The 141,133-nt window shown below is 42.9% G+C and overlaps 7 protein-coding genes and 1 pseudogene across 13 annotated transcripts; 1 reads left to right on the top strand and 7 right to left on the bottom strand.

Annotated features, from left to right (window-relative positions):
- Nucleotides 1-3,698: 3,698 nt before the first annotated feature.
- On the bottom strand, nucleotides 3,699-5,235 carry LOC129856702 (gap junction alpha-9 protein-like). Its single transcript, XM_055924434.1, has one exon. It carries the CDS (start codon nucleotides 5,218-5,220, stop codon nucleotides 3,730-3,732), a length of 1,491 nt encoding a protein of 496 aa, XP_055780409.1. The 5' UTR covers nucleotides 5,221-5,235; the 3' UTR covers nucleotides 3,699-3,729.
- Nucleotides 5,236-8,916: 3,681 nt separating this feature from the next.
- LOC129857701 (rhomboid-related protein 2-like) lies at nucleotides 8,917-18,384 on the bottom strand. Of its 3 annotated transcripts, none has more exons than XM_055926203.1 (8): nucleotides 17,426-18,384; nucleotides 16,037-16,288; nucleotides 14,700-14,848; nucleotides 12,385-12,497; nucleotides 11,879-11,979; nucleotides 11,716-11,776; nucleotides 11,526-11,587; nucleotides 8,917-10,766 (listed from the first exon to the last, which is right to left on the bottom strand). In XM_055926203.1, exons 2-8 carry the CDS (start codon nucleotides 16,268-16,270, stop codon nucleotides 10,590-10,592), a joined length of 897 nt encoding a protein of 298 aa, XP_055782178.1. In that variant the 5' UTR covers nucleotides 16,271-16,288; nucleotides 17,426-18,384; the 3' UTR covers nucleotides 8,917-10,589. The 3 variants fall into 3 exon arrangements, with proteins under 3 accessions (XP_055782178.1, XP_055782177.1, XP_055782176.1); XM_055926202.1 differs by lacking the exon at nucleotides 17,426-18,384 and adding an exon at nucleotides 17,046-17,415 and having other exon boundaries at nucleotides 16,037-16,312; XM_055926201.1 differs by lacking the exon at nucleotides 17,426-18,384 and adding an exon at nucleotides 17,046-17,415.
- A 5,471-nt stretch (nucleotides 18,385-23,855) lies between these two features.
- LOC129857700 (akirin-1-like) lies at nucleotides 23,856-44,240 on the bottom strand. 2 transcript variants are annotated; one of them, XM_055926199.1, is made up of 6 exons: nucleotides 43,863-44,240; nucleotides 26,826-26,969; nucleotides 25,870-25,914; nucleotides 25,119-25,247; nucleotides 24,478-24,549; nucleotides 23,856-24,293 (listed from the first exon to the last, which is right to left on the bottom strand). In XM_055926199.1, the coding sequence occupies exons 1-6, from the start codon at nucleotides 44,065-44,067 to the stop codon at nucleotides 24,283-24,285; spliced, it is 606 nt and encodes a 201-aa protein (XP_055782174.1). In that variant the 5' UTR covers nucleotides 44,068-44,240; the 3' UTR covers nucleotides 23,856-24,282. The 2 variants fall into 2 exon arrangements, with proteins under 2 accessions (XP_055782174.1, XP_055782175.1); XM_055926200.1 differs by lacking the exon at nucleotides 25,870-25,914.
- A 1,217-nt stretch (nucleotides 44,241-45,457) lies between these two features.
- LOC129857699 (cannabinoid receptor 2-like) lies at nucleotides 45,458-60,309 on the bottom strand. Of its 2 annotated transcripts, none has more exons than XM_055926198.1 (3): nucleotides 59,941-60,309; nucleotides 52,738-52,843; nucleotides 45,458-52,575 (listed from the first exon to the last, which is right to left on the bottom strand). In XM_055926198.1, exons 2-3 carry the CDS (start codon nucleotides 52,808-52,810, stop codon nucleotides 51,476-51,478), a joined length of 1,173 nt encoding a protein of 390 aa, XP_055782173.1. In that variant the 5' UTR covers nucleotides 52,811-52,843; nucleotides 59,941-60,309; the 3' UTR covers nucleotides 45,458-51,475. The 2 variants fall into 2 exon arrangements, with proteins under 2 accessions (XP_055782173.1, XP_055782172.1); XM_055926197.1 differs by having other exon boundaries at nucleotides 45,459-52,575; nucleotides 52,738-52,840; nucleotides 59,941-60,307.
- A 10,072-nt stretch (nucleotides 60,310-70,381) lies between these two features.
- On the top strand, nucleotides 70,382-75,173 carry LOC129857698 (proline-rich nuclear receptor coactivator 2). 2 transcript variants are annotated; one of them, XM_055926196.1, is made up of 3 exons: nucleotides 70,382-70,733; nucleotides 71,545-71,760; nucleotides 72,187-75,173. In XM_055926196.1, exon 3 carries the CDS (start codon nucleotides 72,213-72,215, stop codon nucleotides 72,681-72,683), a length of 471 nt encoding a protein of 156 aa, XP_055782171.1. In that variant the 5' UTR covers nucleotides 70,382-70,733; nucleotides 71,545-71,760; nucleotides 72,187-72,212; the 3' UTR covers nucleotides 72,684-75,173. The 2 variants fall into 2 exon arrangements, with proteins under 2 accessions (XP_055782171.1, XP_055782170.1); XM_055926195.1 differs by lacking the exon at nucleotides 70,382-70,733 and adding an exon at nucleotides 70,749-70,937.
- A 5,926-nt stretch (nucleotides 75,174-81,099) lies between these two features.
- On the bottom strand, nucleotides 81,100-86,600 carry LOC129857697 (serine/arginine-rich splicing factor 10-like). Of its 2 annotated transcripts, none has more exons than XM_055926193.1 (6): nucleotides 86,234-86,600; nucleotides 83,822-83,926; nucleotides 82,758-82,861; nucleotides 82,277-82,466; nucleotides 82,095-82,145; nucleotides 81,100-81,914 (listed from the first exon to the last, which is right to left on the bottom strand). In XM_055926193.1, exons 1-6 carry the CDS (start codon nucleotides 86,239-86,241, stop codon nucleotides 81,689-81,691), a joined length of 684 nt encoding a protein of 227 aa, XP_055782168.1. In that variant the 5' UTR covers nucleotides 86,242-86,600; the 3' UTR covers nucleotides 81,100-81,688. The 2 variants fall into 2 exon arrangements, with proteins under 2 accessions (XP_055782168.1, XP_055782167.1); XM_055926192.1 differs by lacking the exon at nucleotides 86,234-86,600 and adding an exon at nucleotides 85,197-85,397.
- A 7,763-nt stretch (nucleotides 86,601-94,363) lies between these two features.
- On the bottom strand, nucleotides 94,364-95,693 carry LOC129857696 (fatty acid-binding protein 10-A, liver basic-like). Its single transcript, XM_055926191.1, has 4 exons — nucleotides 95,514-95,693; nucleotides 95,038-95,210; nucleotides 94,678-94,767; nucleotides 94,364-94,479 (listed from the first exon to the last, which is right to left on the bottom strand). The coding sequence occupies exons 1-4, from the start codon at nucleotides 95,578-95,580 to the stop codon at nucleotides 94,429-94,431; spliced, it is 381 nt and encodes a 126-aa protein (XP_055782166.1). The 5' UTR covers nucleotides 95,581-95,693; the 3' UTR covers nucleotides 94,364-94,428.
- Nucleotides 95,694-96,440: 747 nt separating this feature from the next.
- Nucleotides 96,441-112,905, bottom strand: LOC129858600 (myomesin-3-like; annotated as a pseudogene).
- Nucleotides 112,906-141,133: the final 28,228 nt, after the last annotated feature.

Below are 141,133 nucleotides of genomic sequence, written 5' to 3'. Positions count from 1 at the left end.
TGTGGAGCGATGGGTAACGCTGCTTCGTGGGTGACTGTTGTCGATGTGTGCAGAGGGTCCCTGGTTCGCGCCCGTGTCGGGGCGAGGGGACGACGTAAAGTTATACTGTTACACTAGGTAAAGTCCCCCCTTATCTCAGCTCGCTGGTCACCATAGCAACGCCCACCCGTAGCACGCGCTCCAACAGGTATATCTCTCTGGTCACCCCCAAAACCAATTCTTCCTTTGGCCGCCTCTCCTTCCAGTTCTCTGCTGCCAATGACTGGAACGAACTACAAAAATCTCTGAAACTGGAAACACTTATCTCCCTCACTAGCTTTAAGCACTAGCTGTCAGAGCAGCTCATAGATTACTGCACCTGTACATAGCCCATCTATAATTTAGCCCAAACAACTACCTCTTTACCTACTGTATTTATTTATTTTGCTCCTTTGCACCCCATTATTTCTATCTCTACTTTGCACCTTCTTCCACTGCAAACCAACCATTCCAGTGTTTTTTTACTTGCTATATTGTATTTACTCCGCCACCATGGCCTTTTTTATATTTTTATTTATTAATATATTTTATTTGCCTTCACCTCCCTTATCTCACCTCACTTGCTCACATTGTATATAGACTTATTTTTCACTGTATTATTGACTGTATGTTTGTTCTACTCCATGTGTAACTATGTGTTGTTGTATGTGTCGAACTGCTTTGCTTTATCTTGGCCAGGTCGCAATTGTAAATGAGAACGTGTTCTCAATTTGCCTACCTGGTTAAATAAAGGTGAAATAAAAATAAATAAAATAAAAAATCATTCGGTTTCCAAACCCAGAGTCACAACATCGCGAGACTTCAGAGAAAGCTTGCGAAACAGACCAAACCGGCCAGGCCGGGGTTTGGGACGTAAAATGAGATGAGTGAAAATGTTTTCCGTAGTTGTTAATTTTCTTGCAATCTAAAGGCACAACCTAGATTCGAGCCAATATCTTAAGTAGTTGAACATGTTATTAATCCAATTTCATGAAAGTGACAAACACGTTTTAATTTGTCAAAAACAACTTTATATCAAAGGACTGCCTTTGGGTTGATAGGCTGCACATGCGCAGTTCAGCGTGAGACGACCGTTGGACCCGATAACGTATTTCTACGCATGCGCTAACGTCGCCATGAAGTCGCCTACAGTGTGATGGAGATTTCAATTGACGAAGCCGTTTTAGTTGATCTTCATATTGTACTGCCTCTGGGGTAATATTGATACCACCACGGACTGTTTCCTTTTTGAGATTCAATTGGCACATGCGCATTTGCGATGAGTTGCCATCTTAGAGCAATGAGCAAACAGTTGGTGGTTGTATTTGAATTAACGTATATTGAAAAGTATGGATTTAAAGCAAACAAAGGCACGCTAACATGGGTACAAGTTTTATAATTTAAAGTATTGACCTTGGGCGAATCAATGTAGTCTGAGCTAGATTACCACAAAGCCTGGTCTCGGCTACACTCAGTTGGTGAAGTTAATCAGAAACAATCTTCACCGTGGAGTTTAGTCCATTACTGGCTGGCTAGCTAAACCTGTAGCTAGTTTGTTTATTACCGAGGTACAATACTCAGTTTGGATGTTTTTTCTTCAGTACACTGTAAGGAAGGCTATAATATTTCTAGCAATCATACTAGTCCCATTAAGCTTGAATTAGGTTCCTTGATGGAATCCTTGATTAGAAATGACTGGACAGGTGAAAGCTATGTGGTGGAGCCCTTGAGTTCACCTGTCCAATCATGTTTTTTTAACAGTGATTACATCAAGGGAGGTATGAATGCACAGGGTCTTGTTCCTTCCCTTTCTTGGGCAAACATCTAGCAACATCATGGATGAACTAGCTAATTACTGAACCCTGAAAAAAATTGGAAGTAAAAAAAAATCTAATTTCTTTGGTCACATACACATGGTTAGCAGATGTTAATGTGAGTGTAGTGAAAAGCTTGTGCTTCTAGTTCCGACTGTAGTAATATCTAACGAGTAATCTAACAAATTCACAACAAGTACCTTATACACACAAATGTAAAGGGATGAGTAGAATATGTACATATAAATATATGGATGAGTGGTGGTGTGCAGCATAGGCAAGATGCTGTAGATGGTATAGAATACAGTATATACATATGAGATTAGTAATGTAGGATATGTGAACATTATTAAAGTGCTGTTATTTAAAGTGACACCTTTATTAAGTCAATTTATTTAAGTGGCCAGAGATTTGAGTCTGTATGTTGGCAGCAGCCTCTATGTTAGTGGTGACCTTGAGATAGAAGCTGTTTTTCATTCTCTTGGTCCCAGCTTTGATGCACCTGTACTGGCCTCGCCTTCTGGATGATAGCGGGGTGAACAGGCAGTGGCTCGTGTGGTTGTTGTTCTTGATGATCTTTTTTTTACACTGATGATCGTTTTTACACACTTCCTTAGCTTCAACGCTATGAGCCTACACAAGAGGATGGAGCTGCCGAATAGGATGTGCCTCGGCTTTATTGAAGTCATTTTGTTAGAAACTCCGATTTTTATGGCAAGTCGAAACCAACAACTGGAGGCAAGGGATTTTATTCACCTCTGTTCTTTTGTTTCTTTTCTACTATGTTTAAATATTTAACTTATTTTGTATATCTGATATATTGAAATATAATAGAAAACCCCCCTTTTCTGCTTTCAGTGTACTTAGCCTACTGTACACCAATGCTTTGTATCTAGTAAACAAACAGTAACGTAATGGTGTTTTTCTTTTTAATCACGTTCACATATTTGTTACAATATAGAGATCTTACCTCATGATATCACTTTTGTACTGTGTGCACACAGAGGCTCTGCTGGCGTTACTTGAAATGCATAAGAAACTGAAATACCCCACAACCCTTAACAGAAAAGCTGTGCCTAAAAGAACGTGGAGGGCCATTTGTAACCGTCATACATGGTTTTACGACGATAGTATGGACATACAGTAGTTAATGCAAAATAAAACCCAAGATATACGCTTTTATAAATATGAAATTAGGTCATTCTTTCATGCAATATACAAATACATAATTTAGTCTACATACTCTATTTTCAGTGGTCAATAAGCTACTTTGGCTGCGTTTAGACAGGCAGCCCAATTCTGATCTTTTTCCACTAATTGGTCTTTTGATCAATCAGATCTTTTCATATCAGATATTTTTCAGAGCTGATCTGATTGGTCAAAAGACCAATTAATGAAGCAAAAATTCTGAATTGGCCTGCCATGAGGACATATTTTCATGGTTTCTCTCTAAACAATGGTGTTTAAAATGAACTGAAACCTACAGAAAGCATTTAACGGTGTCACTGCTGTGTGATCTGTACTGTTCCAGTGTTTTTCTCTCTTAGCGACAACACTTTTAAAAGCAGGTCAATATTCCCAATAGCTAGTCCCCACACCCAATGTTTGATCTACTGTGTCTTACGTCATCACAAAGTATGACGGAGGCTTTGAAGCTGGTGAATACAAAAATAAACTACCACATAGAGATCAACAGTACAGTAAGCAATAAACAGAAAGAGAGGCGACATCTTATAAAACACATCTATACATTTTGCTAGACTACTGCAACAGATCTCCCTCCGAAGCAGTTCACACAATGTCACAACTCGTGTCATGTTCTTCTGATCCCTGTGTTTGAAATAAAGTATTTTTTTTGTCTGATGAGGGACAAAAGATAAGGTTTTACTCTTAGCATTCAGACTTGTAAGTCTGTAGGGGCTCGCCTACTACTTGCGTTGCTTGTGGATGATGGTCGGCGATTGGAAGAGGGTGGTCTCGGACTGTGCTGTGACCCTGAACTTGAGTCCCCCAGTGAGTCTGGGGTGGAGGGACGCATTTTGGGTTCTGATTTCGATGCAGTCCGGGCTTGGTACCCACCACTGGCCTTAGCACCCCCATAAGAATCTGTGTCTGAGCTTTTGCCCTCCACCACTGTGGAACAATTTGAGGGAGCGTTGCCCCTCCATGTTTTCCTTCCGGCGCCTACTAGCAATGTTGGGCAGGAGGAGGCGTGAGATGCGTCCCTTGGGCGCCTGGGAGAGTCTGGGCTCCCCCTCTTCTCTTCCTCGCTGTGAGGAGGAAGGTGTGCAGACTCCTCTGGCTCCTCCTGCTTTGGCGGGGTCACTGAGTCGCAGGGCGGTGAGCGGCTGTCACTGCTGGTGTTATTGGAGTTGGAGTTGTGCTCCGTCGGGCTATGTGCAGCATCTTTGAGTTCTTCCACGCTCCGTTTACCAGCCAGTTCACCCTGAACAGGGAGGAAGGCAGAGGGGTTGATAAGGGGGGGGTAGGTGTGACCCTCCTGGGCCCGCTCCAGTAGGAGGTTGTAGCCACTGGGCGCGGAGGCCATGGTGGGATTGCAGCCGGAGGAAGCAATGCCTGTCTGATGCACCACGGAGTCTTTCTTGGCTTTGCTTGAGTAGAAGTCGTCAAGCTCGTCTTGCAGGTGTGGATAGTAGTCCAGGATGCCCTTCTTGACCTTCTTGTAGCCCAGGTGCATGATCTCCAAGATGTTTAGGAAGAGGGAGACTACAGCGATGCATTGCATAAAGACCATGAAGACACTCTTCTCTGTGGGCCGGGAGACGAAGCAGTCCACCGCGTTGGGGCAAGGCTCACGCTCGCACTTGAAGAGAGGGGAGAGCTGGAAGCCATAGAGGATGTACTGGCCCGTTATAAAGCCTACCTCCACGGCGGAGCGGGTAATGATGTGGGCCACGTAGGTGCGCAGCAGGGACCCCGACAGCGGAGCCTTGTTGAGCTTGCCTTGCTCCAGCTGCCTCACCTCTCGCTCAATCGTTTTCCGAGCCGCCACCATGTCCACGTCCACCAGCTCTAGCTCGCGACGTAGCAGGACCTTCTTTTTCTGCCGCTCCTTCTCCAGGGCTCGGAGGCGGTAGAGAGCATGGCCCATGTACACCAGTGAGGGCGATGAGACAAAGATGACCTGAAGGACCCAGAAGCGGATGAGAGAGATGGGGAAAGCCAGGTCGTAGCAGACGTTCCGGCATCCGGGCTGCTCCGTGTTGCAGATGAAGTCGGCCTGCTCATCGTTCCACACGTCCTCGGCCGCCACACCCAACACCAGCATGCGGAAGATGAATAGGATGGTGAGCCAGATCTTTCCCACCATAGTGGAGTGGATATGCACCTCCTCCAATATCCCCCCTAGGAAATTCCAATCCCCCATCTTTACACGGGCATCGTTGTGTCTGAGTAGGAGGCAGAGAGAGGATCGAGGCAATTTTGTCATTTAAAGAGGCTATATGGGTCTTTTGCCTTTTTGGATGGGTATTGAGCCCAAGGCCCCTCAATGGACAGAAATATTACTCAGAAATTCTAATTGGACATAAAGGGGGTATTCCTCCCCAATAATGAATTTATTCATATTAATATCTATATATAAACCATTCAGCTAACTTTCAAGCCACAATTTGGTGTGTAACAATTAGCAACTGAACTTTCTTACACTAGTATCTTCAAAAATATCGTAAAAAATGACATGTAAATGTTATTTTCTATGCAGTTTGTTTTAAAATCTCTATTTCATTAACAAATACTCTATGAAAAATATATTATTCCAGAGACTATTTTAATCCCACAAAGGTTGCTTTACCAATTAAAATAATGCATCAGTCCTTTCATATCAATAAATACAATTTAAAACTAAACTTGGTTAAGTCATTGACATATAAATAATGAATTGCAACATACCTTTATCAGGGGAAAAAAAGGAAATGTACATCGAAGACAGATGTAAATGTATCATGAATATGGAGCATCACATATTTGTAAAGTAGATATCAAAATGTACGAATAAGCAAGCCATCGATTATCATGTTTATTATTTGCCTCTCTTGCTCCTTTCAGTAGTCCTGTTTTGCCAAAAATAAAGCCATTCCCCTCGGTGATTTAACTTATAAACAATGAGAGAAATCAATAAGAGAGTCATTTCCATTTACCTTGCAGCAGCATGGACAGACTGCTGGTGATTTGAACCCCCATGGGTCATCCAGCCGCGATGAGGCCACCATAGAGCTTTTAAAAAATAAAAAAAATGTTGTGCCCCCTCCACATCTGTCGATGCGCATCACCTGAACTTCTGTGACCCAAATTTTACCAGGGTTGCCAGTGCCGACAATACACCACGTATGACTGAACAGTTGAGACAGCTGCCAGTGCCAGATTCTGGTCAGTCAGCGAGTTAAAATCAATAATCAGAGTTCTACCAATACAGTACAAGATAAATCATAGCCACACAGGAATTGTTTCAGCCTATTCATGCTTGCCATTTATTGATTCAGGGTTCTAGGTTAGTTAAATAATGTCCTTAATTAAAAAGAAACAGTGGAATTACTTGGTTAAAAAGATATTTGGCTTTTCCTAAAGGACTAGCTGAACTTAAATTTGAACAGTCCAGTATGGCTTGAATGTATAGCCAGGAATATAAGAGTGAAGCATGGAAAGGTGTTGTACTGGACAGATGGCCTACTTATTAGGTTCACTCTTGTCTACCGTCTGTAGATTCTATAGGTTGTTGGAGACGCCATAGCCCCCGTGAGAGATGTTTGGTGCAGTTCATCTGATGTTTGATCATGGTATATATAGGCAATGTGATGGGAGTTTCTTTTGAAATCAGTTACTGGTTCTGGTATCCCCCCCCCAAACAACATAACGCTATGGGACTGTGCCACAACTCTTTCAGATCTATAGTTTTTTTACTCTTGTAATGCAATCAATGGGTCATGTCCGATTTCATACTCTGGTGCTTCCCCTCTGTAATTAAGTTGTCTCTGGCAGTTGACACAATATTTTTATTAATTTACAAGAAATCGATTACTCTGGCTTGTTGCAATTGAAGTCAGTCAATTCAGGAAGTGAATTGAATTTAAAATCAGAACATTTGACAACTTTTGACATAAATAGCTTCTCCTGTTCAGTTTATTGAGAAGTAGTGGAAAATAGATTCCCTTTTTCAATCATTGAATTGGAATTTCAGTTTACTTCTAAATTGACTGCCTCAATTCAAATTGAGCCTAAACCTGATTACCACAGATGTTAAGGGTATATTCAAAACTTTATCTGTTTTTTTTTTTGTCCAAGAGTTGGCATAATCCTGGGTCCTGTAACTCGACCTGAAAACAGTTACAAACGTGTTTATAAAGCAGTTACAAAATGAAATGCAGTTCTGATCATTATATGTGTTAGCCTACATATAGTCTCATGTCATGGTCAGAAAACACAACTTTCTTTGTGGTTTTCCTTTAACCAGATCATACTATCATTATTTCCAAAGGAATGGATGTCGATGAGATTTTGATAATCGACTTTGGTCAATGCACAGTGCAGTTACATGGGTCTGTAATTTTGTCTATCAACAGGTAGACTAACACCAATAGGAGTTTGCCAATCTGTGTGATGTGCAATTGATGTCTATTAGGGATGGGCGCGAGTACTAGATTAAAGGTTTATATTCTATTACTAATTATCAAATTCCTGTACACTAAATTTACAAATATAACTATACTGAACAGAATGTTTCATGAGCTGAAATAAAAGATCTCAAATGTTCCATACACACAAAAAGCTTATTTCTCTCACATTTTGTGCAGGCATTTTTTTTTTTACATCCTTGTTTGTGAGCATTTCTCCTTTGCCACGATAATCCATCCACCTGACAGGTGTGGCATATTAAGCTGTATGAGGTGCACTTTGTGCTGGGGACAATAAAAGGCCGCTCTAAAATGTACAGTTTTGTCACACAACACAATGCCACAGATGTCTCAAGTTTTGAGGTAGTGTGCAATTGGCATGCTGACAGGATTGTCCATCAGAGCTGTTGCCAGAGAATATAATGTTCATTTCTTTAACATAAGCCACTTCAACCTCGTTTTAGAGAATCTGGCAGTACGTCCAACCAGCCTCACAACCACAGACCACTTGCAACCACACTAGCCCAGGACCACCACATCCGGCTTCTTCACCTGCGGGATTGTCTGAGACCAGCCACCCAGAAAGCTGATGAAACTGAGGAGTATTTACATCTGTAATAAAGCCCTTTTGTGGGGGGAAAACCCATTCTGATTGGCAGGTCCTGGCTCCCCAGTGGGGGGGCCTGGCTCCCATTTTTGTTCAGTATATTTAGCCGGTTAAATTTATAAGCACTGCCACAATTTCAAACTCTGTTTATAGTTTGTGGAGTGTATCAAGTGCAGTGAAAATACATTATGTTTTCTTTTCAGTTGTGTTTCAGAACAACCAGTAATTGAAACAACCAATTGCATACAGTATACATTTTTCCTTCAAACCCGTTTCATTTAAAACTAATATGAGCGTACTGAAAATATTTTTTCTAACACATTCTTTCAAATGCAATCCCTAATGTCTATCTCGAACACTTTCCAGCTTTCCAAAGCACCTACCACTCATTCATTTTAAATTTGGCTGAAGTATCAATTACATATATCTACTGGCCCAAATCCAGACATTTTCTACTAGTATCTCCCCATGATGAGTAAACCAGATTTTCATGCTCTAACTAATGACCTGCACAAGGGAAAATGTGAAAATATTGATTCTCAGTACAAAACCTTAACCCCAAATCCTGGGTTTATTATTGCTGAGCAGACGGTGTGCCAGTCTGGTTCTGCTTTACTCTACTTTAATACAGGAGCTAGCATTGTTCAATCCCAAACAGACTGGTACAAAATATAAACTGACTATACCATTCACCTGAGAACCCTGTGTACTGCCCTGAAATGGTCTCTCTTTAGAATATTGGTCAAATCATTTGGCAACACTAAGGGGATTGATTCACTTTCCAAATGAGTCTGATTCAAACACATTTATAGTCAGGGATTCACATTAGGTGAACCTTGTTTGGGGATTTTATTTAGCATATTTTCCAGCAGTTTGTTGAATTTAAGAACCAATATTTATGACAACTTGGCCATGACTAATTTATCAGTACTTTCTGAAGTTCATTATCCCTCTTAACCAATGGTTTAAGTGTCCACAAAGCAGACAAGCAAGCACTAACTAGCACACAATTAAATAATGGCACTGTATTGATGTTCCGAGTCTGGAACTATGGAATGTTCCACATAAACTGGCTAGAGTGGTGGCTGTCACTGGGGTACGATCAATTGTCTTTTTTTGAAGCCACTGTTAGCTAATAATAGAAGCGTGACACCCTAGGTCAGGTCAGACATCAGTCAAGCAAATACTCTGCTCCGTACCCATTCACTAACCCCCATGTCTGGCTTGCCATAGGCCAAATGAATTAAGATAGTTCATCTTGGCAAAACATATTAGTTGTTATAACACCAAATAGAGTTTACACAACAAAAAAACTCATAATCCAATCATTTTCACAGAGATCGGATTATGCGTGGCTTTGTCAACACAGATCTAAGATCCGAAGGGATTTTGAAAATGTAAAATAACATTTATTTAATGTAAAAGTGATGAAAAGATACAAGATTGAGTCTGGAGATAAAAAAAAGAGGTTCAAATACAAAACAAGTAATTTACAATTGGAATGTTATGCTATCTACCTGACATGTACTTTGAAAGTACATTGTACAAGTTGAAATTACATAATAAATACCTAAAGTATGTATTGGTTTCTTAGAGATTTGTTGAACCGCCATTTGGTTTCACATACCAACTAACCAATATCACCACAAATAAGTTTCGGAAAAACAATTGAAGATATCACCAATAAAAATATGCCATACCTAAAGATGAGGCCTTTTCAATGACCTTTTCATTTTTCTCATGGACTGTCATACTAAACAGTTACGTAGACTAATACACAGTGGCACAATGGAAATGATATAGACAATGCCTAATATACAATGCAAAGTGCTGCCCTCTACTGTTCCACTGTACACAAACATCCTAAACAACCAAAGGATTAACAGACTGACTGATAAATTCAAACTGCTGGCAAGTGGCAAAAGCTAAAGAGAAACACAAATTAAAATCATGCTTTCAATAAATTATACTTGAAAGAGGCTTAGCCAAGGATATGCGAGCAGATTAACATTGATATGTGCTATTGTCAGACAGTGTCTCATCCTGTCAACAGGGAAGTGAAACAATAACCTGGCATTGGGCCACTGTCATGGCTTGTTTACGAATTGGCACGCCGTTAACCAACAGATGACACACTTGCTCCTGATGGCTTGAAAATTCCCCCAAAACACACATAAACTCACACAATTGTAGGCCAATCTAAAACTCAGAGGAAAGGACCTGCTTGGGGAAATAATGTCCTACCTCACTGACTAATCAGGACAAACATCATATATGGAAAAAAATACCCGTAACACCAATTAACTGAGGTATATTGAGTTCAGTACAAAACCTAGAGATCAAATTAATAATGCATTTCATTATCAACATCACTAAAAAAAACATGTAACAAAGATAATTTGCACTGAGTGAAATACTACACTTCAACAAGGAATCCTTCTTTCAATTTAAAATCTCTTCTCTCCTGCAGTAGAGGTTTACATCCGTTATTCAAAACGCATGAATTTGTATAGTGTGAAATTATGCAGGGGAAAGGAAGAAGTTGAAGAGCACAGCGAACAAGAGGAAGACTACGTAGCCGACTATGCAGAGCCAGAAGCGCGGGTCCTTCAGGAGCTTCTGGTTGTAGGCGCTGAAGAACACGTAGCCAATGGTCATCCCAGCCACCCCTCCTCCGATGTGCGCCACAAACGAAACCTGAGGGAGACCAGGGAGAAGTCTAATTTCAGTCTCATTTTCCCTTCAAACCAACAAAGTCATGCTGTGCTACAGCCTTACAATTAGCATCCTCTGCCCTGTCGCTGTGGTTAGTATGCAAAGGGTGGACAGCCAGTAAAAATAGCAGGACCAGTTTAAATGCAGACGGTGCATTTGAAACCACACTTCTCACAAAGACCAAGAAAACATGAAATAAAAGCAAGATGAGAGAGGGGAAGCAGGTGATAGATTAGTAGCTTATAGCCCAGTCAGTTAGGCTGCTGGAAAGACAAACAGCTGCAACCCTTATCATGCTCTCCGCTTCTCCTAAAGCAGAGAACAGAATCAAGGATCACACTCATCACAGTCTAGTGACAGGAATGATTTGGGTGCAATAGTTCAGGGGGAACAGACAGGATGTGTGTGTGACAGAGTGTGTAGAGGGCAATCTGGTTTAGAGATTAGTCAGTCCTGTGTAACTGTAAGCCGTATAATGCAGCTGGGTGGTACTGCTACTGCAGTTTTTTTGTCTCTAAGTTTCTATTTAGGCACACTGATAAAAGCCAGATCTACTCACTGTTATATTGGTCTAGGGTTGGACTTCGCATAAGAGCCTCTCCAGTTTTGAACTAAAGACTGTTCTAAAAAAGCATTGCTCTCTGCTGAAACAATACTTATCTGTCTGTGGAAAATCTTTCAATGCCATGCATTTTAAGAAGAGAAAGGGCATGCAGGACAACAACAAAAAAGATGTCTTACCTTCAAGCCAACGTCGTGAGTAAGAAACCTTCTGTAAAGGGCGAATCCGACATCTGTCCCGACTTGAGAAAAAAAAACATTGAACGTTTAGTTACTGAAATACAACCACAGAGGCGTGGGCGCTGCTGGAAGAGTAAACCTTGAGGCACTGGTGGGAAAATAATACGAGTGGATCTGGGAAGGGACCTACCGATAATCACAATCACTCCAATACGAAACACTCCGAGGAGAGGAATCATCTCTCTGAAGTTCTGTAGGCCACAGAGTTACACAAGAGGAAAGAACAGGGAAATAATGAGAGAGAGAAAAGAAATCTGCTAAAATAGTAGAATCAGCAGTTAGCCAGAACTCACCACAACAGCATTCATGAAGTATCCACCTATGAGGGCATATACCCCCCCAGAGGCCCCTACGAGAGCACTGAGAGGATCAAATATGGAGCTGGCCAGGGAGCCTGAGGAAAACATGCATGAGAAGGTCATCTATAGCATTATAGACATTTCAGCTATGAAACCCAAACAGGAAAAAACTAACTTTTGAGAAGCGAAAGAATGTCAGAGACTTAAGTGTGAAACGTGATTACCATCTACACAGCTCTGTGCCTGTGAGTTGCTAGCATTGTACAGTCATGATCAGAAAAAATCCAGAAGAGGTATGTAACAAGTGCGCTAATAATAACTGAGACAACCTGTCGCGCACATTGTGTTGGTTAACTAATCATATGCTATACTATTCATGTCACTAGCTAAAACAGAGTCAATTTAAAAGCAACTTCATTCAGTCGTAACAGACCCTTGAAGACAACTGTGTCTATTTGACTGTGCGTCAATGGAAAAATGGGGTGTATGTGGATGCCCACCTGCTAGGACGCCTGCCATGTAGACCATGCCCACTTCAAAGCCTTTGTGGACCAGCTCCAGCGGGATGCCCAGCAGTAGCTGCATCACCAGGTTGCCCAGGATGTGCTCCACGCTGTGGGGAAGGAAGACATAGAGGAGATGGAGACGTGGGAGTTGAGACTTAGGCAGGAATTTTTCACTGGGGTAGCTTGGTCATTGCAAAAGGGTGCTTGCAATCTATGAAGTATGCACACAAGCTAAAATCCAAGCTAGCTAGATACTATCTGTACAATGGTAGGCTCTTCGCCCCGGGATACATGTACACTGGGGCCAGTGTCAAAGAGAAGTTCATCAATCATTGACATTGAAGCCACAAAAAAAATATATCAGAAGCAGAATTGTCAGTTGGTAAAATTGCCAACCAAAGTGAAAACAACTTTGCATTCTAGCATTAAATATTTTCCAGCTAGTAGTAGCTAATAGAGCGGCAGGTTGCCTAGTGGTTAGAGCATTGGGCCAGTAACCGAAAGTTGCTAGATCAAATCCCCGAGCTGAGAAGGTAAAACTCTGTCGTTCTGAACCCTGAACAAGGCAGTTAACCCACTGTTCCTAGGCCGTCATTGTAATTAAGAATTTGTTCTTAACTGACTTGCCTAGTTAAATAAAAGGTGAAATATTTTTTTGTAGTTGAAATATCAGCGTTAAATCAGATAACCACCAGCTTCACCCTTATGTGGCTGCTAGAAAAACTAGAAAGCAAGCGTCAACAGCCAATCCAGTAGGGGCTAGAAGCTATAGTCAGCTTTTATTGGTCAAAAGCGACACAACATCGCGGAGTATGTGCATAAAGTTTCAGCTTTCTACAACTTTGGTCCCACCCTGTTCACGCTCCCTCGCGTCACCCAACTGTCCCCCCCGCCCACTTCACTAAAAATGAAACGAGGCTCCATTGTTTTGTCGCCCACATCATGTTATGTGGATACGTAAGGTCAGGCTGCCTATATGAAACAACACAGTTAATGTTAATTGCAAAACTTTTTGCTAACGCTAGCTGATGGCTAGGTTGGCACGTATTTGCAAGCAAAGTACATTTCAACACATCCTCAAAAACATTATTTTACCTGAGAAGATCCTCTTAAATTATTTCTGGTAAAAACTCCTTATGGGGTACATTCCACAATTCTGGAGAAAAAATGCAATCGAAAATCTTCATAAAAGGCATCAGGTAGAAGTAAATTAATCCATGAACACGAATATAATTGTACATATCTTAAATTACCACATTTTCATGAATTTGATCATATAAGATTGAAGCCCATTCAAAAACATTACAGGACTTACACCAGGAAGTAGGCGAGACTTTCATAGGGTATAGCTAGCTATAAGCAACTTTTACATAGTCCGAAGATACAGTATCTCAATAAACAGGATTTTTCAACCACTCAAATTCATGAGATTCTGGCTGAGCCAATGAGGCACGGCGTTATTTAGGCTGTGCCGTCTTGCTGAGCAGTGGGAGCTCGTTCGTGAGAACAGGATTTTTTTGAGAGAGAGAGAAATCCTGTGGATTTAGCACTTTGTGACATCGGCTGATGTAAAAATGGTTTTATAATTACATTTGATTGATTTGATTGAAATGTTAACTTTCGTTATACATTGACAATTTAAAACGGGCCTATTCTAGAGGGGGCTTCCGCCACCGTCTTGCTACCCCCTAGCGCCGCCAGTGTGAGAGTATGATCGAGTGGATAGGCGAGTGAATGTCTTACCAATGAATCAGAACCTGTGGAAAGACTCAAAGAAACACAAACAACGTGCACACTGCAATTTACTTTTAAAGGTCATTTTTGCTTGAGCCGACATCCACAGCGTCTACAGTGAATGCAAGCTCTGTGAACATTTGGGAAATTGCCTTTTAAAGCCTTTCACTTGGATTGAATCGTGACCTCAAACTCTGAAGAACCCAGAACTGCTTTAGCAATGGCCAAGTGTTGTATAAACAGATGATATGGGAGAGAGTGAATCATTTCAGTGAGATGTGGCAAGAAGAATGATCTGCAATGCTCTACTCTTTTGGACACAGATTAAGCCACAGGAGCTTGGTGGCACCTTAATTGGGGAGGACGAGCTCATGGTAATGGCTGGAGCAGAATCAGTGGAATGGTTTCAAACACATGGTTTCCATGTGTTTGATGCCATTCCATTCGCTCTTATTATGAGCCTTCCTCCCTTCAGCAGCCTCCTGTGGATTAAGCCTAGTCCTGGACTAAAAAGTTTGGTCAATGGTAAATCTCCAGTGGGTTTGGGCATCTGTGTGAGGTGAAGTGACCCTTACCCAGCGTGGACAAACATGTAGGAGACAAAGCGCCACGCCTCCTCCCGCCGGTCAGGCTTGTAAGTGAGAGGGCTGTTCCAGATGCCCTCGCCCAGGGTGACCCACTGCTTCTGGGGCTTCCACACCGCATAGTAGATAAACACTGCTAACTGTCCAGACAGACACAGGTTAGATCAGTGACTAGTTACATAATGACAGGAGGGGTCCTGAAAGGCTAAACAGTTGTTTTAAATGTAGCCATTAGTCAGCCTTCTACATAGTGTTGCAGTATGGGCAGAGTAGACCATTATAGCAGAATACAAACATACTTCAAACTGATAACACACAATGGCAACAAAGTTAATGAGAAGAGCAGAGAGAACCCTAGACAAATTCCTTTAACAAACTGCGTCGACATCGCACATTTTTCTTCTCACAAACTCATTTCACCTTTAAATATCAAACACACATCTCAATTATTTTGCCATAACAAGCTCACCATACTACTAAAATATCAGTGAAATGTCATGGACACAGTGTACGTGGTGTATGATTACAATCACATTCCTTGGGAGGATAGCCTTAAACCCTGGTCCCAATATTAACTGTGCTCAAACTCTATTTTCATTGAGCCAACGCATAGGTCTAGGGATTGCTCTAAGAATCTTGGATGAATTCAGACATCGAGATGGATAAGCTGGCTGAGACCTCCCACAGCAGAAGGAGAGAGAGGAATGTCTGGTACAAGAGCTCTTCAGTTTGGACCTTAGCCACATCCAAATACCAATGTTTAGCCATTTAATCGAGCTCGCCAGCTTGTAGTCCTAAAAAACTGAAATTAGTTACCTATGGGGGAAATGAATGGGGAAAGAATAGGGTTTTGGGATAAACATAGAAAATAAGGTCTGAGGTTAACACAGGCTTAGGAGAGACATTTTATTCTGTGAGATAATATCAGTCAGTTAAAATGACATTTATGAATTATGACGCCTTTGTGCTTTATGTGCTTCAAAATTCACAAAAAGTGACGTTAGCTGATTAAGATTATCTCATAGAACAAAACGTATAAGATCTCCTAAGCCTGTGTTTACCACAGACCTTATTTCTGACGTTTATTTAAAAATATATACATAAATTTCCCCATAGGCTTTGTCCAATGAACCATGGTAGAGGTATAATATCAGCTGCACCTCTCTCTTTAAATACCATGTCCAGAGCATTTCCTGAAATCGAAAATTCACTCAGGTATAACAACACAATCATGACAACGTATGCAGATGCAAAAGAGGCTACTTGTTGTCAATGCTGCGCTGCCATTAGTAGGATGCGTATTAACCATGATGCGCATTAACCCTCACCTCTCCGATGCTGATGAGGATGATGAAGATGGGAGGGGGGCAGCAGTTGGCTCGCTCCCGGTACTGTTCGTGGAGTTCTTCCGGAAGCATCCACTTGGAGATGGAGCGATGGAACCTCTCGCAGCATCCAACCTTCCTGTTCCCGTCATCCCCTGCCGTATCGCCCATCTGTCTCCCATCTCTGTCTACCGGGTCTACAGCAAGGGGGTCCTGCTCTTCAATGTCTGTGTCCATCACTCCTCAGATCGTGGCCTAGACACATAGAGTGGATGAGCCCTACAGTCAAATTAATTGACAGGAAGAACACGATACATTTCAGATCTCTATGAAAGTATTGTCATTTTCTTTTCAGTATCTGTCGATAGACATACATTGAGGGGTGGTTTCCTAGACACTGATTAAATTTGACTTCATCTGTGTCTGGGAAACTAGACCATAGGCAGAGGATTTTGGGGGGAATAAAACCATAAAAAAGGTGAGGATTGCACCATTCAAATTTACTGCAAGAATCCCAAATAGATATAGTATTTGGCAAAAACAATAATTAAAACATTGATTACATTGGGATACAATGACATATGCCTCTCTATTAATGTGTGGGATTTTTTAAATTACAATTTTTACAATATATATAGGCCTTCTCAGAAAACTTAAGGGGGGGGGGGGGGGGGGGGGGGTGGCAAATAAATTCAGACCGCCCATTGGGGAACCCTGGCCTAATACAGCAATGGCTGATATATTGGACTACTTTGGAGTCTGCCACTGTAGGGTCAATATGAATGACAGAAATACAAGCACGAACAATACAATTTCAAAGAGAATTTTCCTAAGCCCTTTTTTTGACAACGTGGCTTTCCCCCCCAATTGACCTGTATATGAACCATGCAAACTTAACCCACACACACATGATCATGTCCCATTCAGTACAGAAGTTGGTCTACACATTGTCCATAATAGCAGAGGCCTATATAGCAGGCAATGGTGTTTAGAAAGTTTAGAAGTAACTTACGTAACGTTACTGATTGGTAGAGCTGTCGTGTAAAATGATTCAACTCAACGTTTCCACTAGCATCTTAAAATACATAAATTACTGTAGAAGTTTCTCTTTAATACCTTTTCTTCTGTTTTTTTTTTATTTTTAAGCAATTCTAAAACAGTCCGGACATTCCAAGACGCGTAAAATCCTCACTACTGTCCTTGGGGAAATGACGGTCAATTCTGATAAATGACTTGAGATAATTATAGACCTCCCTTTGCTTTTCCTGCTACGAACTTCCTTCCTTTTCCAAACAAACCACTGAAGAACCCCCACTTGAAACGAATAGGCTGCTGAGTCTCATTTCATAAATTTAAAAAGTTGAATTTCGCAGGCATTTTGAAACAACTCACCTGCGCTTCCGGTAACACCTGAGACCGGTGACGCCATCATGGGCTTGAGGCTTTGGCTGGAGGTCCCCATTGATGAAATGTCCTCCATCAACAACATATTATTAAAAGTGTGATATGCATCGTTGTTTCGTGGACCACAGACAAACGAGTCATATACTTGTTTATCAACGATTCTGAGGTTCAAATATTTTAATTGTTCCAAAGGAAAAGCTTGTTCTACTGTCAAGCATCCTATCAATGCAATTTCTGCATAATACGAGTTGTACCACTAGAGGGTGTAAGAGACCATTACGAAAGAGACACCCATAATAATAAAATAAAACAAGTTTTACATGTACTGACTTAATTGGGCTGCTTGATGATTTTCACATATACACCCAGTGATGCCAATTTAGCAATTTTGTTGCTAGATTTAGCAACTTTTCAGACTACCCTGGCAACTTTTTTTTCAAACAGCACCTAGCAACAAATGTTCCTACTTTTAAAAATGTATTTGGAACTTTTAGCAACCTTTGAAAAGTGACTCAAATGCTAAAATGCACGCATTTTCCCTCTAAATGACACAAAAACGATTTTCTCTGTCACACACCCAGTCACAACACACGTGCCTGGCTGCAAAAGTGCATTGTGAGTGACGTCTGCAGCAGGCGCTCAGCTCGTGCACAGGCAGCAGCAGGCCAGAAGCAATTTCAGCAAATTGCAAATCATTGTTGGCTAAATGCAGCAGCAGTAGTACGGGTTCGACGAGCCAAACCCAAAGAATATAGTTAGTCACGAATGTTTGATCTTGAACAGAACTTACAACATCAATCAACATGTCTCAATCAAAATGGTACAGCCAGAAGTACAGAAAAGAGTGTGAGTCTGTACCTGAACAAATGTCAAATTTTTTGCAGAGATGGCCAGTCAATTTGAGTAACGTTATTGTATATTCTATGTGATGACGCAGTTTTACGCTATCACGCAATTACATCACAACGTCATTAAGCAACTTTTAGCAACAAATCAACCTGCCTCTAGCAACTTCCCCTGAAAACTAGTTGGCAACACTGTATACACCAATCCTCTCAGATCTTCATACGTGCCATGGTGGTAGGAAGTAGTGTTAAATTAGACATTTTGGAATTGTCACAATAGTTACCCCCAACCCGACAACTCCTCAAGTCATATAGTGCATTCGGATATGGAACGCCATTTGGGTCTTTGCTTGTCAAAAGAGATACACGTCAAATAACACTATTTGACATGTTAAATAAGCTTGTTCACCAATCGGGACCTGAATAGGACTGCACGTCACATAATCATTTAACACGTTAATACATTTTTTACGTAGTTATTACACATTGATTACAATAGAAATCCTATTCGATGTGTCACAACGATTCACCGATATGTATGCTATGATGCTAGTAAAGTTTTGTCTCGCGCACCTGCCGCTGGCGCACGAGTGCAGACACAATTCCCCTTAATAGTGATGGGCATTCCGGCTCTTTTCAGTGAGCCAGCTCGTTCGGCTCAGATCACCAAAAACAGCTTTTGGCTCCCAAACGGCTCTCTAAAAAAATATTGTAACGACCCTGTGTTTATAAGCGCGGAAATCGACTCTGCCGCTCGAGCATGCTTTTGCGGCACGGTCGATAGCGCGCCGGACCTCGGGCTAGGAGGTCGAGGGTTCGAGACCTGCTCCCTGCTGTTTCATTACATTGGTGTCAGAAGTGGGATCGGACCTCGCATCCACGACAGTGCGTGTGCTTGGCCGGTGAGCGCGTTCCTGTAAGACGTAAAGTCGCAAGCTAGCGCGAGGACGCGCTCTTTGAAAGGAGGGAGTAGTGTAACGACCCTGTGTTTATAAGCGCGGAAATCGACTCTGCCGCTCGAGCATGCTTTTGCGGCACAGTCGATAGCGCGCCGGACCTCGGGCTAGGAGGTCGAGGGTTCGAGACCTGCTCCCTGCTGTTTCATTACAATATGTTTTGTATTTTTTCAAGACAAACAGTTTGCAATAGTTTGACTATGATTGGTGTGAAAACAATTCTAATTAAATTATTAAATTAAGTCATACTCTACTTTAACCACAATGTATTTAAACATGCATTGGTTTGTTATGAAAAATAATGCTATTAAACATTTGCATTTAAAGTATAACTTTTTAATGTATTGTAATGACCTGGCTAGATCATAAAGGAACAACTGTCCAGACAGAGGAGTTTACGAATTTACGGTTTATTAAACCAACTTTACACAGGCTACTGTTTGGCCGTAGCCTGACCTTCTCTTGTGAAGGACAGACGTAAGAGAGAGAACAACAGCTAAACCTGGTCTTAACTTCCAATGCTTCATCCACCTGCCCCCCCCCCCCCCACGCCACTCCGCCAACCACCAGGAAGTCCGGCATCAGAACATTCCAGGCATTCCCGTGATTGGCAGAAACGGTTGATTGGCATGTCGGACCCCGCGGACACTGGGTACTGGTAAGTACAACACAACCAACTAATAGCCTAACACATAACACACAGCTGTCTGTGCGGGTCGCTACACAGCCCCCCAACCACAAAGTCCCTCGTCCCCGAGGGAACAAACTAAGTCTCTGAAGCGACCCGGAGGTCTCCTTTGCCTGCGCGGCCGTGATCGCCGCAGAGTGTGCAGATGTGAAACAGGGTGCTCCGTCCGTGGCAGGGGGCTGCCCCTCTGGGACCCAGGGGATGAAGGCAGGGATATGGGGGACAAGGATGTGGGAACAGGTAATACAGTCCTTGGCTCTGGGGAACCATGCGGTGACACAGGGAGGGAGACTGGGAGAGTGGGCTGTCTGGAGCCTTGTCTGCGGCACCTGGGGTTGGTGCCTGGAGAATGTCATTGCCAGAGAGGGGAATTATGGGGGTCCCTGGGGTTTGGGAAGAAGAGACCCCTCTGTAGGGGGCTAACCTGTCCCGGTAAACAACCTCCCCTACCCTCTCCAGGACACTGCAGGGTCCCACTCAGTGGCTGTCCAACTTGGGGCATCTGCCTTTTTTTCTTAGAGGGCTGTAGACCCAGACCAGCTCCCCAGCCACAAAGTGCCTTCCCTGGGTGTGCACGTCATAGTTCCTCTTCTGCCTCACACCTGCATTCACCAGCTGCTCTCTGGCGAAGGTGTGGGCTGTCTCCAGGCAGTCCTGGAGTCTCCGGCCCCGGGGGAACATGAGGGTTATCCAGGGGCCGACCAAACGCCATCTCTGCAGGGGTGCGGATCTCTCTCCCCAGCATGAGGAGGGCAGGCGTGCAGGAGGTGGAGTCTTGGACAGCGGAGTGGCATGCCATGAGGACCATAGGCAGGTGCTTGTCCCAGTCACGCTGGTGTTTGGCAGAGACGATGGTCAGCTGCTGTCCAAGCGTTTTGTTGAAGTGCTCCACAAGGCCATCACTTTGAGGATGGAGAGGAGTAGTAGCCTCTCACACATGGTGGCGAAAACACAGGACTCAAAGTTTCTGCCTTGGTCGCTGTGGATGGACTCCGCAGCTCCAAACCTGCTGAACATCCCCGCTGTCAGAGTGTCAACGATGGTCTCTGCCTCCTGGTCAGGCAGAGCATAGGCCTCGGGCCAATAGTCCATGGCCATGAGCACCCAGCGGTTTCCACTGTCTGTGGTGGGGAACAGCCCAACAGATGAGTCTGACCCACCTCTTCCTCACTCAGCGCAAAGCTGTCTCTGAATTCAAACAACAACCTCTCCTCTCCCATCTTGGGTAGCTAGGTTGGGGGGGGCGTGGCCCGGGCTCACGGAGGGATGTGTCGTGGAGGTAGCTGGGGGAATGTAACACACAGTCGTAGGTGACAGGCTGGGGAAAAATGCACAGACCTGCCCCCTACTGTCAGAGTCATTATTCCCTTCCCTTTCATGGGTGCCAGCTTGCCTGTGACTGTGTGGAGCTGCACAGTTGTGGACTCAAACTGAGTCCAACCTGGCATAATATCCGGCCTCACCAGGGTTACTGTGGACCCAGTGTCCACCAGGGCAGAGCAGGGCACCCCTCCGCAGTGACAGGGACATGACCAAAAGTCCCCAACACAGGTCCTGCCCACCACAGCAACAGGCTCCATCAGCTTGCCCTCGTCTGCTTCTGGGGGAAGTGGAGCCTTGCTTCCCCGTTTGTGCCGATGGGCTCCTCCTGAAGATGATGGTGGTTGGGAAAGAGAGCCAGGGGTCCGCACTCCCCGGTCTATGCGGACCTCGAGCCGTTTCCCTGAGCTCTGAGGGACATGGGGCAATCCCCTTGCTTTGCAAGGGCCGCGGATTTTGTGGAGCGATGGGTAACGACGCTTCGTGGTTGACTGTTGTTGATGTGTGCAGAGGGTCCCGGGGGCGTGGGTTTGAATCCCACTGCTGTCAGGCTTCCTTTTTACCAGCTTGGACTACTAACTGGAACAGTTGGATGTACTCTAAAGAGTAGTTTGAGAAACACTGGTATAAGCTGTTTGGGACAAAAGGTAACTGGCGCACACAACTGTTAGAAGGTCAAAACTTTGACCTAAATGTCACTTTTAGAAAGGTAGTCAAACTGTCAGTCAGGGCTGTTGTTGGCTAGTTGCTTTCTGGGTATAGACCTTTAGAAGCAAAGTGCATTGGCTCATGAGTCAATTATTGGCATGCATTAAAATAAAACTTATTTACATAAGTATTCAGACCCTTTGCTATGAGACTCAAAATTGAGCTCAGGTGCATCCTTTTCCATTGATCTCATCCTTGAGATGTTTTGACAACTTTATTGGAGTCCACCTCTGGTAAATTCAATTGATTGATTGGACATTATTTGTAAAGGCACATCTGTCTGTTGACGTGACTATCATTAATGTGATGACTGCTTTTTATCAAATTACATACCATGTTTAAATTAATCATGTAACAATTAACTCATTAGGAATTTGGGACACCACGGGAACAGTTGTTTACCAAGTTACTATCTCCCGACTTAAACTCTAAAGATCTCTTACATAGTTAACAGTCAATTACAAATTATTACCTCAGTCTCGTTCTGAACGTTGCATAATCCTTGGATATCTGCATAACCCTAACCTAAGTGATGAATCAGCGATACACAAATAACGAAATCACACAGAATATGTAAACACACACAGCATAGGTTATTGATTACATACACAATACAATGAAAACAGGTCCCTAGGGGACTAACAAAAGCATGACCGATTGGTTACACAATGGAAAGGGGAGGGGTATGCAAGGAGAGGGAGAGACAAAGAGCCAACTTCTCATACACACATTTGGAAGCTACGCTCACGGAAATATGAATACTTTGCACATGAACGACCACTTCATTCGGAAAAAGAAATGCAATATATATTTACACGTAATGTCTTTCTGTCGTCTCTGAAACCATTCCATTCGTCTATGGGAAGTCCTTCAATGTAAGTCTCTGGTTGTCCACCAGAGGTCACTATGTCCTTCCTAGTTGTAGGCTTCTTCTGTTCTGGAGTGTTCTGTAGAATAGATACTTCAGGTGTACCACATGGTGTTCAGAGGGATTTGTCCTTCCCTCATCTTTGGTTGAATGTCCTTTTGGCCATGTCTGTACTTTACTCCGTTCATCTTTCCCTCAATCCTGACTAGTCTCTTAGTCCCTGCCGCTTAAAAACATCCCCACAGCATGCTGCTGCCACCACGCTTCCCCGTAGAATGGTATTGGTACTGCCTGGTTTCCTCCAGACGTGACGCTTGGCATTCAGGCCAGAGTTCAATTTTGGTTTCATCAGACCAGAGAATCTTGTTTCTCATGGTCTGAGTCCTTCAGGTGCCTTTTGGCAAACTCCAAGCGGGCTGTCATGTGCCTTTTTGAGTGGTTTCCTTCTGGCCACTACCATAAAGGCCTGATTGGTGGAGTGCTGCAGATATGGTGGTCCTTCTAAAAGATCCGTGCATCGACACAATCCTGTTTCGGAGCTCTACGGACAATTCCTTCGACCACATGGGTTGGTTTTTGCTCTGACATGCACTGTCAACTGTGGGACCTTATATAGACAGGTGTGTGCGCATTTCCAAATCATGTTTGATCAATTTTATTTACCACATGTGGATTCCAAGTTGTAGAAACATCAATGGAAACAGGATGCACCTGAGCTTAATATCAAGTCTCTTGCAAAAGGTCTGAATACTTATATGAATAAGGTCTATTTATCTTTAATAAGTGTAAAAAAAAAAGTATTTAACCAATTTTAGAATAAGGCTGTGTCGTAACAAAATGTGGAAAAAGTGAAGGGGTCTGAAATCTTTCCGAATGCACTGTAATGGGCTTCAATTGATTATGCAATCTTAAAGCACATGCACTGCACAAATAAACCTTCCTTTGACAAAAGACTAACTTTGTCTTTTTTAAATTATAAATGACAAACAGTTTGTTCAACAATGCATAACAAAAAAGTAATTGAGGGAAACCATTTTAAATCACAGAAATTTTATTTTCAAAAGAATTCCACATCCTCAGATAAAGAGTTGGAAAATAAAAAGAAACTGGGTGGATGAGAGGCCAGGGGGATTTAGTAATACAGCTTCTGCAGAGGGGGCAGTGCTGGCAGGTTATAATACAGAAGGATCAGAAAAGCCACTACAGCACTGGGGAGTAGAACGACAGATCTGCTTTAGTCAAAAATCCAGAGCAATAGCATATCTCGAATCATTACATTTTCTTCCGGTTCATTAGCATTTTGGCCAGCAGACAGTTTGACAAAAAACAAAACAAATGGATAAACCATGGCACCGAAAAAGCATGAAAAAAGGAAATAAAAAGCACAAATCTATTGGAGGAAAGGGCAGTAGAAGAGCAGCCATCTTGTGAGAAGAGCTGGTACCTCATCGATGGGGAATTCAAGAGACATCTGAAACAGAGGGATTGAATAATGGATGAAAACAGCATGAAGACAGAAATGAGATGACAAGATAATGCATTAGAACTCTGAACAGAGAAATCTATTTTATGTGGCTGTAGGGATTGCTTTGTTTACTCTTCAGAAGCAAAATTGTGTACGGGTAGAAAGTGAAGACTGAAACTCTGATACTTACAACTAGCAGGCCTTGCGCCGTATCTTCGCATGATCTGGTCTTGTGTGAATTTCACAAAAGATTCGTATTGTTCTGTAACAGAGGATCAAAATGGCTGTTGGATTAGTACAAAATTGTGAAGGTGCAGATTCAACTACCAGATATGTATCAACACATACTGGTGTCCTTTCTACATGTGATGCAAAAAAAATAATATTTGGTGCTTCTTTCTTCACTAAACGGTTGATCATTCCAGTCACAGGAAATTTATATTCTATAAACATTAGCAGTCTTGGCTAGTAGTGTCTAGTCTATAAATCCATATCTGCCAAGAGCAGCCCTTAATTAAACAAAAACAAAAATCAGCAGGACATTAGATAAAAGGCATTAAATGTGTTCTGGGGGAGCAGCAAATAGGCCTCTCTTATTGCACACAGGGTGCCATAACATTTAAGATTTTTCGTAAGACAGAAGGAACAAACTAAAGCCATTTTCACACTATCGTGCTGACCCGAACCACTGTGCTAGCTGACATTTTTAGCATGGTTCCAGCATCTACAGTTTATGCGTAACCATGCCACCTCAGCTTGTTTGGCTCAATAATGTGAAAAGCCCTTTTGACTGAGGTTTAAGGATGGTGATATGCAATGTGCTATCTGTACCTGCAAGTTTTGTGTTGAGGATCTGTTCATACTCCTCCCGGATCTTCTCCTCGTGGTCTTTGAGCAAGCGCTCACACAGGTAGCTCACCTGCCTCAGTGTGAACGACGGCTGGTCCTTCCTCGAGGCACCTGGGACACAGTGAGATTTTAAATAGGCTGACATTGCCCAGGTCAGAGTTCACAATGTCCTCTCTAGGAATAGAAGTCTGCGCAACAATTTCTTGCTTGCCGTTTGTCGCCTTCGACTCAGCAGCAGCCTAGAGCAGTGGTTCCCAACCGGTGTGCTGCGTGCCTTGAACTCAGGTGTTTAGCCATGGGTGGGCATAGGCCCACCCACTGGGGAGCCAGGACCTGCCAATCAAATTGAGTTTCTACCCACAAGAGGGCTTTATTTGACAGAAATACTCCCCAGTTTCAGCTCTCCGGGTGGCTGGTCTCAAACATGAAAATGGCACATGGTTGCATCTGTATCTTGTTTTAAGTCTAGTGCGCTCAGGCTGTTACATTTGTATCACTTGAGGGGCACGCGTCACGAGCAAAGGAATTTGTATCATTTTACGTAGTCTGTGAAAACCATTAGCTCAGGCAAGTCTGATTCGGCCTTTATTTTTATATACATGGCTCTGGGTTAGCTATACCAGAGCCTCTGCTATAGAAACAAACAGAACATGACTGTGTCCGTGGTTGCACCTTCACAATGTAGAAAACAGCTTGACTGTACCCCAAAAAAAACATAGTAAAAAAAACATACCAGAGCTTAATTTCCTTATTTCTTGCGCAGATTCTTGGGAAGCTCCTAAGGGGTACAAACAACTTAACCATCATGAGTAAGGAACTATCAAAACTATGAAAATATTTAAAATACACCCTATTTAATCTATTAAAAAAAACATTTGTCACAGAAAATAGATGGTTTGCAGAATGAATCAGATGGGAGGTCATTACCACTAAATGAATATGGACATTTTAGGTGTGCCGCAGAATTTAATATTCCATCGTGTGCCACGGTTCATAAAAGGTTGGGAACCAGTGGCCTAGAGGGTCACACGGCACTAACAAGGCCCCGTTGCCAAAGTCTCCTGACCTTGGAGCTGGATCCAGGGGAAGGCTGAATGATTCATACCCTGGGATTTTAAGTGTACTATGACCCATTCTGACTTTCTGACCAAAGCTTTCTAAAGCTAAATTCCAGGCAATAGTCTCCGAACTAGGAGAGAAAACTATAATTACTAGAACGGAGTGGCAGATATTCACATTCAAGTCAATGGTCTCCCGAGTGACGCAGCGATCTAAGGAGGAGTCACTAGAGATCCTGGTTCGATCCCGGGCTCTATCACAACTGGCCATGATCGGGAGTCCCATAGAGCGGCGCACAATTGGCCCAGCGTCGTTCAAGTTAGGGGAGGGTAGGCAGTCACCGTAAATAAGAATTTGTTCTTAACCGACTTACCTAGTTAAAGTAAAGTAATTGTCTATGTGTTGAGACATCAAAAAGAAGAGGGCACTGACTAGCTATACTTGAGCCAATGGGATCTATAAAAACATATACCGACTCCAAGCATCATTATGTAACGTCTGTGGCTGAAATGTTTGGGGTTTGTATTACCGCTGCATGCTCACACTGAACACCATATGAGTGGTGATGGGGTTTGGCAGGGGACCCCCCCCCCTCGTGTGTGTGTGTGTCCCTCTCTCGCATGGTCTCACCTGGCGGGGAGCTGGGGGCGGTGAGGGAGGAACTGGGGGCATCGGTGGAGCTACAGGCAGCCTCACTCTGGTTGAAGGCCCCCTCCAGCTGCCGTCGCCTCTGGTAGCGGCTGTACTCCTGACGGATGTTCTGGAAGATCTGCTCTGTAGAGGGGACAGAACACAGGGGACACGGTCATAAACAGGGCCGGGAACAACCAGCACTCAGGAGGACAAATAATGCCGGGAGCACCTACATGAAAATGGTGCCCGTCTAGTTGATTTTAGAAGACAACAAGCCACAGCCTGCCTTGAAAGCCCAAACATAAAAGGTGACCGGTTTCTTTTTAGATATACTTTGATCATAGCAAACCAGCCATGTCAGATAGCTAGGAACATTCAGCTTCTGAGAATGCCAATGTGTTCCAAAATGGAATGTTGGTGATCACTACAAGCATGCTATAGGCCTAGTAGGCGTAGTGTTCAATGAGAACAGAATGTTTTCCCTCAAGCCTAAATGAAGGCCCACAGCTATGCACACATCCTGTGAGCTGCAGTGTTCAGCTGATGTGGTTTTCAAAACAAAACACACTAACAGGAAGGAGCGCTTTAAAGCTGGGCGAGACTAACATCAGCGACACACACACCAGCTGTGTCAACCCCCACAGCACACTTCCTCAAAAATAATCCACCCCTTCTGAGATCCCGTGACTGGCAAGAAGGGGCAAAGGAGTCAGTTTCACTTCTTCCTTCAAATCTTTCAGTTATTGTGACGAATCCATAGCTGACTAGGAGACAGTCAGGCTTAACAGGTCTTCATGTCTGAGGCAAAATAAGCCAAGACAAAAATAGTAGACAGCTTGTCTTGTACCAGCATGTCCGGCAATAACACAGCAAGAAAACTACTCTAATATTTGACACACAGGTCTACTTGGCAGTGGTGCTAAAGCTGGAGATCTTTGTTGACAAGCAGGAGCAACAAGCACAAAGCAGAGTGATTTATTTAGATAGATCTGGGTGACATCTGACTGCAATAGAGGGCGGAAAGGAGCATGAAACAGGGCACCGGCCTGCCATGCTACAGCCTCCTTTCCAGAGAAACTGGGTTGGGTTTTATCCTCCAAGGTCTTTGATCACTGCAGAGTTGGGCCTCAGCCAGGCTGCATCCCTATGGCACCCTATTCTCCATGTAGGGCTCTGATCAAAGGTAGGGCACTACGCTATGAAGGGATTAGAGTGCCATTTGGGATGAGGTAATCTAACGTAGCATGCGTAAAGAAAAAACACCACAGCAGAGTTCCCACATCCGGTTTTCAGCAGAAACGGTAGCTAGGTTGAATTAGCATTAGCTCTGAAAACCGGATGCATCCGGTTGTTGGCAACGCCGCTAAGCCTAGGGACGAGCCTAGAGATCTGTGGACAGAGCTAGGCCCTACATGTGCTCAGGCAGTGGTAGTACCCACTCTTTTTAGCCTAAGCAGTGGGACTGCAACTAAAACCTTTTGACTTAATTTCAGGGCCAATTCCAGCATTCAGCAAACAACCCTGGAGGAAGTACGTAGCCCCTAATCGGTGAAGACTTTTTGTCAAGAGTCCATATCCCACTGGAAACCATTTCAAATCAGATCCACTAAGATATGGCACCTCACTTGCAAGGGTTTTGACTAGGCTATGTTCAATAAGAACATTAGCCAACATACAAAGACAAAACTAAACCCATCAACCTGGTGCTGAACTGAAATTTCACAGATTGGGTGTAAAGTTCAAATATATATTGGGAACGAAAACAAGAAAAGAACATGTTTAGGCTATGCCGTTCCCCTGACCAGTGTTGATAGCCAGAGAGAGAGTGTGACTTAAGTCCTTCACCCTTTGAGGTGGAATAAGGATGTTATCTAGGGAGGCCTGCCTCATTTATCTTGGGTTGAGAGTGCAGAAGCCATATCAAGGTATGAGCAAACATGCATGTCTCTGTGAGCTGTTCTGAGGGGGAAGCAAGCCAGCAGGCCAACATGGCACTTTCTCAGTTCATATTTCTTCACCTCCTCAAAATGCATTGTAAGCACTAGTCTGAGGGGAGGGACATATTGAATATTTGCGTCCTAATGCGCTCTGAGGCAAGGAGAGAGCGGAATGTAGGCAAGACGAACTGTAAACTAGCCTCTCTCAGAAGCCATTTTGAGAGGGAGGTAGCTAGACATGTGACTGACTGGCCAGCCATGTATTATCAGGCTGGAGGCTTCAAATTTGCAGAGTACACCACCACAAGAAGAGCAGGACAGGAGCAGCAAGGGAGTTGATGAGCTGAAGCCTTCCTGTGTTAACAAAGCAGCGCTAATCTGACAGGCTGTGTTTATTTAACCCCAGCTAAACGTTAACTTAATAAAAGCTGTACTTACCCCAGAGACAGGAGTATATGAAAAGGGGCTTCCCTTTTGAACAGTTGAGTTTGGAGGCGTGACTCAAATGTTTCACGATGCTGCATGAACTGACTAGTTGAAAGGCCACTGTGTGAGATCGTCTGCCAATGCTACCCCAAATAGATGTGTGAAATTATCTATTAGCTTGAGCATCACGTTTATCTAAATAGCTTACCTACAATGAGGCTTAAGCCCAAGTCATAAATCACTCCTTAAAATTAAGTTGTCAAAAGGTTTGGTTCTTTATGTTGGTGCCATGACAGCAAAAGTCACCAGCATCTCAATTTCTGCAGGCTACATTTTGAAACACTCCATTTGATACAGGGGTGAAAGTAGATTTCATTTCTTCCCGGTACGGGACCTCCTGTGTGTTCATGAAATTAAAATCATTGAATTAATAGGGATTCTAATCGGAGCTCTGTGGGCCTCGTCGTAAAGATTTATCATTTAAGTTTTGAAATGCATTACCTTTTAATGTAGCATAAACAAGTCATGATATTTGCATCTGATTGTCAAACAAACCACTTAAAAAAAAGGGCTCCTTTACTAAGCTATAAGGGTTGCAAAGGGTCGTAAACTTTACGATAAATTTCCATGGGAAGTTAGGCCCGGGAATTTTGATTAAATTCATCAAAAAACCTTTTTTGTGGGTTACACAAGGCAATTCTAGCTCTTGTGGCACATTTTAGTTAAACTATCCCCAATTCAATGGAATTGCAACCCTCTGCATTTTTCAATCACATGTGCAGCTGATTCTCAAGATCTTGCACACTAATGAGATGCTATTGAGCCCACACTACTATACAGTCTGAGCAAAGGACTACATGCTTTCTGGTAAGTTTTGATTACAATACTGGGTGGGATGAATATATTTTATGTGACATGATTTTATGTTAACTAGTATAGTAGTAGCCTACAACAAAGTGTGTTTAAATCTTTTATAACTTGTTAACAACTTTTGCTAGTTATTCTTTGCTACCATGTGGGTTTTAGCTTGCTTGAGCCTGCTAACTGAGGAGTGTTAATTCACCTATTTCCATACATGTTTCATTTTAAAACATCTTACAAAGGTGTTTATTTCAACGGTTTATTTATCTGTACATGGAATTGTAGAAGGAAAAGCTGTGTACATTTGCAAATACTGTGCCAAATCATGTGAAGAATGCAACAATGATGCAGAACTACCTGGCCAAGTGAATAAAGTTCCCTCAGTGCTCACAACAAGCAACCTCTGACAAAAGTCCCTCTACTTCTATTTGAGGTAAAAAATTATTACTCAAGACACCGTATCGATAGCAACAGCTCATGGTCCTCCTGGAATCAGGTTTTTGACTCAATGGAGGAATGTAGTCAGAGAAATGCTGATGAATGTCTTGCTCGAGCTGTGTATGCAACTGGGTCACCTCTGATGCTCACAGGCAATGTGTATTGGATTAGATTTCTGAATGTTCTTCGCTCAGCATACACCCCTCCAACCAGACATGCTTTATCTACTCATTTGCTGGATGCAGAGTTCAGAGTTTAAGTGAAGGTCAAGCAAATCATAGAGAAAGCAGACTGTATTGCAATCTGATGGGTGGTCGAATGTTCGTAGGCAAGGAATAATTAACTGCTTCTCCACCCCTCAACCAGTATTCTACAAGAGCACAGACACAAGGCACATACACACCGGTCTCTACATTGTAGATGAGCTGAAGGCAGTCAATGACCTTGGACCACAGAAGGTATTTGCACTGGTGACAACAATGCTGCAAAAATGAAGGCTGCTTGGTCTACCCTCACATCACAGCCATTGGCTGTGCAGCTCATGCAATGAATCTGCTCCTCAAGGACATCATGGCACTAAAAACAATGAATACACTCTACAAGAGAGCCAAGGAAATTGTTAGGTACGTGAAGGGTCATCAAGTTACAGCGGAAATCTACCTCTCCAAGCAAAGTGGGAAGAATAAAAGCACCACACTGAAGCTGCCCAGCAACACCCGTTGGGGTGGTGTTGTCATCATGTTTGACAGTCTCCTGGAGGGGAAGGAGTCTCTCCAAGAAATGGCCATATCAGTCTGCCGATATAGACAGCCCCATCAAGAAGTTCCTCCTGGATGATGTATTTTGGGAGAGAGTGGTAAGCAGCCTGAAACTCCTGAGAGTGGTAAGCAGCCTGAAACCTATAGCAGTAGCCATTGCACAGATTGAGGGAGACAATGCCATCCTTTCTGATGTTCAGACTCTGCTTGCAGATGTAAGAGAAGAAATCCGTACTACCTTCACTGTTGCTCCAAGCAGAGGAAACTGCAGTTCTGAAATACATCAAAAAGCATGAAGACTTCTGCCTGAAGCCCATACAAGCTGCAGCGTACATGTTGGACCCCAAGTATGCTGGCAAAAGCATCCTGTCTAGTGCAGAGATCAACCAGGCCTATGGTGTCATCACTACCGTGTCTCACCACCTTGGCCTGGATAAGGGCAAGGTTCTTGGCAGTCTAGCGAAATACACTTCCAAGCAAGGGCTTTGGGATGGAGATGCAATATGGCAGTCGTGCCGACATATCTCATCAACTTTGTGGATCTGAGGTGCTTTCCCGGGTTGCCATTATCATCCTCCAAATCCCACCAACATCAGCCGCCTCAGAGCGCAACTGGTCCTTGTTTGAACACAAACACACACCAAAGCACTCAACAGGTTGACCAATACAAGGGTTGAAAAATTGGTGGCCATCAAGGCAAATTTGAAGCTTTTTAAGCCTGACAACAAGGCAGGTCGGCCAATAGGCAGCCAGTCAGAACCGTGCACTAGGCCCATCTATTGGCACTCAAAAGATGCATCTCGCATTGGAACGCTATATCTTGCATTTCTTGGCTCGCAACTTCAGTAAAGTAGGGCCTATCATCAATGAATAGGCTAGAATATTCTACAAACAGACTGAACACGTTCACATCCCTACTTTTAATACATGTGCTGTATTGTCATGACAGATGGCATCAGCTCAGATGTCTTCAGTGGGTAACTGAGTTGATTTGTTGGATTTGGATCTATGTGCAGAATTTCTTAAGATTACGTTCCAGGTTCTTACCTTAATGGGCAATAAATTAATCTGGTTTGTGTTTGAACAATACTGCAAGCTGACCTACTTTTGTGCTAATGTTCAACACAGCGTTAGCCAAGTACTTCTCGCCAGAATTTTCATTCAATTCATTATACCCTAACTTCAGTTAGTAAGCCCTGTGGCCAGTTGCCACCCATAGTCATGCTCTAGTAGCAACCAATGATGTCTATACTTTAAGAGGGTCTTTGCTACATCAACTTGGCCTGACCCACAATACAGCCTTCTTCCTGGCGGCTTTGAAGTCTGTAAGTCCCCCCCACTATACTTCAGCAATGGAGGGTGAAATGAGTCAGACGGCCTGTTTTTCCTCTTCACCGCCACCCCACGTACAACTTATCTGGCCAATCTCTTGCCTTGTACACTGTTTTTGTTTGTTCTCTCCCTAAGCTTTTTAGCTGAGGCTTTTCCCTCTCGTAGGAAGTTTCTGTGATTGATTGCTTTGGCCTGGCTGTGGCAGGGTCATTGTTGCTAGGCAACACCCCAAGATCGGTATTCTGGTGGTTGGCAGTGCTGGCCTGACTGGCAGTAGGGGAGGGATTTCACTTGTCACTCAAAAGGTTAACCTGGAGCTCTGAGATCACTCAGCACAGCACACCCAGGTGCAGATATACCCTGATTCGGAAAAGGATGTCTCTTGTCAACTTAATGCATTTGATCAAATCAGGGGTGATAGTAAAACGGTCCAGTATGGTGTCCCAGCCAAATAAATAGCGGCGGTACACCATACTGGTAAAACATCATCAGCATATCACGATTTAAACAAAATGTAATAAACTAGGATTTTACACCCTTATTTGTCATTAGCCAACTATGTCAGAGGCATGAAAAATGAGCAAATGGACTTGAAAATGGGTGTGGTATAGCTTTTGCTCCAAAATACAATGTGGTTCGATGAGAACACTGACATTTTGCCAAGGCAGAGATGAATGGCCGACGCGTGTGGACAGCAGTGGATGCATGAATTCTGGCCTAATGACAATCGGCAAAATGTCATTACACTTGGTGGTGTATTGTGTAACTGGTGTCTATTTCCATTCAACAGTGTTTGGATGCTGGAAATATGTTGCAAGTAGATTAATGTGTGTGGGTTGCACATTTTGGGGAATATTCAAAAGGTGGAGACTTTCCATGGGAATTAACTGGAATATGGGAATTAATGGAAATGTATGCAAATTATTACCATTTAAAATGCGATTTTTGCATTGGATATATTTACCATATATGGAGACACAAACATTTAACCTTATCATAAGTAGACATGATTAAATCCTTCCAATAGAAAAAATAAAACTATTTAGCTACGAATTGAACTTTAATTAAATGAGTTGACTCTTCACATGGGATAATTTCGAAGAACAACAAAAGAAAGGGAATATTGAATGATCCATCGCATCTCCCAAAAACATTTTCAACATACATCTGTGAAATGACAGTCTAGAAACTAAAGCTTTGGTTGTCTTCCTCTCAGGCTTCCATGTCTTCTCCCTGGACCTCCTCAATGTCCACCTCTTGAACATCAGACTCTGAGGCCTCATCTTCACTCTCACTTTCCAACCTTGTTGAGAATGGCTATACTGTGTCCCTCGATAGGAAAGAGTTGAGTGTTTGTGTTCTCAGAAGTACGGCAACTAAATCAGTCCCCTCCATTCCAAAAACACTGAATCTTAGGAGTCGATTCCAAATCTTGATACTCAGAAATGGGAGTCGACTTACTGGATGGGGAGAATAGTCATCCATCTATGGAGACAATTTTTTAAAAATTAAAACACTTTAGAATTTGAATATACAAATCTGGTTCTCATAACATTTTTGATCTTTCCTCTATAGAAAACAAAAATATTTTGAGTTTGGTGACAAACCATACAAGTTACTGGCCAGACAACTTTGAAATACAGAATGACAATGATTCAAAGTTAAATATGTAACTAGGGAATTACGCTCGTCTCCCAAGGACATCAATGACAGATTCCCATCTAAAGCAGATATTAACCCTTTAAATTAATCATGCACAACTTTTTGGAAGACTAATCTCCCTGCCCTGAACCAGGAGGATTCTAACTTCCAGAATAAGGAAATCTGAGAAATTCGAGAAACAATTCATCTCTAAAGAGCGACAAGACCCCGGGCCCAGATGGATTCCCTGGTGAATTCTATAAAACATTCAAATACATTCTCTCCCTACCTGCACAAACTGATTGTTCAGGCCAATGAGGATGGAGCTCTCCCACCTACTTTGAATTAGGCAGTTATTACAGTTATACATGAAAGGTAAAGCTCTGGAAGTAGGGTCATACAGTCCAAAACAGACCAGAAGATCTTTGCAAAAACTCTGGTTAACATGCTTAGCACTTCAGTGGGCAAATTGGTCCAGTCGGACCAGACCGGCATTATCCCAACAGAAACTCAATCTTCAATCTCAGGCGCCTCTTCAACATGATGTATTACTCAGGTTACCCAACAATGACCTTGCCGTTAAATCTCGACGCTGACAAAGCCTTAGACCAAGTTGAGTGGCCGGTCCTACAGAAATGTAATATTGGAGACGGGTTCATAAAATGGATCCAGCATCTATATACGTACCCCATGTGCAAGAATACCCACTAACCAATCAGTCGCCCCGATTTAACCTTTAGAGGAACAAAATATTTCCTATTTAGGAATTGTAGTTACCCAAACACACACTATTTAAAGAGAATTTCCCCCCTCTGATGCAAAATCTGAGGCAAACATACACATTTTAGAGCACTCTCCCAATTTCCCTGCTCAGAAGAATGAATACCCTCAAGATGGTCTTCCTCCGGCAAATGCTTTACCTATTCCAGAACATCCCAGTATTGATATCGAAGTCATTTCATAAATAACTAGATGCAACTATAAATCAATTATAGAAAAATGAAATAAAAACAGGATAGGTAAAAAATAAAAACCTTTGTAAGTCCAAGATGGGAGGATTGGCTCTCCCAAATTGTATATTTTACTATTGGGCCACTAACCACCATGCTGTTACGTTTTGGCTGCTCTAGTATGGAGCTAGACGATTGCCACCCCTTCTTTATTGGCGGTGTGATCATTTCCCATCAATTTGGAGATGTCACTTTATAGTAATAATCATATTATACATAGCACAGTCCAAATCTGAAATCAAATTAAGGGTGTATGTGGCCCGCAACCTGGTTCAATACTGCCCGCAGAATCATGCTCAGAGCAAAGAACTTGCGATGATAAAAATGTTTTGAAAAACGTATTTGTTATTTAATTTTAAAAGTCCAATGAATACTCACCTTTATGTAATGATTTAACTCCCACCGCTTGTGGGACATTTATTTTGAAGGCACGTATAATTAACTGCATGAGGACAGACTGACTGACACGTCACAGATGCAATTTCTAGCTAGCTACAATTTGAGCGAAAATTAGTTTAAAAGAAAATTAGCCAAGGAATATAGGGTGTTCCAGCAAGAGTGGATTGAAATATTTATTTATTGAGATATCAGGGAAAGCTGTGTGCAAAGAGAGAATCGCTGTCTTGAAAGACTAACTTGTCCCGACACTTTCAGACGAAGCATGCAGAGAAATAGGAATGTCTGAGCAGAGGGCAAGTGCGTCGAAAGACTTGCTTTCAGTTGCAAAAGAAGCAAGGACTTTTCACAAAACTGCATTCAGCAAAACAGAATTGCGAGAGCTAGCTATGTACTGTCCCACAAAATTGCTAAACATAGCAAGTCATTCTCTGAGGGCGAATTCATTAAAGGTTGTTTAATTGACTGCAGCAATACTTTGCCCTGACGAGCGGTTAGAAAATGTTCCCGTCAAGACGGCGCAGTTGTTGATATTCTTACAAGAAATAACCCCAGACTTGGAAATTACAGAGGAGCTTGCTTCAGTGCAGGCAATGAAGAGCGCAACCACATGGAACGATATATTGGAGGAGGTTAATAAGTGTCTGGCAAAGCTGGGATTGAGTTTTGAAAAGTTATGCAGTGTAACCACTGATGGGTGCCCAAATTTGACAGGAAAAAACATTGGCCCTTTGGAAAGGAACCAAGATCAAGTAGCTGAGTTGAACCCAGATGATAATTATTTTCCTGCATTGCATTATTTATCAGGAGATGCTCTGTAAATGTATTCTGAAAAATGACCCATGTTGTGGATAGTCAATAAAGTGGTAAACTTCATAAGCTCAAAATCTTTAAACCACAGGTAGTATCTCACTGTACGAAGAGACAGTAGGGTCATGCAAATCTCTACCACACAAACGCGAAACGGCTGAGTTTGGGGAAGGTGCTTAAAAGGGTGTGGGACCAGAAGTCAGATTTCGGAGTTTCTGTAAATTAAAGAAAAAGATGTGGATTTCCCTCAACAGCAAGATAAATAATGGTTGGCTGATTTTGCCTTCACTGTGGACATCATGGCACTCATGAATGAACTGAATTCCAAACTACAAGGGAAAGGTATTTTTGCACATCAGATGTAGAGCCTTGTCAAAGCCTCCAGGGGGAAAATTACTCCTCCTGACGCTCCAAGTAGAAGCCAACAATTTAAAAACAATATTAACAAAATTAACAAACAATTTATCCACCTTCCGACACTACTAGTCTGTTCCCTATCAGATGACCAGCGGGAGAAGTACACATTGCTGCCTCGTGCTTTAAACGGAGAGTTCATCATTTTGAGGATTTCAAAGTGTTGAAAAATGACATGCTGTTGGTTTCCTCTTTCACCTTCAACGTGGACAACGCTCCCACTGACCTGCAACATGAGCTTATCGATTTTCAGTCTGATGCAGTGATTGGAAAACTATTCAAAACAATGTCACTGATGGGGTTCTATACATCTCTCAAACAAAACTTCCCAAAGATTAGGAGTCATGCTCAGAACATGTTTGTACTATTTGGGCCAACCTATGTATGTGAACAGACATTTTCAGTGATTAAATAACAAGTCAAGGCATAGATCATCTCTTACTGACTCTCAGCAATCCAGCGCATAGTGACATCAGAAAATATACCTGACTTCACTGCTCTAGTCAATGCTCAGAGACTTCACTCCTCACACTGATTGAGTAGTTTAAATGTAATGTTGAGCTCTGTGTTTTTGTGCATACCCGTTCACAAGAGTTCTGTCCGTGGTGCCGAATGCAGTGTACTTTCCCCTCTGTAGTTCATCGTATGTTAAGTAAAATATGTAGCATATCTGGACGCGATTTATAGGAGATATATCTGTGAGTCATACACATGATGTATAATCCTGTAATATATGTTTCTGGCCCTCAATTGCAAAAATATATTCTAATGTGGCCCTCCATGGAAAAGAATTGCCCAGGCCTGCCTTAGGAATGATATGGGTCTGCTACCTATAGCGAGGAATCCCTTCTTTGCCCCCTCTAACCTCGATTACAACTTGAGCAATGGGGAGAGCTAGGGATCAATACCATAAGGGATCTATATATAGAAGGGACCTTTGCCTCCTTTCATTTGCTGAGGGAAACCTACAATCTTCCCAGAAGTAACTTATTCAAATACCTACAGATTAGAGACCAAGTTCTAGAACATCTTCCTACATCTGGAAAGGCTAAACCGCCCATGTTTGACAGTTGCATCAATGTTTGACAGTTGCATCAATTTGTCCCACTTCAGGTAAACCGATAACTCGTCTATATGACGCTTTCAAACTGTTAGCGCACCCTCTACAGATGCCCTTAAAGCAAAATGGGAGGAAGAACTAGGCACTGACCTTTCTGTACCAGACTGGGAAGATATCTTGGGAGTATAACCACACCTCCTAAATTAACTCCAGACATTCAAGATCTTACACTCTTCCAAAAATATGTATAGGATATAGGGGGATGTATGATAAATGTCATGATGCAGAAGGTACACTACTCCACTGCTTTGCGCTATGCTCTAACCTGCACGATTATTGGTGTAGAATTTTTGGGATTCTCTGAAGTTCTGGAGACTAATTGACCAGATCTACTGCTGATCTTCCTGGGAGTCTCAGAAACCCTACACAGATTATCCAAGTCCCAACACTAACTAATCTGTCTCATTAAAATAATATATTTAAAAAGTTGTTGTTTTGGAAAAAGGAGGAAGTACCCTCTACCAAATTATGGCTCAGTGATTTGGCAAACACTTAGGAAAAAATATATATCTTTTGAGCAATGCATAACCCAAATTTGATCAAATCTGGCAACCTCACCACTCTTATTTGGACCATTCCGGGCTGTGAAATTATACATTACAATGCACTCTCACCTGTGATCTTTCCATCTACCCTGGGGCAACGTGCTTGCCCCGTTATCCTAGCAATAGGGGGGAGGAGTGTCCTTGTTCAGATTTTTAATTTTACCTATAATTCTGGCTCTTTTTATATCGGTCTGCTCTTTTATGTTTGTATAAGAATTTCACATTTGTCTTCTCTACAAAGTACCTATACACCATTGTTGTGTGTTCAATAAAAAATATTTGAGCAAAGAAGTGGGAGTCGACGTGGAAAGACTCAAGGAATTCACTCTCCACCACTACATCATAGTCGCTAACTTTGTAAAAAAGGCAGAGAAAGGCAAGCGACAGCAGAGAAAGGCAAGCGACAGCAGCGAAGTCCTGTATGGCAGGCAATACTTTGAAAAGTTAAATGAGAAGGAAATGCCCCATGAGACCCAAAACGTTGCTGGCAGCTATATTGTGAATTTGCGTGGAATTTTAAAAAGAAAATGTTTAAAATGCATTTTATCGGTTAACATTTCTCACATCCCTAAATAAAATCACAGGGTATCTGTGCAGCTTGGATACTGACGTAATGCAGGCAAGACTAAATATGCTGTTTTGTAATTCTTGAAAAAATGTTTCAGGTGAACTACATTTATTCATTTGATGGTTCTCCCATCGATCAGGTTCTGGACATTTGGATGGACAAAGACTAAAATGTTTTTTAAAAAACATGGATGAGCTATTTAAAATTCCAAAATTTAAAGTTGTCTTTTTTCCCTCTCTTTAAAAAAAAAAAAATTGATCTAGGCTCTCCTTAAATAGAAAGCAGATTGTACAGTCAACTTCCCTGCCAGTTCTTGACTATGGTGACACCAGATTGCAGCAGCAGCCACTAAACGTAAACCTTTGGATGCCTTCTACCATAGCACCCTTCACTTTATCACAGGTGACAGTTTTAATACTCACCACTGCATTCTGAATGAAAAAGGTTGACTGGTCTTCATTAAAGTCTTGTAGATCAGTTAATTACTCCAATCAAGTGGGCTGAAGGGGGAGGAGAACCTGTCCATGTGCCCTGGGATCTACAACAAAGGAAACCTGATTGGCTCGCGGGGGGGGGCTGAACAGACACTGGAAAACCCACAGCGGAGAAGCTAGCTTGCAAAGAGCTACAGTGTGGCCTCTTGCAGGGTAAAGGTGAGCATAATATCAGGTATCTGGGCCCAATGTCTGCAGACACACCAACATCTTACATTCCTTTCCCCTTTGCAGCTGCTAAGCAGTATGGAATTTCGGCAAGCGAGGCGGATACTGAGTAAAATGCCAGTGTGCATGAAGCCGGAGGATAGCTGGCCTGTACATACAAAAAAACATTAAAGTGGTGAAAGAAAACACAGCCAATCAAGGGAAAGAGGCTCAAATTCAGAAGGCGATTGCGTGATAAGGGTAAACAGCCGCATGACAAATCCATTGCACACAAAAAGGCAGACAAGACGCCTCTTCCTCCATCTGCCCGTTACACAAGCTTCTTCAGCTGTTGAAACCTGAATGCGTGTGAACCTGCCAAAACCCTTGTGACGTTGCTAGATTTTCTGCTTTTTGGGTCAAAAGTGCCATCAGCCTTAGCTTGTGATAGATAAAATAGTTTTTTCTGGATCAAAAAGTAGCTTAGGTGGGGGATGTGGTGGGTCCGTTGGCACAGCAGAATTTGAGATTTTTAGAGACCCCTCTTGACAGTGTTGCATTTAAGCAAATTTATTGCAATTCCACAAATGTCTCCATTGAGCTGAGAAATTTCTCCAGTTTAAAGCTAATTTCATGGAGTTCTAAAACTTTTTGCAAAGGAGCGGAGAAGTTGTTTTTTCAGTTTAAACCACATTTCCTGTGATTCTACACATTCTGCTATGGAGCCGAGAGAGAATTGCCTTTTTAAAGCTAATTTCCTGCATGCAGTTTTATTTTGCTCAAACACAATACAATGAATAAATGTACTGTTATGGAATTTTCAATTCACTGTCTAGCTTTATTTCAATGATTGTAGATATAAAGTATGTTCAAAAGATGATAGATATCTGGTTTCAGTTCAATTTGACACAGAAAGCGTTAATCCCCATCCAGAAAATGATGACACCCAGTTTTGACATAGGCTTCCCGAAAAAACACTTAGGCGGCCCGCCCAATGATTTCAATGGCAGATAAACCCTGGATACACAGATGTCCCCTTACAAAAGAGAGGAGAAAAAAAATGTAGCTATTAAACAAGTCCTTGTCCAAACAAAACAGGCTCAGGACTAGTCTACATGTCAGTTGCACAATCTGGTTTGGTACGATGGACTAAACAGGACCAGGCCAACTGACTTTCTTTGGCTTTGTCCGGAACTGGGTCACCAGTCACATAGTTCCCCTTTCACGTCCACTATCATAGCCTATGTGGGAACCCACAGTTCAGGCCAAGCACAAATATCTCAAGGACAGATGACAAATTCAAAGCTACTCCCTAATATCCGCTCACTTTTTTTGATATCATTGTCATTTTGTAATAACATCATTAGAGAACAAAAGTGCTAGGGGAATGTTAGGTATTCACTCTGTGGGCATTCAATTAGATACATTCAAGGAGAGCGCTAACCCCTTTCAAAGGTCGATGGGCGCCATGAAGAAAACTAAAACCAGACCAAAGGTGGGACGCTGGGAGCTGGTGGCCATGGGAATTCAGTGTCAGAATATTCTGAAGACAGGAATTTTGGACAAATACAGGGATGCAAACTGGTGAGGTCTCAAAAAGGTGATTTCAGAGTGGGGTTGTGACAATGCCAACATTTTACTAACGATGTGATACCGGGCCAAGTATCACGATACCAAGAAGTATCATGATACCACAGGGTTTGGGCCCACCGCCATCACCAAACTAAGTAGTATCATGATACCATTGGGTTTGCGCACCTCCAGGACGCCTGTTCCAGTTCTATACATTCGGCACATGTGATGCACAAAAACCTGTCCCTGACATTCACATCTCTACTCAATCCAACACATTGAATGCTATTTATCGCTTTTTCCCTGTGCCTCCCAAATGTCTGTATAGCCAAGGTATCATGTTGTTAGCTAGCTAGCAAGGTAACATGACAATACAAGACAGTTTGTCACAGGATAAGGTAACTTTGGTAATATGGGGCATAACTTGAGGGGTTTTCAGTGACGTAAAGGCACAAGCATGACGGTCACTGTGGTCCGCTTTTCCTCTATGGCAGTGGCACTGAGGCTGCGTGGGAGCGAAGTCAAACTGGCCTGCTTGTTAAGGGCAAAATGAAAAGATATTGGTGCGGCTCGCATCGCATAATTAAACAAATGTAACAGAAAATAAAGCACTGCCTGCCCACCCCAGCTAAATAACAGACGGCGAAAAGCAGCTGAGTAGACTAATGGCTGGTTAGGGGATGCGGATGGCTGCCACACGTGATATTGGATGAAAGACTCATTCTGATATGACATATCTGGCATCATACACTAAACTCTGATATTCTAGTTGTAGGACACTTAGAGATGCATTCTGTGCACAGACATTGAGAGATAAGGTAGTGATCACACCGGGGGAAGATCTGTTTATACCTCTTTTATAGCGCAACGGGTAATATATCGAGTCTGCAAACTTGGTCAAACCCAACCTTACGGATCTACACGATTCACATAGATTACCTATTTTGAGATCAATCTGGAGGTGAAATAAAAACACCTGTTTAGGCGAGGTGCTGGCTAGCGGAGTAGAACACTTGAAAAAGAAAAGGAGAGCTGCAAACTAAGAGCTCAGATGCCATGACCAACATTTCCATATTTTACAGATGCCATGACCAACATTTCAACAGACAAGCTGTCTTCATCAGGGTATAATGATAAAGAGATCAAAACAGTTAATACGTTTACATCCCTGAAAATATGTAAAAAGGTTCAACCACCAACTGCCTTGGTTAGTTGCTGAAGGAAAAGCAGTCAATTTATAACAAAATAAAAAATTAAAAAAAGAGATAGGCCGGACAAAGGACAAACCAGACAAGACAAACCAGGAGGGGGGGTTAACCATTTCAATAGCGGAGGCATTCACGTCTAGACGCAGGCCTGGGTAATGATAAGAGTGGGATAGCCTCAAAAACAAGATGACCTGGAGTGCCCAGTCCATACAAACTCTGGCCCAGGAGGCAGTCCATCCTACACCCTTATTAGATTTTTGAGTCATTGAAATGATTTGTGTGACAGGAGCTGCCCGTCCATTGAACTGCAGCAGGATGCAGGGATTGAATTTTTAAAAGGATTTACTGTGGTGCACCAAACTAAAAAAAATCTGCATGAAATGAACAAGGGGTTCAAAATGAAAGATCAGCCCCCAGCATTGTAATCCTTCAGTTAAAATATTATACACAAATCTCAACAAAGAAATAAGATCAAATTGTGCCAAGTGGGAGGAGGATTTTAATTAGGGTTTAGACAGCTGTGAAGATTAGATCCTGTCAAATAGCTCGCTTCTACTCCAGTGACGGCAAATTCAATGAGCTTTGTTGGATTGCAGTCGAGATATCCAGGTAATTATCTTGCCACCCCTGCAGTCCCCCACACTCGCTCAACTCTCACAGGGGATAGATAACATTTTCAAGCGGGTGGGCCGGATTGGTGCGAGCATAAAGCGTTAGAACAATGCCCTCTCAGCCCAGGGAAAACAGAGAAGGTATAAAAAATAGATATAACTATTCCCACACTTCTAAACAAGAAGTCTTGGACGTTTCAATGCAGCGTTCTACTATATTACAATAAGTCTGATCATGGAATAAGTTGGTTAAATGTACCTAGCTAGGCAAACTCAACTGGTCATTGCTAACTTCGCATGTTTTAATTTAGTCACACGAGACCAATCATGGATTGTGGACCATGCAAGTATGTACGTTAGCTAGCTGGGCTAGGGTTGTTATGCAGCTAGCCAAATTAGCCATCTTCGCAAGCTGACGCCGAAACATGCATTTTTTTGCTTTGTGTCAGATAATGGTGTTAGCTAGCTAACATGCCAGGCTATTAAAATAAACTAATATATTAGTTACCGGCTAACTAGTTAGCCAGCTATAACGGTATGTTAGCTATCTGACTGCGTTTAGTTACCGAGCAAATGTTAGGCTAGTTACTGTTGGAACCTAACCAGCTAAGTTAACGTTAGCTAACATTAGCTTCTTGTACACCAACCCCCATTCTCGCGAAACACCCATTCCACTCCACCCTAACCCCCTCCCCCATATCATCCCCTTGAACTACAGCTTATTCGAACTTTTGGCCATTTCTTACCTGGAGTTAGCCTGTGCTCTCCTCCCATAGTCGGGGGAGACATCGAGTGCGATGGGCAGTCAACTGGCGGACGGAGGTTGCATCTTTGAGGGGACGGGGTGCTTGGAGCCCCCGGTAGTGCATTGCACCTTCTTCGCTTAGGAGACTGAGGACTGAGTAGGGCCTCAAACTCCATCGAGCGCTTTAACGTAGCTCCACACGCCATGGTGCCTGAGCTAAATAGACAACGAATATGTACAGTAGATAAAAAAATCTTCTAAAAATGCTGTAGTCGACTTTCTCTTTCCGCTCCCCTCTCTTCACAACAACGGTTTACCGAAACCTAGACAGTAAGAGCCAACTGCAGTATCCACTGAATTTCCAATACGTCACAATGAACGACCGTACCATTCTACAAAAAGAGGGGGAATGTAGGAAAATAAATGATTCGCGTATAATGTATCGTATATAGCGAATAATTGTGATATGTAGATGTTATTTCATATTTTATCTATTCAACATGCATGTGTGCTAAATTTGGTCAATAATGTACAACTTTATACGTTTATTGTTGTCATCCACCCCTTTTCTTTTATGACGACTGTTTTCAGTTTAACTCAAATTGAGGTTCACGTGAGCACTCGATTGTTTTCTTATCGGGTGACGAGGGTACATTCTCTGCTCCTTTTAACAGGTAGGCCACAGCCAGTATCTGTTGTCTATCACGTTCTTTATAAATACTAAATCAAAACACTGTATTCCCTCTTTACATACATCAATGAAAACCAAAGGCATTTCAAATGTCCTTTCACTTCCCATCAATGATGTCTTTATAAATGACGGTTGAGCAACTCAAGCAAGATCACCAGATCTGTTGGTGCTTTTTCCAACTACATTGTTTATTGCCAAACATGACAATGAGTGACAGTAGCTATGAATCATGATAGCAAAAACAAACTGGCATTAAGGCTAGCTCTAGATGCTCGATTTAATTAGTTCTTGTTACTTTGCAGTCTCACCTCCCCTCTTGCTTTTTGCCTTCATATTATTTCATACATGTGTTTTCGATATTGCAAAGAATATCACAGGGAAAACCTTTGAACCGCAAATTGATAGATTTGGCTAAGGTTTCTCATAGGTTAATATGTCACTGTCTGCAAGAATACATCCTAAACATTTGCTAATTGTGATGCATTTAATGAAATACTGAGTCCATTGTGACACTACAGGCGAAATGATACATTGCATTGCGTACCCTGTAGACTATAGCCCTCTGTACAGGGGAGATTTCTTTGTGCGTGATGGACATTAGCATGTCATGTCATTATAGGTCTCTCCCCAGGGCTTATATCTCTACCATTGTCTATTAGAAGTGCACGTTGTCTAAGTGACCCTCAATGGTCACTGATACTGAGGCAATATGTTGTAGCTGCAAGCTCACTGTGTGTGGATAGAAGGGGTGATACTGCAGCACACACCAGACACATTGATTCATGTGATGCACAGAGGAGGCTCTCAGTTAAATGAATCAAGTTGACATTTTATCACTTCACCCCCACAAAGCGTTAGTGGGGCCTGGCGCAATGTAGATCACAGACTTTGTGTTCTTTTCCTGCTGAGCAATTGAATGTGTGTTTTTTAGATTCATATATCCTCATATTTTTTATTCAGAGTGTAACATTTAATGTATGGTTACACATAAACATTGAAGTGAAATCATTAGTGAGTTATCCATTGGGTTTCTGGTCCCTAGTACCTGGGAGGGACATGCTTTATGTATTGACATGGATTCATTATCTGTGGTCATCTTGTGTGCCACATTCCCTTAAAGGCCCAGTGCAGTCAAACTTGATTTCCCGTTGTATTTTATATATATAATATATATTTCCACACTGAGGTTGGAATAATACTGTGAAATTGTTAAATTTATGATAATGCCCTTTTAGTGGAAGAGCTGTTTGAAAATACATTTTTGCTGGGATGGCGTTTTGGCCTGCCTGCATGGTGACATCCCCAGGCGGTAAATGAGTTAATAGACCAATAGATGGGTTGGTTGTTTAGCAACAAAACCGACACATGTGCAACTATGGGGCAAAACAGATGGGGTTGGCTTACATTGTTGACAACATTTATCTACATCATCACCAAATGTTTATTGAAAACAAATACATTTGCACAATGAGCACTTATTGTCTCTCAAATACATTTTTACAGTTGTTGGTTAGCTAGCTGGTGAATTTGAGCCGTATTAACATTGACATGAAATAAGTCAAAACACCGCAAAATAAGACATGGTAGCAAGAACAAGATGCATCTAGCTGAAATGAGCAACCTACGATTCCACACATGGCAGCTTCTTGTCATTGTTACTTGCTATCTGACCGTTCAGAATCATAACAAAACACTGCTTCAAATCAATTTGTCTTTGTCACATGCTTTGTAAACGACAGGTGTAGACTAACAGTGAAATTCGTACTTACAGGTCTTTTCCCAACAATGCAGCTGAAGATAAAGAAGTAAAACTAGAAATAGTGAGACAAGGAATCAATAAACAGTGAATAACAATAACATGGCTATATACCAGGGAGTACCAGGACCGAGTCGCTGTGCAGGGGTACCAGGAAATTGAGGTAGCTATGTACACATAGGTAAGGGTAAAGTGACTAGGCAACAGGATAGATAATAGACTGAGCTGTAGCAGCAGCGTATGTGAAGCAGTAGCAGCGCATGTGGTGAGTGTGAACGCGTGAGTATGTGTGTGTGGCATCAGTATGCATGTTGTGCGTGGACATATTTAGTGTGTTAATGTGTATGTGTGTGTGTTGGGGTGTGAGTGTAAGTATGTGTGTAGGTAGTGTCCAGTGTGTATCAGTGCAAGATAGTTAGTTCAAAAAGGGTCAATTCAGGTAGTCTGGGTAGCCATTTGATTAGCTATTTAGCAGTCTTGTTTAACAGTCTTATGGCGTGGGGATAGAAGCTGTTCGGGGTCCTGTTGGTTCCAGTCTTAGTGCAATGGTAACGCTTGCCGTGCGGTAGCAGAGAAAACAGTCTGTGGCTTGGATGGCTGGAGTCTTTGACAATTTTTGGGGCTTTCCTCTGACACCGCCTGGTATAAAGGTCCTGAATGGCAGGGAGCTTGCCCCTAGTGATGTACTGGGCCGTACTCACCACCCTCTGTAGTGCCTTTTGGTCCGGTGCCTTGCAGTTGCCATGCCAAGCGGTGATGCAGCTAGTCAAGATGCTATCAATGGTGCAGCTGTAGAACTTTTTGAGCCCATGCCAAATGTTTTTCGCCTCCTGAGGGGGGAGAGGCGCTGTCGTTCTCTCTTCACAATGGTGTGGGTGTGTGTAGACCATGTTAGTTCCTTAGTGATGTAGACTCTCTCGACCCGCTCCACTACAGCCCCATCAATGTGGATGGGGGCGTGCTTGCCCCTCTGTTTCCTGTCGTCTACGCTTAGCTCCTTTGTCTTGCTGATATTGAGGGAGAGGTTGTTGTCCTGGCACCACACTGCCAGGTCTCTGACCTCCTCCCTAAAGGCTGCCTCATCGTCGTTGTTGATCAGTCCTACCACCGTCGCGTCATCAGCAAACTTAATGATGGTGTTGGAGTCGTGTGCGAACACGCAGTTGTGGGTGAACTCCCAGTACAGGAGGGGACTAAGCACAGACCCTTGAGGTGCCCCCGTGTCGATGGTCAGCGTTGCAGATGTGTTGTTGCCTACCCTCACTGTTGCCTACCCGTCAGAAAGTCCAGGATCCAGTTGCAGGGGGAGATGTTCCGTCCCATGGTCCTGAGCTTGGTGATGAGCTTGGAGGGGACTATGGTGTTGAATGCTGAGCTGTAATCAACGAACAGCATTCTTACATAGGTATTCCTTTTGTCCAGGTGGGTGAGGGCAGTGTGGAGTGCAATAGAGATTGGGTCATCTGTGGATCTGTTGGGGTGGTATGCGAATTGGAGGTATCTGGGATGATGGTGTTGATGTGAGCCAAACCAGCCTTTTAACGTATTTCATGGCTATAGCTGTGAGTGCTACGTGGGCGATAGTCATTTAGGTAGGTTACCTTGGCGTTCTTGGGCAAGAGGACTATGGTGGTCTGCTTGAAACAAGCTGGTATTACAGACTGGGTAAGAGAGAGGTTAAAAATGTCAGTGAAGACAATTGCCAGCTGGTCAGCACATGCACTAAGTAAGCATCCTGGTATTCTGTCTGGCCCAGCGGCCTACAGAGAATGAGATCACCCAGTCATTTCTGGTACAGAGAGTGAGATCACAAAGTCGTTCCGGCCACATCGATGCCTGCACCTACTGTAATTTGTGACATTGTCAGACAATCCATCTAAACTCATCAAAAAAAGAAATGTCCTCTCACTGTCGGCTGCATTTATTTTCAGCAAACTTAACATGGGTAAATATTTGTATGAACATAACAAGATTCAACAACTGAGACGTAAACTGATCAAGTTCCACAGACATGTGACTAACAGAAATGGAATAATGTGTCCCTGAACAAAGGGGGGGTCAAAATCAAAAGTAACAGTCAGTATCTGGTGTGGCCACCAGCTGCATTTAATACTGCAATGCATCTCCTCCTCATGGACTGCACCAGATTTGCCAGTTCTTGCTGTGAGATGTTACCCCACTCTTCCACCAAAGCACCTGCAAGTTCCCGGACATTTCTGGGGGGAATGGCCCTAGCCCTCACCCTTCGATCCAACAGGTCCCAGACGTGCTCAATGGGATTGAGATCCGGGCCCTTCGCTTGTCATGGCAGAACACTGACATTCCTGTCTTGCAGGAAATCACGCATCCGATGATGCTGTGACACACCGCCCAAGACCATGACGGACCCTCCACCTCCAAATCGCTCCAGAGTACAGGCCTCGGTGTAATGCTCATTCCTTCAACGATAAATGTGAATCCGACCATCATCCCTGGTGAGACAAAACCGCGACTCGTCAGTGAAGAGCACTTTTTGCCAGTCCTGTCTGGTCCAGTGACGGTGGGTTTGTGCCCATAGGCGACGTTGTTGCCGGTGATGTCTGGTGAGGACCTGCCTTACAACAGGCCTACAAGCCCTCAGTCCAGCTCTCTCAGCCTATTGCGGACAGTCTGAGCACTGGTGGAGGGATTGTGCGTTCCTGGTGTAACTCGGGCAGTTGTTGTTGCCATCCTGTGCCTGTCCCGCAGGTGTGATGTTCAGATGTACCGATCCTGTGCAGGTGTTGTTACATGTGGTCTGCCACTGCGAGGACGATCAGCTGTCCGTCCTGTCTCCCTGTAGCGCTGTCTTAGGCGTTTCACAGTACAGACATTGCAATTTATTGGCCACGTGCAGTCCTCGTGCCTCCTTGCAGCATGCCTAAGGCACGTTCACGCAGATGAGCAGGGACCCTGGCCATTTTTCTTTTGGTGTTATTCAGAGTCAGTAGAAAGGCCTATGTAGTGTCCTAAGTTTTCATAACTATGACCTTAATTGCCTACCGCCTGTAAGCTGTTAGTGTCTTAACGACCGTTCCACAGGTGCTTGTTCATTAATTGTTTGTTACATTGAACAATCCCTTTACAATGAAGATCTGTGAAGTTATTTGGATTTTTACGAATTATCTTTGAAAGACAGGGTCCTGAAAAAGGGACATTTGTTTTTTGCTGAGTTCATAAGAGAGTGCCAAACCTCTCTGCCAACAAGAGCTAGTTTTCAGTCCCCCCCCCCCCCCATTCAGACCACTCCCAGACAGTCGTAGCAAAAGTCTTTCTTCAGAAATTGCTCTTAGCTAAGAAGCTATTTTTGTTTATTTTTGACCATTTTAATAGAAAACAATCACAGTAAGGTACTTAATTGTTACCCAGAAATGACTGTCTTTCTCTCTATCTAGTCTCTGCCATCTCACATAAACCATGCTGTCTGTCTGTTTTTCCCACTGTTTTCTGACCTGAAATGGCAGACTCCCTGTCTCCAGGCTGTCATCTGTGTTCAGAAGGATTGTCCTCTTGAGGGAGGGGGGGACTATAAACACACAACACTTTGTTTCAAATGCTGCACAGTAAAGCAGCAGTGCAGTTTGTCACTTTAACAGGAGACTGGGAGCTGAAGAGAAGACATCGATTGACTAATTAAGGAATATATATATATATATATATATATATGTATGTATGCCCAGGCATACTTTAAATGGCTTAGAGCTTAGACTAGTACCCCCGCACATCGACTCGTTTTAACTCGTTATTGTTATTCATTATTCACTGTGTATTTATTCCTCATATCACTATTCTATTTTTATCTTTAACTCTGCATTGTTGGAAAAGGACCCGTGGGTAAGCATTTCACTGTTAGTCTACACCTGTTGATTAAGAAGCATGTGACAAATAAAATGTTATTTTGATAACAAGATAAAACATCTACCTTTGTGTTTGATTGTTTTGTGATTGATCTACTGAAATTACTTGTGAACTATAGTTTCTATAGAAAAGAGTGTTCTCGTCTCTGTGTTGTGTGACTCCCTATCTTTCTAAACTGTGCCCCACCTATCTCGACCAGTGGCGTAGCCAGAAATCTGTTGTTGGTTGGGCCTGTAGAAATCTGTCTGGGCCCCCAATTTTATTTTACACATTTTGCCATAGGGTAGAGGGGAAAATGTGCAGTTTTTTTTTTTAGCCAATCTCATGCTATTCTACACATTTTGCCATGAGGCTGAGAGAAAATGTAGAATTTAATTTTTAAAGCTCATTAAAGCTCAAATATAGGTGTGTAGAATGTGATAAAGGCGCTGGATTTTGAGCTTGTTTGCTAAATGAACAAATGAAATAGGTAGTGGCATGGTGCATATAGCCATAGAAGCACAGTGACATATGCCTCAATGCAGTCATATTCATTGCTCATTGGGGGTGTGGCTTTCAGTTAGTTCTTTTTGGCAAGTGATGTCATTCCAGGTCATCTGTTTTGTTATATTTAATCAAATCTGACTAACCCAGTGCACTGCTTGGTATGAATTCTAATAGTGTTTGCGTATTTAGGTAAAAAGACAAATAATATCCCATTAGGAACACTGACAAGTAAAGAGCATAAACATTTTTTTTTTTTTAAATAATACAAAATCTGAGTGGACCTCTTTTTTTCCCCGAGTGGACCCACCCAGGCTCAGCCTTGCCCACACCTCTGATCTCGACACTGCTTGCAGTCACATGTGGAAAACATTGTTTACAATCCACAGGGCCTCTGTTCAGGACAGGTATATATGTGCAGATGGGAACCCGGCAGGATCCTCTTCTGGATGCTAAAGGACAAACACTCAAGCTAAAACAAGCATAGGATACAGATAGCCATCTACATTTGCACTGCCAACATCAACAATGCTGTTCTTTTCCCAAAGGTGTTAATTTGGGATAATTCCCCTAATAACAATAATTCCCTTGGACAAATAATAAAATAATATTATCTTGGAGTGACTTTGCTTGTAGGTGGGTCAACACAATTTATGGTAACATGGTCTATATCTTTGTTTTAGTCCCTGTTATCACAGTTCATTTTAGAGACATTACCTCCTCATCGCTATGAACACAACAGAAGAAACACAAGTTCAGAACACCCCACTACAATAACCCTGATATACAGTAAGCCTCTCACCCCTTCTCATTTTCCAGTCATGTCCAGCTGCTTCTTGCCAACCATTTCTGAGACTGTGTTCGGTCGGCAGCTAACGAGTCTGGGCGCCTCACTCTCGGAGTGCGCGCTACAGCTGTTGCCCTCGCCTAAGGGAAGGGTAGTGGTCGAGTCTACCCCCACGTGCCTCTGGCAGCACCCCAGCCCCTCACTCAGGCCCCCCAACAGCCGCATCAGTGCCACCCTCAGCTCCCGGCAGCGCAGGGCATACAGCAGTGGGTTGACGGCTGAGTTGACCAGGCACATGGTGCTGCAGAAAGCAAAGGCCCTCTGCTGGGCGTGTGTGAGCTGCACCGAGACATCTGCCAACATGAAGGAGAGGGTCGGCAGCCAACAACCCACCATGATGAGCAGAATCAGGCCCAGGGTACGTGCCAATCGGATGTCCAGCCGCATGCGGGCCTGACCACCGGTAGGCGCCCCCTGGAGGCCCGTCATGGAGGACTCATGCCGATTGGCCCTCCACAGGATCAGGGCGTAGGCGCTCAGGATGAGTGACAGCAGCACCAGGATGAAGCTGACCCAGCAGGCCAGATAGCGGTGGTCGATGTATGGGAAGAGGCGCGAGCAGGGCGGGCTGAGCCCTGTGGGGCACCTCCAGCCCATCAGAGGGAGGAAGGAGATGAGGATGGTGGCGCTCCACAGGGCAAGGAGAGCCAACAGGGCCCTGTGGCGCGTCAACACCACTTTATAACTCGACGCCTGATGTATACACAGATAGCGGTCCAGAGCAGTCAGCAGAAGACTACCCACCGAGCCGGTGAAAGCCATCGTCACCCCGCCCAGCTTGAAGAGGTAGGCGATGGGGCCGTCAAGGCGGTGGAACAGGTGGAAGTCCAGGAAGCTGGTGGTGAAGAAGCAGCTGGCAAAGATGTCGGCCAGGGCCAGGCTGCCGATGAAGAGGTAGGAGGGGCGCTGGCGCAGGGCGGCCGTGGCGGCGATCACACCCAGGACCAAAGCATTCTCCAGGAAAGTGAAGGGTCCGGCCAGGAAACAGATGGAGCCGATGGCTGTCTTCTCCACCTCGAACAGAACCATATAGCACTTCAGGTCCGCACAGGACCGATTGACTGTTGACACAGGAACACAATTCAGACATCAGTGATTGGCTTATGTTGTATGGCAGCCAATGTCAACTCACATTACCAATCATTATCATCCTTATATTTCATGCGTCTCTATTACAAAGTTATTATATTTAAAATATGATGACAATATTCTAATATACATACCCAGAGGTAATGTGGCGGTGCTGCCATTGTCTTTGGGCATCATGGACCCTACAGGTTCGTCCCATCCATCCATCTCTTACAGGTCAGGGGTTAGCTCTGAGATCTACTTAGAGGTGCAGAGGGGAAATGTATGAACATTGTTCTCATACTGTACATACCCATAGAAATGCAGATGGGTCACAAGTCATCAGACAGTACCAAATGTGACCACTGGATGGAGACATTATCTCTGATTGCTTAAACAGAATTTCCTGCATGGTGCATCTCAAATTGTACTTCCTTGATTTTTCACATGCCCGTTCCTCGCATCCTTCTAAAAACGCATCGGAGGAGACGGTCCAAGGGGAGGAACCTCTGACCATTTCCTCCAATGTCTTGTGAGAGAGTTGCCTCCTAATTGCCTCCTTCCTGAATCATTTCAGGGTCTCTTTATGGCGAAAATGTGCTAATAAATGGCTTGTTTAATTCAAAACCAATTATTGTCCTATTTTTTTATTATCGTTTATATTTTTTTCTCTGCTGTAAATAGACAGAGTATTGTTTTGAAGTGATGAAACAGGTCCCTGTGTTAAAAATATATTCCTATTAGCAGAAAATGAAATCCACCAAAAACAAGCTTCAGACATTCTGCGGGAAACATAACCATTTAAACACGGGGACCTGTTTTATCACCTCAAAACAATACTCTATAGTCTATTTACAGCAGAGAAAAATCCATCCCTTCTAGCCCACCTCAAGAGGCACGGTAAAAACAAACGCATTGTCAATAGACATAAAGATACCTCTAGATATCTCTCACCTTTCAAGCTCAACAGTTTCTTGTGTGTATCAAGAATGGTCCCCCAAAGGACATGTAGCCAAATTGACACAATTGTGGGAAGCATTGGGTCAGCATCCCTGGGGAACGCTTTTGACACTTTGAATCCATGCCCCGACGAATTGAGGCTGTTCTGAGGGCCCCCCTTTTGCAACGCAATATTAGGACGGTATTCCTAATGTGTTGTACACTCAGTGTATGTCTCTCTCTATATGCATGGGAATACTTATGAACATATTTCCAAAATTAAAATTACTTTGAGCTGATTTGTCGGCTCAATAGGCAACTAGTCTAGAGATGCTGCTGACGTTGTGCAAACTCACTGCACACCCCTCTACTCCTTAATGCAGAAGTGCAGAATAGATCATTTGTCTCCTGAATACAAACCAAGTAAACTTACTTATAAGTCTACATGTTCCCTTGAGAACCTTTAGGATCTCGAAATGAAGTCAGTCGGCGCTCTTAAATTGAGCCAGATGAAGTGTGATGAAATGGGCCTACCTGCAGCGACAGGTGTGGTAGAGACTTCCAACTGTTTGCTCTGTGAATCCTGCCGGATATGATTTTGGACCGGTAAGAGTGAGATTTTTGGATGGATTCCTGCTTTTTGGCCTTGTGTCAAACTGGGATTAAGGACAAACTGGGAATGTTTAGAACTGTGAAAGTTTTGAGAAGTTAAATTATTTTAGTTTTTGTGCATCCTCTGCCCAGTGGAAGCGGGCGCTGTGCATCACGCGACTCAGGGCTCAACCTGTGTAGTGCTTTGCTCTCTGGGGCAGGGCGCCGCTAAAAGGACTGATCAGTGGGGTAGCGTTGATTGTAGAGGTGGATCAAATGAATGGTGTTTGTGACACCCGCCTTTTGGCGAGACTGAGAATACCTTGTCTGTCTTGTTGAGCTTTGACACAGAGGTTAAGTTATATTTGCTATCCTGTGAGGGCCTATGTTACGAACCTGCTACAGTGATTTAGGTGCCAATAATTTGAACATGTTGCAGCAGTGTGTAGAAGGGAGTTCCCATGATGTGAGAAATGTTTAGGAGGACATAGTCAGAGGAAGTGTACAGTTGGGATAGAGAAAACACTGTGTGACAACTGTGGGGGTGTCCATGCAGCAGATGATCCAAAGTGCCCTGTGTAAGAGAGACAGGTTGAGATTGCCAGAGTTACAGTGGGACAGAAAGTTTCCTGTGCTGTGGCAGTGAAGAGAGTAGAGGATAGGGTGAGTGACTCGACTGGGAGCCCCCCAGTGAGTAGGCCTGAAGAGAGGGATCCAGAGAGGATGAGTAAGGTTGGATGTATTGTGTTTATAGCCATGGTGATCAACTAAACTGAGCTGATTTGGGTGAAAGATTTTCAAGCAGCAGATCTACAGGAGGTTTTGAGAGAAGGGGTTCCAGCCTCCCAGGCCAATGGTGCATGATCCTGGTGTATGATCATTTAGGGATAGTGTATAGGTGCAGGGTTAGATGGGAGTGTAATTTAAGTGTGCAATCCGCACTCCGACCTGCGAAAAGCAGCAATTCGCAACACAGCATCTAGTCTGCCAGAAAGCCACACGAAGAAGAAAACGCTGTTTGCGAGACGCCGGACAAAAGGCAATTTTGTCAATTTGACCCTCCCGCTACTACTGCCGTGTCTACAAACAAAAACCGACTCTGAAGAATGAGCGCACAACTGGTAAATACGCACTTATAGATGCACTATACAGTTCATTCGGAAAGTATTCAGACCCCATTACTTTTTCCACACTTTGCTACGTTACTGCCTTATTCTAAGTGCGTTATAAGTGCGTTAAAATTGATTAATTGATTTTCCCTAAATCAATCTACACACAATACCCCATAATGACAAAGCAAATACAAGTTAAGACATTTTTGCTAATTTATAATACAAAAAAAACCTTGCACATTTACATGAGTATTCAGATTAATTGATCAGTACTTTGTTGAAGCACCTTTGGCAGCGATTACAGCCTTAGGTATGACGCTACTAGCTAGCCAACCTGTATCTGTGGAGTTTCTCCCATTCTTCTTGTCGCTGCACAGCTATTTTCAGGTCTCTCCAGAGATGTTCGATCAGGGTTCAAGTCCGGGCTCTGCTGGGCCACTCAAGGACATTCAAAGCCACTCCTGCGTTGTCTTGGCTGTGTGCTTTGGGTCGTTGTACTTGTTGGAAGGTGAACCTTCACCCCAGTCTGAGGTCCTGCGCGCTCTGGAGAAGGTATTCATCAAGAATCTTTTTGCACTTTGCTCTGTTCATCTTTCCCTCGATCCTAACTAATCTCCTATTCCCTGCCGCTGAAAAACATCCCCACAGCATGATGCTGTCACCGCCATGCTTCACTGTAGGGATGTGGGCCACGTTTCCTCCAGACATGACGCTTGGCATTCACGCCAAAGAGTTCAATCTTTGTTTCATTAGACCAGAGAATCTCGTTTCTCATGGTCTGAGAGTCTTTAGGTGCCTTTTGGCAAACTCCAAGCGGGCTGTCATGTGCCTTTTACTGAGGAGTGGTTTCCATCTGGCCACTCTACCATAAAGGCCAGATTTGTGGAGTGCTGCAGAGATGGTTGTCTTTCTGGAAGGTTCTCCCATCTCCACAAAGGAACTCTGGAGCTCTGTCAGAGTGACCATCAGGTTCTTGGCCACCTCCCTAACCATGGCCGTTCTCCCCCAATTGCTCAGTTTGGCCGGGAGGCCAGCTCTAGGAAGAGTCTTGGTGGTTCCAAACTGATGGAGGCCACTGTGTTCTTGGGGACCTTCAATGCTGCAGAAATGTTTTGGTACCCTTCCCCAGATTTGTTCCTCGTCACAATCCTGACTCGGAGTTCCACGGACACTTCCTTCGACCTCATGGATTGGGTTTTGCTCTGACATGCACTGTCAACTGTGGGACCTTTAAATAGACAGGTGTGTGTGCCTTTCCAAATCATGTCCAATCAATTAAATTTACCACAGGTGGACTCCAATCAAGTTGTAGAAACATCTCAAGGATGATCAATGGAATCAGGCTGCACCTGAGCTCAATTTCGAATCTCATAGCAAAGGGGCTGAATACTTCTGTAAATAAGGTATTTCTGTTTTTATTTTTAATACATGAGCAAAAAATTCTAAAAACCTGTTTTTGCTTTGTCATTAAAGTGTATTGTGTGTAGATTGATAAGGAATGTTTTTATTTAATCCATTTTAGAATAAGGTTGTAACGTAACAAAATGTGGAAAAAGTCAAGGGGTCTGAATACGTTCAAAACGCATTCTATATACAAAAGTATTTGGACACCCCTTCAAATTAGTGGATTCTGCTATATCAGCCACACCAGTAGCTGACCGGTGTATAAAATCGAGCACTCACCCATGCAATCTCCATAAACAAACATTGGCAGTAGAATGGCCTTACTGAAGAGCTCAGTGACTTTCAAAGTGGCACCGTCATAGGATGCCACCTTTCCAACAAGTCAGTTCGTCAAATTTCTGCCCTGCTAGAGCTGCCCCGGTCAATTGTAAGTGCTGTTATTGTGAAGTGGAAACGTCTAGGAGCAACAACAGTTCAGCCGTGAAGTGGTAGGCCACACAAGCACACAGAACGGTACCGCTGAGTGCTGAAGCTTGTAGCGCGTAAAAATCATCTGTCCTCGGTTGCAACACTCACTACCAAGTTCTAAACTGCCTCTGGAAGCAATGTCAGCACAAGAACTGTTCGTCGGGAGCTTCATGAATTTGGAATCCATGGCCGAGTAGCCTAAGATCACCATGTGCAATGTCAAGCGTCAGCTGGAGTTGTGTGAAGCTCTCCACCAGCTGGACTCCGGAGCAATGGAAACGCGTTCTCTGGAGTGAGGAATCACGCTTCACCATCTGGCAGTCCGACGTACAAATCTGGGTTTGGCGGATGCTAGGAGAACGCCACCTGCCCCAATGTATAGTGTCAACTGTAAAGTTTGGTGGAGGAGGAATAATGGTTTGGGGCTGTTTTTATGTTTTGGGCTAGGCCCCAAAGTTCCAGTGAAGGGAAATCTTAAAGCTACAGCATACAATGACATTCTAGATAATTCTGTGCTTCCAACTTTGTGGCAACAGTTTGGGGTAGGCCCTTTCCTGTTTCAGCATGACAATGCCCCCATGCACAAAGCGAGATCCATACAGAAATGTTTTGTCGAGATCAATGTGGAAGAATTTGACTGGCCTGCACAGAGCCCTGACCTCAACCCCATCGAACACCTTTGGGATGAATTGGAACGCCGTCTGCGAGACAAGTCTAATCACCCAAAATCAGTGCCCGAGCTCACTAATGCTCTTGTGGCTGAATGGAAGCAAGTCCCCGCAGTAATGTTCCAAATTCTAGTGGAAAGCCCTCCCAGAAAAGTGGACCAACTCCATATTAATGCCCATGATTTTGGAATGAGATGTTTGATGAGCAGGTGTCCACATACTTTTGGTAATGTAATGTATGTCAGTCAGCTGGCTATCTGCTGGCAGAGACTTCTATTGCAGTAACGTTGAATGGCTTTGGTTAGTACTACTTAACCGGCTATAAGGATGAAGTCAGAAGCTAACGTTAAATGGAGCCTACCTCAACAGGAGCAAAAAATATGCTACTAAGTTCTCATAATAACCTTGCTTTACAGAGAGTAGGCTACTGAGACAGACAGTGATGTGGCGCTCGGTGGTGAGGTTGAGTCAGGCTGCAATGCATGCAGGACGAAGCAGAGAGAGTGGTTAGTACGGTTGTTCCCAAGTGGGGTCCCCTGAGAAAATCTGTACTAATCTTCTCAAACAAGTTAGGAACTGAAAAAAACGAGATGTTTCAATATGAACATATCCACATTGTCTATCTTCCCTCATAGGCCTAGGCATACATTAGAATGCAATCAAAATGCAAATGATACAGTCTTAAATATGTAATACTTTTTCCTTCGTCGCTGATGCTACGTGTCAGTGTAAATCATTTTTTATATTTCCCCCATTTTAGGGGTATAATGTTACAATAGCATAGGTAATAGGCTGTGGGGGGTTTTGTATTGTTTTTTTATGTTAGCGGGTAGATCAGCTTTAATGTTACAGATAGACTGTGACTTCTATCAATATAATTGTCTGAATCATTTCCAATCTCCCATATACAGTGCATTTGGAAAGTATTCAGGCCCCTTCACTTTTTCCACATTTTGTTACATTCCAGCCTTATTCTAAAATGTATTTCAAAAAAAATTTCCCCTCATTAATCTACACACAATACCCCATAATGACAAAGCGTTAGCTCTAAGTAAATGTTGGATTTGTGTTTTTTGTATATCGACTTAGGTGAATGAACCTACAGCAGCCAAGATGATAATGGCTGGGTTCATTTATTTGTTTTTTCTGTTCTCCAAATAGCATTTTAAAGTTTTTAAATTGTATAGAAATGCAGTCAATGAGCTTCAACTTTCAAAAAGGACCTCACTAAAACTCAAACTCTAGTTACAGCCGTGCTGTCTCTATAGAAATAGGACATTCATAACCACACAAATAGGCCACTTTTTTTCAGCATTGCACCAGTGCCCCACTTTTTGCTTACATTTTGTTTTCATTTTATCTGGTTCTGAATGATCATCATTATTATTTTTTCATCACAAATATCCTGCTTTATGAAAGTATATTTTGGAATATGGGGGCTGGAGAAATAGGAAGTAAATTACTTTTCACATAGACCCTTATTGACTTTAGTGACAATATTTCTAAATCTGCTTGAGGGAGATGATGGCAGAGTATATGCACTCTGCTTATTACACCACCTCAGGCTTCCTCTCTCCTCTGTGTGGAACTGAAATATTTTTTGATTGGCAGGTCACAGTAGACTACTTTTCTTTCCCTCGAAGGTAGTTGGACCACTCATATATATCTTAATTAATGCAAAGTACACAAACCTATTACTGAGTAAGGACTCATGGGTAATATCTTAGATTTACAGTATGACCACAGAGACATTTCAACAAATGTTGAAACATACTGTGTCAACTGAGTCGTGATACTGCAACACGGCAAGAAGACTTTCACAGACTGATGCATTTTAAACAGTCACTTTAAAACATGCAATGAGGTACCAATTCATAAATGCTATTAAGAAAATAACACATGGGTCACAGACTGATCTGGGTCACAGACTGAAAATCAGACAGCATCATCTAACATCTAAATGCATGCAAAATCCTAAGGAGAGCATGCTTTGTACTTCAGAACCTAACAATCATGCTCTCACGTTCAGCATTTTCCTCATAACAGGTTTCAAACAGATTGTGCAAGTAATGATTTGCTCTATGATGCTCAGAAAGCAGAAGGTAATGTTTCTGCCCTATATGGGGTGGACTGTATCGTAGTATAAAATAGTACAAGAATAAACGCAGGTGCTTACCTTGTGTGGATGCTTTTCTGTCAGTTCTGTTGTGGTGTAGGAAGAAGACAGACCAAACTGATGACCTCAGCTACAGCGCCACTGAGTTCCATTTAACTCCACTCCCCAGAACCAGTGAGAGTGACAGAGAGAGAGAGAGAGAGAGAGACTGATGTCTGACCATTTTAAAGTCCCTGAAGTACTAACATGTTCATGCTTTCTGCATTTTGGGCTCATTGTAATGGCTGGAATGGAATCAATGGAACAGTATCAAACATATGGAAAACACATGTTTGACTCCGTTCTATTTATTCCAAACCAGCCCGTCCTCCTATAGCTCCTCCCACCAGCCTCTACTGGCGCACAGAGACATTTGCATAAGTGTCTGCACAAATGTTGAAACATACTGTGCCAACTAAGTTGTGACACTCAACAAGGCAATACAACTTTCACAGACATATACGTTCTAAACGGTCACTTTAAAACATGCAACGAGGTACCAATTCATAAATGCTATTAAAAAAATAACACATGGGTCACAGACTAATCAGACAGCATCATTATAACCCCTATATACAGTGCATTCGGAAAGTATTCAGACCCCTTGACTTTTTCCACATTTTGTTATGTTACAGCCTTATTCTGAAATTGATTAAATTGTTTTTTTCCCTCAATCTATACACAATACCCCATAATGACAAAGCAAAAATAGGTTGAGACATTTTTGCAAATGTATTAAAAATAAAGTGAAATATCACATTTACATAAGTACTCAGTACTTTGTTGAAGCACATTCGGCAGTGATTAGAGCCTCAAATCTTCTTGGGTATGATGCTATAAGCTCGGCACATCTGTATTTGGGGAGTTTCTCCCATTCTTCTCTGCAGATCCTCTCAAGCTCATTGGATGGGGAGCGTCACTGTACAGCTTTTTTCAGGTCTCCAGAGTTGTTCGATTAGGTTCAAGTCCGGGCTCTGGCTAAGCCACTCAAGGACATTCAGAGACTTGTCCCGAAGCTACTCCTGTGTTGTCTTGTCTGTGTGCTTTGGGAAGGTGAACCTTCGCCCCAGTATCTTATCTTTTACCAGATCTAATGTGTTATATTCTCCTACATTAATTTCACATTTCCACAAACTTCAAAGTGTTTCCTTTCAAATGGTATCAAGAATTTGCATATCCTTGCTTCAGATCTACAGGCAGTTTGATTTGGGTATGTCATTTTAGGCGAAAATTGGGGGGAAAAAGGGTCCGATCCCGGTAACTCTGTATTGTTGGGAAAGGACTCATCATAGTCTAAAATAATAAAATAATAAAGGCACTCCCCAGAACCAGTCAGCGAGTGAGTGAGAGTGAGACACTGGTCTACGATGAGAATATACTGAAACTGCTTGGGGAAGGATGAAGTAAAAAAGAAAGGGAAGCCATACATTTATGTCACCTGAGTGAGACTATACATTTAGGAGCTGAGCATTACATTTTACTATCCATATTTACATTTACAAATTCTGCAGGTTCTGAAGTCGTACAGGTCATGATTAAAGGTCAAAAGAGATTATTTATTTCAGGGCGGGCCATCACTCTGTAATGTCCTAAATAATATCCTCCTAACACATATAATACTCATGAATGGAGAGGTTGGCTAACCCCCATCTCTCCAACCTCACCTTTCCATTTCCCCAATATATTTATACATTTATTCATTTCCCCAATGTGCAGTAAAAGAGACTGTTTGCAGTCCCCGAAGTACTAACATGTTCATGCTTTCTGCCTTTTGTCAATTCCATTTGCGCATTAAGAGTTAAAATTGTGCCTTGGGAGGAGACAGAGCACTCACTGTGAGAGTGGGCTGTGTTTCAGGATGTGTGAAGAAACAAGGTTAAAGAACAGAAAAGACCGAGACTGTGACCTCTGGCTACCCATAAACCAGCCAATAGTGATGCAGAAATCGCCTTTTAAGTGCAATGAAATATTGTGTTTACTCCACAGGGGTTGATAATGATAACCTTTTCATTGATTCTAAAGTACTGCAGCCTTTTCTTCAGTATGGTACCATTGTTTTTTTTATACAACTGAGCGCTCGAACCCCCAATTGAATATGATCTCTTATTTGTTCTCTTCCCTTGTGGCATGATTGTGTCAAGAATCCCCTCATTGTGCAAAAGTTGTATTTCCTGCATATTGCTCAATATTGAAATTATTTTGGCCATGCACGATGAGACAACCAGGATGTAATGTTGTTTTTAAGCAAGAGGGGGCGACAATAACAACCAGTGAGTGAAGAAAAACTATCTGCAAAAACTACTATACCTATTGGAGTAACTCAAGAATGGTAAAAGTTTGTAGGGGGAGTGGTATGATTGAGGCGAGCAGAAGTTTGTTGCGTAGAAATAATAAATTTGAGAAATCCCACAGGAAGACAATTACAATACTTTATTAGTCTATCTAAATTAAGAAACTGTCATTTAGGACATATTAAATCAAAAATATGTTCATATATTCTAATCAGGTTAAAAGACCTAATTTACCCATAGGCAATCTAATATAAATTCATGTTTTACTATTTTTTTAGCTTTACAACACACATAGAAGAATGTTATACAATACATTGAACACATTTGGACTGAAAAAGATGCCCTGGTCTGGCATTGACCCACTCACTAGAGTCGACCATGTCTGATGTAAAGGCAGTCAGTATACTATCCTCCTCTCCACTGCCCTGTCAGTGACCTAACCGATTTGGCTGGGCAGAGAGGGAGGAAATCTGATTACAAGCAGGCAGCTAGGCTCCTCCACTTTTTCATTTCTGGCAGTCTCAACAGGTGCACAAGCTCAGCATTTGGCACCTACTATACCTTTTACGGTTATTCATTGAATGATTTTAAATGTTATACAATAAGCGAAATAAACAGTCTCCCAACCCAGAACCAAATACAAAAAGTATCTTCTCCTTATACATTCAATCAAAAAGAGCTTCAGGCCAGGTTTTATATTTTTATGGACATAATATTGAGTGCTGTCTCCTCAAGATCACATTTCCTTCCCATCTCCCACCGCTTCACTTAAAGAGAGAAAAAAAGGCACTGATATGACCTCTCACTTAAAGTGTAGTCTGACTGTGTCCTATTCCCTCCTTTCAGATTAATGGAACAAAGTCAGTCATTGTATTACAGTTGGTCATTTGTTTACAACAGATTACCTAATGTAAAACGCAATTGCAACAGCCTGTTGGTTTTCCTTTCAGCTCTTTGTATGCATCACTAAACAATACATTTGTAGTCATCATTAATTCTACACAAACACACCCAACCTCTTGCCCAAAATAGGGTGAGTGTGAGAGGGTTAGCCTGTGTTCCCACGTCAGGAGAGTTTGACAACGTGGTTATGTGACATCCTGTGTGTACCTCCTCTATACTCCTGTGTGACCTAGAAGAGCCTCCCAATGACCTAAATACTATACATAGCTTCTGGCCTGAGGAGGCCCAACCCTTGCAAGGAGTTGTCACAGGGGTGTGTAGTACACACTGGGTACTCACTCAAGGTGTACGACTTGATAGACGGGCAAAATGTTGCAACAACCCTCTTTTACAGTGAGATACACAGATGAGTGTTTGACATTGGCGAGCACATTTGGAATTCATCCCTTCTAACCATTATACAATTGTTTTGTCCCGTAGACTTGGACCTGCTATAAATATATAACACGTAAACCCGGCCTTCAAAATCTAGAACAATATGTTCTATAATAAGTCACAGACTCAGTGTATACTGTCATCACTATACTTTTACCACAGATTATAACATGCTCTGATGTAAAACATGGAAGCTGAAATCAGACACAGGCGAGACATATTTATTGTCTTCATAGAGGTCTGGTCTGAGGTGCTGCTCTCATCTCTGAAAACAGAAGATATCCTCCTATAATTGTATAAAATGAGGGCAGATCTCCTTACGTGTCCTGAAATAAACCGTCACTGTCAGACGGCTTGGAGAGAGCTCCATGGCAATGGTAAATGCAATTACTTAAAACGAACCAGACACTGTGTACAAATGGACAGTCCATTATCAGAGGAAATGCAGCACATTTACACCTAGTGGTATGATAGCAGCAAACAGTTTATACATTTGGTCTTTGTGGTTTCTAGTGTAGTATCTTAGGACTTGCACTATTGTTGTTTTATGTTCCCACCCAAGTTAACATTAGGGAACATTTGCAATGGTAAAATTAGGTCAGGTTTAGGGGCAAGTCATTTGAGTGTCTTATCAAACAACAGAGACAACATGAAACACATAAGACACTGAGTGAGAAAATACTGTTAATAACAGACCTACATCTTGACAGTGGCTGACTATAGTGCCCCAAAACAAAAAAATCCTAAACTCAGCAAAAAAAGAAACATCCTCTCACTGTCAACTGCGTTTATTTTCAACAAAGTTGTGTAAATATTTGTATGAACATAACAAGATTCAACCACTGAGACAAACTGAACAAGTTCCACAGACATGTGACAAACAGGAATGGTCAAAATCAAAAGTAACAGAATCTGGTGTGGCCATCAGCTGCATTAACTACTGCAGTGTATATCCTCCTCATGGACTGCACCAGATTTACCAGTTCTTGCTGTGAGATGTTACCCCACTCTTCCACTAAGGCACCTGCAAGTTCCCGGACATTTCTGGGGGGAATGGCCCTAGCTCTCAACCTCTGATCCAACAGGCCCCAGACGTGCTCAATGGGATTGAGATCCGGGCTCTTTGCTGGCCATGGCAGAACACTGACATTCCTGTATTGCAAGAAATCACACACAGAATGAGCAGTATGGCTGATGGCATTGTCATGCTGTAGGGTCATGTCAGGATGAGCCTGCAGGAAGGGTACCACATGAGGGAGGAGGATGTCTTCCCTGTAACGCACAGTGTTGAGATTGCCTGCAATGACAACAAGCTCAGTCCGATGATGCTGTGACGGACCCTTCACCTCCAAATCGATCCCGCTCCAGAGTACAGGCCTCGGTGTAACGCTCATTCCTTCGATGATAAACGCGAATCTGACCATCACCCCCGGTGAGACAACTTTGACTCGTCAGTGAAGAGCACTTTTTGCCAGTTCTGTCTGGTCCAGCGACAGTGGGTTTGTGCCCATATGCGACGTTGTTGCCGGTGATGTCTGGTGAGGACCTGCCTTACAACAGGCCTACAAGCCCTCAGACCAGTATCTCTCAGCCTATTGCGGACAGTCTGAGCACTGATGGAGGGACTGTGCGTTCCTGGTGTAACTCGGGCAGTTGTTGCCATCCTGTACCTGTCCCGCAGGTGTGATGTTCAGATGTACCGATCCTGTGCAGGTGTTGTTACATGTGGTCTGCCACTGCGAGGACGATCAGCTGTCTGTCCTGTCTCCCTGTAGCGCTGTCTTAGGGGTCTCACAGTACGGACATTGCAATTTATTGCCCTGGCCACATCTGCAGTTCTCGTGCCTCCTTGCAGCATGCCTAAGGCACATTCACGCAGATGAGCAGGGACCCTGGGCATCTTTCTTTTGGTGTTTTTCGGAGTCAGTAGAAAGGCCTCTTTAGTGTCCTAAGTTTTCATAACTGTGACCTTAATTGCCTACCGTCTGTAAGCTTTTAGTGTCTTAACAACAGTTCCACGGGTGCATGTTCATTAATTTTTTATGGTTCATTGAACAAGCATGGGAAACAGTGTTTAAACCCTTTACAATGAAGATCTGTGAAGTTATTTGGATTTTTACAAAGTATCTTTGAAGGACAGGGTCCTGAAAAAGGGATTTTTTTGTTGTTGCTACGTTTATCTACATATGGGCCACCAGTGGGATTTATTGAGAGCGCAAAGTTATGTAACGCAATCAAGTAAAAGGACTTTCACTCTATGGTCTATTGTCAATAATCCTGAACCCTAAATACACCTTATTACCATCTTGATCAAATACCTGAGAAATAACTACAGCACACAATTTATTCATATAACGACACTGGCTGGAGAGGCCTGCTATACACTGTAGCGGTATTAATTAGAGAAAGGTAAAGAAGATTTTGTTCGGGCGCCAGGCAGGTATTAACCCTGCCGAAAGGAAAATAGTAGAACAGCGAGAGTACCACTACCAGACCCACACACATCAACAGAAGAGACTGCCTAGAGTGTAGCCTGTTGACCAGATAGCCAGCGGAGAGAAAAAAAAGAATACACACCCTATAGATCCCACATCACATCAGTCCTTCCACAATTCTTGGTAACCCCACCAAACATACCTCATATAACAATAATGGCAGAGCAAATAAACAGCAACTTCATATAATAATGAATGAACCCAGTCATCACACAGAGGATTTGCAATAGTTTGTATTTTCTTCCGGGGAAGGAGTGCAGAGGGTATGAATGTGTGGTGTTCATATACACACTAGTCCAGCTCCAATGAAACTTCAATGTACTTAGGAAATAGAGTCGGTTTCAGTGTAAAGCACTGGAACATAGCGTGAAGAGAAAGGGCTTAGCTGTGGTCTTGAGGTTGCAGGTGTCCGGTCTGACTGTCCGATGGTATGTTGGGTTGTAGTTGAACGCTTCGCAACAAATGTTGCCACTAATCCATTTGATCCATAACCATCGCGGTCCCAAATGAGAACAACCACGTCGTCAAGCGATCACACTGAGGCTTGATCCTAAAAAACTGTACAACCACATACGGTGAAGACAAACAAAAAACCCTCTGCAGCATAGCACACACAAACCAAACTGTCGCGCCAACAAGAGCTCTCTCCAATAGAGCTTAACGAGCTCTTTTATCTCCTCCTTCCTACTGCTCATGTGCTCTTAAAGTGGCAGCGCACTTAAGTGCAAGATTTCGCCACAACGCATACAATAAACTAAATACTCTCTAATGAACCCAGTGAGTAGGATGAACATTTATTTTTCACCAAAAAAAGTACATTTAAAAAAAATTGTAATCTTTATTTAACTAGGCAAGTCAGTTAAGAACAAATTCTTATTTACAATGACGGCCTACCCTGGCCAACACTGGGCCAATTGTGCTCCGCCTTATGGGACTCCCAATCACAGCCGGATGTGATACAGCATGGATACGAACTAGGGACTGTAGTGATGCCTCTTGCACTGAGATGCAGTGCTTTAGACCGCTGTGCCACTCTGGAGAATTTACAGCCCTGGGTTAGGAATAGAGGCCCTTTCAGCCATGCACTGTAACTGTGTGAGTTGTTGATTTTAACACGTAACAGCTGTCCAAACTACAGCCTTCCCTTTCTCCCCCAACCACCTGTGGAGTGAATTACCCTGCAGGCAGGAGGAACCAAGATAGCAATCAAGAAGCCCAGACTGGCGACTCTCTTTGACCAGAGAGAGAAACGAATGGCCAAAACAACAAGGTGTACGTGGTGATGGCCAATCAGGCTCCGTCCCCAATCATAGTTTTATGGGTGGGTAAGGAATGGACACCCTTCTTGCTGTTCTCAAGATTGACCCCAATTTCAACAACTCGGCCTGCAGGTTTTGATCTATGTATTGTCACACAGCGTGAAATCTGAGGATTTGGGAGGGGAGAGGGGGATGGTGATATACGTGGGCCCTTTGTTAGCAAGTAACCGCTGATAGTCATTTGCCCAGACTTGAGAAAGCCTGTGGCAGCTGCTCTCTTCCTTTCATATGAATCACCATCCACCCACTACTACAGGAAATCTGGTTAAATGTTGTTTCTTTTTTTCAAATACAAGATAAACCATATTAAATCCGTAATAAAAAATAAATACAAGCCACTATAAATATCTTAAGATTTGCTGTTATATTCAGGAATAGACAATGTACAAATCATGGCTGCTACTGAGTTGGTTTTGTGATGACATCTGAGATTACATAATCCTTTTTCAAATCAAATTGTATTAGTCACATGCGCCAAATAGAACAGGTGCAGACAGTGAAATGCTTACTTACGAGCCCCTAACCAACAATGCCGTTTAAAAAAAATATGGATAAGAATAAGAAATAAAAGTAATTAAAGAGCAGCAGTAAAATAACAAAAGCGAGACTATACACAGGGGGGTACCGGTACAGAGTCAATGTGTGGGGGCACAGGTTAGTTGAGGTAATATGTACATGTACATGAACGTAGAGTTATTAAAGTGACTATGCATAGATGATAACAACAGAGAGTAGCAGTGGTGTAAAAGAGGGGGGCAATGCAAATAGTCTGGGTAGCCATTTGATTAGGTGTTCAGGAGTCTTATGGCTTGGGGGTAGAAGCTCTTTAGAAGCCTCTTGGACCTATACTTGGCCCTCCAGTACTGCTTGCTGTGCGGTAGCAGAGAGAACAGTCTAGGATTAGGGCCTCCTGGATGGCATGAAGCTTGGCCCCAGAGATGTACTGGGCCGTTCGCCCACTGTAGTGCCTTGCGGTCGGAGGCTGAGCAGTTGCCATACCAGGCAGTGATACAACCAGTCAGGATGCTCTCGATGGTGCAGCTGTAGAACCATTTGAGGATCTGAGAATCCATGCCAAATCTTTTCAGTCTCCTGAGGGGGAATAGGTTTTGTCGTGCCCTCTTCACAACTTTCTTGGTGTGCTTGGACCATGTTAGTTTGTTGGTGATGTGGACACCAAGGAACCTGAAGGTCTCAACCTGCTCCACTGCAGCCCCGTCGATGAGAATGGGGGCGTGCTCTGTCCTCTTTATCCTGTATTCCACAATCATCTCCTTTGTCTTGATCACGTTGAGGGAGAGGCTGTTGTCCTGGCACCACACGGCCAGGTCTCTGACCTGGCACCACACGCCGTGCAGTCATGAGTGAACAGGGAGTACAGGAGGGGACTGAGCACGCACCCCTGAGGGGCCCTTTTGTTGAGGATCAGCATGGTGGATGTGTTGTTACCTACCCTTAACACCTGGGGAAGGCCCATCAGGAAGTCCAGGATCCAGTTACAGAGGGAGGCGTTTAGTCCCAGGGTCCTTAGCTTATTGATGAGCTTTGAGGGCACTATGGTGTTGAACGCTAAGCTGTTGTCAATGAATAGCATTCTCACATAGGTGTTCCTTTTGTCCAGGTGGGAAAGGGCAGTGTGGAGTGCAATAGAGATTGCATCATCTGTGGATAGCCTGGTTCCTCTCTAGGTTTTTTCCTAGGTTTTGGCCTTTCTAGGGAGTTTTTCCTAGCCACCGTGCTTCTACACCTGCATTGCTTGCTGTTTGGGGTTTTAGGCTGGGTTTCTGTACAGCACTTCGAGATATTAGCTGATGTACAAAGGGCTATATAAAAATAAAAATAAAAAACTTGATTGATCTGTTGGTACGGTATGCAAATTGGAGTGGGTCTAGGGTTTCTGGTATAATGGTGTTGATGTGAGCCACAACCAGCCTTTCAAAGCACTTCATGGCTACAGACATGAGTGCTACGTGTCGGTAGTCATTTAGGCAGGTAACCTTAGTGTATTTGGGAACAGGCACTATGAGGTCTGCTTAAAACATGTTGGTATTACAGACTCGGACAGGGAGAGGTAGAAAATATCAGTGAAGACACTTGCCAGTTGGTCAGCGCATGCTCGCAGTACACGTCCTGGTAATCCGCCTGGCCCTGCGGCCTTGTGAATGTTGACCTGTTTAAAGGTCTTCCTCACATCGGCTGCAGAGAGCGTGATCACACAGTCTTCCCGGAACAGTTGGTGCTCTCATGCATGTTTCAGTGTAATTTGCCTCGAAGTGAGCATAGAAGTAGTTTAGCTCGTCTGGTAGGCTCATGTCACTGGGCAGCTCTCGGCTGTGCTTCCCTTTGTAGTCTGTAATGATTTGCAAGCCCTACCACATCCGACGAGCGTCAGAGCCGGTGTCGAACGATTCGAACTTAGTCCTGTATTGACGCTTTGCCTGTTTGATGGTTCGTCGGAGGGCATAGCGGGATTTCTTATAAGCTTCCGTGTTAGAGTCCCGCTCCCTGAAAGCGCAGCTCTACCCTTTAGCTCAGTTAAACTAAACTACTGAACTATTGAGTTGTCAATCATATTGTAAAGACCTTGGGTTTAAACGCCGGAAATCGACTCTGCCTCACGAGCATGCCTTTGCGGCAGTCGATAGCGCGCCGGAACTCGGGCTAGAAGGTTGAGGGTTCGAGACCTGCTCCCTGCTGTTTCATTACAATATCATAATCTCAGCAGGAATTGATCTGACAGATTTTCTTTCACAAACTAGGTTTCCATCCAATTGGCAACAGATTGTCATACGAATATTCTAAAAAAAAAAATAAAAAAAAAAAACATAAACAACATGCGGATTTTCCCACCAGTTCTGTTTCCATCAGATGGACTTGTTGTTGATAAAAGGCTGTGCGTGATGACGTAGTGCACATAAAAATTACTTTTGCTGTTCAATTCCCTCTTCACTGATGGTTTTGTCACAACACATTTCCCGTTATATAGCAAATGTGCCCACTCTGCTCGTGACACGTGCACTCTAGCCAACAGCTAGCATAAAAAGGTTGGATGGAAACCTGGTTAGTGTAGGCTACTCATATCATTAAATATTTTGTCAATTGTTTTTTCGGGAACCCCAGTATTAGCTTTTGCCGACACAGCAGCTATTGAATGCCAAGTTTGAAGGACAAATGTCGATTTGTTTTCTTTGATTTGAATCTAAAGGGTGGTTTTCTTTATGTTTTTACCAGTTCTTCATGGAAATACCCTCAACAAAGGAAGCTTAGGGCGGGAGGTTTGTCTTTTGACGTCAACAGTCTGGCAACAGACATGAATGCGTCTGTGTATCGCCTCTCCGATTGGTCCTTCCGTCACATAGCTGTTGTGATTGGTGAGAGCTCAGCTAGCGCAGTTACATATACCTGCTCGAGCTTCCATTTTGTTGCAAATCAGACAGTCGAGAGGGAATAGAAGTATACACATCTTTTACACCGTGTAAGGTCCACACATTTCTAGATTCTCCATCCAGAGATTTCAGACTTCAATTAAAAAATATCTGACAAACGGCTTTTACCAACCAAGCCTGAGGAAGTCGGTAAGAGCCGGTTTTGTGTTTAGCTAAATTGGCTAAGTTCATTTAGCTAGAATTTGTGACGCCATACATATGAGTGGTGTTCTTTGTTTTGTTCCCAGATAAGTGACCTAGATAGACCTCTATTTAATTACAATGATGATAATAACCCTGAATACATAACTTTAGTATAGTAATGTTAACAAGCACACATTACGTTTAATCTTGGCGTATTTTAAAAATGTATGCAGCTAACGTTCACCAAGCTAGCTGACGAAGACGTTCGCATTCTTCGAAGCCAGTGAAAGAGGATTATTAGCTGTTTACGTGGTGGCTAAACATGAACGCTAGTTAACTACCTGCTTTATTTTCCAGTAAACGAATATCCGTTATTTTACTACAGTACCAGTTTATATTTATTTTACATGACAGTTGCTACTTGTAGAATGTAGTTAGTTCGCTGGCTAACATTATTAGTTGGCTTTGTGACGATGCATGTTTAGCACACGAAAGCTGGCCCCATTCTCAGTTTGTAACATCAACAGTTGACATACTTAGAACACTGCGAGCATTATCATGCTATTTTACCCGAAGTATTAATAAAAAGTATAAAAACATTTTTATTGTTTAGATCGCCTTGGAGCATTTTCGTGCGCTGAAGTGAATTGATGTTCTACTCGGCTTCACGGGAAAACGACGCTCATTGGCACATGACAACTCCAGATCTTGCTGGACCTAAAAGTGCAGCGAGAAGTAGATCGAAGACTACTTCGAGGACCTGGAGCCCAATTGGAAAGGAGAAATTAAGGAAACATCTCTGCACATTCAACTTTCTAACAACAAAGAGGTAGGCAATGGATGCGACACTGTTTTTCCAGTTGGGTGGGGGAAGGGCTGAGTTTTTGCACGTAGCCAATTGAGCTCTGAAGTAGATTCAGGTATGCACATTTGTTCCAGAAGTTCTGTTGCTTCTATTTTGCCCTTAAATATAAATGAAGTGTATATATTTTAGACCTGATTGTTAAAACGGGTTTGTCAACCGGGGACAATTTTTTTGGGGGGGCAGCAGGTAACATTAGCCTAGCATTAAGAGCGTTGGGCCAGTAACTGAAAGGTCGCTGGTTCGAATCCCTGAGCTGACAATGTGGAACATCTGTATGCCCTTGAGCAAGGCACTTGTAAGTTCTGGATAAGCGTTTCTGCTAAATGACTAAATTGTAAATTTAAAAAATGAATTGCTTCAACGTTTTTTTACTTTGTCTTCCTCCTTCAGGTGACACACTGTGTGAAAAGTACAGTATGGGAGGTGGAGAGAGGTACAACATTCCAGTGTCCCACCCAGAGCGCCCATTGCCCAAGAAGAACCATCAGCTGGGCCGGGCCAAGCAGAGAGTTGTCCGCGATCAGAATGGAATGACAACAGTAGCATCCTCAGGGGCGGCGGGAGGTCCTCACCAACATGGCCACCGCAAGGGAGCAGCCTACCCCTGGTTTCCAGAGGCGCGGCTGGCCGCGTCGGCTGAGAAGAAAAATGCTTCTGTCCGTTTTGCCAACACCTACGATCAGAATTGGGAGGGCGCTGTGTCCCACCTGAACACACTTCTGGCTGCCCAGTGTGGCGGCCCGAGCTATGCAGGGGCCAAGTTCAGCGAGCCACCCTCCCCCAGCGTGCTACCCAAGCCCCCCAGCCACTGGGTCCCCATGGGTACCCGTGACAGCAGGGAGATGATGGCCTTCCAGCTGAAGAGCCTCCTCAAGGTGCATGCCTAGAGATGGACTCCTATAACCTGGTCTTTCAAAGCCAACGTGTGAACGAATGCCCCTCTGAAGACTCCTGCCTGCCTTGAATGCCCCAGCGTTGTAATACACTTTTAGCTATTTTAGATTGAGGTCTTTGTGGGGTGAGAGGCATTTTGCTGGGAAATCTCTGCAAATGTTTGGCACCCTTTTTTGTTGAGAAACCACAGATATTACAGCGCTGCGGCCTTGTCGGTGGGGGAGAATGTTCTCATTGGAGTCTGTTTCTGTCACTAACGATGAACTGGATATCCTTCGTATTCGTGCTCTGTTCTTTTTTTGTTTGTTTTGTTCTTTTTTTGTTGGCCGTTATAGCAAGTCTGTTGGCTTCTCTTCCCAAACGGTAGGGTTGGATATTAGTATACACATGTTCATGCGGTCTCATTTACAGTCCATTTCTGTGGACAGGTAATTCTTACTTTGGCACGTTAAGTTCTGTTAATCATTAAGGATTTCACCTCTGACAACCTGGTGCTGCCTGAAGCACAACCTACAATAGTAACATTTCTTTTTAGTTTGACTTATTATTTTCCATCTTGTTTTTGGGGGATGTAAAAGCCACTGTTCTGCAGGGAAACCAGAGCTATCTTTCAGGCGAGAATCAGCTGTAGTAGTGAGTACAAGTCACAAGTATAACCTCAAACTGAAGTGTAGAGGCCATGGCACACAGGCCTTGGACGTTCAACTCCTGTACTGTTTATTGCGCTGTGTGCACTGCACTATGGCAGTTGTGCTGGTCCAAGGCCTGCAGCTCTATCATACAATTATTTTGTCTATTTGTGATGTAGTTATAAGTCAGTTTTGTCTTAACCAAAGCAATGTCTTTTGCTGTGATTTTCTTTCTCTCTCTCGCCATCTCCCTTGTATGTCTGACGTGGTTACCAGTGCCATATCAACCACGTTGGCTTGAGTGGCGCAGGGAATTGGTCCTTTGGGTCACTTTTTCAATGCAATCAGTACTGCTATTAGCCACTTTCAAACTATCTTCTTCCCTACTGAAACCCCACCCAGTAAACAATGCAGAAGAGGGCCAGATTCAACAGGGACTGTAAGTTTCGCAACCTCGGTCTCCTGTGTCATGGCCCTGTTTGCTGTGTGGCAGTTTCTTACGAGGAAGTGCAAAGTTGAGAGAAGTGCGTAACGTGGCACAGAGGACGCTAGGCGCAAGGCCAGTGTGGATCTGTTTACATTTAAAGTCTCCAGCAGCAATCTCCAGATACTCACTGCCTCCTGCACCCTACTCTTGCACTGCAATCAAAATTGTTTTCAGAAGTTACAGGCTGAGAGGCCCTTTTTATTGGTGGGTGGTTAATTGACTATCTCCCTCTAGGTTCTAATTTGAGGGGAGGCAGTCTTTTATTTTCTTTGCAGAATGGGAACTGTAATGGCCATCTTAGAGATGACAAAACAGAGCTCACGAGCTTGAAATAAGTTAAAGAGCCATGTAAATAATGAAATGTATAAAAAAATACTTGTAGCATATGTACATTTAGCAGGGTGTTTTTAAACCTGCTTGATAAAGTATTTTTAGTAATAACACTGAATGTATAAGTCATGCTAAGGACATGTCTTGACTTCAAATACTGAATATTTTTGTAAAGAAGAAATCTGCCTATAGCATTTGTCAATACCCCTGCACTGTGTAGTTATTGCCAGTAGTCTTGCACATAATGTTTTTTATTTTGTATTATGCACAGTGTAGGGTAAAAAATGCAATGTGCAAAAAAACGTAACTTACATTTGACCTTTTGAGTTGACTTGGATATGTATGAATTGTTAAATTATTTTAGTTTCCAGGTGTGCTACAGCCTGAAGACAGCCACTGGGGGCTGGTTTCCCAGACAGATTAACCCCAAACCTGGATTAAAACAACTATTTCAATGGATAGTCTCCATTTGAAATTCTTTTTTTTATCCAGGACTACTTATGATCTGTCTGGAAAACGTGCCCTGAATTGAGTTTGTCAACTTGATTGTGCCTACATTTTAACCCAACATTGCAAACTTCTGTTGTTGAACCAACATTGACTTATATTTTTGGATTAGGTAATGTTATTCATTGACCAAAAATGTATATCTTAAAATCACCTTCAATTATCTGCTGTTCTTCTGCTAGAAGATAATTGAATTTGGCCCTATGTTATTGTGAAACTGTTTTTCAACTGCTTTTGTTTTGATATGTGTTTTTTAATGCATTGCTGTTTATTTTTTTAAACAGATGTCCTGTTTTCTGCTAATGATTCATACATGTATAAAGTTCTTCGTCCTAAATTTGAAACTGAAAGGTTTCTCAACAAATTGGCTTTTAATTTGTCCCATTTGTTTACTGTCACCGATGAATATGAAATTATGCCACATGTCCAGACTTGATTTGAATTCGACAACAAACAAACTCGAGCACTGCTTTAATTGGTCTAATCAAAGTAACCCCCCAAAAAATAAAATCCCTTCCCTTTCCCCCAAACTTTGTGTCTGTCTTTTCCTGAATGGACTCATTATTCCAAACCTTTTCCCACATTTAGTACAGCTTACTGTATTTATTTGAAAGTTACACATGGTTATATTGATGATTACACATTCTAATAGAATATTCATATCCTCAGCAAGTAAGTGAATTGAACTGTAGCACTCCTGTCATCATGAAGTGCTTTCAGGCTAGTTAAGGATCGTCACCTAGACCCACTACAACTTAGACCCACTACAATTTGCATACCGCCCCAATGGATCCAGCTGGACAAGAGGAACACCTATGTAAGAATGCATTTTTTATTTAATTTTTTACTACAGCTCAGCCTTCAATGCCATGTTACCCTCCAAGCTCATCATTAAGCCCGGGTTCTGCACCCCACCCTGTGCAACTGGGTCCTGGACTTCCTGATGGGCTATCCCCAGGTGGTGACAGTATGCAACAACACCCCCACTACGCTGATCCTCAACACAGGCCCCAGTGGGGTGCCTGCTTAGCCCCCTCCCGTGCTTCCTGTTTACCAATGACTGCGTGGCCATGCAACTCCAAGTTTGTAGACGACACTAGTGGTAGGCCTGATTACCAACAATGACGAGACGGCCTACAGGGAGGAAGTGAGGGCCCTGGTGTAGTGGTGCCAGGAAAATAACAAAGGAGCTGATCATGGACAGCAGAGGGAACACGCTCACATCGCGGCCGCAGTGGAGAAGGTGAAAAGCTTCCAAGTTCCTCAGCATGCACTGCACTGACAATCTGAAATGGTCCACACAGACTGAGATGAAGGTGCAACAGCATCCTGTCGGGCTGTATCACTGCCTGGTACAGCAACTACACCGTCCGCAACCACAGGGCTCTCCAGAGGGTGGTGCAGTCTGCTCAATACCTCACTGGGGGCACACTGCCCTCCAGGATATCTGCAGCACCCGGTGTCACAGGAAGGCCAAGAAGATCATCAAAGACATCAGCCACTCGAGCCACGGCCTGTTCACCCGCTATCATCCAGAAGGCGAGGTCAATACAGGTGCATCAAAACTATGACCAAGAGACTGAAATACAGCTTCTCTCTCAAAGCCATCCGACTGTTAAATAGCCATCACTAGCCGGCCTCCATCCAGTACCCTGCCCTGATCTCAGTCACTGTTACAGGCCGGCTTCCACCCGGTTACTCAACCCTGCACCTTAGAGGCTGCTACACTGTACATAGACATGGGACTCTGGTCACTTAACATACTGTTGTGCCCATTTCATATGTTATATACTGTATTCTAGTCAAGTCCATCCTATTCATCTATTGTTGCACATATACTATTCTATCCTACGTATTCTTCAGATTTACTACATATTCTATTCACACTATCCATAATATCTACACATCCGATCACATACAGAGCATTTGGAAAGTTTTCAGACCCTCAGACGTTACAGCCGTATTCTAAAATTGATTAAATAATTTCCCCCTCAGTCTACAGACAATACCCCATAATGACAAAACGAAAACAGGTTTTTAGACATTTTAGCAATTTGTCAGTATTTTGTTAATGCATCTTTGTCATCGATTACAGTCTCGAGTCTTCTTGACTATGATGCTACAAGCTAGGCACACCTGTATTTGAGGAGTTTATCTTTCTCTGCAGATCTTCTCAAGCTCTGTCAGGTTGGATGGGGAGCGTCGCTGCACTCTGGAGCAGGTTTTCATCAAGGATCTCTCTGTACTTTACTCCATTTATTTTTCCCTCGATCCTGACTAGTCTCCCAGTCCCTGCCGCTGAAAAACATCCCCACAACATGATGCTGCCACCGCCATGCTTCACCGTAGGGATGGTGACAGGTTTCCTCCAGATGTGATGCTTGGCGTTAGTCAGAGTTCAATCTTCGTTTCATCAGACCAGAGTCTTGTTTCTCATGGTCTGAGAGTCCTTTAGGTGCCTTTTGGCAAACTCCAAGCGTGCTGTCATGTGCCTTTTACTGAGGAGTGGCGTCCGCCTGGCCACTCTACCATAAAGGCCTGATTGGTGGAGTGCTGCAGAGATGGTTGTCCTTCTGGAAGGAGATGGTTGTCCTTCTCCACAAAGGAACTCTGTCAGTGTGACCATTGGGTTGTTGGTCACCTCTAAGACCAAGGCCCTTCTCCCACGATTGCTCAGTTTGGCCGAGCGGCCAGCTCTTGGAAGAATCTTGGTGGTTCTAAACTTCTTCCATTTAAGAATGATGCAGGCCACTGTGTTCTTGGGGACCTTCAATGCTGCAGAAATGTTTTGGTACCCTTACCCAGATCTGTGCCTCAACACAATGTTGTCTCGGAGCACTACGGACAACTCCTTCGACCTCATAGCTTGGATTTTGCTCTGACATGCACTGTCAACTGTGGGACCTTATATAGACAAGTGTGTGGCTTTCAAAATCATGTCCAATCAATTAAATGTACCACAGGCGGACTCCAAGTTGTAGAAACATCTCAAGGATGATCAATGAAAACAGGATGCACCTGAGCTCAATTTAGAGTCTAATAGCAAAGGGTCTGAATACTTACGTAAATAAGGTATTTCTAAAAACCTGTTTTCGCTTTGTCATTATAGGGTATTGTGTGTAGATTGATGAGGATTTGTTGTTTATTTAATCCATTTTAGAATAAGGCTGTAACCTGAAAAGTCAATGGGTATGAATACTTTCTGTATGCACTGTACACACACATACAGTACCAGTCAGAAGTTTGGACACCTCATTCAAGGGTTTTTCATTCTCCATTTGTACTATTATCTACATTGAATAATAGTGAAGACATTACATCTATGAAATAACACATGGAATCATGGAGTAACCAAAAAAGTGTAAAACAAATCAAAATACATTTTATATTTGAGATTCTTCAAAGTAGCCACCCTTTGCCTTGACGGCTTTGCAGTAACTAGGTGTCCATCAAATTGGCGAAATATTTTCATGCGAATATTCTAGAATCGGCATAAAGCAAATATTCGCATCATTTTCTCACCAGTAGTATGTTTCCACTGGACTTGTTCCGTAAAAAAATCAGTGCGCGATGACCAAGTGCGCACAAATATACTTTTCACTTCAATTTTCATGCACAGAATACACATCTAAAGTTCAATGTGTTCCTATTGTATTTTCAACTCAACTGATAGTTTTGTCACAAACTGTTGCGTTAAATAGTAAATGTGCATACACTGGGCTTGGCATGGTTTGCAGATACGGTGGGAGTTGTCTAGTCAACTTGAGTTTACGGATAAGAGCGAGAATATTTTATCTGTCAAACGGCAGTCAAGTACCGATCATGTCACCCGAATAAGACCCTCGATATTTATTGGAAAGCAGCAACAACCTCATCACCGTGCACTTTCACCATCCTGTGAAGTATATAATTTATTTAATCTGTAGCCTAATAAACTGCATGGTTTCTTATAGAAAAAATGTACGCCGCCGTTTCCCGCATAATTAATTGTATCCACACAAAAAGATCCCATCATGTTGAAACAAATGAGCTGTCCGGCGTTTAGAAAATTAAAATTAATGAAACTACTCGCATAATAACTGGATGGAAACGTGGTTGACAGTGACAGTCATTTTCCATCAATAGCCTTTGCACTTGCCTGTCTGTATAGCAGTGGTAGTCAGGGCCTTATTACTGAGCAGGGGACCACGACCCATATTATTATTTTCGGTGGCAGGTGGGAAAGACCCCAAAAGCATAAGTCATTGCAAAATGTGTAGAAAAGCAGGTGATTTGCTTTAAAGATACATGTTCTCTGTCTCATGGAAAAATGTGTAGAATAGCACTGGTAGTCATTCCGTAGCCAAAAAGTTCAAATGAGTTGTACTTTTGACCGGCCGACGGCCAATTAGAAAATCGAGTATTTTATACGTCACACTCCAGGGGTGTTTCGGTGAGTTTGGATATGTCCGTTCTCCACGGAATAGTCTGGCCTCGACCTAAATAATTTAACATGGATCGTGTTTGAGACGTTCTAAACGAACAATTAGTGGTGGGCCTGGACCATCATTTATAATTTGGAATGATATTTATATTGTTTCGGGTTATTCTTCACGATTATGTAAAAATCAAACGACTGTTCCTGCAGGCACAATATCCTCAGACTTTCTCTTTGCAGCCTGATGATGGGCCATCAACTGGATGTGATTTCCCATTGTATTCAAACTGGTTACATAGGTTTATGCTAGAACATTCACACCTGGCACCAAAAGGCAATCCACAAGCAGTTGTCTGGACTTCAGAGTCGTGGAAGTGAAATGAAAAGTTAATGTTTACTCAGTTGCAAATCTTCCATGTATTTTAAACAAACCGATATCAAATGTAAAAATGCAACTGATAATGGTGCCCATCACTAGTAACATTATTCTCAGTAAATACACTATATATAGAGAAGTATGTGGATACCCCTTCAAATTAGTGGATTTGGCCATTTAAGTCACACCAGTGGTTGATAGGTGTTTAAAGATCAAGCACACATCCATGCAATCTCCATACAAACTTTGGCAGTAGATTTTCCTTACTGAAGAGCTCAGTGACTTTCAATGTGGCACCATCATAGGATTCTACCTCATCAAATTTCTGCCCTGCTAAAGCTGCCCCGGTCAACTGTAAGTGCTGTTATTGTGAAGTGGAAACGTCTAGGAGTGCTGAAGCACGTAAAAATCTGTTCTCGGTTCCAATATCTCTGGAAGCAACCACAGCACAAGAACTGTTTGTTGGGAGCGTCATGAAATGGGTTTCCATGGCCGAGCAGCCGCACACAAGCCTAGGATCACCATGCGCAATGCAAAGTGTCTACTGAAGTGGTGTAAAGCTCACCACCACTGGACTCTGGAGCAATGGAAACACGTTCTCTGGAGCAATGAATCACACTTCACCATCTGGCAGTCTGACGGACGAATCTGGGTTTGTCGGATGCCAGGATATGCTAATGGACCGAATGCATAGTGCCAACTGTAACCTTTGAGATGAATTGGAACACAGACTGCGAGCCAGGCATAATCGCCCAACCTCACTAATGCACATGGCTGAATGGAAGTCCCCGCAGCAATCCTCCAAAATCTAGTGGAAAGTATTTTCTGAAGAGTGGAGGCTATAGCAGCAAAGGGGGGGACCAACTCCATATTAATGACCATGATTTTGGAATGAAATGTTCGATGAGCAGATGGCCACACACTTGGTCATGTAGTGTATATTACACACAACAAATATTACCAATAAGGTACATTTTTCAATAAGGTACATTTTTAAACTTTACAGGTAAGTGAGATATAGACCGAATTAAACCTATCCAACCATACTCACTGGCCAGTTTATTAGGTACACCACCCAGTTCACCAACAAAATGGATCGCTCCTACAAACCGTGAGTCACATAACCGTGGCTTGCTGTAGAAAGCATGCAAACTGGCATCGAGATGTTCAGCTATTGTTTAATTGAACGATAGGATGGACAAAACGAGTAACCTAAGCGACGCAGAACGGCATCTCAGAACGCACAACTTGTTGATGCTTGTCACTGATGGGCTCTTACAGCAGATAACCACACCGGGTTCCACTCCTATAAGTTAAAAACAAGTAGAAGTGGCTCCAGTGGGCACACGATCACCAACCGAGGAGTGGAAAAACAGCGAGTTCATTTTACTTAGAGCATCTTTGGGATGAGATCGAACGGGCTGTTCGCAGCATGAATGTCTGCGCGTTGTCTCCAATCTGCTAGATGCCATTGCACTAGCATGGTCCAACATCCCTGTGGATCACTTCTGACACCTTGTAAAATGACCCGAAGAATACAGGCTGTTCTGGGGGGGGGGGGGGGGGGCAACCCAGTAAGGAATAGGTGTCCTTAACAAACTGTCCGGTGTCTTGTACCTTCAAGGGAGCGACATCTTTGCACAACTCAGATGAATAAGAAAAGTTAAAACATAACATTTTTAATCCACAAAAAGAAAACACTGCTGCTCGATTTGAACACAAAAAATAACAAATGATCTACAAAGAAAATGCAGGAGATTTAAGCAACATCAAATGTACAAAAATAATAGCAGTTAACTTGATGGCTAGATATCACTGCAAACTCCAGATTTAACTTCTCTTTTCTTATAAATGGGTTTTTGGACTCTCAACCTCTTCTGTAGCCAGAGGTTAATACCCGTTAGCCCAAAACTGTACCTTTGCATTTCATAGTTGACCAATTCTTATGTGCTGAACTTAAATCCACTGGGTTCTCAATTAATAGAATTAAACCAATATGAATGTAAATGAAAAACATCCAATGTTTTTCAGAGGTGAATGAAACTGAACTAACATAAAAAAGCACTATCCATCTGTAGGGACAACCAGCTCTCCTGTTGTATGGCATCAGCCCAGAGATATCATGATAACTCAACTAATGAACTGAGGTGGGGTGTGTAATAACCCCTCCCTAGATACCATATTCATATGTTGTAGTGTTGAACAAAAATATCTTTAGTTACTGAATAACAGGGTTTGAGGGTGGTGGGGTCCTAGGATCTGGAGCGAGATCGGGACACAGATCTGGAGTAGGAGCGTCGACAGGCCTGTTTCTGGGAGCCAGAGGAGGGGTGGAAGTCCTTGACGGGGCTGGGGGATTTGGACTGAGACTTTGTGTCTTTGGGCCTGGATCTGGGAGAGGGGGAGCGGGAGGCGGAGCGGTTACGAGATGGGGGTGCGTGGTGCATCCTGTGGTGTTCACGTGGAGGGCCCCTGTACCTGTAGAAAAAAGGAGCATGGCATATGAACAGAACAATCAGTCATCCCACTAATAAATACACTGACTTGACAACGGTGTAGTGTTTTGAAACCACATAGGCTTATGCATTTTAAATGCAATCTCACTGCACTGTGTCGTGTTAGACAAGTCAGAATAATGAGTCGTATATATATGTCTACCTGTCATTTTCATGGCTTCTGCTTCGCCTGTGCCTGCCATATGACCGAGAGCTGTAGAGAGAAAAGTTAAAGTAAGAACCAGTCTGTATACAAAGGCATTTCGGTCTGCAATGAAAGCCCCTTGGGAGGCTTACTTGAGAAGCGAAACAGTGGTTTAGTTTCAGTGTCACAGGGGAACTCACTCTCTAGGGCTCTCTGACCTCCGAGGACGGCGGTCGCAGGAAGGGCTACGCGACCGGCGCCTTTCGTAGCTGCGACTGCGAGAGCGTCTGCGTCGGCCATCACCGCGTTCGTAGTCGTCGTAACGGGAGAAGGAGCTGCTGCGGGACCCTCTGCGAGGAGAGCTCTCCTTAGTCTTCATCTGGTTGGGGGCTGGAGGGACAAGAGTCATTAAAATGAAATACTGGGCACAAGGATAGTTGAGCAAGTAGGGTTTAAAAAAACAATTTTGCATGCAGGTTGGCAATGATTTCACTAGTCAGAGACCCGAGTCAAGATATTACCACTAAAAGTGAAGCTGTAGGCCGGCCTAGTTAGACTTTCCTACTTAGATTCTTGGGTAAACTGTTTCGACAGTGAAACTTGAAATTCGTCACATTGAAATGATTGGTAGGTAGTAAATAGTGCATTCATACAGGGCACATAAATAAAACACATTCTTACTTTTTCGGTCACCCTGTGCAAACTGGATCTCGATCTGTCGACCACACACCCACTTGTGGTCCAGGTTGTGGAGGGCATCCTCTGCATCTCGCACGTCCTCGAATGTGCTACAGACTGTTAAGGCTTTTTACTTTCACTTGTGGAAATGGGGAGACATGTATGCACACATACAACTACAAAAACATTTTATTTTTTTTATTCAGTAAAGAGGCTGGAAGCCTCAAATTTGTAAGTCAATTGTGTGCCAGCATGGGCTAATAGTAAGCTAAAAGATTAAAAATATGAAGCTGAAACTTCGGTTCAAATTTCGGAAGGAAACGAGAACTAAGGCCATACAAATGCAACATTGAAATCTTATTTCAGCAGACTTGCTTACAATTAAAGTTATAATTGTCTTGCCCTTTTGTACAGAGAACACACAGAGCAAAATATTTGGAGGTGAAGAGCAAGGGTTCTATTTGGTAGGATACAAAACATTAGGCTTGTTACCTTTAACATGCTTGACCTTTGAGCTTCAGCTTGACCTTTATGCTCTTTAACTGCGCGGCAGAAGAACTTGAGATTTCCGGCTCGTCTTCGCCCAATACATCCTTTAATTTTCCTCTCTTTGGTAGTCAAACAGCTGCCTTCGTGCCCTCTTTTCTCCTCCTTGTATCTTCATGCTTTAACTTTGCTCTTTGTGTTCTTCTCCCACTATTTCCTTTCGCCTGAAATCATTATGGTCCCTTTGGCTTGAAACTACTCTACACCAGTCTTTACATTCTTTGTTGGGGTTTCTCCAGAACTGTACGTCTTTAACATTTCTAGGGTAACAGAAGCAATTTTAGTTAGGAGAGATGTTGATTCATGTCTGTACACATTCTTACTGTGTTTAACAACATTCAATGTTCCCCTCCCATAAACCAGTATAGCCTACTTTTATGACAAATATACAATAAATACTTCCAAAACAGTAGACAAACTCAAGACGTGTGACATTGTCAATATGACCCCATGTGTGAATAATAATAATGCACCGAATGAAAGACATGTTCATTAATACATTACATGAGTATAAAGGATATTGAATGTAAGCAAATCCTCTTGGTCGCCGTGTAGAGAAGTCAAGTGGAATGTAGACATCTACAATAGGCCCATAACGACCAAATTCACGGCGTAGTTCCTCTGGCCTAAAGTGTTGCGAAATGACAGGACATTTAATCTAATGGCCAGCGAAGTACAACCTTTTTGGGCTAACATTAAACCAGTGTGATTCAGAGTTCAAACCTGCAAATGTGGCCAATAACCTTCAGATTCAACTAAATTGGCTTAATACTTACCATAGAAATGGGGGTATATAATGTGACATTGGACAAGAGATATTTCATGCATTACAAGCCAGGTAGATGGTAGCCTGAGTGCCAGTCTGTTTGTGCCATCATGCCAACTCCTGTCACTTATTGTCATGTTTGGCATACATGCCAGTTAAGCCCAGGTTCCATGATGTAGAGTTGGCAAAAGAGCAGTAACAGTCAACCAGTGGTGTAAAGTACTTAAGTAAAAATAATTTAAAGTACTACTTAAGTACTTGAGGCATCTAATGTCATATATTTTTGATGACTTTCACTTCACTACATTCCTGAAGAAAATAATGTACTTTTTACTCCATACATTTCCCCTGACACCCAAAAGTACTCGTTACATTTTGAATGCTTAGCAGGACAGGAAAATGGTCTAATTCGCGGACCTAAAGAGAAAATCTGGTCATCCCTACTGCATCTGATCTGGTGGACTCACTTAACAGAAATGCATTGTTTGTAAATTATGCCTGAGAGTTGTTGTGTGCCCCTTGCTATCAGTAAATACAATTTAATAAAACAGCGTGCCGTCTGGTTTTCTTAATATAAATATTGTTTACTTTTGATACTTAAGTATATTTAAAACCAAATTATTTTTTACTCAAGTAGGTTTATACTGGGTGACTTACTTGAGCCATTTTCTATTAAGGTATCTTTACTTTTACTCAAGTATGACAATTGGGTACTTTTTCCACCACTGCTGGCAACCTGGCAGGTAGAAAGATGGCCAGCTAAGTTAAGTTATTCACAGTTCGTTTCCAACAACTCTCCTGTTTTTGTGCAAACCATTCTATTTGGTGCAAACTCATGTGCAGCCTAGCAGACATGCTAACGTTAGCTTTGATACAAAGCTTAGCGAGCTAACGTTTTCAGATAACTAGCTTAGTTATCCAACTAACGTTAACGTTTCCCATCACACAAACTTAAAAAAAACTAGCAAATGACAACACTTAGCTACAAGTTTTCATTGTAAATGCTAGCTAAAAATCAGTAAACACAGTTTAGCCACCTAGCTAACGTTGCTCGCTAGCATACGTTAACTAGCTAGCGCTAGCTAGCTACTGTACTACCTCGCACGCCCGAATGATTCAATCATAGCTACCTGGATTCGTCGGAGATGTTTCTAATGAAGAGTGATGGGTTAGGGGGCCTCATGTACCTAGCCATTGTAAAATATTGTTGTTACGGTTGAAATTTCTGATATAATATCAGTAAATTATACGACTTGTTCTAGCTGTAGCAAAAAGCAGCGAGGTGATCTATCCGCGAACAGAGGCCAGCGCGCATGCTCAGATACCACTATTTTAGCCCTGCCCACCAGGGGTGGCCTGGCAATCTGGCAATTTGGGCAAGGGCTGTTTAGATGTTAAATGATGACTAACCACGGCCGGCCCGCTAATTATGTGCGATTAGGGGGGCATTGAGGAGTGCACCATTTTCTGAGCTAAACTGACCAAGACGCACCTCCAACAACAACACATACAAGCTCACATAACCTCGTAAATTCCATCTGGAGTGCCAGAGGCGCTCTGGGCATTTGTAAATTCAAAGTACTGAGAGTCAGATTGTCCATTAATAAATTCGGAGCATTTCGCTCTGAGGCACACGTTGATCCGAGCGTTCTGACCACTCAACCTGTTTTTGCTTTGTCATTATGGGGTAATGTGTGTAGATTGATGAGTGGAAAAAACGATTTAATAAATTTTAGAATAAGGCTGTAACGTAACAAAATGTGGAAGAAGTCAAGGGGTCTGAATAGTTTCCGAATACACTGTATATGAAAGTTCCGGAAGTTTCCAAAACCATATCTCTAGAGAGAATGACAAATGTTTCTAAATGTTAAAACAGAGCGTCGATAGTTCATATATCCAATTGTCCTCCATACCATCAACTGAGAACCCAAGACCGGCACCGGCTGTAAATCCCCTTGGGCACCCTTGGGTTCTCAAGAACTAGGGTCACTGCTGAAATTATTTATATAAAAAACATCCAGGAAAAAAATTATAAAAATGGAGTTTTAGCATGTTTGGTGTAGGCCTAGTTTTGGAGGGTTGTGTGGAAGGGTCTCGAGCACTGAGGTAAATATGAACTGGAGACAGTCGGCCATGTTGGACGTTGTTTTTAACGTAATCTACTCACATTCGCATACTCCGTTTCGGGGTTGCTGCAATCTGCTTTTCAGAGTCAGTAACACCTTCTCAGTGCACACTGGAGCAAGCGCGAGCGTCAACAATGCCATCCCGTCATCCAGAAGCATGGCAGACATTGGATGAATATTAAAATATTCATATCTTCAGCTGTGAGTGATGGAACGAATCAGGTTTGAAGACAATTACTGGAAAAATCCAATAGATATTTTTGGCACAAAAGGTGATAGGTTTCCACTAGATAACACAGCCAACACATGCCAAAATTGGCTATATCGTAAACATTTATGAAAACAAAAATATGCAACTTCAACAGGCAAATAAAAAAACGGGGGAAAAACAAAATGGACCAGCTCTTGTTGTGTGTACAAGGGCACATTGATGCCATCTGTTGGTAAATGTTCATTACTGCAACACCAGTGTTTTACCAGTGTGCTTGAGATATACACCATGATGTATTCCAATCTGCTGAACATAACTGGTTACTCGCAGGGCTGGTGATTGCCGTTCTGCCGCCCTAAGTGAGACCAAAAGAAATGGAGGAAAAGTATTTTCCGCATGTTTAAAATATTTTTTTTCCAGGACGTTGAAAAGGCATATTTTCCGGATGTTGAAAAATAGGTACTGTATGTGGTAAGCCTACCATTTGCTAAACACTAAAAGGCTGTAACGTAACAAAATGTGGATTGTGGATACATCTTATTTGAAGAACTTTTAAAATATGTCAACTGCCTGTATGCAACGGAGAGTGAGATGCTATGCTAGCCTCATGAATATGCATAGAACATCTGAAATTTCGAGATGGTATTTTTTCCCTCAAAGTTGCCGGGATGTCACATGCAACACACTCATAACAACCTAAGGATTACGAAACTTCTATTAGATCAAATATGCTTCAATACCATTATTGTTCATCTTGACTATATTTGACACTTTTTGATTACCTCCCATGAGTATTTTTCTCCACTCGTAACACACACACACACTTAGAAATTCTTGTTTTTGAAAGAAAAGCACATTTTTTCCCCATTAAAATAACATCGAATTGATCAGAAATACAGTGTAGACATTGTTAATGTTGTAAATAACTTGTAGCTGGAAACAGATTTTTTATGAAATATCTACATTAGGCGTAGAGGCCCATTACCAGCAACCAGCAATCACTCCTGTGTTCCAATGGCACGTTGTGTTAGCTAATCCAAGTTATCATTTTAAAAAGGCTAATTGATCATTAGAAAACCCTTTTGCAATTTTGTTAGCACAGCTGAAAACCGTAGTGCTGATTAAAAGAAGCAATAAGCTTCTTTAGACTAGTTGAGTATCCGGAGCATCATCGTTTGTGGGTTCGATTACAGGTGCAAAATGCCAGAAACAAAGAACTTTCTTCTGAAACTTGTCAGTCTATTCTTGTTCTGAGAAATGAAGGCTATTCCATGCGAGAAATTGTCAAGAAACTGAAGATCTCGTACAACGCTGTGTACTACTCCCTTCACAGAACAGTGCAAACTGTCTCTAACCAGAATAGAAAGAGGAGTGGGAGGCCCCAGTGCACAACTGAGCAAGAGGACAAGTACATTAGAGTGTCTAGTTTGAGAAACAGACGCTTCACAAGTCCTCAACTGGCAGCTTCATTAAATAGTACCCGCAACACACAAGTCTCAATGTTAACAGTGAAGAGGCGACTCCAGGAAAGCTGGGGCCAAGCTTCCTGCCATCCAGGACCTATATACTAGGCGGTGTTAGAGGAAAGCCAAAAAAAATTGTCAGAGACTCCAGTCACCCAAGTCAGACTGTTTTTTTCTGCTACCGCATGGCAAGCAGTACCGGAGAACCAAGTCTAGAACCAAAAGGCCCCTTGACAGATTCTACCCCCAAGCCATAAGTCTGCTGAACAATTAATCAAATGGCCCCTGGACTATTTACATTGACACCCCCCATTGGTTTTATACACTGCTGCTACTCGCTGTTAGATTCAGTACCGGTACCCCCTGTATATATCCTCATTATTGTTATTGTGTTTTTAATTTATATTTTTTACTTTAGTTTATTTGGTAAATATCTTCTTAACTCTTTCTTGAACTGCACTGTTGGGGATCGGTGTCCCGTCCATGGGACGGTTGAGCTAATGTAGGCTAATGCAATTAGCATGAGGTTATAAGTAACAAGAACATTTCCCAGGACATAGACACATATGATATTGTCAGAAAGCTTAAATTCCTGTTAATATAACTGCACTATCCAATTTATAGTAGCTATTACAGTGAAAAGCCTTGAGACTTCCTTACTATTAGATTTCGTGCACCAGCTGTTGTTTACAAATATACCCAGACCGCCACCCCTGGTCTTACCGGAGGTGGCTGTTCTATCTTGCCGATGCAGCGTAAATCCTGCCAGCTGTATGTTATTCATGTCGTCGTTCAGCCACGACTCGGTGAAACATAAGATATTACAGTTATTAATGTCTCATTGGTAGGATAGACGTGATCGTAGTTTGTCTATTTTGTTATCCAATGATTGTACGTTGGCTAATACGACTGATGGTAAAAGCAGATTACCCATCTCTTTGTGAGATGCAGAGTAGGTGAACGGAGGAACTCCGCATGTGTGGTTCTCACCGTGAAGCATGGAGGTGGTGTGGGGGTGCGTTGCTGGTGACATCTTCAGTGATTTATTTAGAATTCAAGGCACACTTAACCAACATGGCTACCACAGCATTCGGCAGCGATACGCTATCCCACCTGGTTTGCGCTTAGTGGGACTATCATTTGTTTTTCAACAGGACAATGACCCAAAACACATCTCCAGGTTGTGTAGGGGATATTTGACCAAGGAGGGTGATGAGTGCTGCATCAGATGATCTGGCCTCCACAATCAGCTGACCTCAACCCACTTGAGATGCTTGGTATGAGTTGGACCGCAAAGTGAAGGAAAAGCAGCCAACAAGTACTCAGCATACATGGGAACTCCAAGACTTTTGAAAAAGCATTCCAGGTGAAGCTGGTTGAGAGAATGCTAATAGTGTGCAAAGCTGTCGTCAAGGCAAAGGGTGGCTACTTTAAAGAAACTCAAAATATATTTGGATTTGTTTAACACTTTTGGTTACTACATGATTCCATGTGTTATGTCATAGTTTTGATGTCTTCCCTATTATTCTACAATGTAGAAAATAGTAAAAATAAAGAAAAACCCTTGAATGAGTAGGTGTGTCAACTTTTGATTGGTACTGTAGGGTTGGTTGGTGGTGCGTTTTTCTGTTTGTATCAATATGTAACATTATACACTACCGCACAGTAGGTGGCAGCATGCACAAACAAAATGTGTGATACTGAAGTGTCTTGTGTAGGCCTAGCGAGCCTATCTGTGCATGTGAGGTTTTGGTGTGTGTGTGTGTGTGTGTCTTCAAACCAAACCATTAAAAAAATATGGAAATCAATGGTTTGAAAATGTCACAAGTTTCATTCATTCGATTTGTACCATTTCACAACTTGCCTGGTTGTTTCAGTTAGGTGTGCCTATGCAAAGTCACTCAAAGGTGGTACTGAAACCCAACTGTCTGATGGGTTTTGAAAATGTGTTATATCTTTCACTACCTTGGTTGTTAGTGAAAGTTGGACTTTAAGATCCTCATCGAAGTAGTCATTTCAGATGTGTAAGCTTTCATCTCCCCTTCATTGTCTGTCATCTTGACTTGAATGAGTGCACACATTCATTTGAATCGGAATAAAGCTTTTCTTTTAGTCATGTATATGTTCTGTCAAGTATTTGATTGTGGATACTCCACCCCTTCCTTTTTTTGCAAGGTTTTTAATGTGATATAAGTGGGTATGCACCCTAAATGTTTGTACATTTATTTTAAACATTGTTTAAGGTTTCAGTGGTCTGTTTTACTGGAATGACTTGTTTAAAAATGTGTGGTTTCTAAAGTGGGGAACAAAATAATAATTTTCATGCACTTTTATGATTTTGGGTAAGCAAAAGCTCTGCTCATTCTATAATATACTGTATAATATAGGATTTTGCATAGAATAAAAATAATTTCTGTCCCAGTGCAGTTGAACTAGGTGCCCTTCATGGTTTCAATGTTGTGCAAATGAAATGCTACGGACTGAGTTCTATAACTACTGAATGGTTACACCTTTTATTCTACATATGATTTTTCAGTCCAAAACCTGGCTGAGAATATTTGGCCAATAACTCAGTTTACTTGCATTACTTACCTGCCTCTTTCATTCTCCTGTTAGTGTTTGTTGGCCTTCAGCACACCTTAAGCTGCATTTAGACATCTAGCCCAATTCAGATTTTTTTCTTCTTCTCTAATTGGTCTTTTAACCAATCAGATCAGCTCTGAAAAAGATCTGATGTGATTGGTCAAAAGACCAATTAGTGCACGACACTCATTCCACAGAGGGCCAAGTGTCTGCGGGTTTTCGCTCCTCCTGTACCTGATTGACGAATTAAGGTCACTTATTAGATAGGAACTCCCTCACCTGGTTGTCTAAATCAAATCACATTATATTTGCCACATACACATGGTTAGCAGATGTTAATGCGAGTTTAGCGAAATGCTTGTGCTTCTAGTTCCAACCATGCAGTAATATTTAATTAACAAGTAATCTAACAATTTCACAACAACTACCTCATACACACAAGTGTAAAGAAATGAATAAGAATATGTACATATAAATATATGGATGAACGATGGCCGATCGGCATAGGCAAGATGCAGTAGATGGTATACAGTACAGTATATACATATGAGATGAGTAATGTAGGTTATATAAACATTATATAAAGTGGCATTGTTTAAAGTGACTAGTGATACATTTATTACATCCAATTTTTATTATTAAAAAGTGGCTAGAGATTTGAGTCTGTATGTTGGCAACAGCCACTCAATGTTAGTGATGGCTGTTTAACAGTCTGATGGCCTTGAGATAGAAGCTGTTTTTCAGTCTCTTGGTCCCAGCTTTGATGCACCTGTACTGACCTCGCCTTCTGGATGATAGCGGGGTGAACAGGCAGTGGCTCTGGTGGTTGATGTCCTTGATGATCTTTTTGGCCTTCCTGTGACATCGGGTGATGTAGGTGTCCTGGAGGGCAGGTAGTTTGCCCCCGGTGATGCGTTGTGCAGACCTCACTACCCTCTGGAGAGCCTTACGGTTGCCGTACCAGGCGGGGATACAGCCTGACAGGATGCTCTCGATTGTGCATCTGTAAAAGTTTGTGAGTATTTTTGGTGAGAAGCCAAATTTCTTCAGCCTCCTGAGGTTGAAGAGGCGCTGTTGCGCCTTCTTCACCACGCTGTCTGTGTGGGTGGACCATTTTAGTTTGTCTGTGATGTGTACGCCCTCACCTCCTCCCTGTAGGCCATCTCGTCGTTGTTGGTACTCAAGCCTACCACTGTTGTGTCGTCTGAAACTTGATGATTGAGTTGGAGGCGTGCATGGCCACACAGTCATGGGTGAACAGGGAGTACAGGAAAGGGCTGAGAACGCGCCCTTGTGGGGCCCCAGTGTTGAGGATAAGCGGGTTGGAGAAGTTGTTTCCTACCTTCACCACCTGGGGGCGTCCCGTCAGAAAGTCCAGGACCCAGTTGCACAGGGCGGGGTCGAGACCCAGGGTCTCGAGCTTAATGACGAGTTTGGAGGGTATTATAGTGTTAAATGCTGAGCTGTTGTCGATGAACAGCATTCTTACATAGGTATTCCTCTTGTCCAGATGGGTTAGGGCAGTGTGCAGTGTGATTGCGTCATCTGTGGACCTATTGGGGCGGTAAGCAAATTCGAGTGAGTCTAGGGTGTCAGGTAGGGTGAAGGTGATATGATCCTTGACTAGTCTCTCAAAGCACTTCATGATGACGTAAGTGAGTGCTACGGGGAGGTCTTAATTGAAAGGAAAAAAACAAAAACCAGCAGACACTAGACCCTCCATGGAATGAGTTGGACACCCCTGAATTAGTGAGAAAAATATCAGAATTGGGCTGCCTGTCTAAACGCAGCCTTAGTGGGGGGTAGCTCGGTTGTTCAGGCAGGTGGTTCCCTAGCAGTCTCTCTACCTTGGCTTGTGCCCATTCATTCTCCTTCACAGTCACATACAGTAAATTATAAGTCATTGTAGATTAGTCAAACTAATGTGCAAAAGGGGAAGATCGGAAGCACAAAATGGAAGATGGCCAGTCAAACTTGATTGACCCCTGGGGTTTATTAATTACATTGATTCTGTTGCAAAAAGAATGGTCTTTTGCAAAACATTGGAAGTATGCTTGGGGTCATTGTCCATTTGGAAGACCCATTTGCGACCAAACTTTAACTTCCTGATTGATGTCTTGAGATGTTGCTTCAATATATCCACATAGTTTTCCTGCCTCATGATGCTATCTATTTTTTTAAGCGCACCAGTCCCTCCTGCAGCAAAGCACCCCCACAACATGATGCTGCCAACCCCTGTGCTTCACGGTTGGGATGGTGTTCTTCGGCTTGCAAGCCTCCCCCTTTATCCTTCAAACATAACACTGGTCATTATGGCCAACCAGTTCTATTTTTGTTTCATCAGACCAGAGGACATTTCTCCAAAAAGTACGATCTTTGTCCCCATGTGCAGTTGCAATCCGTAGTCTGGCTTTTTTATGACTGTTTTAGAGCAGTGGCTTCTTCCTTGCTGAGCAGCCTTCAGGTTCTGTCGACATAGGACTCGTTTTACTGCGGATATAGATACATTTGTACCTGTTTCCTCCAGCATCTTTACAAGGTTTTTTGCTGTTGTTCTGGGATTGATTTGCACTTTTCGCACCAAAGTACATTCATCTCTAGGAGACAGAACACGTCTCCTTCCTGAGCGGTATGACGGCTACGTGGTCCCATGGTGTTTATACTTGCGTACTATTGTTTGTACAGATGAACGTGGTACCTTCAGGCATTTGGAAATTGCTCCCAAGGATGAACCAGACTTGTGGAGGTCTACAGACTTGTGGAGGTCTTGCCTGATTTCTTTTGATTTTCCCATGATGTCAAGCAAAGAGGCACTGAGTTTGAAGGTAGGCCTTGAAATACATCCACAGGTACACCTCCAATTGACTCAAATTATGTCAATTAGCCTATCAGAAGCTTCTAAAGCCATGACATAATTTTCTGGAATTTTTCAAGCTGTTTAAAAGCACAGTGTGTAAACTTCTGACCCGCTGGAATTGTGATACAGTGAATTATAAGTGAAATAATCTGTCTGTAAACAATTGTTGGAAAAATTACTTGTGTCATGCACAAGGTAGATGTCCTAACCCACTTGCCAAAACTATAGTTTGTTAACTAGAAATTTGTGTAGTGGTTGAAAAACGAGTTTTATTGACTCCGACATAAGTGTATGTAAACTTTCGCCTTCAACTGTATGTTGAAAACGTTTTTGGGGATCATTTGATATTCCCTTTCTTTTGTTGTTCAGTGAAATCATCCCATGGAAAGAGTCAACTCATTTGATTAAAGTTCAATTTGTAACTAAATTGTTATTTTTTAAATTTCTATTGGAAAGATTTATTAATTTGAAATTATGTCTACTTATGATAAGGTAAAATGTTTATGTTTCTGTCCCCATTTGATATGGTAAATATATCCAATGCAAAAAACATCTACATTTAAATGGTATTAATATTAATTTGCATACATTTCCTTTAACTCCCATATATTCCCGTTAATTCCCACGGAAAGTTTCCAGCTCTGAATATTCCCCAAAACGTCCAACCCTAGTCACGCCAGATACTGACTAGTTTTCTGATCCACGCCCCTACCTTTTAAAAAAAATGTCTGTGACCAACAGATGCATATCTGTATTCCCAGTCATGTGAAATCCGTAGATACAGGTTTTCTTTTAGTTGTACGTCTTGAGTGTAAATGATCAGTGGTTTGTTTTACAATGTGAAATGAGTTGATGTACCCGACTTTGCTGTTTTGAATGTGAATTATCCCACTGTAGGCCTATTCGGTATTTGAAAAGGCACTGTGAAATGATAGACTGTGTATTTTGAATCATATGTGAAGTATATATGGAATACTTTTCTATTATTCCATCAGTGTTCACTGTTTATTAGATGATGCACAGCAGCATGTTCACAGCACACATAATAAACCATACGTTTTATGTCAAGCAAGTTTATTTAAATAGCCAAGGACTGCCCCCCTGCCTGCTACCATTCCAGGTTCACAACTTTTTGCTCCTCCTGATGAGTGACGTAGAGCCCACTGTCAGCGTCTGAAATGGGGGAGGTAGTGAAAAGTGTTTCGTTACCGTGGGCAGGTCACAATTATACAAATAAAACCACAAAAGGTAAAAATAGACAGCTTGTTTGACCTGTGCCCCATATTTCACAACCCTATATGCTTATATTTGACACGCTGTACAGACAGATGTGTGTTATTTTTCAGTGCTACCAACATTAGGTCAAATTACCTCAACCATCTCTCCTCCCTTGAGCTCCTGGATGCTGGAGAATTTATCTGTGTTGCACATCAGCTTTCCTCCCTCCAGTCTGACAGTGCACTGTAGGGGCCAGAGAAGAGAGAGGTGATCAGTAATGTGTAGCAATAACGAGTGAGGACAGACAAGCTGAGATACTTGGAAGAGTGAACAAGTCATACACTAACTGCAGATACAAGACTATCTTGTATCTGCTGGACTTCAGTTCAAATTGCTGGATTGCTGGACTTCAGTTCAAAGATTAAACCTGTCAATTTAACAATATGTCAGTCAATCAATCAATACTTTCATAAGTATAGATTCAACACAGACAGGTAAATTGGGATTGTCTACCTTGAGCTTTTTGCCATCCATGGTGGTGATGTCGGACTCTTTGCCGATGGTGAAGGAGTTGGTGACGGACTTGCCAGGAGTTTTGGAGGTGATGACAAAGTCATTGCCGTTCTGCTGGATCTCAGTGACGGGCTTGATGTCTTTGGCCAGCTTGATAACATCTTCTGGGAGGGCTGACAGACGGGCAGGAGGATGACTCATTAGTTTAGGATTGGACCCATGGAGGCAAACCCTACCTTTTCATTTTGGGTCATAATTGTGAATCTATAGTTGAATCTCTTGTATTTCCTTGATTCCTTACATCCTCTCTCCTTCTCAAAACTCATTGGATGAGAAGGTCAGAGGGGAGGAACCATTAATCTTCTCTCCTCCATTGAGTTGTGAGAAAGAGGACACGAGGAATCAAGCAAATACATTTCAGATTCACCCCTAAACAACCCTATACATGCAATGCAATGGATCTTTAGGAAACTCACAGATGGCCCTGAGAAACTCCTCGTAGTTCTCCTGAGCATACACCTGCCACGTTCCACTGAAGGCCATTTTGTCTGTGTCTGTACCGGTCCGGTTTCTTCTCCTTCACCAAGATGGACAATATGAGCCTGAGACAGCTGTGCGAAGCTCAACACAAATGTAGAGACGGCACTGCGTCCCCCACAGCTACTTATATCAGCAGGTAGAGGGGGCTCCGCTCTGTGCCTCTGTGTCTAATCAGTAACACAGCCTCTGAAGTAATGTCCCCCATTGTTTGAACAACCCAGAGTTCGCTTACATCTGTCTGGCATGACCCCAACTTCCAGTTGTCTTGGGATGGGGAAGAGTACGTTATGTCTGAGCCACAAAATGACATATGCATGGGTTTTACTCATCCCAATAGATTGGCTTCTGAAACTTCTGTCACGCAGATCATCAAGTTTGTGTCTGAGCACCTATTGCAATACTGTCCTAAATACAGACCTGTGTTTAAATTGCTATATGAAATCATTTTGAATACTTCAACTGGGCTTTATCGAGCTTGCCTAGCACAATGGAACCCATCAAATCAGTGCAGAAGTGCAAACCAGGCCACATGGCTCTTTGGGCAGGCTAAAGCAAACTCTGAAACTGTTTGAATAGTATTCGAACCCGGGTTTGATGTCCTGTGGAATCTTCCTAAAAACAGTGTTCAAATCTACTCCACTGTTTACTGGGTGAATGACACCTTGGAGAAGAGCTCTTCTATCAGTTCAGAAGACATATTGTAGCTACTCTTTGCTTGCATAATACTTTCCCGCACTTCTACGAGATGTTTCTAATAATCAGTGAATGACGAATCCCTCTAGCAGACATCTCAAACAGTGCACACAATAACATCAGAGGCATGTTGGAGGTGAAGGAAACGGTGTCAAGCCACCAAGATCAAATCACTTTCTTAGCAGCTTTATTAGAAGCGATTGCAGAGACACGTGATATGACAAACGCTGTATGTGGAGAGCGGACAGGCTAATAAACCTACTTGAGCTGCGGGTGCCGACTGAGTGAGTGAGATTACAGCCTTGTTACAGGGAGGTCAGAGCATAAATTAGGTTGATATAGAAAAACGCACTTGACGTGTCGTGCGCCTATGTGATTTGCTCCGTGTACAGGACTAACGTGACACCTCTAGTGAAATACAACATGGGAGATAATTGCAATTGGCATCAAGTCTGCTGCTGTCAAGACATGAAATAAAACTTTAACGTGCTCGCCTTGGCCAATGAATCCTACTTCAGAGCTTTCTAGCCCCTGCTCACAGGTCCTATTATTAAATTGCTCCAGAAAGAAAGGGGCGACATCATAAAATTGTAGCTGACACTCTTGGGATATTTACTGGTAGTCTAATGACACAAGAATACAGGTTGTTGCAGTTTTGACTGGACCTCAAATTGTCCTAATTGACTGCATTCCCTCTAGCACAAGTAACTTCTTAGTTATTGCTACATCCCAATGCCACAAATTAACCGCTTCTAGCATTTCACTCCCCATTAACTCCAATTTAACCCCATGAAAACGAACTGGCTCAACCACCACACAAACACAACCCACTGGGCAGACACTGGTTGAATCAACGTTGTTTTCACGTCATGTGGAACCAGCGTTGAAAATACATTGAATTGACGTCTGGTACCCAGTTGTAATCGTCTCTTAGTGCAACAAAACCAACACTCCTTCCTTCCTTCCTTACATCTCCACTGCATCGGGCGGGGGCTTCTCGCCATGCTTGTACACGCTCACGGTCACGTTGACCGTCTGAGTGCCGTACTGGTTGCGCACAAAGATGCAGTAGTTGCCTGATTCCTCGCTAGTCACACTGTTGACGGTCAGAGTGCTGCACTTATTCTCGTTGGCGATGTTGAACTGGCCCCCCGAGACGATGCCTTTGTCGTTCCTCAGCCAGGTCATCTCTGGGGCAGGGTCACCGTCAGCAAAACAGGTCAAGCACAGAGACTGTGGAGGAGAGGGAAATAGAGATGACATGATTCACAACAGTCAATGTAAATATGAACAATGACCAAATACCGCTTGTCACTGTTGACTTGGGCAGGTAAGGCTATTTAAAAATTTAAAATAAACGTATTGGAGAAGGTGCTGATCTATGATCAGTTCCCCCTGTCCATTTAATTGTATTCATTATGATCTAAAAGGCTAAACTGATCCTAGATCAGCACTTCTCCTCGTTGGTCTAACAGTACAATTACAAAATCGGACGTAAAAGGATAATGAAGAACTAGTGAACATGGTAACCACGTAATAGAACAGTATTATTTAGTAGTTAGCCTACTTTATTCTCCATGATAGCCACCACATCTGGTAGGCCCTTGGTCACCCTGGCCCGATCTAAAGCAACGAGAAGGACATTTACCCCCTTGAATCATCCATAGGAAGCTCATTCAATCATTCCAGTGTACAGAAAATTAAATAATTAAGAAACCATGAAAGAGTATGCTACTCACCTTTCTCAGTAACCGCCACTTGCCTTTGTAGTAAAAAGCAAGGGTAAATCCGATAAATACATTTGCAAATGGTTTCATATCTATCACCATACTATATGTCAACTCATTAATATTGAATATAGAACAATTTTCTGTTTGTCCACGTGAGAATAGTGATAGAAAATAGTACCTGCAATTGTTTGTGTTAGTGTTTACCACTGCAAGCCATGCTGGGCGCTCACCATCAATATGGTAATGCACTTACTTCAATCTCTGGTATTCCAACAGAGCATCAGCAAAGGCTTTTAAAGAGAGAGAGAGAGATAATTAAATATAGATTACTGAAATGTATTTAAGAAGAATGTAATATTCACCAACTGCCTGTCTTGGAAGATATGAATGTAGATCAAGATTGCAGACAAATTAAATTATAATTGAGTAATAATAGTCAAATTCTGAAGTTTACATTCTAGTTGTGAAGACATTGACATGAATCTGATGCGGTAAAATCCTTGTATGAAGCCTATTTCGCTTAACTGCTTTGAGACAATACTGCTTTTTGAGTGAATCAGACTGGTCAGACTAACCTTGTCCAGATAGGTCCAGTGAGCGGTTGCTTTTCTTGACCATCTAACATCTCCAGAGTGTACTTCCCCTTATCGTTCTCCGTGGGCGCGAAGACCTCCACCCACAGCTTCTGCATACTGCTGCCAGGCTTACACCTCTCCAACTGGTCAATGCTACTCTCCCTGGTACACAATGAAAAAGAATATGATAATACGATTCAATAGAATATAATATATTTTTCTAAAATCCAACAAAAGTTACTTCCATACAAGGCCATGACTGTTTATGTCTGAGGGCTTTACTTGTTCAGTTTTAAGTTTCTTTGTAAAAGCCTTTACGTTTGGTCTTTTTCAATCTGGTGAGATGTGATGGATTTGGGATTAAAGGCTCAGACTGTCTCACTAAGGAAGCTGTGGGGCGATGTGAAGAAAAACACAAATGCTAAAGCAACTGAGTTTAAAATTGGACAATCCAAACCACGTCCTTACAGAAAAATCACATGATTTCACATGAAATTTCACATTTTCGCGTGTAGTTTCATGTTATCACATATTGCGTTACATGTTATCATATTAACTTCACATAAGATCACATGTGATCACATGTTCACGTGTAAAATTCATGTGGTTTTTCTGTGTTGGGTTGTCACCAGCTCTCGTAATAGAGAGGTACAGGATGTGCAGGCTCTCCAGACAGGCACCAACACAGCTGATTCAGGTTGAATCAGGTGTGTCAATGCTGGACTAGAACAAAAGCCTGCCTGCGCCGTAACTCTGTAGAACCAGGGTTGGTGGTTGGTGCTAGCCATAAAAGCTGCCAGCAGGTGGCGATAAAAGTCCGGTCCACTTGGCTTTGTTCCCTGTACCATGCTCTGGTGTGAAGTGTCCCTTAGTTGCAGGTTTAGGGTCAACTTCCCCTCCCCCAATCCTAGCCTTAACAATTAGTGGGGAAAATGCTAAACTGACCCAAGATCAGCGCCTAGGTGTAACTTCACCCTATTCTGTATAGCAAAGGCTGACTGTATAATGTATACAAAGTAGAACCAGTGGGCCTGGAGCACAGCCCTTGCAGCAGGGCAGAGTACAGAGGCCAGGCCAGGCAAGGGAACTCACTTGAAGTGCCAGCTGGTCTTCATGTAGTTGATATAGTACTTGAGAGAGCAGTAGAGCTTGAAGCCCATAGCAGTGCATTGAATCCCCACTGGGCCTGCAGACAGCGCTGTGCCACAGAGAGAGGAAAAAGTCAAACTCAGAGAGATGATGACAGAATGTCCTTGTTGGGATATTGACAGTTGACAGGGCATGCTGTCTAAACTGTAGTCTAGGTCCAATACATTTGTAGTTGATTCTAACCTGTAGTCAGGATATGACTTCATCTTAAATTGTCCCCATCCAAAAACTGTTCATTAGAATGCTTGAGAAGTCACTCATGTTTCAGTACTGAAATGTTGGCGTAATAGTATTAGGAAATCTATGCTGAACCTACCACACTGTTTGCTCAGGAGTTGGAGGAGCTTGTCATACTCTGTAAATAAAGACAGGATAATTATGTCTTCAGACAGTGGGCTCTACATAAGCAATAAGGTCTGAGGAGGTATGGTACATGACATATATACCACAGCTAAGGGCTGTTCTTATGCATGATGCAACACATTGTGAGTGTACCCTTATTGGCCCCTGGTTCACCTCTGACCTCTGGGCTGGGTCCCTAAGCGCTGTGATTGGTCCACAGTGTTCCTGCCGGGGCCAACAAGAGTCAACAAGTGTCTCCCATCCGGCTGACCAAAGTCCATATAGGACATTCTATGAACGCCTGGATACAGCCATTAGCAGTGGCATATTGGACATATACCACAAACACCCATGGTGCCTTATTGCTATTATAAACTGGTTACCAACGTAATTAGAACAGTAAGAAGTACTTTTTTGTCATACCCGTGATAAATGGTCTGATATTCTACGGCTTTCAGCCAATCAGCATTCAGGGCTGAAACCACCCCGTTTATAATGTTCATTAACCTCTATGCATCTTCATTCAAAGACTCAATCATGGACACTCTTACTGACAGTTGTGGCTGCTTTGTATGTTGTATTGTTGTCTCTACCTTCTTGACCTTTGTGCTGTTGACTTTACCCAATAATGTTTGTACCATGTTTTGTCCTGCTACCATGCTGTGTTGCTACCATGTTGTCGTCATGTTGTGTTGCTACCATGCTGTGTTGTCATTTGTTGCTGCCTTGTTATGTTGTTGTCTTAGGTCTCTCTTTATGTAGTGTTGTGTCTCTCTTTATGTAGTGCTGTGTCTCTCTTTATGTAGTGTTGTGTCTCTCTTTATGTAGTGCTGTGTCTCTTTATGTAGTGTTGTGTCTCTCTTGTTGTAGTGTTGTGTCTCTCTTTATGTAGTGTTGTGTCTCTTTATGTAGTGTTGTATCTCTCTTTATGTAGTGTTGTGTCTCTCTTTATGTAGTGTTGTGTCTCTCTTTATGTAGTGTTGTGTCTCTCTTTATGTAGTGTTGTGTCTCTCTTTATGTAGTGTTGTGTCTCTCTTTATGTAGTGTTGTGTCTCTTTATGTAGTGTTGTGTCTCTCTTTATGTAGTGTTGTGTCTCTCTTTATGTAGTGTTGTGTCTCTTTATGTAGTGTTGTGTCTCTTTATGTAGTGTTGTGTCTCTCTTTATGTAGTGTTGTGTCTCTCTTTATGTAGTGTTGTGTCTCTCTTTATATAGTGTTATGTCTCTATTTATGTAGTGTTGTGTCTCTTTATGTAGTGTTGTGTCTCTCTTTATGTAGTGTTGTGTCTCTCTTTATGTAGTGTTGTGTCTCTCTTTATGTAGTGTTGTGTCTCTCTTTATGTAGTGTTGTGTCTCTCTTTATGTAGTGTTGTGTCTCTCTTGTTGTGATGTATGTTTTGCTTTGTAGTGGCCTGCCTCCTTCTTAGTCACCTGAGATTCACCAGAGAGAAAAGAGTCAATCATTATGACACACACGCAGGCACGTCTGGTTACCAGACATGCCTGCGTTGTTCATGTCCCCTGAACAAGGCAGTTAACCCACTGTTCCTAGGCCGTCATTGAAAATAAGAATTTCTTCTTAACTGACTTGCCTAGATAAATAAAGGTACAAAAATAAAAAAAGAAACAATGTCCGCACGCACATACACATAGGGTTTGAGAACACAGTTGACTTTCTGTACACAGATAATCCTACCCACTGGGCACAGACTTTAATTCAACGTCTATTCCACGTTGGTTCAACGCAATTTAATTGAAATGATGTGGAAACAATGTTGATTCAACCAGTGTGTGCCCAGTGGGTAATTATGCAATGATCTATAAATACTCATACTGGAGAGACACTCTGACACAGATTATCTCTCTGTGTGTCTGTGTGTGTGTCTGTGTGTGTGTGTGTGTGTGTGTGTGTGTGTGTGTGTGTGTGTGTGTGTGTGTGTGTGTGTGTGTGTGTGTGTGTGTGTGTGTGTGTGTGTGTGTGTGTGTGTGTGTGTGTGTGTGTGATGATCACTGATGATATGTGTTCTCCTGAGCTTAACCCTATTCCCTCATCTGCCACCATCCCATTACTGTACATCCAGTACTACTGAACATTACTTTACATATTCATTACTATACTGCAAATATGAGGTGGTAGGTAGCTTAATAGTTAGAGCGGCGGATCTGTAGCCGGAAGGTCGTCAGGTCAAATCTCCACGGTTGCGCTAAATAGTGGGGTTGAGCAAAGTGATATGTGACATTATGTGCCAGTTGCCTGGACCCAGATTCAGCCTAGTCCTGGATTAAAATCATTCACAATAGAGACTCTCCATTGAAAGTGTGTTTTAGTCCAGGATTACGTTTAATCTGGGTTCAGGAAACCAGCCCTATGAGGACTGGATGTGGTATGTGTACCTGTTGCACAGTCATGGTGCTGACTCCAGTCTGCTGGTCATACACAGCTGGAGTCTCCACGCCGTCCTTGAACCACTTCAGAGTCGTATCCTTGCTTACGTTGGTCACCTGGACCCAGAATGACATGATACAGTAACACTGTGCACTGAATACATTCATAACAACACATGCACATTAGAATACAGAATCCATGTGATTATTTCATAACGAAGATAACAAGATACTGGTAAATTATCTATAAATGACAAATCATCTACAAATTACCTTGCATTTGATTATAAACTCACAGTCCTCTGTCACGGTCCATGACAAGAAGTCCAGAAAATAGGGTCCTTGAAAACCAGAGCGATGATTAACTGCGCACACTGGACCAGAGATACAGCGGCCATCTTTGCTGGCACTCAATCAATGAAACTCACTATATTCTGGTGTGTCAGCACTATATGTTCTAAAGATATAGCTGCCTGTTCAACACTGTTTGCACTCCATAAACTGTAGATAGGTATGTTTTGCCACTAGCCACAACGCTAAGGAAAGGGACTAACGGTTGATGACAGATAGGAAACTAGGGCATTGAGGCGAATTTAATCTGTTTCAGCACATTTGTAACCTATTTGGCAGGAGCATTTTACACTGAAATTAGAAATGTTTCTACTGTTGGCAGTAGATGAAAACACATCCTACATGGACTTTGGTCAGCCGGATGGGAGAAACTCTCTGAGAGGATCCGGCACCTTTTCAGATATGACTTTGTTTGTTCCGGCACCTATTTACCCTGATCCGGTAGCTCTCGCGGCATGATTTATTCATTGTTTCACGGTTCGCACTGTAGACATTCGAATAAAAGCGATCGGCGTTAAATCAAGTTACCTCCTCATTATTTCTCCCGCCCCCAAAAAACACCATCAAGTAAAAGCATGGCGATCCTTCTGTGTAATCATCCTATCCTGCCACACTGATTCCAGACCTGCTCTCTTATTTGTACATAGAGGTTATGGGGAGGGCGGGTGGGGTAAGTAACTGATCTTGACACAGGTCTTGGTAGTGGTGGTCAGCTGGTGAAGAAGTCCCTACGTAACCACATTACGTTGCCTAGGCTAGTTGTCTCCCTACTGAATTTGAATTGTGGGAAATCAAAATAAAAAATGTGGCTCCTCCCCACTATGTGTTCCAGGACCTCCCGATTTACGAATGAAGCACTGGATCCAGCCCAGAGGTTAAAGGTGAACCAGGGGTCAATAGGGGAACACTCACCTGACTTTCTCTCGTAGTCCATTCTGTTGGCTATGGACTGAGCCAGTGTCTGACAGAACTCTGCCAAAGACACAACCACAGGGTTACATCCCTACTAGCACACTGAGGATATATATATATATTAACCACCAATAATAAGACAGTAACATTGAATGTAATAACCAAATTGATTGGAACAAATCTATATATCAAGCCAAGCCAAACATTTACTGCCCTTTAGAGTTCATAGCAATAGTAAGATGCCCTTTTCACACTACTGTGCCGATCTGAAGCAAACTGCGCTGTCTCAGCACTTCTAGCAGCTACGGAGGATGCGAAAACAGGCCAGCTCAGGCCAGCTCAACAGGCCAGCTTGGTTTAGCTCAGCTTGGTTCGGTAGTATGAACATCCCGGTAATGAGTTGGGGTGACCAGATGGACTCACTCTCGTCCACGAGCACCAGGGTGAACTGGTTCTTGGCGCGGCCGTCGCAGAGCTGAGCAGGAGCCCTTGTCCTCCTTAGACAGCTGGTCAAACAGGATCTCTATCAGCCCACTGGCCTTGTCAAAGTTAATCTTACGGGCCTAGAGAGAGAGAGAGAGAGAGAGAGAGAGAGAGGATACACACAAGCACATGAATGCACACACACGCAGGCACGCATACCTCACAGAAACCACGTTTTTACAATAACTTCTACAAGTGTGACTTACATGTTGATTTGGGCTAATCAAGGCAAGGGGTCTAAAATGGGGGAAATGGGGATTGTTTTTTTCACAAAATCCTTACACACGTGCATGGATGCAATCATGCTATTCCATACCGAGTGACCACATGCAAGACACGGAGTCCAAAAACATGCATGTTGTGTAATATTGGTTTAACCCCATGGAAAATCCACATCTGTTGCAACAACCTCTGCCGACAGTAGTCTTCCAACCTGTGGCTATTTTTTAAGGTTGATTTGATAACAAATCAACATTGCTACGTACATTCTGGTGAAAATCTTTATGAAGGTGATTTGTGTTTAAATGAAATTGCAAATATGATGGTGAGGGTAACATTTTTGGATTGTGATTGTTTTGTGATTACTTTCTCTTTCTATACAGCCAACAACTCTGACTAATGCAAACTTGAATGGGAAAATATAAAACATTTTGTTATTTTGTGGCACATCTACATTTCGTTGTTTTATGGAGAATTTCACTGGAAATGGAAATGGATCTGGGAACACATAATCATCTGCATATATTGAAAAATAAATGTGTGTATGCAAAATGCAGTCATCTGCATATACTTGCCTGGACCAGTCTATTTCTGTTTCAGCCAACCTGCCATCGTCTTCCTATTCATACATTACTGCACCATCGACTAAAGCAGGAACATTCTGACACCCAAGCTAGTTTTAGTATTCATTTGAGACATACACACTCTCCTGACAGACTAGTACACACAAGATTTAGTTCTGGGTTGTGAGATTAGAACACATAGCCTGTGTTTTGAAATGCTCCTCACTGCAGTACTAGAGATCTCTCTGTCGTTGAGAATGAGGCGGAGCTCTGCAGCGTTGCTCAGGCTCTCAGTCTGCAACCAGAGACGCACGTTCCCTTTCTCTGACACCTCCATCTGCCACTTGGAGCGCAGGGCTATCACTGTAGGGGGAGGGAACAATGAATAGGGAATAGGTTATGCATTCAGGTTGGCCTCCAAGCTTCAGCAAACAAAATCATCTAGGAAGGGTGCAATGACAGGAATCCAAAAAATAGGGCTTACCAAAGAAAACATCTGAGGGAGTAGGTTGTTGAAATTGTGATGTTGAACAATATATTATAATGCCTGTTTCTATTTGAAAAGGAGTACTATCAATTGTTTTAGCTCGATAGAGACTTGTATTATTACAGTAACTAAGTCTTACATGGGTGGCAGATGTACCAGCCGAGCTCAGTCAGTCTGTCCAGATCTATGGGGAAAGAAAGAGAGGGAGAATTACAGGGAGCAGCAATCTTTTGTGCAGGTCTTCTTTAGCTTTGAGTATAAAGTACCTTCCCCAGAGAAGGTGAAACTGGAAGAGATGTCTGGGTTGTCACTCATCTCTACTGTGTACAGGCCCAGGTCCTCTTTAGTGGCGTTTGTGAAGGTTAGGATGGACCTGGGGATGGACAGAAGGAAGGACAGTTAGCTAAAAGGACAGACAGAAGGACAGTGGGCTTAAAGGACAGACCAGGGGACTCAGTAGGCCTGAATGGGACCATAGTGCTCAGTGAAAAGGGAGGACATTTTGCATCGTAGTGTGAGGTGAGAAAGAATCTCCACTGAGTCTGACCCTTTGCTGACCTCTTAACATTAAAGTCTTTCATGGGTTACATGCCTTCTCACAACTCTACAGGTCATTTTTTTCTCTCTCTGTAACACACACACACACACACACACACACACACACACACACACACACACACACACACACACACACACACACACACACACACACACACACACACGCGCACACGCGCACACGCGCACACACGCACACACGCACACACGCACACACGCACACACCATTGCAGTACCTATTGTTCTCCCACAGTACCCTGGCTCTCCCAGCTTCAATAGCCTCTTTGTAGTTCTTGCTCCAGACAAACGCGCTCTTCTCCGTAATTTCACTGGCCTCAAAGGCCAGGAAGATGAAGCCATCATTGTCCACACCAATCTCTATGTCTCTGGTGTCTGATGGAGAAAGAACAGGAATCATAAGTCATTCTGGTCATATTGTTCATCAGGGACCTGTATGGCTAAAATGAAGCCTGGTGCCAAACCTGTTTGTGCTCTTCTGCCAACTCCTATGGTCATTGCTACGCCAAACACAAACACAAACAGACCTTGAACCAGGCTAACTAAATCCCTAAAATGACTCACCTGGTTGGGTCTGGGCTCTGATAAGCTCAGAGGACAGAGAAGGGATACCCATTCCAGCCTTGTTGAAGGCACACACTCTGAGACGATAGGTCTGACCAGCCTGGAGACCTGACACCTGGGAACACAAACACACCAAAATCAATTTGATTTTGTTTTAATGTATCTATATTCTTTTTACATAAAACCAGTATATCTCACCATCCTTCAAAACGGTGTCTGCAATTGGCTCTTCGTTCACAGCAGTCCAGCTCTGTGATTGGTCACCCTCGCTCAGCTCCACCAGGTACCCTGTGATTGGTCCTTGCTGTCCTTCGTAGAGAGGGACTGCCCACAGGAGGACTAGAGAGTTACGCCTCACCTCCCTGAATTCCAGGTCATAAGGGCAGCCTGGGGGATGAGTGGGGTGAGCATAACACAAAGAGAGAAATATGGGGGAAAAAACACATTTGTTTATCTGTGTCAACCCATACAGTGTTTCATTCTATACAGTACATGGATTGATAAGTGTCTACTGTGTTAGAAATATACCAACCAGACCTGGGTTCAAGTACTATTCGAAATCAGTGTTTGGTTCATCCTGACTGGAGTGCCAGGTGGGCAGGGTCTGCACTTTTTGGAATTTTCTATTGGTTACATTGCAAGATGCATGCTTATTCAAGCACAGATAAAGTATTTGAAATGATTTAAAATCAGGCTAAAACAGGGAGAATATTGTTATTCATCCTTTTCCCGTCTTATAGACTCACCCATAAACAGCCAAGTTGTCTGTGACAGAACAAATAACAATAATACAATTTAAAAAAACAAGTAAAGTGATTTTGCTTAATCTACCCCTTTGTTTTTAGTGCCAGTGCACGGTAGTTCATTTGCTTAACGATTTTCAGTCGCATTTAAATTATTTAAGACACAGGGAGATCAGGATAGATTCAGCTGGATTAATGGGCTGTGCGGGATAAATGGTGTGTGGCTCTCTCCATTTCCAATATGAATATCACAACAGGCAACCATTCTATGAGAAATACCATGGGGCCAACACAGCTGGCCACGGCTGTGCACTGAAATGCTCCATTACCGAATGACAGAGTGCGTAGAGGGAGAGAGAAAGAGAGAGTGTGTGTTTTAGAGAGGAAATGTATGAATGTGTGTGTGTTTTAGAGAGTAAACGTGCATGTGGGTGCGAACTCTTTGTGTGTGTGTGTGTGTACGGTGACCATGTGTGTGCGTGCGTCAGCGTGTATGTGCGTGCATGAGTAAGTGTGTGTGTTTTCATAATGATTGCATCATCCTCACCTGGCTCAGACATGGTCCACTCCTCACAGAGCCTCACTGGGCTCAGAGGGTTTACCAACACCAACCACGTTGGCAGCAAAAACACGGAACTGATAGTAATGCCCCCTATCCAGGCTACAGACCTGTAAATAAGACAATACAGTTACTGTCCAAATTAAAACCAGCGTTGTGTTCATTAGGGCATACTGTAGAAAAACATTTCAAAACATTTTACAACAGAAATGAGTGTTTCTTATTGGTCAAGTTCTTCTGTTTGGTGCCTGAGGAACAATACCCTGGTCATTGAGAAAACAAGGGTCATCTAGCTCTGAGTTTCAGTATGTCAATTGTTACATGGACAAACCGTGGACAAAACAAAAAAGACACCTTGTAAGGATAGTTCAACACAGTATCTGGATAACCTCGGTCACTCCTGATGTTTGCAGAGATTCATTTGAAATCTGAGGTTGTGCTCTCACGTCCTAATTTAGCCGGGTTTCTCAACTACACACATATGGACATGTCGGTGGAGTTGGGTTACGACGACTGCGGAAGGAGGTGTACCTCTGACCACATGTAGACGCTGTCAGTCGGGACGAAGAAACATTTTGCATTTGATGGTTGAATTTGATGAAGGTTTTATTCAAAATGATGGATTTCAGCAAATAACGAAAGGTACGCAGCTACAGAGGACAAACATAGGTACACGGTAAGGGTTGACATATTTACATGTTTAGAAGTATCGACTGACAGCGACTTGACGTAGTCAGAGATACAGTCCGCACACTCTCGTCTCCACTCAACTCCATTGATGTGATGGACATTGTGCAGTTGAAAAAAAACTTGGCTAATCCTAACCGAGCCACATACTGTAAACCAAGTAGAAATTCTGCCAGTGTAGTTTGGAAAAGCCCCGTAGAGGCTGGCTTTAGGAAGGGGATTCAGATCATTGATCTCAACCACTTTTTTTTCGCAGCCACTTAGCCTTTAAAGTCCTTATCGCCTATGAAGTCTTTCTGCTTTAGGGGGACTGAGCCAAGGGACAATGGCTATCAATAGACAAACCTGAGGGGCTTATCTAAGTGTGATGGGAATCACACCATCGAAAGACTATGCCTCCTAAATGTATAGATTGGTCACTAGGCCATCCATACTTAGGTACAACAAAAGCCTCTTTATCAAATCAATATCCTAACAGTGCCGCTTGGAGCTCTGCAGTGAAATATAGAGGGGTCAGGGGAGAAGGGGCATTTGTCCCAAAGTGTATGTCGATTCGACATATCGCCACTAGATGGCATCAGTTCACCTGATTCTGAATCAGTGGAAGTGAAGACACTGCCATGGAGATGGAGGTGGAATTCCAAACAAGCGAGATAACAAAAAATCCTAGCGGTTCACATCTCAGACATTCTTCTAATGAGGCTGGATAGGTGGCATGCCTGCCTGACTGCTAAACTGGTGGTGGTGGATGGAAAGGATTCAGGGGGTAAAGTCATTTACATTGGCTTACACAAGCAGGAAGACCAAAGTGCCCCGAGCATGAAGCCTCCGTTGGATCAATATTCTAACTAATCTCATTTACATGGAGACAGCAAGTGAGCAGCTTGTAAAAATAAGAGCAAAAGGCGAACTCAGAGATGGGAGGAACTATTATTGGAGGAGACTGGGCAGTTGTAGGGTCTGGCACTGCATGTGACCTCTGTGTTTTAGAAATGCCTGCAAGCAGATCAATGGCTTTATATGTTAAATACCTTGGACATTAGGGCACATCGTAGTAATATGTTTTGCAATGGAAAATGAAAACAAGTATTTCTTATTGGACATTACATCCCTGTTTCAGTTTGCTTTCGTCCTCCTCCTGAACAAGACCCTAGGCAGTGAAAAAGTACGGTTTACTCCACACTTCTAAACTATTTTGCAGTATGGCAGACTTTCAATTGCTTTGTTCTGTTGAGTCTAAAAACAACAATATAACTCTTTTGCACGTCATAAAATTACAGGCCACAGTTGCAAAAAGAGACAGGTGACAATTTTAACTTTCCATTAGTCTCCATGGACACCACCACTCGTTGCCTAGTGACACAGCAAAGGTAGTAGAGGGAATGTGTTTTTTTCCTCCAGTATACTTCCACTAGAGCCTTATGTTCAGCTCTCTGACCACCACTAATTCTGTTTTCTACATAGATACAAAGACGTTAGTTGTAATGGAGTGCATTCCAGGGATAAATGTTTTTTACTGGTTTATTACATACATCATTATTATTGGTTATCAGAGGCGCAACTTTGGTTTTAGAAGTGGGGGGGGACATAATTATCTGGATTTTTTTTTATCCAGACAGATAAACACTCCAAACAGCCTACCCGACCGCTCTGAGGCGTCCACATGGTCCTAAAGCCTTGTTTAGTATCACATTCCAATGGTTAAACTGGGTGGGGACAAAATTGCAATTTCAGAATGTGGGGGGTTCCTCCCTTCCCCAGTGAAAGTTGCACCCCTGTTGGTTATTACATTTGAGTTATTCCACGGCATTGTTGAATAATTGGCTAGGAAGGCATTCTAGAGAGGGCATAACATGTAGATACACGGGACAGTTGGAAAATATATAGGGCACCTCTGAAGTAGTTCCAACAATAGGCACCTTTTTACCTTTCTAAACCACTGCACCATGCAGAACTTACTTGCTACAAAGTTACAGAAAGCCAAAACAAAATCAAATCAAATCGCGGCAGGTAGCCTAGTGGTAAGAGCGTTGGACTAGTAACCGAAAGGTTGCAAGATTGAAACCCTGAGCTGACAAGGTAAAAAGCTGTTGTTCTGCCCCTGAACAAGGCAGTTAACCCACTGTTCCTAGGCTGTCGTTGAAAATAATAATTTGTTCTTAACTGACTTGACTAGTTAAATAAAGGTAAAATCTATATTTTTTTTATTGGTCACAAACACGTGATTAGTAGATGTTATTGTGGGTGTAGCGAAATTCTTGTGTTTCTAGCTCTGACAGTGCAGTAATATCTAAAAAGTAATATCTAACAAATTACACAACATATACCCAATACACACAAATCTAAGTAGGAAGGAATTAAGACTACATACGTATGAAGCGATGTCAGAGCGGAACGGTCTAAGATACAGTAGAATAGTATAGAATACAGTATATTGTCACGTTCCTGACCTATTTTTATGTTATTTTGATTATGTTTAGTTGGTTAGGGCGTGAGTTGGGGTGGGCATTGTATGTTGTGTGTGTTTGGTTAGTCTATGGGTGTTGTATGTGTATGGGATAGTGTTTGTTAGGTTGTCTAGTTATGTCTATGGCTGCCTGGATTGGGTCTCAATCAGAGACAGCTGTCATTCATTTGTCTCTGATTGGGAGCCAGATTTAAGGTAGCCATAGGCAGTAGGCTTTTGTGGGTGTTTGTTCCTGTGTCCACACAGGACAGTTGAAGGTTAGTCACGTTTGTTGTTTTGTAGTTTTTGTAGTGTCTTGTTTTGCTGTGTTCATTAAAAGATGTCTTATTTCCCTCAATCCGCATCTTGGTCCTATCCATGCTCCTCCTCGTTTGAGGAGGAGAACAACAATGACTGCCTTTACATATATACATATGAGATGAGTAATGCAAGTTAAGTAAGCATTATTAAAGGAATGAGATACCGTAGAATAGTATAGAAAATAGTATATACATATGAGATGAGTAATGCCAGATATGTAAACATTAAGTGACTAAGATACCGCAGAATAGTATAGAATACAGTATATACATAAGAGTATATATGAGTAATGCAATATTTTGAGTAATGCAATATATTTAAACATTATTAAAGGGATAGTATTAAAGTGGACAGTGATTTCTAGTCTATGCCTATAGGCAGCAGCCTCTAATGTGCTAGTGATGGCTGTTTAAAAGTCTGATGGCCTTGAGATAGAAGATGTTTTTCAATCTCTCGGTCCCAGCTTTGATGCACCTGTACTGACCTCGCCTTCTGGATGATGACGGGGTGAACAGGCAGTGGCTCGGGTGGTTGATGTCCTTGATTATCTCTTTGGCCTTCCTGTTGACATCGGGTACTGTAGGTGTCCTTGAGGGCAGGTACTTTGCCCCTGGTAATGCGTTGAGCAGACCGCACCACCCTCTGGAGAGCCTTGCGGTTGCAAGCAGTGCAGTTGCCATACCAGGCGGTGATACAGCCCGATTTCGTGGTATCCAATTGTTCGTAGTTACTGTCTTGTCTCATCGCTCCAACTCCCATACGGGCTCAGAAGAGACGAAGGTCGAGAGCCATGCGTCCTCCGAAACCCAACCAAGCCGCACTGCTTCATAGCACAGCGCGCGTCCAACCCGGAAGTCAGCCGCACCAATGTGTCAGAGGAAACACGATCTGGTCAGCGTGCACTGCACCCGGGCCCACCACAGGAGTCACTAGTGCACGATGAGACAAGGATATCCCTACCGGCCAAACCCTCAAGACGCTAGGCAAATTGTGCGTCGCCCCATGGACCGTCCGGTCGTGGCCGGCTGCGACAGAGCCTGGGCTCGAACCCAGAGTCTCTGGTGGCACAGCTAGCACTGCGATGCAGTGCCTTAGACCACTGAGCCACCCGGGAGACCAATTGGCACACTCTTAGGAAAATAAAAGCATTCTATCTGAAGCCATCCCTGTAGGAGAACCCTTTATGGTTCAAGGAAGAACTGTTTTAAAAAACGTTCTTCCATAGAGAAGGTCCTGAAGGAAGAACCACCCTAGATGAAAAAGTTTAATTGAAGAACCATTGTCCCTGTGTAGAACAACCCTAGAACTGTTTGAATTTTTTTATAACAGTATACACAAATCCATATCAATGGAACTACTATAACATTAAATAAATAATACGTTTGTTCCTCTCCCTCACTTTGGGGTTGTCCCAATGAGATTGGCAGGCTCGGCTCTGAGGATTCGCTCACGCCAAACTTGTTGACGGAGTGCACCCGGAAGCAGTAGGACTTCCCCTTCTGTAGATTAAACATGGGGAACCTGGGAGAGCCCACCGTGGTGTCCATGCTGGCCAGCTGCCAACTGTTTTTCCCTGCAATGGACTGATGGACAGAAGGAAGTACAAACAGAGAGAGAGACAGGCAGGCAGGCAGAAAGAGACAGAGAGGTAGATGGAAAGAGAAGTAGACAGACAGACAGACAGACAGACAGACAGAGAATCACTCACTTCTATTAATCAAATAGTTTTTCACTATTATGTATCTTTTCTTCTGCTCCATTAACTTGTCTCCCATATCTTTTAGTAATTTTTTAAATGTACATTTGAATAAAACCCAGTGTTTAAAAGGAGATAAGCAATTATAAAGCGCAAGCCCAAGGGTGAGCCGAGGATATTTGAATATTCCTGGGTGGAACAGAAGCAGGAGATCTTGATAATTTCAGATGCTTTTGATGGATTGGACAGTTTTATTACAGAGTTACTTTTAAAAGTCCAATAAAAAGCAATTTCCTGTGGCAGTTTGCCACTTTTCTTCTCATTATTGGAACTGCAAGCTGTTGGGCATCTAGAATGCAGAGTCCTGGTTGATATTGAAGAACTGGGGCACTTTGGGGAAGATGTAAATTGAATGATCCCTCCCAGCACTTTAATTCTTTAGGGAACGTTTTATTTTCCTGGGCGGCCATTTTGATAAACCAGAACTTTGACAAACTCATTGTAAGACATTCATCAAAATAGGAACACTTGTGTCCTGTATAGTTTGGGGCCATGTATGAACACACCCACAACATGTACTATAAAACCTCCTTAACGTTAAAACTAAACCAGAACAAAACTGTGGCTAATTCACAACCGTGAACCTATAAAACCAAGAGTTATACTTTTAATCACCCCCAAAGCCTAGAGAGAGAGCTTTGACCCAGCTAACAATTATAGGGAGAGAGAACGTTTTTGTAATGTTACGCATAATGTTCCCCTAATGTTTGAGTCCAGGTTTCCATTAGCTAGGGAAACATTCTCTCTATGTTATCTAAAACCTTGTGAGATTTTTTTTTATGTATGTTTTGGTGTTAAAGTTGGGAGAACATTGCCTTAATGTCAAACAGAACTTATCAAGAATGTGGTTACAACGTTCTCAGATTACACAACATTAATGTCCTCGACGTGTTTTCTGGGACATTGCAAGAACATTAACGCGTCCAGTTTTCGAGGGCTAGGAGAATATTCCATCAACGTTTCGATACCTTTAGGGCATGTGCTCTTGCAGAGACCCTGTCCAGGAGAAACCCAAACCACCACCCCTCCCTAGGCACTTGTGTAGATCTGAAACAACTGGTTCGGCGAATACACTTTGAAGTAAATCTCAGCTCTGTTAAAAGTACACTCAAGAAAATATTTGATTGATCACAGCGATTCAGGGCTATCATTAAAACAGGTCATTAAAACAGGTTAATATGCCCCAATAATATTAGGCAACTATACAGAAAGCCTTTAAATAAGTCAATTAAATCAATGATAAGAGAATAATCAGATTTAGTGACATCTGACACAGACATGGTGGTGAAAGAAGTATGGCGAACTGAAAGGTTAAGAGTTCAAATCCAAGGTTTGGATATGTTGAATAATAATTTCTGTCTAAATTAACATGCACAATGTAAAGATGTGTGTAAGTTGAAAACACTATGTTAAAAGCACCTGTGTGTGAGTATCCCAAACCTTGCCAACAGACGCACTATGCATGTACCATCAGTGGTTCACCAATCAGGGCCTTGATTGGCTCAGCATCAAAAGGTGGTGTGTAATTCATTTTGGGGAGGGGCTCATGAATGTTCTTGCAACGTTCTCATTTGACTTGTCTAGAACATTCACATCTTGTGTTCTGAGAACATGGCAACCATGTTCTGTGTGTGCTTGGTGGAACTTTGATGGCATATTCTCCTAACCCACAGAAAACTGGATACGTAAATATTTTGTTCTTGCAACGTTCCAATGAAACGTGTCTAGAACGTACACTGAGTGTACAAAACATTAGGAACACCTTCCTACTAATGAGTTCCATCCCCATTGTGTCCTCAGAACAGACTCAGTTTGTCAGGGCATGGACTCTACAAGGTGTCAAAAGCATTCCACAGGGATGGTGGCCTATGTTGACTCCAATGCTTCCAGCAGTTGTGTCAAGTTGGCTGGATGTCCTTTGGGTGGTGGACTATTCTTGATACACACGGGAAACTGTTGAGCGTGAAAAACACAGCAGCGTTGCAGTTCTTGACATACTCAAACCGGTGCACCTGGCACCTACAACCATACCCCTTTCAAAGGCACTGAAATATTTTATCTTGCCCATTCAGCCTCTGAAAGTCACACACACACAATCGTTGTCTCAAGGCTTAAAAAGAATTCTTGAACCTGTCACCTCCCCTTCATCTCCACTGATTGAAGTGGATTTAACAGGTGACATCCATAAGGGATCATAGCTTTCACATTGATTCACCTGGTCAGTCTATGTCATGGAAATGTTTTGTACTCTTAATATCTTAAGTTCTGAGAACATGGTAACCACGTTCCGGGTATGTTCTATTTGACATTAAAGGAATGGTCTCTTGGAAACATTCCTTGCACATCACGGAAACGTTTGTTCTTAGTTCATGAAAAAGCGAATTAACTAGCGACGCCAAAACGCACGCCACGAGAGAGCAACTTCAAGGTCTCTCAGTTTTTAATGAGTGCACTGATGCCCACCTATACTATTGTAAAGTGGCTGTTCCACTGGATGTCATAAGGTGAATGCACCAATTTGTAAGTCGCTCTGGATAAGAGCGTCTGCTAAATGACTTAAATGTAAATGTAAATGTAAACTGACACCGGCAGCCATGTAAGTGTTTTTCCCCCTCCCCTTTAATCTTTAATTAGCATAGTGGTCAGAGCTCTTCATTAATTTGGCCCTGAGGCTAAAGTTAGTCTACAGAACCACAACAATAAAACAGGTCAATGGGAAGCTGCAGGCTGACACTACACGCACTGAGATGGCCGAGTTGAGGGTTAATTGGACCTGCGTTTTAATGAGTGTTTAGGTGGTCTCTGTGTGTGTGTGTGTGTGTGTGTGTGTGTGTGTGTGTGTGTGTGTGTGTGTATTAGTAGGAGCACAGGCCTTAACTCACCCGCTCCACATGGAAGATAAGTTGCTCCTTGCCTCTGGGCTCCGGCTCAGTCCAGCTAAGCACGGCGTAGTAGTCACTCACCTCAGAGGCACGGACACCAGTGGGAGCGAATGGGACTTTCATCTGACCTGAGGTCAGAGGGAAGAAGGGAGGATGGGTGTAGAAGATAGTAAAGACAACACGGTCATGGTCAGAAGGAGAAAACGTTTTGAGACGAGGAGGTATACTATCTGAACTTGTCCAATAGGAACACATATTTTCCTTTTCCATTACAAATATTTTTGCTATGGTGTAACCTGCTAAACAAGACCCAGAGCATTGGATCACATGACCAAGCAAGGGTCAGATATAAAATATGTTTTTTTTTAATGAGAAACACACACACACACACACACTTATTGATTAATTGAAACCTTAAGCTGTACCCGGGTGCCTCGAAAAGAGAGTATGGCAGTCTATGAGGTTGAGATAGTACTTTATTTCTCATCATAGTAATACACCATTCCCTGGTGTTTCCATGGCGTTTGCCTCCTCCTCCCTCTTTGAGCTACATCAGGGGCATGTTATGATCCATATTCAGAGAGAAGCACTCTGACTACCCTGGGCTATAATGTGCATTTACTAGGACACCATAGAGAATAGTCCACCTAATGGAACAAAGTACATTGCTTTCACAAAGCTATCAGATGATGGAGTATATGAAGGAACATGTCGTTGTTATATTAAATACCATAGGTGAAATTGCCACGAGGGGTTTTGTAGTAAAAAAAGATTGTGAGAGACAAGTGTTTCCGATGACAACAGTGTGTGCATTGCGTGATTTTGACCAACTGTTAGTAGGCATTGCCTGTCTGCTAATTGGTTGATGATGTCATTGGAAACACTTATCGTTCTCTATTTTTTTTTTACGACAAAACATAGAAACACGCCATTTACACGAATGTTGATGTTGGTGCTGGAGATGATGAATGTGAAGTTGACAAATGTTACAATTTTAAACTGCCACATATTATTTCTGCCCCATGGCAAACAGTTAACTGTTTCCTCCCCCCAAAAATCGGTTTTACCAAAACAAAAACTAAAAATCACTTTCCACTTCCACTTATACTGTGTTTTCAAAATACCCCTCCATATAACCCCCCCACCAAAAAATTCAATCCCCTCAAGAGAGGAATGATACGTCATGTCAAACTGTATAGAATTGCAGAACATGTGTTTTCAAATGACAAAATAGTACCAAGGAGAAAGCAGATATATGCAGTGATACTTTATCGTAAGTACTCGGCCGAGGGTAAGTAGCTGGGGGATACCATTGAAAATGCTGTAGTGCCATAGCTACAAACACTGTTATTAATAGAACTACAATGATGATATATGTGGTTTCTCACTTTCCAGCTGATCTTTGGTGATGGGGATCTCTCTACCTCTGTCCACCTTGATAACTGAGAGAAATAAAGAAAGGAAACGCATGATAGCACAATGACTAGATAACATGGAAGAAACCGTCCATTCAATGCCAGCATGCAAGGTAGAGAGAGAGAGAGATGGGGGAAACAGAGGCAAGCAAACCTTCTGACCGTACTTCATCTGCGCCTAATGATCCACAGCATCTGACCAGAGCACCTATCTGTCCTCTCCGCTCCTCTTTCTCTCTCATAGCCCCCACCCACAGCGCACACATGGACGCACGTACTCACACATAGACACACAGACACACACACACACACACACACACACACAGACAGAAACACAGACACACGCATGTGTTATATATACTCTATGTGTTCTATTTAGCCTATGTTATGTCTCTCTCTATGTAGTGACCTCTACCCAGAGTGTGTTCGGTGTGTAAATCTGAGTGTGCAGATTACCCATAGTTCTGGTGTGTTCTAAAGGGTAGGTGGTGATGACAGGCTTGGTGGCCTATGAGGGGCGTCCCACACCTGCCTGGTTGACGGCACACACCCTGAACTGGTAGATGGTGCTGTCACTCAGACCCCTCACAGGGTAGTGACATGCCTTCTGAATGGTGTCATTACAACTCACCCACTGCCCACTACCAATGTCACACCCGGGAATAGGGAGAGAGAGAGTGGAAGAGAGCGAGGGAGAGTGAGAGCGAGAGAGAAAGAGACAATGTGAGAAGGGAAAGGAGAAGATCAGAGACTTCAAAAAAAATGATTTCACAACTTTATGACTTAGAAAATTGTTTTTAGCGCAACATTCCCCAATGTTGTTATTGCTCCATGAAATATAATTTTGTCATTATAAAATACATTTGTAAACATTTTTGATTGCATTAAAGAAAAACACATTTCAGCCAACAAAGGACAATCATTTTTCAAGCCAAATATATAATCTCAAAATAACAAGTCTCACAACTCATTTAGAAGAAAATGTGAAGAAGAAAAGCAGCCGTCAAATGCTGATAAATCAATACTGAACATGAAGCAATGCCACCTGGGAAAGCAAACAAAGTAAGGAAATAGCATGGGAGAACATTAAGCTGTGTATGTGTTGCTAGGCAACTGGAAGGTTAGGGCTCTGATGTTAGGTCTTTCTCTGATGCATAATATATATATATATATACATATATTGTATAAGACATCAGAGAGAGACCTAACATTAGTCTTTAATGTGCCCTCTGCATGCATGATAGAGAAGATATGTAAGTACGATAAAAGTATGCATACACACACACACATGCACATGCACACACACACACACACACACACACACACACACACACACACACACACACACACACACACACACACACACACACACACACACACACACACACACACACACACACACACACACACACACACACACACACACACACGCACATCGATCAGCTTCAGTGATTAGTGAGCACCTGTTACCTATGGGAGGGCTTTGATGCTGTTAACGCTGTGTTCCATGTTGAATTATTATCACGTATATCATCCATCTTCTTTGGGCTTTGCCAAATGGATATTACATCAAAGTTGGCTGGGGTTTTATCTGCCCGATCCAATTTCCTCACACACTGCAGAGTAAGTTGTGGCCCAACAGTTTAGTATTGTTTGCTGTGTGTTGTTGATTTTGAGTAAACAACGATAGCTCATATCTAAGATAACTCTTATCGTTTAGATTGAACGTACACCTGAGTGGATCTATTCATTATCCGTGACATATTGAGAGCGCACGTTGCACTTCTAGAATTTACCCTGAGAGTAGTTTATTGCAATTTACCTCCTCAAAGTAATTCTAATCCCCTTTTCACACTATAGTGCCAACGCAAAACATACTGTTTTGGCCTGGGGCGGCAGGTGGCCTAGTGGTTAGAGCGTTGGGCAGGTAACCGAAAGGTTGCTAGATCGAATCCTTGAGATGACAAGGCAAAAAAAAAGACCCTGAACAAGGCAGTTAACCCACTGTTCCTAGGTTGTCATTGTAAATAAGAATTTGTTCTTAACTGACTTGCCTATTTGAATAAAAGTTCATAAAAAAAATGCAGGTATGCAGGCCAGCTTGGCTTAGTAGTGTGAAAAGGTTATATGAGACCTCAATCTATGTCCTTGGCATTTATTTATTTTGGAACTGTTGTGTGTAATGTTTACTGTTTTGTTTATTTCACTTGGTTTGGCAATGTAAGCATATGTTTCCCATGGCAATAAAGCCCTTTATATTGAAATTGAATTGAAAGGCTGGAGAGGGAGAGGACACAGAGAGAAAGAGAGGGAGACAGGGACATGGAGAGCAACGCAGAGGGAAAGAGAGATGGAAAAAAGGGAGTAAGAGAGAGAAAGTGAGGGAGAGAAGGATTTTGATAAACTCCCGTATCTACTGGGTGAAATACCAGTGTGCCATCAGAGCAGCAATATTTGTGACCTGTTGCCACAAGAAAAGGTCAACCAGTGAAGAACAAACACCATTGTAAATACAATACCCATATTTCTGCTTATTTATTTTCCCTTTTGTACTTTAAGCTTTTGTACATCGTTACAACACTGTATGTATACATAATATGGCATTTGTAATGTCTACTGTTCATTTTTTTATTGTTTATTTCACTTTTGTATATTATCTATTTCACTTGCTTTAGCAATGTTAACATATGTTTCCCATGCCAATAAAGCCCATTGAATTGAAGGAGTAAAAATTAGAGGGGGCGAGAGGGGGAGAGGGAGAGAGAGATGATTAAAAGCCAGCAAGGTAATGTAATCCACAGCAGTTCAATTAAACCCTCCCACAAAGTCTGTCTGGAGCAGCCATGTGAAAGCAAGACCAGGGAAGGGTGATGCATTGTCTGGAGGTAAGATTAACAGGTCCTCAAATCGGCATTAGTTATGAAGACAGCGCAAAGGAGAGCAATAGACAGAGACAGAGAAAAAGAGAGAGAGAGATGGAGAGAGAAGGAGAGATAGGAGTGAGAGATAGGAGAGAGAGAAGGAATGAGGGAATTATGTTAAGAGGATTAAAGAGATAAGATGTGACATGCATTAGACCCGTTTTCTATTCTCTGAGGCTTGAGAGACTGTTGCTTTTGCACCAACAAAAGAGTAGAGAAAAGTCAAGTAAAATGTCTTTCCAACTTTCTTACTGTTTATGCTGCAAGTGTGAGAAATTGAAGTTGGAATCCGTTGCGGTGAAACTGCCACGTCCGTTTGCGATATTACAATAATAAAATACGTTACTTCAAACCCCAAACACTTTTTTCACCCTCTGACATCATTGCACGCAATAACAATAACAAATGTGCCTTGGGTGGCCAGTGGCTCTGTTTCTCTTTCTGCAGATCTCAGCTTTAAGGCCAATGAGTCATGACCAATTGCCTAGGTATCAGCATGACTAGTCATAAATGTCCTTGCGGTCAAATGTCAGACATCTCACTATTTTGACATATTCTATTGAGACCATTTTGAACTAGTAGACACCCTCAGTCCATCATTTACTTTGCTGTACTCGGTGGTCCCTCCCTCCCTCCCTCCCTCCCTCCCTCCCTCCCTCCCTCCCTCCCTCCCTCCCTCCCTCCCTCCCTCCCTCCCTCCAATAAGCTATAAGGCTAAACCAAACACAGCCCTTGTCTCTTCTCTCTTACCTCCCATTTGTAATGCAAATTCAGAAAAAATCCACTTCCACTCCCGAATGACTCTAACTCCAGCAGGAGTTAAGGACCAAGGTTTTTTTAATAAGACTGAAGATACAATGCAGTGCAATGGTTGTTCGTGATATTGAGGTCTTACTCTGGCAGGGAATTTGCAGAGTTGGGGATGAGGGAGAGATGAGGGACAAGGGGGTGGGGAGGTGTGGGCGACTGGAGTCATTAAATATTCAGTGGACGTGACTGTGAATGTGGTGGGTTTAAATTAAGTGTGGAAGTGTTAGGTTTGTTTCGAAACGCACTACTGCTAAACCCCACCACAGACACCTGTGGGACTCAGACTTATTTTAAGGTCTCCAGGCAACTTTGCGAAGAAGCTACTTTTATTGTAGTGTTGGCTAGTTGCTTGAAGATCATAACAGGTCAGCTGGCAGCTGCCTTGCTCTTGGCATTGTGGTTTCTTATTATTGCCTTAATGTTGGTATAGTGCCCCTACTGGCACCGAAATCTCACCACTGCCACCAAAGGTATGGTGGCCACATTTTCACCAGAAAAACGATGAACACTCCAAACTCAAAGTTGCTATTGTGAATGTTATAGGGAACATGCAACCTCACACCAGACCCACAGATACACACAAAACATCACATAACCTACCTTTGACAAAAATGTAGGCTTTATGCTCTTTGACCCCCTCCCAGGTACGCAGACACACCATGTACATGCCCTCCTGCTCCTTGTGCACGCCCTTCAGGGTGAGGGAGGCGGAGCGAAGGGCGGTCTGAAGCTCCACCCTGCTGGACTGGCGCAGGTGGACTCCTGTGGAAGGGAGGTGGCATTCCTGTGGGCGGGTCCCACTTCATTTATACCAGGTTTCTTGTACCCAGCTCCCTCTAGCAAGTGACGTACATCAGAATAATACAAAGAAGCTGAGGCAACAAAAAACAGCCCACTGGGCACACATTGGTTAAATCAATGTTGTATCCACGTAATTTCTGTTGAACGAACATGGAATAGATGTTGATTTGACGTCTGTGCCCAGTGGGAAGGCTTTTGGGCTGATTTTTCTCCTGAGTGTACAAAACATTAGGAACAGACTGAGCTAAATCCAGGTGAAAGCTATGATCCTCAATTCATGTCACTTGCTAAATCCACTTCAATCAGTGTAGATGAAGGGCAGGAGACAGTTAAATAATCATTTTTAAGCCTTGAGACAATTGAAACATGGATTGTGTATGTTTGCCATTCAGATAGTGAATGGTCAAGACAAAAGATTTAAGTGCCTTTGAACGGGGTATGGTAGTAGGTGCCAGGCACACTGATTTGAGTGTATCAAGAACTGCAACGCTGCAGGGTTTTTCACGCTCAACAGTTTCCCGTGTGTATCAAGAAAAGTCCACCACCCAAAGGACATCCAGCCAACTTGACACAACTGTGGGAAGCATTGGAGTCAACATGGGCCAGCATCCCTGTTGAACGCTTTCGACAGCTTGTAGAGTCCATGCCCCGATGAATTGAGGCTGTTCTGAGGGCGAATGGGGGTGCAACTCAATATAAGGAAGGTGTTCCTACTGTTTTATACAGTATACATAAAGTATGGCTTGTATACAGTTCAGACGATACAGCCAACAATTCCAATACTGGTTGATATTTGGAAAGGATTCATACTAGCCTGGTCTAAGATCTGTTTGTACTATCTTGCCAACTCCTATAGTCATTGTAGGTAGGAGTTGACAAGACCACACAAACAGATCTGGGACCGAGCTAATAGCCACGTCCACTCACCATCTCTGAACCAGGCCACGTCCTGTTGTAAGGGCAGCAGGGCCAAGGAGAAGCCACACTGCAGGGTCAGATTCTCCCCCTCTTTCACCCAGGTCGGAGGGAAGCTGAACTCAAATAAAGCCTCCAGCTCCAGCATTGCAACTACAGAGGAAGAGGAGGAGGGGAGGGGGAAGGAGGAACAGTACGACGATAAGGAAGAGGGAAAAGGAGGAGGTGTAGGTGGGAACGTTGGGTGAAGAAGGAGGGGAAGGAAAAAGAAGAAGAGAAATAACCGACAGGCAAGAACGAACATATAGATGGGAAATAATCCACTGAGATGAGAACTAATTTCCCACCATCTCCAGCCTCACGATGACGTTATGTCAGATGAAGTTGAGGTTTGCCATCTGCGTACTATGGAGGACACTAGAGAATAATGGGATAACACATCCCATTATTCTTGGCAAGCAATTAGTAAGAAGCCTTGGTCTCCCTCAGATTCTCTCACTTGTGGCAGCAGAGTGAAAACGCCCAATGCAAAGAGGACCTTAATTAACTGGACAAAGGCCCAGATACGCCAACTGGCATGTACTAGTAATGGAAGGGGGGATATTTTTCATCTTCAGGAATGCATGCACGCACGCACACAAGCACGAAGGACACACACGCACACTCACTTACTCCCTCTCTTGCACGCATGGACCCTTTACCTGAAAAGGCCGTCCTCACAAGGGGATGAACATAGGATTATTGAGAGAAATGCGATTGAGAGAAACTTTTGACAGTTTCTGAAAAGGTACATTATTCTTGAGACATTCATTATACAGCGCCTTGGGAAAGTTTTCAGACCCCTTGACTTTTTCCACATTTTGTGATGTTACAGCCGTATTCTAAATTTGATTAAATTCATTGTTTTCCTCATCAATCTACACACAATACCCAATAATGAAAACAGGTTTTTAGAAAAAATGTGAAAATATATACACTGCTCAAAAAAATAAAGGGAACACTTAAACAACACAATGTAACTCCAAGTCAATCACACTTCTGTGAAATCAAACTGTCCACTTAGGAAGCAAGACTGATTGACAATACATTTCACATGCTGTTGTGCAAATGGAATAGACAACAGGTGGAAATTATAGGCAATTAGCAAGACACCACCAATAAAGGAGTGGTTCTGCAGGTGGTGACCACAGACCACTTCTCAGTTCCTATGCTTCCTGGCTGATGTTTTGGTCACTTTTGAATGCTGGCGGTGCTTTCACTCTAGTGGTAGCATGAGACGGAGTCTACAACCCCACACAAGTGGCTCAGGTAGTGCAGCTCATCCAGGATGGCACATCAATGCGAGCTGTGGCAAGAAGGTTTGCTGTGTCTGTCAGCGTAGTGTCCAGAGCATGGAGGCGCTACCAGGAGACAGGCCAGTACATCAGGAGACGTGGAGGAGGCCGTAGGAGGGCAACAACCCAGCAGCAGGACCGCTACCTCCGCCTTTGTGCAAGGAGGAGCACTGCCAGAGCCCTGCAAAATGACCTCCAGCAGGCCACAAATGTGCATGTGTCTGCTCAAACGGTCAGAAACAGACTCCATGAGGGTGGTATGAGGGCCCGACGTCCACAGGTGGGGGTTGTGCTTACAGCCCAACACCGTGCAGGACGTTTGGCATTTGCAAGAGAACACCAAGATTGGCAAATTCGCCACTGGCGCCCTGTGCTCTTCACAGATGAAAGCAGGTTCACACTGAGCACATGTGACAGACGTGACAGTCTGGAGACGCCGTGGAGAACGTTCTGCTGCCTGCAACATCCTCCAGCATGACCGGTTTGGCGGTGAGTCAGTCATGATGTGGGGTGGCATTTCTTTGGGGGGCCGCACAGCCCTCCATGGGCTCGCCAGAGGTAGCCTGACTGCCATTAGGTACCGAGATGAGATCCTCAGACCCCTTGTGAGACCATATGCTGGTGCGGTTGGCCCTGGGTTCCTCCTAATGCAAGACAATGCTAGACCTCATGTGGCTGGAGTGTGTCAGCAGTTACTGCAAGAGGAAGGCATTGATGCTATGGACTGGCCCGCCCGTTCCCCAGACCTGAATCCAATTGAGCACATCTGGGACATCATGTCTCACTCCATCCACCAACGCCACGTTGCACCACAGACTGTCCAGGAGTTGGCGGATGCTTTAGTCCAGGTCTGGGAGGAGATCCCTCAGGAGACCATCCGCCACCTCATCAGGAGCATGCCCAGGCGTTGTAGGGAGGTCATACAGGCACGTGGAGGCCACACACACTACTGAGCCTCATTTTGACTTGTTTTAAGGACATTACATCAAAGTTGGATCAGCCTGTAGTGTGGTTTTCCACTTTAATTTTGAGTGTGACTCCAAATCCAGACCTCCATGGGTTGATAAATTTGATTTCCATTGATAATTTTTGTGTGATTTTGTTGTCAGCACATTCAACTATGTAAAGAAAAAAGTATTTAATAAGAATAGTTCATTCATTCAGATCTAGGATGTGTTATTTTAGTGTTCCCTTTATTTTTTTGAGCAGTGTATATATATACTTTATTTGCATAAGTATTCAGACCCTTGGCTATGAGACTCAGGTGCATCCTGTTTCCATTGATCATCCTTGAAATGTTTCTACAACTTGACTGGAGTCCACCCATGGTAAATTCAATGTAGACATGATTTGGAAAGGCATACACCTGTTCATATAAAGTCCCACAGTTGACAGTGCATGTCAGAGCAAAAACCAAGCCATGAGGTCAAAATAATTGTCCGTAGAGCTCCGAGACATGATTGTGTCGGAGGAACAGATCTGGGGAAGGCTACCAAAAAGTTTCTGCAGCATTGAAAGTCCCCAAGAACACAGCTGCCTCTATCATTCTTAAATTGAAGAAGTTTGGAACCACCAAGACTCATCCTAGTGCTGGCCACCCGGCCAAACTGAGCAATCGGCGGAGAAGGGCCTTGGTCAGGGAGGTGACCAAGAATGTGATGGTCACTCTGACAGAGCTCTGGAGTTCCTCTGTGGAAATGGGAGAACCTTCCAGAAGGACAACCATCTCTGCAGCACTCCACTAATCAGGCCTTTATGGTAGAGTGGCCAGATGGAAGCCACTCCTCAGTAAAATGTACATGACAGCCTGCTCGGAGTTTGCCAAAAGCCACCTAAAGACTCTCAGACCATGAGAAACCAGATTCTCTGGTCTGATGAAACCAAGATGGAACTCTTTGACCTGAATGCCAAGTGTGATATCTGGAGGAAATCTGGAACCATCCCTACGGTGAAGCATGATGGTGGCAGCATCATGCTGTGGGGATATTTTTCAGTGACAGGGACTGGGGAACTAGTCAGGATCGAGACAAAGATAAATGGAGCAATGTACAGAGAGATCCTTGATGAAAACCTGCTCCAGACCACTCAGGACCTCAGATTGGGGCGAAGGTTGACCTTCCAACATGACAATGACCCTAAGCACACAGCCAAGCCAACGCAGGAGTGGCTACGGGACAAGTCTCTGAATGTCCTTGAGTGGCCCAGCCAGAGCCAGGACTTGAACCCGATCGAACATCTCTGGAGAGACCCTAAAGTAGCTGTGGAGCGAGCCATGCAACCTGACAGAGGTTCAGAGGATCTGAAGAGAAGAATGTGTGCCAAGCTTGTAGCGTCATACCCAATAAGACTCAAGGCTGTAATCGCTGCCAAAGGTGCTTCAGCAAAGTTCTGATTAAAGGGTCTGAATACTTATGTAAATGTAAAATATGTATATTATTTTTTGCCTTGTCATTATGGGGTATTGTGTGTAGATTTATGAGAAGAAAAAAACTATTTCATCCATTTTAGAATAAGGCTGTAACAAAATAAAATGTGGAAAAGTCAAGGGGTCTGAATACTTTTCGAATGCACTGTATGAAGAGTTAATATCCAAAATGCTATATCCACAAATGTTTCACATTCTTGTTTTTTCATCATAAATGATTGCTTATGGGTACCTTCGTATGTGTGTAAAATGTTATTACTCTTCTCAGATTCGAGATGTGTATGAAAATGTGTTTTCGCAAAACGCCATATATAAATGATTTAGCTGGAATGGAATGTTTGTATCCTGTATATTTGACTGTGATATGTGGTTGTCTCTCCTAGCTGTCTTTTAAGATGAATGCAATTACTCTAAGTCACTCTGGATAAGAGCATATGCTAAATGACTCAAATGTCAAATGTAAATGTTTTACAAACAGATCTCATATTACTGTAGTTAATAATTAAAAAAAAACATGTTTTGAATATTGTATGTATCATGTGTACAGTTATTTATAAGCAATTTAGTTATTTGTTACATTTGACTGTGTAAAACCTATCAGTACTACTTATTTCTCTGAGAGTGAGGCGGATATATAGCGTTTAGCAAAAAAAACATGATTATTTGTCTCTTTGAAACATAACAATCAAGTGATAGATGTTAAACAAATACATGTCTGTCACTGAACAACCCCATGCCATGACTATATAGTGAAAAGACACACCAATCTCTTTCGTAATGTATTTAAACAATAAAAGCTAATTTACGAACATGAAACTCTTCCTTTTCGGAGCTCCCCTTTTCCATCTACAAAACAGGGTCTAGCCTAATTGTGAGATAAAACTGAAAACTAGCAGGCCTTGTCAGATTCGGATGCACATCAATTGAATAACTCCCCATCTCCCCCCAACTTTTTCTCTGTTTCAGTCATTCCCTGCATGTCCCCGTCATGATTATGATAAATGTGCTGGGGTTGCCCTTTTTTGGGGGGGAGTAATCCACATTGGATAATAGTATCTATCTCCCTGCTCCACGGCATAATGAAGTCTCAGCACCACGCTAATGTCATTCTGCAATTCAAATCCCATTTTCTCCTCAGCAAGTGTGTATGAATGGCATTACATGCTGATAAAGCTTCGTTCAGAATGATTGCAATTTCATTTCAAACATGCAGAGGACACCCCTCTCTGAGTCCATTGATTGTGACTTGCACACCACTTTTAAACAATGTGTGACACAGTGAGTTTGTTTTTGTCAATAACAGTTTGATCCAGTTGTGTGTGATGCTGACACAATCTAGGAAGAGCAAGTCATTTACTAAGGCAACACAGCAGTGCTAAACAATCTAGATAAATAATCTGTTGGTTATAGTCAGTGTCTAATCACTATTCTGCATGGTTTCCCTGTGGGTGCAACCAGCCTCTCTACTAGCTCAGTATCTGGGTGGGAGAGCGACCTATATGTATAGGGCTCCTAAGCTGCCGACAAATGTGTACAAATCGCACACTCTCTCTCTGTGCTGAAATATGCATGACTCTGACTGGCGCTGAAATGGCAGCGATTCGTTCACCTGCCCCTCCCAATCAACTCCTTTATATACAGGCGCACACATACACACACACATGCCGCCAACACACACTCCCTTACATTTACATTTACATTTAAGTCATTTAGCAGACGCTCTTATCCAGAGCGACTTACAAATTGGTGCATTCACCTTATGATATCCAGTGGAACAACCACTTTACAATAGTGCATCTAACTCTTTTAAGGGGGGGGGGGGGGGGGTTAGAAGGATTACTTTATCCTATCCTAGGTATTCCTTAAAGAGGTGGGGTTTCAGGTGTCTCCGGAAGGTGGTGATTGACTCCGCTGACCTGGCGTCGTAAGGGAGTTTGTTCCACCATTGGGGTGCCAGAGCAGCGAACAGTTTTGACTGGGCTGAGCGGGAACTGTACTTCCTCAGAGGTAGGGAGGCGAGCAGGCCAGAGGTGGATGAACGCAGTGCCCTTGTTTGGGTGTAGGGCCCTTAACACACACTCCGATGAACCATAAGCACCCCTTTGCCATCCAATCCATCCTTGCATCCAGTCAGCCAAACCATGCCAGAGTACATGCAGCAGAGCCTCAGCTGTCAGTGTCTTCAAAGGCTCAGTCTTAGCGGAGGAGAAGAGAGTGAACTTCAAAAGGCTGCAGAGAAATTAAAACGGACATTTTTCATTAGACACTGCATGAAACTTACTTGGGGTCCAGGATTGCTCGATTGAGGCCTCGGCTCCTTGATATGCTGAATTGTGGAGTGGGGGGACAAGGAGGAGAGAGAGCGGGGTGGGGAGAGTGCAGAGAGTTAGAGGGAAAGGAGAGAGAAAGAGAGACAAATCAATCCTGGCAAAGCCACTTGTATACACGTCACAACTAATATTCCCTTTAACCTATTTTAAACAATCAAAGGAGAACGTGAGCATGTGAAATATGGATGATAGGTGAATAGGAGCGCTTGGCCCCTTGAAGTGTCTCATTACTCCTTCGCCATTTAATTGATCTACGAGGAGAAGGAGTGTCCCGGTATTGTCAGGGCACCCTCACACTGTTTCTAGGCCATTAATTTCTTATGGCTGAAGGGGCAGTATTGAGTAGCTTGGATGAAAGGTGCCCATATAAAACGGCCTGCTCCTCAGTCATAGTTGCTAATATTTGTATATTATTATTAGTATTGGATAGAAAACACTCTAAAGTTTCTAAAAATGTTTGAATTATGTCTGTGAGATTAACAGAACTCAAATTGGCAGGCAAAATCCTGAGTTAAAATCAAAACAGGAAGTCAGAAATCTGAGCTTGTATGTATTCACCAGAGTCCCCAATGAAATCCCCTTGAGTTATGAATGATTGTGCACTGCCTAGGGGTTCCACTAGATGTCAACCATCAATAGAAATTATAATGAAACTTCTATGATGTTGTGGGAGAGAATGATAGCAGAATCAGTCAGGTGTCCATCAAGCAGCCATTTTCTGATCATGCTTTTTCCTCATGGAAGTCACTTACGTTCCATTGCTCACGATGACAAGAAAGAATACTCCGGTTGGAACTTTATTGAAGCTATATGTTAAAAACATCCGAATGATTGATTCTGTACTTAGTTTAAAATGTTTCTTCGACCGGTAATATCACTTTTTGAAGTTTTTGTCCGATATAACGCTGACCAGAATTAGCGTTTGGATATGTAAACCAGACGCGCTAACAAAAGAAGGTATTTGGACATAAATAACGGATTTTTTCGAACAAAACAAACATTTATTGTGGACCTGGGATTCCTGGTGTGCTTTCTGATGTAGATCATCAAAGGTAAGGGGTAAGGGAATATTTATCATATATTCTCTTGTTTATGTTGACGCCATCTTTGCGGCTGTGGTGTTTTACTTTTGAGCGCCGTCTCAGATTATAGCGTGAGTTTCTTTTTCCGTAAAGTCTTTTTGTAATCTGACACAGCGGTTGCATTAAGGAGAGGTATATCTATAATTCATTGTGTATAACTTGTATTATCATCTATATTTATGAGTATTTCTGTTGAAACGATGTGGCTATGCAAAGACACTTGATGTTTTTGTCACTAGTGAATCTAGTCGTCTCAATGTAAACTCAGATTTTTTTATATAAATATGAATTTAATCAAACAAAACATGCATGTATTGTGTAACATGAAGTCCTATGAGTGTCATTTTATGAAAATAATCGAGGTTAGTGATTAATTTCATCTATATTCTGGTTTTGTGAAGATATCTTTAGCTGGAAAAAATGGCTGTGATTATTGTGGTTTTGTGGTGACCTAACATAATTGTTTGTAGTGCTTTCGCTGAAAAGCCTATTTGAAATCGGACACTTTGGTGGGATTAACAACAAGAATACCTTTAAAATGATATAAGACTGTCACGTTCCTGACCTATTTATGTTAGTTTTTGTGTGTTAGTTGGTCAGGACGTGAGGTTGGGTGGGCATTCTATGTTATCTGTTTCTATGTTGGTTTTGGTTTGCCTGGTATGGCTCTTGATTAGAGGCAGGTGGTTTGCGTTTGCCTCTAATTAAGAGTCATATTTAGGTAGGGCATTCTCACTGTTTGTTTGTGGGTGATTGTCTCCTGTGTCTGTATGTATGTTCGTACCACATAGGACTGTAGCGTTTGTTTGTTTCGTTTCGTTTCGATGTCGTCTGTTTCCTGTACGTAAGTTTATGTTTAGTTATGTAAGTTTATGTTCAGGTTGCGTCAACGTCGTTTTGTTATTTTGTAGTTTGGAAAGTGTTTGTTTCGTTTCGTGTTTGCCATCATCGTTGTTAAATAAAGATGGCTTATTTCCCAAAGCCTGCGTTTTGGTCTGAGGATCCTTCTCTCCTCACCTCATCCGAGGATGAGGAGAGCGTCACCCGTTACAGAATCACCCACCAACACGCTAAGACCAAGCGGCAAAGGGAAACTAAACGGAGTAAGGGACAGGAGAGAAAGGAGCAATGGACATGGGACGATGTTTTGGATGGAAAAGGTGTCTACACATGGGAGGAGATCCTAGCTGGTAGAGATCGCCTCCCATGGGAACAGCTGGAGGCACTGAGGAGAGCGGAGGCTACCGGAGAGAGGAACCGGAGCTATGAGGGAACGCGTCTGGCACGGAAGCCAAAAAAGCCCGTGAGTAATTCCCAAAAATTTCTTGGGGGGGGGCTAGGAGATAGTGGGCCAAGGGCAGGTAGGAGACCTGCGCCCACTTCCCAGGCTTACCGTGGAGAGCGGGAGTACGGGCAGGCGCCGTGTTACGCAGTAGAGCGCACGGTGTCTCCTGTACGAGTGCATAGCCCAGTGCGGGTTATTCCACCTCCCCGTACTGGGAGGGCTAGATTGGGTATTGAGCCAGGTGTCATGAGGCCGGCTCAACGCGTCTGGTCTCCAGTGCGTCTCCTCGGGCCGGCATACATGGCACCTGCCTTACGCATGGTTTCCCCGGTTCGCCTACATAGGCCGGTGCGGGTTATTCCACCTCCCCGCACTGGTCGGGCAACCGGGAGCATTCAACCAGGTAAGGTTGGGCAGGTTCAATGCTCAAGAGTGCCAGTACGCCTCCACGGTCCGGTATTTCCGGCACCACCTCCCCGCCCCAGCCTAGTACCTACAGTGTATACACTACGCACTAGGCTACCAGTGCGTATCCTGAGCCCTGTTCCTCCTCCACGCACTCTCCCTGTAGTGCGTGTATCTAGCCCGGTGCCTCCAGTTCCGGCCCCACGCACTAAGCTACCAGTGCGTCTCCAGAGCCCTGTACACACTGTATATTCTCCCCCTACTAATCCTGATGTGCTTGTCCTCAGCCCGGCGTCACCAGTGCCGGTACCACGCATCCGGGATAGAGTAGGCTTTGAGAATACAGTGTGCCCTGTCCCTGCTCCCCGCACTAGTAGGAAGGTGCTTATCATTAGCACGGTGCCTCCAGTTCCGGCACCACGCACCAGGTCTACAGTGCGCCGTATCCGGCCAGAGCCATCCGTCTCCCCAGCGCCATCTGAGCCATCCGTCTCCCCAGCGCCATCTGAGCCATCCGTCTCCCCAGCGCCATCTGAGCCATCCGTCTCCCCAGCGCCGTCTGAGCCATCCGTCTCCCCAGCGCCGTCTGAGCCATCCGTCTGCCAGGAGCCTGCAAAGCCGCCCGTCTGCCACGAGCCTGCAAAGCCGCCCGTCTGCCATGAGCCTACAGAGCCGTCAGCCAGACAGGAGCCGCTAGAGCCGTCAGCCAGACAGGAGCCGCTAGAGCCGTCAGCCAGACAGGATCTGCCAGAGCCGCCAACCAGACAGGATCTGCCAGAGCCGCCAACCAGACAGGATCTGCCAGAGCCGCCAACCAGACAGGATCTGCCAGAGCCGCCAACCAGACAGGATCTGCCAGAGCCGCCAACCAGACAGGATCTGCCAGAGCCGTCAGAGAGCCATGAGCAGCCAGAGCCGTCAGAGAGCCATGAGCAGCCAGAGCCGTCAGAGAGCCATGAGCAGCCAGAGCCGTCAGAGAGCCATGAGCAGCCAGAGCCGTCAGAGCGCCATGAGCAGCCAGAGCCGTCAGAGCGCCATGAGCGTCGAGAGCCGTCAGCCTGCCATGAGCGTCGAGAGCCGTCAGCCTGCCATGAGCGTCGAGAGCCGTCAGCCTGCCATGAGCGTCGAGAGCCGTCAGCCTGCCATGAGCGTCGAGAGCCGTCAGCCTGCCATGAGCGTCGAGAGCCGTCAGCCAGCCATGAGCATCGAGATTCGTCAGTCAGCCATGAGCTGCCCTTCAGCCTGAAAAGGCTGGATACCCAGAACTGCCCATCAGTCCAGAGCTGTCTCTCTGTCCGGAGCTGCCTTTCAGTCCGGAGTTGCCCCTCTATCCTAATCTCCCTCTCTATCTTCATCTATCTCTATATTCTTATCTATCCCTCTTTCTTGATTTATCTCTCTGTCCCGGTGTTGTCCCTATTAGATATGTTGTTAAGGGGATTTTGTGGGGGTCAAAAGAGGGTGGACATTCTTGGAGGGAGGAAGTTAGGATGGATTATGGTGGGGTGGGAACCGCGCCCCGAGCCTGAGCCACCACCGTGGTTAGATGCCCACCCAGACCCTCCCCTAGACTTTGTGCTGGTGCGTCCGGAGTTCGCACCTTGTGGGGGGGGTACTGTCACGTTCCTGACCTATTTATGTTAGTTTTTGTGTGTTAGTTGGTCAGGACGTGAGGTTGGGTGGGCATTCTATGTTATCTGTTTCTATGTTGGTTTTGGTTTGCCTGGTATGGCTCTTGATTAGAGGCAGGTGGTTTGCGTTTGCCTCTAATTAAGAGTCATATTTAGGTAGGGCATTCTCACTGTTTGTTTGTGGGTGATTGTCTCCTGTGTCTGTATGTATGTTCGTACCACATAGGACTGTAGCGTTTGTTTGTTTCGTTTCGTTTCGATGTCGTCTGTTTCCTGTACGTAAGTTTATGTTTAGTTATGTAAGTTTATGTTCAGGTTGCGTCAACGTCGTTTTGTTATTTTGTAGTTTGGAAAGTGTTTGTTTCGTTTCGTGTTTGCCATCATCGTTGTTAAATAAAGATGGCTTATTTCCCAAAGCCTGCGTTTTGGTCTGAGGATCCTTCTCTCCTCACCTCATCCGAGGATGAGGAGAGCGTCACCCGTTACAAAGACACATGAATGTCTGAGAAATTTTAATTATGAGATTTCTGTTTTATGAATTTGGCGCCCTGCAATTCGACTGGCTGTTGTCATATCGATCCCGTTAACGGGACTTCAGTCATAAGAAGTTTTAAGAAGCTTGGGGAAAAGATTCATAGTTTAATTAATTAATTACTCATGTGATATTATTAACATCCCTTCTGTCAACAGAGTTGTTGTGGTGGTGTAGCGAATGGTCCAAAGTTCTGTTAATGTGGGCGGTAGACTGCAGACACCGTAGGTTTTTGGTTAGTTAAAACCTCTTTGGGCTAGGTGGGACGCTAGCGTCCCATCTCGCCAACATCCGGTGAAATTGCAGAGCGCGAAATTCAAAATACAAAAATCATAATATTAAACATTCATGAAAATACAAGTGTCATACATCATTTAAAAGCTTAACTTCTTGTTAATCCAGCCGCTTTGTCAGATTTCAAAAAGGCTTTACGGCGAAAGCATACCATGCAATTATCTGAGGACAGCGCCCCGCATACAAAAGCATTAAAAACATTTTCCAAACCAGCAGAGGCGTCACAAAAGTCAGAAATAGCGACAAAATAAATCACTCACCTTTGAAGGTCTTCCTCTGTTTGCAATCCCAAGGGTCCCAGCTACAAAACAAATGGTCATTTTGTTCGATAAAGTCCTTCTTTATATCCCCAAAAAGTCAGTTTAGTTTGTGCGTTTGATTCAGTACAAAGGAATCCCAAAAGTTACCAATAAACTTCATCCAAACTAGTCAAACAACGTTTCTAATCAATCCTCAGGTACCCTAATATGTAAATAAACGATACAATTTAAGACAGAATGTAGTATGTTCAATACCGGAGATAAATAACGAGGTGCGCGCCCTCATCCACACGCGCCAAAGACTACAGTCAAAATGAGAGCCACCTTGAAAAACTACAACTACTAATTAATGTTTCAAAAAACAAGACTGAAACCCTTTCTAAAGACTGTTGACATCTAGTGGAGCCATAGGAACTGCAATCTGGGAAGATTTCCTTAGATCCCATAGACAAGCATTTCAATGGGTGGTGAGCTCAAAAAATGTAATTTCCGGATGGATTCTCCTCAGGTTTTTGCCTGCCATATCAGTTCTGTTATACTCACAGACATTATTTTAACAGTTTTAGAAACTTCAGTGTTTTCTATCCAATGTTTCCAATTATATGCATATCCTAGCTTCTGGGCCTGAGTAACAGGCAGTTTACTTTGGGCACGTCAGTCACCCGAACTTACGAATACTGCCCCCTAGCCTTAAGAAGTTTTAATAAGCGGACTAACCCATTTAATATTAAGATGTTTTATAGGAGCAGTGAAATGTGTTGTTTTACAGTGTCAGCCATAGTAGTACAGCACCCCTGGAACAAATTAGGGTTAAGTGCCTTGCTCAAGGGCACATCGGCAGATTTCTGACCTTGTCTGGTAGGGTATTCAAACCAGCTGTCCCGTGTGCTCCCTCTCCGGCTTCTAGGTCACCAGGCTGCTGGTTATGGCGCACATCTGTCACCATCGTTAGGCGCATCAGCGCATTATGCCACTCAACTGGACTCCATCACCTCCTTGATTATCTGCCCTATATATGTCACTCCCTTTGGTTCCTTCCCCAGGCATCATTATTTCTGTTTCTGTGTCATGTGTGTGCGTTGTTCGTGTTTTGTATTATGTTACGTTTATTTATGAAAACACTCACTCCCTGAACTTGCTTCCCGACTCTCAGCGCACATCGTTACACCAGTGACCTTCCAGTTACTGGCCCAATGCTCTAAGCGCTAGGCTACACGTGTTTCAGCACTCGTAATGGTATGTAATGTAATGCACTAATCAGTTTAGATTGAAGGTGTAGGCTATTGATATGGTATAGAATCCCACTCATCTAGGTGCAAATCATCACTACAGATGAAAACTGGATCAAGATGATTTGGAAATAATTGGTATGGATGAATGGGGATTTTAAATCCCATAGAAGTATGAATGACCATCCCTTTAGGTTGTCTCACATGAGTAAAACGAGTATGGACTAGTATGGAACAGGAAAGGGGGAAATGTGACATGGTTACCCATTTAACATGATCTATCTGAATGTGAGGCAGAGGAGCAATCTGCATGCAGGAATACAATGTCCGTGAAAGTTGTCAGAATCAGCAGCTACTTACAGTTGACCACCACAGTGGCAATGGTTGTAGCTTCACCCAGAGAACTCTTGGCAACCACCTTGTACTCCCCAGCATCCTCAACAGAGCACCTGGGGATGGGGAAGGGTGATGACTCATGTGTTTGTGCCACCATCTTGGCTCCAGGCTGAGCCCAAAGCTAAATCACAAGACATGTCAACATTCTCACGTACAGTGCTTTCAGAAAGTATTGCTACAACCTGAATTTTAAATTGATTAGATGTGGATATTTGTCACTGGCCTACACACAATACCGCATAATGTCAAATTATGTTTTTAGAAGTTTGTACAAATTGATTAAAAATGAAAAGCTTAAACGTCTTGAGTCAATAAGTATTCAATCCCTTTGTTATGGCAAACCTAAATAAGTTCATTAGTAAAAATGTGCTTAACAAGTCACATAATAAGTTGCATGGACTTGCATGTGTCTAATAATAGTGTTTAACATTATTTTTGAATGACTACCTCATCTTTGTACCCCACACATACAACTATCTATAAGGTCCCTCAGTTGAGCAGTGCATTTCAAACACAGAGTCAACCACAAAGACCAGGGAGGTTTTCCAATGCCCTTTGAGCATGTTGAATTTATTAATAATACTTTGGATGGTGTATTAACTTCTTGCAACTATAGGGGGTGCTGTTTCGCATTAGCATAATTTGCTCTACAGATTAAACTGCCTAGTACTCAATTCTTGCTCGTACAATATGCATATTATTGTTATTATTGGATAGAAAACACTCTCTAGTTTCTATAGCCGTTTGAATTATGTCTCTGAGTGGAACAGAACTCATTCTACAGCACTTTTCCTCCCAGTGAGTGAGTTTTCAGAACTCTTGGCCTCAGGTTCCAGATCAGTTTTAAAGCCACTGTAAATCCTATGAGGATACAAACACTGCCCACGCCTTCCTCTAGATGTCAGTAAGTGGTGACAATTTGAATGGAGTCGATTGCGCAATCATGGCCTCTATAAATGACAAAATACCGGAAGTACCGTTCTTTTGGACTCTGCGCTCAACGCAAGAAGGATATCTGACTGGCCTTTTTCCAAGCCTTGGTTTAGCCAGTAATATAGCGTCGGTCATGTTTTTACTCGTTATAGGTGTTAGAAACATCATAAGGTAGTTAATTTAAACCGTTTTATAGCAATTTATATCCGTTTAGTGCGATTTTGAGGCTTTTCTATGTGATGCTCTTTGAAGAGCCGGGCACGTTTCGGGGTCCCAGGCGAACGTTAGTGGGCATTTCGACGGACAGAGGGCATCTTTCGACCAAAAGAAGATTAGACCCAAGAAAGGATACATTGCCCAAGAATCTGATGGAAGATCACCTCAAAGTAAGAAATATTTAAGATGATAAATCGTTGTTCTGTCGAAAAAATTTAAACGCATATTCCGCCATTTTGTTTGGCATAGCTTCGCTTGGCGAACCCTGTATTGCACAGTAAGGATAATTTTAGAAATGTAATTCAGCGATTGCATTAAGAACTAATTTGTCTTTCGATAGCTGTCCAACTTATATTTTTTTAGTCAAGTTTATGAATAGATATCCATGAGACAAGATCACTGTGAAAGATGGCGACCGACATTTTCAGGCTAGTTTTGCTAGTATTGTCATTGTATAACCACGTTTTTTTATGGCTAAATATGCACATTTTCGAACAAACTCTATATGTATGTTGTAATATGATGTTACAGGAGTGTCATCTGAAGAATTCTGAGAAGGTTAGTGAAAAAATTAATATATTTTGGCGATGATAACGATATCGCTCTCTTTGGCTTGAATCAATGGTCGGGTAACGTTTGCATATGTGGTATGCTAATATAACGATTTATTGTGTTTTCGCCGTAAAACACTTAGAAAATCTGAAATGTTGTCTGAATTCACAAGATCTGTGTCTTTCCATTGCTATGTGCTGTGTATTTTTAAGAAATGTTTTATGATGAGTAAATTGGTAATACAAGTTGCTCTCTGTAGTAATTCTAGGAGCTTTGGTGAGATTTGTGATGGTGGCTGCAATGGCAAACTATGATTTATACCTGAAATATGCACATTTTTCTAACAAAACCTATCCTATACCATAAATATGTTATCAGACTGTCATCTGATTAGGTTTTTTCTTGGTTAGTGGCTATCAATATCTTAGTTTAGCCGAATTGGTGATAGCTACTGGTGGAGAGAGAAAATGGTGGACAAAGAAAAATGGTGTCTTTTGCTAACGTGGTTAGCTAATAGATTTACATATTTTGTCTACCCTGTAAAACATTTTAAAAATCTGAAATGGTGGCTTTATTCACAGGATCTGTATCTTTCATTAGGTGTCTTGGACTTGTGATTTAATGATATTTAGATGCTACTATTTAATTGTGACGCTATGCTAGCGATGCTAATCAGTGTGTGTGTGTGGGGGGGGGGGGGGGGGGGGGGTGCACCCGGACCCGGGGTAGAGGCTCGTGAAAGGTTTATACACCCAGTCACTACAAAGATACAGGTGTCCTTCCAAACTCAGTTGCTGGAGAGGAAGGAAACCGCTCAGGAATTTCACCATGAGGCCAATTGTGACTTTAAAACAGTTACAGAGTTTAAAACCTCTACCGACCCACCCTCCCAGATCCGGGATCCTCCTCATCAGAAACGCTGACTAGCATAGCCGAGCATAGCGCCACAAGTAAATAATAGCATATAAATATCAGGAAATCACAAGTCCAATACAGCAAATAAAAGATAAACATCTTGTGAATCCAGCCAACATGTAAGATTTTTAAATGTTTTACAGCAAAAACACAACATATATTTATGTTAGCTCACCACCATATCCAAAAAACACAGCCATTTTTTCACAGCAAAGATAGCTTTCACAACACCCACAAATAGAGATAAAAATAATTACTAACCTTTGAACAACTTCATCAGATGACAGTCTTATTACATCATGTTATACAATACATTTATGTTTTGTTCGAAAATGTGCATATTTATAGCTACAAATCCTGGTTTTACATTGGCGCCATGGTCATAAATGGCTCCAAAACAGCCGGAATAATTACAGAGAGCAACGTGAAATACAGAAATACTGATCATAAAACATTTATGAAAATACATGTTGTACACATAATTAAAGATAAACATCTTGTGAATCCAGCCAACATGTCCGATTTTTAAAACGTTTTACAGTGAAAACACAACATATATTTATGTTAGCTCACCACAATAGCCCAAAATACAAAGCGATTTTTTCACCGCAAAGATAGCTTTCACAAAACCCACAAATAGAGATAAAATTAATCACTAACCTTTGAACAACCTCATCAGATGACAGTCTTAAAACATCATGTTATACAATACGTTTATGTTTTGTTCGAAAATGTGCAAATGTATAGCTACAAATCCTGGTTTTACATTGTTAACATGGCGCCAAAAATGTTCCAAATTGTCCGGATAAATTTTAGAGTCACGTAATCTAACAGAAAAACTCATCATAAACTTTGCTGAAAAATACATGTTGGACATATAATTAAAGATACACTTGTTCTTAATGCAACCGCTGTGTTAGATTTAAAAAAATAACTTTAGTAAAAAGCACAGCATACAATAATCTGAGACAGCGCTCAGCCATTCTCCGACATGTTGGAGTCAACATATTCAACAAAAATACGAAATAACATCATAAATATTCTCTTACCTTTGATGTACTTTCATCAGAATGCAGTGCCAGGAATCCTTGTTCCACAATACATCGTTGTTTTGTTTTAGAATGTCCATTTCTTCTGTCGAATTAGCAACTTTGGCTAGCATAGTGGAGCTCACGTGTCCATGAAAGTTTGACGCATGGAACGAAAAATTCAAAAAGTGATAATAAAAGTTGAATAAACTGGTCAAACTCAGTTGAGAATCCATCTTTAGGATGTTTTTCTCGTATGTATCCAATAACGTCCCAGAAGGAGCATTTCTTCGTGTCTATCTAACGCATTGCAGACAACGATATGGTGCACCCAGGTGCTCAGCAAAATACTGCCAATATGGCTGACCTGTCACTCCAAAAGCTCTCATTCGGTCCTACATCAGGCTAGACACCTCATTCAACGTTCTACTGCCTGTTGACATCTAGTGGAAGGCGTATGAAGTGCATACATATCCATAAATACAAGGCAATTGAATAGGCAAAGCCTTTCACAGAGACCCATTTCAGAATTTTCACTTCCTGTTTGGAAGTTTGCCTGCCAAATGAGTTCTGTTTTACTCACAGATATAATTCAAACAGTTTTAGAAACGTCAGAGTGTTTTCTATCCAATAGTAATAATAATATGCATATCATATGATCTAGAACAGAGTACGAGGCCGTTGAATTTGGGCACTATTTTTTCCCAAAGTGAAAATAGCGCCCCCTATTAAGAAGAAGTTAATAGCTCTGATAGGAGAAAACTGATGATGGATCAACAGCATTGTAGTTACTCCACAATACTAACCTAATTTCCAGAGTGAAAATAAGGAAGCCTGTACAGAAAAAACATATTCCAGAATATGCATCCTGTTTGCAACATGGCACTAAAATACAAGGTATTTTGTGTAGATGGGTGAGAAAAAAAACCATTTGATCCATTTTGAATTCAGCCTGAAACACAACAAAATGTGGAATAAGTCAAGGGCTGTGAATACTTTCTGAAGACAGTATAGTTCACTCTCATATTCAGGAAGGGGGAGGAAATGGAAGAGGGGAGTGGAAGTAACTACAACGTCTTGAAAAGCAGGGTGCTAAAGGTGAACAGCTGTTCCCTGGACACCATATGTGAATGGATTGCCCCCCGTCTATCTTCAGAGCTGCTAAGTGACTTAAACTGGGACATGCTTAACACCCCAGCCATCCTACAATCTAAGCTTGATGCCCTCAATCTCACACAAATGATCAATGAACCTACCAGGTACAACCCTAAATCCGTAAACACGGGCACCCTCAAAGATATCATCCTAACCAACTTGCTCTCCAAATACACCTCTGCTGTTTTCAACCAAGATCTCAGCAATCACTGCCTCATTGCCGGCATCCGCAATGGTTCTGCGGTCAAACGACCACCCCTCATCACTATCAAA

The sequence above is a fragment of the Salvelinus fontinalis genome, chromosome 6, assembly GCF_029448725.1.
Source record: "Salvelinus fontinalis isolate EN_2023a chromosome 6, ASM2944872v1, whole genome shotgun sequence".
NCBI classification, from domain to species: Eukaryota; Metazoa; Chordata; class Actinopteri; order Salmoniformes; family Salmonidae; genus Salvelinus; species Salvelinus fontinalis.
This window is presented reverse-complemented; position numbering and strand designations above follow the sequence as displayed.

Coding starts and splice junctions, on each gene's coding strand:
- LOC129856702 (XM_055924434.1), bottom strand. CDS start 5,220: ATGGGGGATTGGAATTTCCTAGGGGGGATATTGGAGGAGGTGCATATC.
- LOC129857701 (XM_055926203.1), bottom strand. CDS start 16,270: ATGGACACAGACATTGAAGAGCAGGACCCCCTTGCTGTAGACCCGGTA. Junction 14,849..16,036: donor TCCTCATCAGCATCGGAGAG/GTGAGGGTTAAT, acceptor CTGTCTGGACAG/TTAGCAGTGTTTATCTACTA. Junction 11,980..12,384: donor CATGGCAGGCGTCCTAGCAG/GTGGGCATCCAC, acceptor TGTTTTCCTCAG/GCTCCCTGGCCAGCTCCATA.
- LOC129857700 (XM_055926199.1), bottom strand. CDS start 44,067: ATGGCGTGTGGAGCTACGTTAAAGCGCTCGATGGAGTTTGAGGCCCTA. Junction 25,248..25,869: donor AATAAGGAAATTAAGCTCTG/GTATGTTTTTTT, acceptor ACTGTGTCCCAG/GTGCCTCGAGGAAGGACCAG. Junction 24,550..25,118: donor CCTCAACACAAAACTTGCAG/GTACAGATAGCA, acceptor CCTCTGTTACAG/AACAATACGAATCTTTTGTG.
- LOC129857699 (XM_055926198.1), bottom strand. CDS start 52,810: ATGGATGGATGGGACGAACCTGTAGGGTCCATGATGCCCAAAGACAAT. Junction 52,576..52,737: donor CACCGCCACATTACCTCTGG/GTATGTATATTA, acceptor CTGTGTCAACAG/TCAATCGGTCCTGTGCGGAC.
- LOC129857698 (XM_055926196.1), top strand. CDS start 72,213: ATGGGAGGTGGAGAGAGGTACAACATTCCAGTGTCCCACCCAGAGCGC.
- LOC129857697 (XM_055926192.1), bottom strand. CDS start 85,261: ATGGCTAGGTACATGAGGCCCCCTAACCCATCACTCTTCATTAGAAAC. Junction 82,146..82,276: donor AGGTCAGAGAGCCCTAGAGA/GTGAGTTCCCCT, acceptor TTCTCTCTACAG/CTCTCGGTCATATGGCAGGC. Junction 81,915..82,094: donor AGAAGCCATGAAAATGACAG/GTAGACATATAT, acceptor TTTTTTCTACAG/GTACAGGGGCCCTCCACGTG.
- LOC129857696 (XM_055926191.1), bottom strand. CDS start 95,580: ATGGCCTTCAGTGGAACGTGGCAGGTGTATGCTCAGGAGAACTACGAG. Junction 94,768..95,037: donor TGGATGGCAAAAAGCTCAAG/GTAGACAATCCC, acceptor TGGCCCCTACAG/TGCACTGTCAGACTGGAGGG. Junction 94,480..94,677: donor AGGGAGGAGAGATGGTTGAG/GTAATTTGACCT, acceptor CCCCCATTTCAG/ACGCTGACAGTGGGCTCTAC.